General features: G+C 37.8%; 8 protein-coding genes across 13 annotated transcripts; 4 read left to right on the forward strand and 4 right to left on the reverse strand.

The window, feature by feature from the left end:
* The first annotated feature begins 1,725 nt into the window (after window positions 1-1,725).
* ankrd24 (ankyrin repeat domain 24) lies at window positions 1,726-17,927 on the forward strand. Its single transcript, XM_084117578.1, has 22 exons — window positions 1,726-2,042; window positions 4,687-4,817; window positions 4,924-5,012; window positions 5,080-5,144; window positions 5,225-5,282; window positions 5,393-5,463; window positions 5,621-5,727; window positions 6,625-6,800; window positions 7,273-7,295; window positions 8,012-8,098; window positions 8,911-9,039; window positions 10,128-10,247; window positions 10,472-10,622; window positions 10,729-10,892; window positions 11,924-12,090; window positions 12,764-13,467; window positions 13,554-13,891; window positions 15,093-15,326; window positions 15,423-15,599; window positions 16,898-17,053; window positions 17,498-17,563; window positions 17,653-17,927. The coding sequence occupies exons 1-22, from the start codon at window positions 1,962-1,964 to the stop codon at window positions 17,722-17,724; spliced, it is 3,366 nt and encodes a 1,121-aa protein (XP_083973704.1). The 5' UTR covers window positions 1,726-1,961; the 3' UTR covers window positions 17,725-17,927.
* A 1,254-nt stretch (window positions 17,928-19,181) lies between these two features.
* Window positions 19,182-34,594, reverse strand: shc2 (SHC (Src homology 2 domain containing) transforming protein 2). 3 transcript variants are annotated; one of them, XM_084117575.1, is made up of 14 exons: window positions 34,372-34,594; window positions 30,665-30,895; window positions 27,255-27,325; window positions 25,084-25,144; window positions 24,861-24,980; window positions 24,223-24,276; window positions 24,054-24,105; window positions 23,616-23,742; window positions 22,599-22,776; window positions 22,039-22,129; window positions 21,705-21,872; window positions 21,317-21,606; window positions 20,827-20,980; window positions 19,182-20,744 (listed from the first exon to the last, which is right to left on the reverse strand). In XM_084117575.1, exons 1-13 carry the CDS (start codon window positions 34,477-34,479, stop codon window positions 20,852-20,854), a joined length of 1,680 nt encoding a protein of 559 aa, XP_083973701.1. In that variant the 5' UTR covers window positions 34,480-34,594; the 3' UTR covers window positions 19,182-20,744; window positions 20,827-20,851. The 3 variants fall into 3 exon arrangements, with proteins under 3 accessions (XP_083973701.1, XP_083973703.1, XP_083973702.1); XM_084117577.1 differs by lacking the exon at window positions 34,372-34,594 and adding an exon at window positions 32,626-32,816; XM_084117576.1 differs by lacking the exon at window positions 34,372-34,594 and having other exon boundaries at window positions 30,665-31,535.
* A 2,001-nt stretch (window positions 34,595-36,595) lies between these two features.
* On the forward strand, window positions 36,596-37,865 carry cks2 (CDC28 protein kinase regulatory subunit 2). The gene is made up of 3 exons (XM_084117665.1): window positions 36,596-36,760; window positions 37,081-37,208; window positions 37,400-37,865. Exons 1-3 carry the CDS (start codon window positions 36,696-36,698, stop codon window positions 37,441-37,443), a joined length of 237 nt encoding a protein of 78 aa, XP_083973791.1. The 5' UTR covers window positions 36,596-36,695; the 3' UTR covers window positions 37,444-37,865.
* A 1,198-nt stretch (window positions 37,866-39,063) lies between these two features.
* On the reverse strand, window positions 39,064-43,111 carry cimap1d (CIMAP1 family member D; the record flags this gene model as incomplete). Its single annotated transcript, XM_084117711.1, has 4 exons — window positions 39,064-39,530; window positions 39,664-39,777; window positions 41,429-41,539; window positions 43,063-43,111. 4 exons carry the CDS (start codon window positions 43,109-43,111, stop codon window positions 39,064-39,066), a joined length of 741 nt encoding a protein of 246 aa, XP_083973837.1.
* A 1,356-nt stretch (window positions 43,112-44,467) lies between these two features.
* cpamd8 (C3 and PZP like alpha-2-macroglobulin domain containing 8) lies at window positions 44,468-84,177 on the reverse strand. 2 transcript variants are annotated; one of them, XM_084117947.1, is made up of 43 exons: window positions 83,898-84,139; window positions 79,111-79,262; window positions 78,685-78,707; window positions 78,441-78,606; window positions 77,866-77,918; window positions 77,449-77,466; window positions 76,758-76,812; window positions 76,540-76,653; window positions 76,265-76,349; window positions 76,073-76,181; window positions 75,383-75,610; window positions 75,106-75,276; window positions 73,156-73,284; window positions 72,882-73,077; window positions 72,077-72,252; window positions 71,792-71,941; window positions 71,559-71,717; window positions 71,309-71,451; window positions 71,143-71,205; window positions 69,518-69,749; window positions 68,796-68,949; window positions 67,740-67,879; window positions 67,395-67,446; window positions 66,978-67,276; window positions 65,506-65,731; window positions 65,219-65,395; window positions 65,000-65,081; window positions 62,037-62,193; window positions 61,599-61,673; window positions 60,317-60,482; window positions 60,147-60,233; window positions 59,926-60,062; window positions 59,520-59,675; window positions 59,201-59,263; window positions 58,329-58,576; window positions 54,700-54,787; window positions 52,421-52,495; window positions 52,140-52,245; window positions 51,864-51,974; window positions 51,572-51,784; window positions 47,919-47,993; window positions 45,595-45,787; window positions 44,468-45,475 (listed from the first exon to the last, which is right to left on the reverse strand). In XM_084117947.1, coding segments are annotated over exons 1-43 (5,592 nt in total). In that variant the 5' UTR covers window positions 83,987-84,139; the 3' UTR covers window positions 44,468-45,474. The 2 variants fall into 2 exon arrangements, with proteins under 2 accessions (XP_083974073.1, XP_083974074.1); XM_084117948.1 differs by lacking the exon at window positions 77,449-77,466 and having other exon boundaries at window positions 76,758-76,833; window positions 83,898-84,177.
* Window positions 84,178-85,394: 1,217 nt separating this feature from the next.
* rex1bd (required for excision 1-B domain containing) lies at window positions 85,395-91,948 on the forward strand. The gene is made up of 5 exons (XM_084117953.1): window positions 85,395-85,521; window positions 87,573-87,655; window positions 87,870-88,074; window positions 88,573-88,661; window positions 90,051-91,948. Exons 1-5 carry the CDS (start codon window positions 85,519-85,521, stop codon window positions 90,121-90,123), a joined length of 453 nt encoding a protein of 150 aa, XP_083974079.1. The 5' UTR covers window positions 85,395-85,518; the 3' UTR covers window positions 90,124-91,948.
* crlf1b (cytokine receptor-like factor 1b) lies at window positions 91,891-100,425 on the reverse strand. 3 transcript variants are annotated; one of them, XM_084117950.1, is made up of 8 exons: window positions 100,149-100,425; window positions 98,571-98,849; window positions 98,351-98,480; window positions 98,080-98,246; window positions 97,133-97,290; window positions 94,784-94,952; window positions 93,029-93,210; window positions 91,891-92,466 (listed from the first exon to the last, which is right to left on the reverse strand). In XM_084117950.1, the coding sequence occupies exons 1-8, from the start codon at window positions 100,276-100,278 to the stop codon at window positions 92,443-92,445; spliced, it is 1,239 nt and encodes a 412-aa protein (XP_083974076.1). In that variant the 5' UTR covers window positions 100,279-100,425; the 3' UTR covers window positions 91,891-92,442. The 3 variants fall into 3 exon arrangements, with proteins under 3 accessions (XP_083974076.1, XP_083974075.1, XP_083974077.1); XM_084117949.1 differs by having other exon boundaries at window positions 92,291-92,466; window positions 93,029-93,213; window positions 100,149-100,402; XM_084117951.1 differs by having other exon boundaries at window positions 92,291-92,466; window positions 93,029-93,213; window positions 98,571-98,826; window positions 100,149-100,315.
* Window positions 100,426-101,844: 1,419 nt separating this feature from the next.
* tmem59l (transmembrane protein 59-like) lies at window positions 101,845-118,145 on the forward strand. The gene is made up of 8 exons (XM_084117553.1): window positions 101,845-102,128; window positions 104,499-104,604; window positions 106,724-106,818; window positions 106,904-107,056; window positions 113,762-113,870; window positions 114,079-114,193; window positions 116,076-116,193; window positions 116,419-118,145. Exons 1-8 carry the CDS (start codon window positions 101,964-101,966, stop codon window positions 116,575-116,577), a joined length of 1,020 nt encoding a protein of 339 aa, XP_083973679.1. The 5' UTR covers window positions 101,845-101,963; the 3' UTR covers window positions 116,578-118,145.
* The last annotated feature ends 26,034 nt before the right edge of the window (window positions 118,146-144,179 follow it).

Below are 144,179 nucleotides of genomic sequence, written 5' to 3' on the forward strand. Positions count from 1 at the left end.
ATATGTATGTATGTATGTATATGTATATATATATATATAGCATTGATAGATATACAGTATATAAATTATGAAAAAAAATATATATATATATATATAAATATGTATGTATATTACAACATTTTATGTTAGATGCGATTCAACGATTTGACAGCACTAATATATATATATATATATATATATATATATATATATATTTATATATATATATATATATAAAAAACAAGATGTTCCATTATTCTCAATGGTTATTCTCAAAAGAGATAATATAATGCAGTATATTTTAAGGTACTACATAAATAAACATACTAAAAATAGTACAGTTACTAACGTAAACTATTAATAATTTAATTTATACTGATATATATTTATATATTAATGTAAATATATATGCATATATAAAACTTATCTATATATTAAAATAATATATATATATATAAAACAAATATAAACATAAAATAAAGAAATACATATAAATATCATTGTTTTTTTTGTTACAGTAATAACATGTCATTTTAGTATTGTTTATATACCATTATAGTATTTATTAATATTTTGAATTACCTTATTTATATATTCTTTTATAAATATTAATATTATTTGTAATTAAATATAATTTTTATATTTTCAGTTTTCATACAGTTTTAAATTTTAAATATTTAAATATTTGTTATAATTTTGTGCTTATACAGTAGTCAACATTTTAAGTAGATCAAAACCTTTCATCAAAGTTATACATGAATTTTGACAAGTTTGATGAACTTTTTTGATCCACTTCAAATGTTGACTACTATATATATACTGGTTTAATCTTTTTTATTTATTGTTTTAGTATTTATAATATTTACACTTCAGCTTATTTTATTTTTTTAGTTGCCAACATTTCTAAGTTATGTTTTTTATCTAATATTTAGATTTTGATTTATTTATTTCAGCTTTATTTTAATGAACGAAAAATATTTTTTAGTAAACAATTACAACACTGAATGATAATACGCTTTTCTGCATTATGATCATGTAAAGTAATGGTCCAATCAAATCTTGATGGTTAAAATCCTGGCCTACATTTTATTTTTTTATGTTAATTTTCATTTTTAACTCAAAATATGTCACATTACAGAAGTAAAATGGCTTGTGAACACTATTTTATATTGACTTTCATGCTGGAGACTTTGCTGGAGAAGATGTCGCAAAATAATGGCTTCTCTTAAAAGGGAAGTTCAGAGAAAAGCCAACATCATTCTAGAGAGCATTTGATTAGACAAAAATATTGCTACACCTTTGTGTGAAAAAGATGAGTCATCAATAATTATAAAGAGAAAATGCATCAATATGCCTGTTTTTGCTAAAACTATTTTGGACACTGACTAAAAAACACAAAACTGTTATTCTACAGTATCACATCATCACAGGAAATGACTTAATCAGACTGAGTCAGCATGAAAGTGATACACTAGTGTGCACTAGACTGTTTATTTATATACCTCTGTTCAGTCTGATTGCTGACTGCGTATTTCTCTCTGGTGTTTGCTGAGCTCTCACCCCCTGATGCTAATACAGTAGCTTTGGGACCAGAGAACGGTTAGCCTGAACAGTAAATTACAAGGAGAGAGAAGTTAGACAGAATTGGGATGGAGAGTAAAAAAGAAGGACACTGGGACAGAGAGGTGTGTGCGTGCCAGGCAGTGACTGCAGTGTGTGTCGTATATCTCCGCAGACAGCAGAACAGGACGGCATAGCAAGAGTTGCACTCGACAAATCAGATTTCAGCAATCGGATATATAATCAGAGTTGCATATTCCTTCGTGTTGTTACCGACAGATCAGATATTAAGTCTTAACCTTGGCTCTTTTGAGACAGCTTTGGCAGAATGTTCAGGTTGAGTTCACTTGAACTTTTTTGTGGAAGTATTCAGGGTGGTTGTTGAGAGCACATAGTGTGGATGGCTCGTGGAAAGAGGTTTCATGCGTCCTCTGAGCTCTATGGATCCTCATGTCGTCTTTAGCCCAATGAAACGCTTCTGCATGTGTTATGGTGTCATTACGGTACGTACAGCCATACACACGGAAACAGGAGACTGCATTGCAACAATATTTCTTAATCGTTTCATTTTTTCGTTTCAACAAGATGAATGTACTTGAGAAGCAAAAAAGATATCGTGTCCCTATGATTTATGAATATATTCCCTTGTTTTTAGTTAAAATGTGGCCATGTTGAAATATTTTGATTTAATGAAAATGAGGGTGTCACAAATGAACTAAAACAGGAATAAATCTGCACAATGTGGCGCGATGCAACTAGAATGAGTCGAATGAAATTGGTACAACATGATTACAATGCCTCCCTCTGATGATAGATTATTTTTATTTCAATGAAATGAATGCACTATATTATAGTTTGATAATGTTTTTTATTTAATTATGTGTATTTTTAGGGGATTTTATTGGACTAAATTATATTTATCAAATAGTTATGATCAGTTTATTACCTGTGAAAGGTCTCATAGACCTAAAAAAAAAAAAAAAGTCCAACTTAAACTGTCATAAATCTTGAATGCTGTGGAGCACAGACATTAGTTTGGTCTCTTTTGAAAAAAGACACTTAGCAGATTATCTTGATATGAAAAAAGTGAAACAAAAAAAAGTTATAGAAGTTTAAGTTTGTTATTATGAAAAATGCACAAAAATACTATTTTTAAATTATATATGAAATAGCCTATATATTTTCCAAAACATGTTTTACTCTAAAACTGTGAGAAAATCAAAGCTATAAATCTAAACAAGTTGTGCTCCACATTTGAGGTTGATATCTCAAAAAATGAGTTTTTAGTAAGATTTTGTTTGGGTGCAGTACCAAACCTTTCCACTAGATTTGTCTAGTAGACAATTTGTCTCCCATTAATTTCCAATGCAGTCATTTTTGACCCAGAACCTTTTCGAATCATGTCGAATCATTTTTTTTTGTGTTCACATAGCAAGTGCCAAAATCTCCACCAAGTTTCTTACCATTTCGATGAAGTAAAAACTGACTGAACAGAACTGGAGAGTTAATTAAAAGGAGGGAACAAATTTGTACAATGTGGTCACGATTTCACTAAAACAATAGAACAAATTAGTACAACAATGGTCGTGATTTATCTAAAACCAGAGAACGAATTTATACAATGTGGTCGTGATTTAACTAAAACGAATGAACAAATTAATAAAACGTGGCTATGAAGTAACTAGCAGTAGTGGAACTACATTCATTGTTCCATAATATCTATTTTTTCCGCATTTCATGTGCGAGGCTCAGTTAATATAAATGGTAATTAAAAATGTTTAAAAAAAATTGGTTGACGCATGTTGCGCTGTAAGATGCAAATGGTTTTGGTCTTATTGGTGGTGAGGCGGAATCACAGCCGATGGCATTTTTGAAATGTGCAATTCACAGTCAGCCCTGCTTCATTTATAAAGAGAGTTGAGGCGCATTCACGCCATGTTGTAATTACTTTAATTACGAGATTTAAACTTTTTCGAATTTTCTGAGCTCCTACTTGTACCACCTGACCACTGGAGATTAATTTCGCCATTGATCGCGTTGCCATAGAAAAGCATAATTCCCAGTCCGAGAATGTGAACAGCTCCGAATAGAGTGTTATTCGGATATATAGAACGTTACATACGTAAACTTCTTTGTCAGCTCGAGACTATGGTATTTACGACATGGCATGAATGCAGCATTATTCTGCTGGTCATGTGATCTCAAAATGGCGGCCTCCGTGAGGGGTCTCGCTCCATGTAAATTAAATCAGCTATTATTAATCTACTGAAATGACTGGAGACCATTCATATATATTGAATTCAAGTGTATTTTCTTACCCTATTGGATAAAAGTTTTTTTCTGTTTCAATTACAAATCTAACACAATTTAGTTGTTTTTACTAGTGCTGTCAAATCGATTAATCGCATCTAGCAGAAACTTTTTTGTTTATATATGTGCATATATATTATTATATTTATATATATATTCTATACACGTATATGTGTGTGTGTGTGTGTGTGTGTGTGTGTGGGTGTACACACACCCATTTATGTATATATATATAAATGCCCCCCCCCCACCCCCCCCCCCCCCCCCCACACACACACACACACACACACACACACATATATACGTGTATATATGTGTGTGTGTGTGTGTGTGTAGGTGTACACACACACACATTCTATATATATATAGAATGAATAAATTTATATATATAAAATATACAGTATATACGCACATATATTATATAAACAAAAACTTTCTGTTAGATGCGATTAATAGTGATTAATCGATTTGACAGCACTTTTTTATACTTAAAACAAGAGAATTTTTTGTTTGCCAGTGGAATAAAATAAAATTCAAGATATATTCTCTGAAAATACCTTAATATTTTGAATTTATTAAAGTGAATTTATCTTGTTTTAAAAATATATATTTTTTTTTTACTATTTGAAAAGTTAGACAATTGTTTCCGAATTTATACTTTTTATATAGTTTATGTGTTTAAAAGATTATGCAGTAGGTTTGGGTCACAGATGGTAAAGTCATATATAATTAAAATTGTTTGTATTTTTTTCAGTAAATTGGAGATGCTGATGGTTAATTAAATGTGTTATTATAAATGATGTGTATATTTGTGAGTTTGTGTCTCTGTGTTTCTAGAGTCAGGACTGGAGTAAGACCGATGATAGATTGTTGCAGGCTGTTGAACAGAATGATCCAGAAAAAGTAGCCACGCTGCTGGTGAAGAAAGGTCTCTACCCGTCCAAACTGGACACGGAGGGCAAATCAGCGTGAGAGAACTTTTGATTTCAACTCAGATGTTAAACCATACGTTGGCCTCACTTTAGTGGCATATTCTTGTAAAAAAACACATCAACACAAAGACATTGTTCACAGGTTCCATCTTTGTGCATCTCGAGGTCGGTTGGATTGTCTAGAGGTCATCCTCTCTCATGGGGTGGACATCAACGTAACAGACGGCACAGGTACGATTCACTCGACTAGTTTTACTAATGGAAGTATTGAAAGATTTCAATGAGATTCTCTCTGTAGGTTTTAATGCTCTCCATCTTGCTGCTAAAAATGGACAGTCAGATTGTCTAAAGAGACTTCTTCAGGTAGGAGTCTTGAACACAATCCCATAGTCCAAGAAAAATAGAGCTAATATTGATGTACAGTTGTAATGTTCGTCCTGTAGGAGAGGATTCCTGTCGACTCCACGGACAGTTTCGGGAGGACTTCCCTTCACCATGCCGGTAACAAAAACGCTTCTAATATATTCAAACATATGAACATTATACAAAACGTCATATTTGTGCGTAATAGGAAGCTGTTTATGGTTCATTACGTATTTGTTTCTGTGCAGCTGTAAGTGGCTGCTTGTCCTGCACTGAGATTCTGTGGGACTTTAAAGCCCACCTTGACGCTCAAGATGGAGTAAGTCCATTTGAACAAAACACTATGTGAAAAGGTCATTTACTTTTGTATCTGAAGTGACATTCAAGATATACTTTTTATTAGTGTATGCATTGACGTATCCACCAAATGTTGAGTACAGTAGTTCTAAAGGGTTGAACTTCCTGTTTTCTCTTAGGATGGGTCAACTCCACTGATCCTGGGGGCCCAGATGAGCAGAGTTGAGCTGTGTGCCTTTCTTTTGGAACGAGGAGCCAATCCTAATATACAGGATAACCAGGGCAGGTTGGATATGCTTTAAACAGCTGGTATAAAATTTGAAGGATCTTTAAAATTTTATTTTATTTTCAAAAAGAACAAAATACTGCATGGTTTCAATCAGTATTTTTAACTAAAACTACTATAAATTGTTTAGTTTTTTTATTGAAATATGCTGAAATAGAATATAAATATTACTAAAGTAATGCTGGTTTAAATCACAATGTAAAAATTATAACATAAATGACATCAGCGTATCGAACCGTCACACATCACATCACATCACTTTTACTACAGTGAAAAGCCACCAGACGTGTATTTTATATGTAATTATTGTATTATTAATTTCACCCACAGGCACAATTTACCAAAACGAAAATACCACAAAAAAACCCTAAAAATAAATAAAATGAAAATGTTTTTTTTAGTCCTTTTGGGTAGTTTTTATTTCGATTATGCTGTTCGCAATGCTTCATGGTATTGTAGTTCTTTCCTTGTACCTTTTATATTTTTGTCCAATTCTTTAAATTTTCAAATCAATGTTTGTAATGTTATGATTCACCTTGTTGCTGGTTGGCTTGGTTCATGGCTTAAAACACTTTAAAGGGATAGTTCACCCAGAAATGAAATGGGTAACCAAACTGTTATTGGGCCCCATTGACATCAATGGAAGTGGAACTGTTTGGTTACCAACATTCTTCAGAATATATTCTTTTGTGTTCAGCAGAACTAAGAAATTCATACAGGTTTTGAACAACATGATGGAGAGTAAATGATGACAGAATTTGCATTTCTGGCTGAACCCTCCCATTAATGAAGACTTTTTTGAAATCCCTATGGGAGAAATGAATGGAAAATATACTTCCGGAACCCGTGCACTAATGCACTCTATTGTCCTGTGTGGTATCATGTGTTTCGAGGCAGATCAGCGTTGATGTTGGCCTGCGAGAGTGACAGCATGGAGACGGTAGAGATGTTACTGAAGGGCGGAGCTAACCCACACCTAACCGACGCCCTGGGACATAACTCCGCCCACTACAGCATCACTGCCGGCAACCACAATATAACCCAGCTTCTGCAGAACGAAGGCGTGACCGCAGGTAACACACATATCGCCCTCACCTTTAATTCCTCAGAGAGAGGGGCCATCTGGAGCCTGGTGGTTCTTCATCCCCTCGCCTCTGATGTTTGGCCCCATCTCCACTTGGATACGCTTGTAATCTGAGAGGAGAGACTAAAAAGCAGATGTTACGTTGGGTCAATGGATGAAAACATAGAGAAGTTTGCCAACTCGAGTTACAAAGGCTGATTGGAAACATATGTCGGACTGAGATGGAAATGGATCCCAGTGTTAATAAAGGGCCCCTGTGGTCGTACCACCTGACAGAGTGATAAATGCGCTGCCTGTCTGCTTTCATGTTGCCTCTTTTTTACTGCAACAGTGAACATGTGGTGGAACGGGATATATATAGTTATGTGTTTGAACGTGGTTTACAATGTGTTTTTGGAGTGGTGTGTGTAAGTCTCACCGCATTGCTATCTGTTTCTTATTTCTGTCCTGTGTATTCCCAGCTGCTGAGGGTTCGAATGAGGAGGTAATACTTACTAATGGCATTTAAAAGAAAAAATTCCAACACTTTATCACATGCATACAAATAACTACACCACAGAAAACCTTCAAGGACAGTCAGGGATGCATTATGCTGCTGTAAAATACAAATGTTTCACAAATATTGTTGTAATTCAACTTAGAGTAGGGTAAGTGCAGTATCTAAACTGCTCGATTTAAAGGTGAAGTGTGTCACTTTTGCGCCCCTTGTGGCACCAGAATGAATTGCCAATTTCTTGCCTAAACTTCTGGCTTAAGATGCATTTACATTTATCATTGTTTTGCAAATTTTTGTGGCCGAAATCCAGTTATTTTAATAGGAATCCATGCAATCTTGAATTCTGTTTGAGGGCAAATTACTTTTCCACACATATTTTGCAATGGTTTTTAGTTGGTCAGGTGAATTCATGAATGACTTCTGTGTGAGCTGTGCTTTATACATCACTACACTATTGTATTACTACACTACAAAATTTTGCTAATGTGACCTCACCACACCTCATATAGTTGTCTCAGCATGTTGGGATAGGTAGATAAGTATTTAAACCAATTTTCACTTTAACATCACAAAAGAATGCATTTCACCTTTAAGAACTCATTGACGTTGTGAAGACAGAAGTGTATGTTACAAATCTGACTAACACTGCTGCTACTTGCTTTGCTTTCTAACCTGTGCATCCTGAAACCCCGCCCCCACACCAGCAGGCTCCTCCTACTCCCAATCCCCCATCTAGCGGAACCACACCCCGCAAGAGGAAAGCCCCTCCTCCTCCTAAATCTCCCGCTCAGGTACAACATGGGATTCATGGATCCCGTGAAACATTGCTAAAAAAGGAAAGCTTTTTTTTTTTCATTTGTCTTTAAGGGATAGTTCACCCAAAAAGTCTGTCATCATTTACTCACCCTGTCTTTTCTTCTTCTGTGGAATATAAAATTAGATGTTTTAATAAATGTTGACACTGCTCTATTCCAACAATGAAGGTACTGTAAAGTTTGAAAAGGACAAATAAACACCATAACAGCATGGACTTTTCATTTTGCGTGAACTATTCCTTTAAATGCATGACAGTGGGTTTCATTAGTTAATAATTTCATGGATTATTCATATTTATGCACACAGGAGAACTTTTCGCAAACAAAATGTCTGGCTTATTCATAACCCGTTTGTACGCAGATGAATTAGTACTTAACCTCATTCTAATGTTAATGACTTTGGAATATTCTAAATAAGCGCATGCCAAAGGTTAGTGATTTGCATAAAATACGCCTAGACCATCTCCATATGAGGGCTTTCCCGACAATTTGAAAGTTATTGATGATCATGATTTTTTTGTGTGAAAACATTCGTACATAGATTTCATGCACAAATTTGTGCATACGCAGGGTTCAATGAAATCTGTTTAATTCTGTTTTTTGAAATTTTATTTAATGGCTAAATTTAAATATACTGTAAATTCAATTTTTATGACTCTATTCTGTGATTCAGTCTGCATTTTCTGCATTACTGAAATCATAGGGCCCTAGTTTCATAAACATGGTTATTGAATGGCACCCATTGTTTTCACTTACATATGCATGGCTTATGCATAATAATTTTGCAGGGCCCGCCCCCTTCCTCAGACGCCTCAAGTGTGCCACCTCCCCCTGACCCCACACAATCACCTGAATCCCAGAGCCCTTCTCCACCTTCTCCCGCCCCCAGGACCCAACGTCCCCCATCTGAGAACCTTGTGAGTGGCAACGAATGTCAAAACTTTTAAAAGCTTTTAATGAATTGTAGCCCTGATTGTTCCAACATAACCCATAGTCAGCAGTTACAGTACATTATAATCAGTGTTGGGGGTAACGCATTACAAGATACGCGAGTTATGTAATCAGATTACTTTATTCAAGTAACGAGTAAAGTAACACATTACTTTTACAACAAAAAAGTTACTTTTCAAATAATTAACGCAAGTTACTTTGTTCTCCCATTTATTGACTGACAGCTCTCCTGTCTCTATGTTGAGAGAAATTGAGAGTAAGTGCAGAGGCGTTTTGTGTAAACATGATGGTTATTGTAGTTCTAGACTAAATGTGAGCAGATATTTACTCATCTCACTTGCACAAAAACAGATTCAGTGTTCCTCAAAATGAATAAAAACATTGAAATGCAAACTCTGAATATTACACAAACCTGTAATAATTAAATATGTTAAATTAAACAAAATATACTTTATGTATATAATCTCACTTTATTATTATCCAATGCCTTTGCTGCTGACCTTCGGTTTTACACCTTGAGTTTACATCTCGCAAGACTGAGACTTATTCTGACTTTATAACACGCAATTGCGAGATTGTATCACGCATTTCTGACTTTATATCTCGCAATTCTGAGAAATAAAGTCAGAATTGCGAGATGTAAACTCATAATTGTGAGAAATAAAGTCACAATTGCGAGATGTAAACTCATAATTGTGAGACAAAAAGTCGCAATTATCTTTTAAAATGTTTTATTCTGTGGCGGAAACAAGCTTCCATAGCAATCCAGAATGGCAGCACAGCTAAAAGGTTTGTTTGAGCTACACCCTCTACTGTACAGGCGTGAATTTACATTTCCTTCATCCTGAAGCTTATTCATTTGATGTGTGGTGGTAAAGGGCCTTTTTTTGTGTAAATGTAACTTTTTTGTTATTAGAAAAAAAAAATAGACAAGCAAGCCAAGCCTAGGTAAGAAAAGGTAGCTGATTATAATAACGTACACATTTCGTAATTTGGAATAATCACATATGCAGTTTTCCATGTGACTATGTTGCAATGTGTGTTTGTGTGTCAGACGGAGGATGAGGAGGTCTTTGAAGAGATCCGTAAGCTCAGACTGGAGAGAGGTCGCCTACTGCAGAAAATTAAAGTTCTGGAGCAGCAGCAGAGTAGCGCCACCACTGCCCTGGAGGAGGTACTGCACTTCTTTAACTATAATACACTTATTAGCACTGACAGGGAACAAAATGAGAATTGAAACTCTTGAAAAGTCACATTTCAGTTAAAGGGGATGCTTTACCTTCAGAAAATTTTGATTGTCAACCGCAGGAGTCCTCACCAGTAAATCAAAACATATGATGTTTGCCATTTTTGCAACCTAGATTTGAATGATTTTATTGAATGACAATTGTTTTTCAGCTAAACTCTCTGAGAGAGCGTCTCAGCGAGGCTGAGGCAGAGCGTGACCGGCTGCTGGCCGAGCTGGAGGAGTTGAGAAAGGCTCGGGTGAGCGGCGTGACCTGTGACTCGGAAGACGCCGAGGACTCAGATGACATGCTGGACTTCCCTGGTGAGCCAAGAACACTTCCTGACATCAAGATCAATGAACATCAGTTTGGTTGGAAAGACTCTGATAAGTGGACATTATTTGAAAATTTTTATATGTATGTCATCAGGAGCAGAGAAGTTGCTGTCTAGGCAATCACGAGGACTAGATGCTGATTCGCCGGCGGACCGGGACGAGGGCGCCTCTCAGGGGAATCCTGCCATGGTGGAGCAGCTTCGTAGAAAAGTGGAGGAACTGACCTCCCAGAATGTCGACCTGGTTCTCAAAGTGCAGGTGGAGCCTCTTTCCTTTAAACACTCACATGCAGACAAAGCATTAAAATCACAGGCATGCACACACACACACACAGAACACTGACCTCATTGTTTGTGTTTAGATATTTTTAGCAAGGTTGTTCAGATGTACAAGATAAAAACAGACATATATGCGCTAACCACATACTACATCTGACTTGCTTCTTAAAGCATCACAGTTAATCTGATGCTGGATATATAGCTCATATATTCACTTTGAATCAGCATATTTTAACATATTGTTTACAGCATATAATGTGGTGAATTGCATATTATAGTAATATACCTAGACTTTTTACTTCTTGTATTATTATTCTCAATGGTGATTCTCAATGTTATTTTTTTTTACATTGAAAAACAACGAAAATTAGATTTTTTTTGCATTAAAGTATAAGTGGGAAATGTGCTTAACTGTAACATAAAAAGGTCGCGATGCAAAAAAAAATCTAAAATGTGCCTTATTTTCATAAGAATAAAATAAATTTTTACTTTAGACAGATTTCTTGATATTCAGATCAAAGCAAATAGAGATGGCGTTACATGTTGACACATGCCTCCCAATTTTAATCACATGTTTCATGGTCTAAAGATACAGAGAGTTTATTTATAAAGCTAAAAGACAGCTGACATTATAATAGCACTAATCAGATCTGTGTGGTACTGTAGCATATTCTGGTAAAAATAGCATGGCGTGTAATGCTAAGCACTGATACGACATTCCACTTACAAAGCCCTTGTGGGAAATGTTTGGGGAACGTGCAGCATGCTCATGTTTTCTCATGCAAATGAGCTAAGTCGAAATTGTTCGTAGCAAATTGAATACTTATAACTGCATGTTTGACATAAATCAATGTTTGCAAGAGTTCTCAAAAACTGGGTTGTTGTATTTCACTGAAGTCCAGGGTTAAACAAACAGATCAAAGAACACTATGAGGGTAATGGCTGAGGCAAACATATGGCAACTACATGTGCTGTCTTTAAAGAGAAATCTATAAAACATTTGCATTGCAGATGCTGGAGATGTTTGAGAAGGATGACACGGATATGCAGAGCTCGGGTCCAGATTTTGTTCCGACGGCTCAATATGAATCTCTGAGGAAAGAGTTTGAGGAACTACAGGAGAAATACTCCAGAACCCAGGCTTCAACTGAAGCCTCAAGCATTGCAGAGGATCCTGGGTAATGTAGTTAAAATGAAATCAGGCTAATGTCAATCTTTTTCTTGATATGATTCAGATTATTTCCGATTCAGGTGATTGATTCACTAATAGCACATACTGTACGTGTCGCCAAGACATCTATTCAATGTGTTCATTTTCACTCGGAAGATGTAATTTTTAGAGGAGTTCTCATGTGCAATGTCATTAATATGTTCTTGTTTCTTTACTGGATGTTATCCACCTTATTTTTGTAACTTGAATTTGCAAGGCTTTCGTTGTCATTCGCTTCCAGTTATTTTGCCTGTCCAAGAACTGCTGCTTGATTCTGCAAACTGGTGTTTGTTATTATATGATTTTAAATGCATTATCAAAATCTTAAACAAATATATCATAAACACACTGGTTCATAGTGCAATTAGTTTTACAGTTTACTGCACTTTGTTATTATTCTAGTTATAGTTCCCTATGACAAACAAAACAAATTTAAAAACAAAATTGCTGAATTTAAGTGACCGCTTATTTTATACAATATTTACTCAAAATTAACAAAAAATATATACATTTGTAAAGAGAACATTGACCATTGACAAGGATGTTGTTGGTAGATATTGGAACTTGCACTAAACTAATATCCACCACTCATGCACTTATGAATCCTGTCAAGTAATTGAAATGTTTGCTTTTCTTCTCAGATCTGAAGAGAAAGAGGAGAAACATCAAAACGCAATGAAGGAACAGCTGGCCCAAGCCCAGGCAGAGCTAGAGGAACTCAAAGAACAGATGCTTCTAGGGGTCTACTCCGTGGAGGACGCAGGAGCAAAGCCTGAACGGGGCTCTGAGGCCCCCGAGAAAGGGGCAAATTTGGAGACCCAGCAGCTGAAAGCGAGGGTGCAGGAGCTGGAGGCGGAGCTATCCAGAAAAAAGAAAGATGGGGAGAGGCTTAGTGAAGGTGACAATGACAACATCCAACAGCTGAAAGAGAGGGTAAAGGAACTTGAGGCAGATCTGCAGGATAGAAGGAAAGGGAAAGAGGGAGAAGAGGAGAACGAGACGGTTGTGAGCCTCAAAAACCAGGTGGAAGACTTGGAAAAAGCCCTGGAGCAAAGCAAAACGGCTGGGTGTAAGGAGGGCGAGGGAGCGCCGGTGAACGGGTTGCAGAAACAGGTGGAAGAACTTGAGAGGGAGTTGAAGGATAGCGTCCCTCGAGTTCGGTTTGAGGAGGTTCAGGTCACTTTGGGTCTTCAGCTTAACCAGATAGCTCAAGAACGAGCCGACGTGGCTACACGACTCAACCAGGCCTTGCTGGAGCTGGAAAGGCTCCGCCCCCCTTCCCACACAGACGAAAATGAGGACGACGAGGACCCGTCTGAGAGCTCAGAGGTTTCCATTGCATCTGGTGAGTGCACCTGTTGTCCCTCCGAGACTCTTGGAAATAACCATTTGATTCCAGCCTTTAAATATAACTAATTTTCGACCAATCAGAGCACTCCCTGCATCTCTCGCCGGGGGGACGGACCTTGGAGGCGATACAGGAGGAGCTGGAAGTTGCGAGGCAAGAGGCAGCACAAGCTCTGGACAGCCTGTGTGCCGAGAGAGAGAGCCGGGCTCATGATGTACTACAACTGAGAGATGCAATACCACTTGTGAAACACCAGGAGGCGCTGTCCGCAGTCGCCCAGCAGTTAGCTCAAACTGAGAAAGAGCTGCAAGCAGAGAGGGCGCTGCGTGAGCATGCTCAAACCGAGCTCGCCAGGCTGCAAGCCGAACTGCAGGCGCTGCAAAAAGACTCAGTTAGTAAGGAAGAACATGATAAAGTCAAGGTGAGTTACATAAGATGCTATATTCCATTTGCAAACAAATTGTTCTTTGGAAATCGGCTCTTTTTAATTATGCACTTCAAATGATTCACAAAAGAATTGATTCGCTTATGTAAAGTAGATTTCTCAAAGCTACTAAAATGAAAATGGCTATCCCTGACTCCAAATATACCTACTTCCTTAGTGAATACTTCCAGTGTGGTAATCCAATGTGGTAAATACTGCCATGATTTTTATAAATAACTGTTTTAATTATAAGAATATATTTTAAAGGCCCCTTGAAATCAAAATTAAAGTTTTTTAGCTTTTAGTATGAATATGTTAGCCTTAAGGTTATGAATAAGCTGGTGTGTTCCAAAACAATGACAAAATTCGCATTTAGGAGATGTAAGCGTTCAAATCTACAGTTTCTCGCTTCTGCTAAAATGGATCACGGATTTTTATGACATCACCGCGGATTTCAGCTTCTCATCACATCTTCTGTCCAATCAAATGCTCTCTAGAATCTAAAACGTCCCGCAACTCCCATCCCCTATGCTATAAATACCACCTGGCCAAATCGAACGGTGACACGTCACAGAACAATATGGGTTGGAAATGTGTTTTCAATTGCTCAAACGCTCAAGTTTTATTCCGTTTTCCAACTGTACATTGGTTAAGAATGAAATGGCAAAAATTTATTCACACCTCTACTATTGAATCATGGTGCTGTCAAGTGACTTGCAGTCTGTGAGGTAAACTAAACGCTATTGGCTATTTGAAAGGGGGGAGGGGCCATTCAAAATGTCCCGCCTTAGCTTCCTGTTTCAGTGGAAATTACTTTCAACACATCATACAAAGCTGCACTTCAGTGAGCCTTTAATGGCACTCGCATGCAACATGAGGACATGTGGCAGAAAAACATAACATTTATGAAATAAATACAGTTTTAGTATTCAGGGAGTAATAAACTAGCTTTCTTAAATCTTAAAAACAGAGGTTTTATTGGCAATGTGGTTCCATGAAGAACTATTCATTGCACAAAAGTTTCTTTACTGTGGAAAAAGGTTCTTTAGATTATTAAAATGTTCTTCACACTTAAGAAAGAAAATGGTTCTTTTAAGAACTGTTCTCTGTTCTCTCTTCTATGGCATGTTCCCCTTTTGGAACATTTCTTTTTAAGAGTATACTATGGTACACTAAGCTTGATTCTTCCTCACTTCAGGCAGAGCTAGAGCGCTCTCTAGAGGAGAGTCGGCAGAGTGCGACAGCGGCGCAGGATTCTCTGAGTGAGAGAGAGACCGAATTGAAAGAGCTGCGATCACAGAAAGCTTCAGAACAGGGACTGGTGTCCAAAGAAGACCACGAGGCCCAGAGACTCTCCCTACAGGCTGAGATCAACACACTGACAGCCCAGTTAGCTGATCTAGCACGCAAACATGAGAAGACCTGCATTGAGGTGTGTATGTGTGTGTGTTTGTTGTCCTTGATGTTGTTTATGACAGTTTCCACTCCACCTATTTGCACATATCTTAAAAAAAGTGTCCCTCCGCAGGTGTTCCAGGTGCAGCGGGATGCTTTATTTAATAAGAGCGAGCGTCAGGTGGCTGAATCTCAGCTGGAGACGGTTAAAAAGCAGCTGGCGGATCTTCAGGCTGAGTCCACCCACATCCAACAGCTGCACCAGGACATCCAGCACTCGCAGGGGCTCGTCAAAGAGAAAGACCGCAAGGTGTGAGGGAGGAAGAGTCTCCATAAGGGAATTGAGTTTTAACGATAATTTATATTCCATTAAAGACAGACCTACTGTGAGCTACAAGATTAATCGATGGTATATGCTTTCGTTGAAGCCATCAGCCCACATTATTTCAACTTATACTTTTTTTAATAATCCTGTTCAACAGTAGAATTCCTGGTGAAAGACTATATTTCCCATGATTCAGCAAAAAAAAAAAACCTCCACCAATCAGGTACGCAAATTGCACCAAAAGACCAGACCAATGGCACAAAAATAATAAGTTAATATTGAGTAAATACATTTTAGACACAATACTGCCATTGTCTGTTTTTGCTCTGCCAATGAAAAAGGGCAACTCACACACAATGTGTTTTCATGTTTTATGGGGACTTTCCATAGACATAATGATTTTTATACTGTACAAACTGTGTATTCTATCCCCTAACCTAAACCTACCCATCACAGAAAACTTTCTGCATTTTTATATTTTCAAAAAACATCATTTAGTCTGATTTATAAGCCGTTTTCCTCATGGGGACCAAAAAATGTCCTCATAACGTAGGGTTTACCTAGACCACACACACACACACACACACACACACACACACACACACAGCAGTGGTGGCACTGAATAAATCATTCGTATTGAACGAATCGGTTAAGTAAATGATTCAATGACTCACTTATAGAGAGTTTCATTCCTGAATGAATTAGTGTGTTTGAATGAATTAATTGAGCAAATGAGTCACAAATGAAGTTTTTGAACTAAAAGGTTTGTGTAAGATTAATTGACTATATCGCCTTTTTTCGCCCCTATAAGCCTGTTCACACAAAGGACAATAACTATAACTAAACAGTTATAATAATCATTTTTATTCTATGAGAATAGGTCCACACCAAACTATTACAATAACGCTGCAGAGGAACGATATTGTTGGAATCGCTTTCAGAACGTTTTTCCAGCCGCTGAACGATAAAAACATTGAAAGCCAATCAGAATCAACCAGACTTTAAAGAGCTTGAGCATTTAAAGCAGCAGACGACATAACTGCTTATAATAAACAGAACATCATCGTGGGTTAGTATGGAAGCTAATATGGTCATCGTTCTTATGCAGAAAGATTCAAATTTGAGGGCAGTTACGAATCAAATCCATGTTACGTAAAACATTTATATTTTTATACCTTTATCTAACATTCAGTGACATCTTTTACTAAACATGACCAAGATGCACAACGCATGCAAAAAAACATGATATGGAGATTTGATTCTTTCTTTTTCCTCTTTCTTAGATCACAGATTTGTCTAAAGAGGTGTTTCGTCTGAAAGAGGCTCTGGGGGCTTTGAGTCCCCCGCTGGGACGTTCCCAATCTCCACCATCCTCAGGGACACCTGGACAACAGCTGGCACTGCAGAACCGTGTGACCACACTTACACAGCAACTCCAGGTACCGTAAGCATAACGTGATCCTCCCTTTATCAGTTTTGAGTTTTCTTTCGGGAACGAACACATAACAATATTCCTCATTTGTATAATTCCCGCCCAAAGCATACACACACAAAAAAAAGTGATGAGGCCTGGTTGAGTTGCCTTAAGTATGTTAAAACTCACGGTTATTGAAAGGGGTGTGACATTTCCAAAACAAGCTCGAAGTGATTGACCAATCACAGCACACTGGTCCAGCCGACCAATCAGAGCACACTGCGCTTTCTGGAAAGTGGGGCTTCATAGAGACTGTAACTAAAAAGAGCGTTACTGACAGACTGGGGAGAGAGGTGCTGCAACAATGAAAAATATGTGAAAAATAATGAACATTAAAGCATGAAAAACTAAATCCAGACTTTGTAGAAGTGAATACGACCAAGTCTTTTCTTTTTTTTTTTGTGCTCAGGACTGGGAGCGCAAACACAAGGCTGTCGTTTCAATATATCGTTCTCATCTATTAGCTGCTGTACAGGTGAGACTCATAAACCCAACCTTACTTCTACAGGAACATCTGATGTCTTATATTATGCTTATCTGTGCAACTGTTTTTGACCTTAACAGGGTCGGATGGATGAAGAAGTTCAAGCGCTTTTGCTCCAAATCCTCCGTATGACACATAAAGGTCAAAATTAGTTGCTTTTTAACCAATAGCTATACATACCCTTGAGCCGAAGCGTATCAGCACTGTGCACCGTCACAGAGAGGCATTGAAACTATGAATGAGAAGATGTAGTTTTGGAACATGACAGAGATGATTCTATTTCCTGTACCTGATGATTTATGAGGGAGAACACTGATAATTTTGTACCACGTTTCAATAAACACTGAGAAACGCTGCTCGTCTTTCTTTGCAACTCTGCGGTTGACACTTTAATTGCAGGCCTCTCACAATACTGTCAGATGTTACTTTGTGATAAAAAGAACATTATGATGATCACGTCTGTTAATACAGGTTTCTTTTCCTTTTCAATCAGAAGATTATTTCAAGTAAAAATTTATAATTTGATCATTATCTCTTCATTCAAACCAGTATCATTTTTCTTCTGTTTAAAACAAACAGAGATGCTTTGCAGAATGTCCGAGCTGCTCTTTTCCGTAACTTAAAAAAAAAAAAAAATTATACTTTTATTTAGCAAGGATGCATTAAAATAATCAAAAGTGAAAGTTAAGACATTTATAATGTTATGAAAGATTTCTATTTCAAATAAATGCTGTTCTTTTTAACTTTCTATTCATCGAAATATCCTGAAGAGAATGTATCAGTTTCTACAAAAAATATTACGTAGCACAACTTTTAACACTGATAATAAGAAATGTTTCTCAATTTCTGAAGGATCATGTGACACTGAAGACTGTTGTAAAGATGTTAAAAATTCAGCTTTGCATCACAGGAATAAATATTTTCACTCTATTACTATTATTTTTACTGTATATTTGATCAAATAAATGCAGCCTTGAGAGCACGAGACACATCTCTTAAAGGATGACATCTTTTTTGGGTAGTACCGTTCCTTTAAAAAATAAACCAAACATTTTCTTATAATTTTCCCTTCCTGTTAAGTTTTATTGAGAATGCTTTAAGAGGAACACAGCATAGAGAAACAATATCCTGAGAAAGTAAAGTAAGTGGTTTTTGCTGTTGGCAAGGAGGAAGCTAGCCGTTAGCATTCCCATTCATCTCAATATCAGTTTCCCAGCTGGCACAGGAATCCCGTGTGTTTGAAATGTTTGTGTATTTAGGCCTATATGTGTTGCTTACAGCTGCTTTTAAATTGCTGTCAGTGGATAAAATGCATTTTTAACCCACATGGTGTGGCTAGCAGCAGGTGCCAACTGAAATATGCTAACTAGCTCAACCTTAAATTCTATTTCTGCTGCATTTGTATATGGCTGAAATAGCAGTGTGCTAATGCTATTCCGAAGTCTGCATCTGACATATTCTATGCAAGAGCTGGGATGCAGAAAGAAAGTATAAACCATAAATAAGTGGTAAGATGTTTTTGAAATAATAAATACTTTTAAGGCACTGGAATGTTTTCAGATAATGTGGGAAGACATATGAAAGAAAATGTGGTTCTTAATACATACACTGTAGTGAGCCAAACACTTTTTATATAACAAGAATATTTGGACGTTTATAAAGGCAGGTTGTCGACTACATTTCTCCAGAAAGCAGCTTTTAGGTTGAAATATGTTTTTTTGACATTACAAAATATGTATAGGAATAGGAATGTATGAAAAAAAGCTTGTGGATGACTTTTGTGTGTCCAGATAAACAAACAAAAAAGAATTTACATGAGGTGCATTCAGTAGTTCTTTAGCTAGCGTTAGCATCGCTGTTCTTTGTGTAATTTAAATACCAAAGCCACAATGCATGGTGCGAGATGCTGCACTGCCATCCATCAACGTGGTAAGCATGATCGTCTCGTCTTCTACAGAGTGATTTTGAGTGGTTTACATAATAATTAATTCCCTTAACTGCTAAACAAAAAATTGTTTCCACTGTTAATAAGTGTGTTTCATTGTCTATTTTTTTAGTTCATCATCACGACTGCCATCACGTTTTAGGGTGCGGCCACATACCTTTGTACGACGAAATTCAGCGGGCGAAATGCTGTCATCTCTATAGGAAACTATGCAATCTGGAATTTTGTGAGAGGGATGTGTGAAGATGAAGCACAGCTCACACGAATCACTTTCAAACCAAGTCTTTTTCTGTTCGTCAACGTGGCGAAGCTATGACCAATGTCAACCTGTTGTGAAATCTGCGTAGGGAAATCTTTCGCCTTCGTTACAACGGCACGCTATTGATAATGAACAATAGGCCTTTTTCCCGCCTAAAATTTTGCTAATGTGACCACAAGTCACGTCATTTCACACCATACATAATTAATATATATTTGAAAACTATTATGAGTAAAGTCTTCTCATGTGAGTGTACACCAATCGGATGACTCTTCACAAAAGAAACTACTGAATGCATCTTTAAATGAAACTGCGCATTGTGGACATTTGTTGATGTGACTAAACACAAGAGAGAAATGGAATATGCGTAATTGTGAAGTATAATTCATGTCTGGAACACTATCGTTTAAAAAAGGCAATATCACATGAGCATGACCCAAACGTTTGGTCCTGAGTACATAACTTAAACATGTGCATTTGATACGACTGCATTAGAGCGACTGAGCTTTACACAACGTCCTTAAATACTGCATCCTGAGAGCAAACTGTTGGTAAGCACAACAACACACTGATGTCCAGAGTTTCAGAGGTGACCATCAGAGAACATTAGAGTCACAGTTACCGAATACATTTAGAAAGGACGACAAACGCTTGTACGGATGAAAAGGAAGGGAATAAGACTGTTTGTCTCATGTGTTTCTTATAAGTTCACATTTCTGTCAGGCGATGCCAAGAACAGTCTGCTGGGAAACTCAATGTTCACAATCACTTTATTTCCCAACGCCAAACTCTCAGTTGGGGTCTTCTCTGTTGAAGAAGGGGTCGATTTAACAGGGCATGCTGAAAGCTGTTTGTGGTCAGTGCCTAAGGAACAGGGATATCCCACAAGTCCCAGTGGAAGCTCACAGTCTGTGTTTAAGGCAAGTGTGAGGCCTCTAGATTGGCGGCACAGGGGATGGCCTTTAACCCTGAAAAAAACAATACAAAATCTGTGAATTTCGCAACCAAAAAGCGTTGATCGTCTGTAGGAACATGCCGCAAACCTCTCACCATGTACATGGGCTTCAAATGGAGGTCAGTGCTTTCTGCAGACCACCTGCTGGAGGTGTAACTCGCTCTCCGCCGCAACGATTGGCAGCTTGTTCGTCAGGTGGTAGTTGATCAGGTGACTGATGCTCTCAAAAAGCATGTCTTTAGTCCGAACCTAATGGAAACGGACAATTAAAACAAAGTTCATGGGATAGTTCACCCAAAAATGAAAATTAGCCCATGATTTACTCGTGCTGAAGTCAACCTAGGTGTATATGACATTCTTCTTTCAGACGAATACAGTTGGAGTCGGAGTTATGCCATTATAAAGCTCGGAAGAGCCAGGACATTTTTTAATACAACTCCGATTGTATTCGTCTGAAAGAAGAAAGTCATATACACCTAGGACGACTTGAGGGTGAGTAAATCATGGGCTAATTTTCATTTTTGGGTTAACTAACCCTTTAAGTGTTTTCATAATTGGTTTGACTGAGCTTGAAGCGTCACTCACCACTCCTTCTGGATCCACCAGCAGCAGATGTTTGGGAAGCCCACACTGCATCCCAGTCAGGACATATTGGCCTGGGTTAGTGGCACTGTCCCGCACCAGGAAATCCCCGTCTCGGGCCAGCAGATTCTCTGCGTCCCTGCGGCTCATGCGTCCGTGGTACCACATCTCCCGCCGGAGCTGGTCCTCTGTGGGTGCGACGGGGGCCCGGCGCCGTGGGGGACTCGGCCACTTGTCCTCCAGTACGCAAACTCCACTGGCTTCATGTAGACGCAGGGCGTCCTCAAACGGCCCTGTGAGGTCAAGAAAAGGACAGTTTGTAGGATGAAGTGAGTTGTATGCATTCTACTTCTTGAGATTAATCAATTTCAGTCATTTGCAGTGGACTCACTCATATCAAAAATGTCTTTCTTCGGGCTCTCGGGTCTGCGTCCTCTTTGGGCGTCCATTGAAGCCTCCATGTTGTCCAGATTCTGGGTGTTAACGTACAGGTGTTCCTCGTAATCGCGACTACCGGGAGGATGACCGTCTGCTCGCAGGTAACCATCGGAAGTCAAACCTACAGAAAATAATCTGGTTACTAAATAACATCGCCATTAGAAGGAAAAAGAATTGAAATATCGGACCATGTTACTTCCAGCACCTTTAATATGTTAAAAAGCAACAAAAATCAACAAAACGTCACTAAAGTAACAATACTGATGATTAACCACCAGGCGTCTCACTTGAGCTGCTGTTCTCCGTGTCCCAGTGCATTTCATAACACAACTGGGCGGCAGGGAGGCTGCAAGCATCTCTTTTGGCTGGTGACCCCATCTGAAAGAATAATTTTTATATTCTACAATTATCATTTCTATTATTAGAAATTATAATACATTGTATAATGTATATGTGTCCTCTAATAAAACATCTTACACTATGTTTCTTCTCAAAGTATAAAAAATAGATATTTTTTTTTTTTTTATTGCAGAAGGTACTTATAGCAAATTATGATGGTTGATTTGACAGGGAAGTTTAAAGAGGTCAAAGGTTTCGAAAGGTCAAGTAGTTTTAAAAATAATCATCGATAATTGAAGAATTGCTCATTTCTTGCAGATGGCATAAAGGCTTTCAGCTTTCATTCGTTTGTTTGCCTAACGCAATTAGCTTTATGCTAATAACACTTACGGAAGTGAAAGGCCAATTCTAGTTCATTCTCTCTACAAACCACTTCATGCTGTTCATAACACAAATCAAAGCAGCAATAAAACTCCACATCCATTTATAATAAAGTCTATTGTTTTACCTGAGCGGTTTTGCTCTGTGGTTGTGTGTGGACGTGACCCAGTAGGCCCGCAGGAGGCCTGAGCCTAGAGTCCACCACTCCCCCAACGGGAGGCTCCTTCCCTGGGATGCTGTTGTAGTAATCGTGCTCAGACGATTCCTCGTCATCCCCCCACGCCGACTCTTCTGTTCGTATAGTCCTGAACATTAAATAAAGCTATTTAGCATGTTTGCGCATTAACATATTAGCAATCAGTGAAAAGGTAATTATATATTTAATTCAATCTAAATATTTAAATCATAAATATATTTCCATTTGGTACTGAAATGTGCCAATAAAAACATGCTTATTTAGTAGTATCTACTTACAAATGACTATTTTAATTTATATTTGTCTGTGCTTTATGTTTTTATGCTTATTAAGGTATGGTCACATTTCTTGTTGTTCTGAGAGTTTTTTACAAGCAAAATCCAGTCCTTTTAATAGTAACACTCGCAATTGAGAATTTTGCGCGTGGGTGAAAGGTTCAAGTTGATCACGTGAATTCGGAAGTGACTAATGTGCTAATGTGATCGCACCTTTAGAGTTTCATGTGTTAGCTTAGCAACATGCTAACAGCACACAGAGCTGTTTACTATATGTAGTGCGGTGACATCAGTTCCATTTCAGTTTCAGTAGGATCCTGTCTATATAGGGAAGTATACTTATATTAAAGACAAGAAAGACCATTTAACAACAATGATTTATAATTAATCAAATTGACCCATAACTGATGTGACACTGAGCAGGCTTGTGGTTTCTGAGAGCCCCTTAAATAAATTTAGCTTTAAATAACGCTCTGCGATCAAAACAGGATGGCTGAATGAAACACAAGCCGTGTGTATCCTGTTTCAACCTTGTGAAAACTGTTCAGATCTGAAGTTTAACACTGACTGCAGATAAAACGATAGAGGAACTACTGTCATTTTCATGTTTTGATGCATCCAAAAGCCCAAACAAACAACGCCTATGGTTCAAGGGAAATTGTGTGAATCTCACCTATCCTTGGTGGGAATGGCTTTGGGTGGGCTGTGTAGGTACTGTTTGAACTGCAGTTCGAAGGCCTGACCGATGGTACTGATCACATTTTGGGCAAGACCTTCACAGCACTCCAGGATGTGACACGCTAGAGGGATGAGAACAAGGTAACATTATGCACGTGAGAAATCTAGCCAAAATAATCAGTCATACAAACAAAAGTGAAGGAAAATCAATGGGAAATGGAATTGGGGACATGACGCGAGCTGGGATCAAACCCATTTTTCCCAAACAAGCACCATAGCTCAACATGTGCCAACTGAAGACCAAACCTATAATAACAACATAATATGCATACACAATAAAATAACACACACACACATATATATATATATGCACTGTATATATATATATATATATATATATATATATATATATGTAAAAATATAATAAAAATACCTCTTTGATTGACAGGGTCTTTGGCCACATAGGCGACGTAATCAGGTGTATCCTGCAACACACGAAGAAATCAGAGTCAGAATCAAGTTGCAGTTTTAAATGTAAAGAGAAATGATATGAGCTTTAAGAAGAGGCCTTGAACAGTAAACATGTATTTTAGAGGTCTTACAGAGTCTCCACCAGAGGCGAAAGATATGGACTGCATGGGGTGATGGGCAATCACCTACATAAAGAGATGAAAAAAGTGTGATGTCTGCATCAATTCAAATTGTCTGACCTTATAAATATTAATAAAAAATACATAAATAAACAAACAGTGTCAGGGGAAAGTATACAAAGCTTAAAGGGGCAATATATATTTAAATAAATAACTATCCAAACAATTTTTTTTTTAAGTTTTGTTGAATTAACTCAGTAAACTGAATTAACTCAGAAAACTTTAAGCAATTTAATTTTAATTTAATTAAATCTAATTTAAGCAATTCACTCAAAACATAGAATAGTATCATTTTACTACAGTACTGCACAGGAACTTGAAACAAATCGGAATCTGTTCATTTACATGTATCATCTAAAATAACTGATTCACATTTCCAAAGTTACACAAGTAAGAAAAGGCAGTTTTGAAATGTTTGCTTATTACATCTGCTTGATCAGTTGTTAAGCTGCAGTCGTGCTACTGAAAAATTTAGTTTTGTAGAGTTACTGTAACTCCTCAACACCGTATAGGAATGATAATGTTGTGATAAATCAGTTGAGGGTGAGGCTGATATGATTTAAGGGGGTTATTCTGTCTAAAGGGCCGACCTGTCGCGTGGTGGGGACGAGTAGACTCAAACCATCAATGGAGATGTTGACGCCGATGCTCATTCCAGCGAAACGTAGGTTACTCTTTCCCATGATAGACTGGAGGGTTTTGTTGATGGTCTAAAATGGGCAGCAAAACAAGTATTTGGATATCACTAAATTTTCTTAGATTTGTGTTTAATAATAATAATAAAAAAGGTCCAAAAATGCAATTTGCTCTTACTTTCTTCTTCCAGGCAGCTTTTCCTCCGGGTACAACTTCACACAACCTGTTGATGGCCTCCCTGTGTTTACACACACAGACACACACACACACACACACAAAGAGAAAGAGCACTATTAGAGAGGTATTACCAGATCTCACAATCTCACATACCCGGAAAACCCACAAAAAAACATTTCCCTTCTGTTTCAGTGCAACCGCTGTGTGAAAATAAATAAGGAATGTGTCTGAGCCTAAGAATAAAGCTTATTGAAATATTGCAAGTGTTTTGTCAGTGTATAAAATAAACAGAGCAAAACAAAACAATAAATCATGGAGGGCACAATCTCAAAATAAAATACAACAAATGAATAAAACAAATCAATCAAAGAAATTGTTTCGGCTCAAGAAAACAAAAACAAACCAAACCAGACAAAACAACAACAAAAATAAAACAAAAACAAAAAACACACAAAAACAAAACACCATAAATTGTAAAATTGTTCTCAAATGAGAAAAGACCAACACTCGCAGTAGTGATGGGTGCCTTAATACGACTAATAAAACAAAAAAAAGTGTAATTTGTGAAACAATTTCAATAGCTGTGAAGAGTTTGGCAGAGGGGCATCATGGGTTGTGAGGTCAACAGCGGACGGAGTGACTTCGAAACACCAGCATGCTATCAAATAGCCCATTAATTATTTAAAAGTCCCAACTGTCCCAGCAAAGGACTTTTCAGGGAATTTTTCCAATAAATGTTATAGGATAAGCATTGCAAAGTGTGATTGTGACAATTTCCATTGGTGTGTTTTGTGTTGCAAGATTACGCGCCGGTGTGTGTTTTGCCTCTTTGTTCTTATGGAAATTGCTTCTAGGCCTCACTCCATGACAATGACAAATGAGAGAGCCCACCCACACTCCCTCATTCCCGGGAGCACCGCAAATCAGCTGATTTACAAGCCGTTGGTTTCTTCTGCAAAATAGATTCCGGCTAAATATGCAGCCTGTTCCAAGCATTCCCATTATAACCATTATAATGTCATAACAGACTGCCGCTCTCTACTCAAAACAATCACTCTTCTCCACTCATCCTTGTTTATCAACTCTAACTCCACCCCATGCAATCTGCATCATTTTGGGCCCCAGAAGGCCTCCACAGTCATTAGTTGGAGTCGTTAATAATACATGGCTATATCACTCCGTCTCCATCTCGCCTGTGCTATCTGCACTTTAGTCCACTGTGGGTCATGGGGTTCGGGTTTCTGCTGATCGATGAGCAAGGGCAGGGAGAGGGACTCCACTGTTGCCCTCGGGAATCTGGAGCTCCGCCCCGTCACCCCCATAACAAGAATGCACATGCTTGCACACATATAAACAAATATACACCTAAGACCTAATGCAAGCGTGCACACTTACGTACGTTCAAACGTGGTTTGGCACACAAAAAGTGAACCGCAAAGTGATAATATATTGCTTACATGTGAGTATATCACTCAAATATAAATTACGTAAAAACGAGTTAAATCAAGGAACTTGTTTCAGCGGGAATTTTTTTTTTATAAATAAACAAGCTAAAAACATGGAGGGTAAGGTAAAACATAATATATATATATATATATATATACTGTATATACACATACATTTACAAAATTTTATGCTAGATGTGATTAATCAATTTGACAGCACTAATATACTATACAGTATACACCCCCCCCCCCCCCCCCCCCCCCCCCACACACACACACACATATATATATATATATATATATATCAAACTAATCTACACTAAACTTAGCATGGAGAGTGAGGTTATGATTTGAAACATGAGATATTTCCAAAATAAAATAATACAATAACAAAAACTAAACTAAACTACACAAAACATGGTTGGCGTAATCTCAAATATAAAAATAAAATAACAATAATAAATAGTAATAAAATAAAAACAACCTGAGTTACATCAACCAAGGAAATTGTTTTGGCTCAGCAAAAACAAAACATAACAGAGCAACACATGGAAAGTATTTTTGATAAATAAATAAAAAAGTAAATAAATAAAAAATAATACACATAAAAAAAAAAAAAAGCAAAACAAAACAATAAAATCATGGAGGGTGAGGTATTTGTGCACAGAAGTTTGTGCTAAAAAAAAAGATCTACGTTCAGTAACATCCAAATAAAAAACACTTTACCTGGTGACGTGTGTCCTTGTGCTGAAGTCCAAAGATCTCATCGATTTTAGAACCTCAATGCAGCCCATGTACTGCAAAAAAAATAAAAAAATAAATGAGAGCACAAAATAACACACATTACTTTCATTATACTTAATTAGTTTTGATTTCCCAGAGGTCATAATTGCTTCATGGAAATATGTATCTAATTCTTGTTGGCAAGAGCCAGAGCATCCATGATGTAGAGGCTGAAAACAAAAGCAACAATTCTCTCTCTCTCTCGCTCTCTCTCTCTCGCACACACACACACACACACACACAAGGATGGTTTAACTGCACAATAATGGCAGCAGGGTGCATATTCGTGTTTAGCATAACGCCGCATAATCACAGATAAATACTAAACGTATAATTCCAGCAAGACAGCTTGTTCTCGGCGGTTCTGAAAAAGACGACATAATAGCTGTGCTGGGTAAGGTAATTACAGCGAAGTGTGAGGAGATTGACGGCAATAACCACATCATGACCGGTGGGGGTGGACTGGATAAGAGGTATTACTGCAGTCTGGCCCTTCTGGGACGTGGAAAGTGCTCTGATGAAGGTGTAGGGAAATATCTGTTCGGCAGTTAGTCACTAATGCGTTCAAAAGGGTCACAGGAACATATCGCAAGATCCCCACCCCCACAGTGACAGTGCGACATATGTCTGAATGTTTGTGGTTACAGATGATTGTAGAAAGTAATTAGATAATTTTTGTTGTCTTAGGCTGGGTAAAGGATTTCGGAGGCATATGCTTACCTCGACCCAAAGCACAGGTCACGTGGCCTATGGTTGAGTCAAAGTGGTTTCCCTAGATATGACAGTTAGAAACTTAAGATGGAGTAAATCTCCAGCTTAAAGGAACAGTTACCCCAATTAGGAGAAGTCTGTCATCATTTACTCACCCTCATGTCATTCTGTATGCTGAATGACTTCTGCAGAACACAAAAGATGATATTTCATAGAACATAAAAAGTCATGCAGGTTTGGACAACATGGGGGTATGTAAATAATGACAGAATTTTCATTTTTGGGTGGAGTAGGCCTATGTCTTTAAGACAATAGTTTTTGATGTTGCTCTTGAAATCAACATCCTCTGTGTTTGCTTCTTCAACAAATACTGTACAAGTGTGCATTGGGGAAGTCCCAAATAACTGATTATGACCTTAAAACTGTTCTCTATGAATATAAATCAGTCCCTCTAACATTGCATTCATGTTTTCTGCAATCACTCCTTTTCTCTTAAAGGGAGAGTACACACAAAACTGAACATTCTCAGATGTACTCACCCTCATGTCGTTCTAAACCTGTATGACTGTCTTTCTTCTGTGGAACACAAAAATAAGATATTTTGAAGAGTATTTGCCAATATAATGAAAGTCAATGGGGTCCAAAACAACATTGGACAACACGGAGATGTATTCGAAATTTCTTTGTATTCCACAAATGAAAGACAGTCAGAGTTGGAGGCTGAGAAAATTAGATTTGTCATTTTTGGGTGTACTGTCCCTTTAAGTTTTTTTTTGTTTGTTTTTTAAGAGCATGTCTTGACACCAGCTCATTTATATCTAAGCAAGCAATTGCAGACATCTTAACTACATTAGTTAGCAGCGGGAAGTGTTCAATCAGTTTAATGAATCTTCTTCCTTTTCTTTTACTGCTTCCTCTTTCTCTCAAAGACCTCATTGTTGGCCAACATGCGGTGTGATAAATTAACGCACTCCTTACAGCAAAATCTGCAATTATATATATAAATATACACATACATGTCTTCATAGTGGCAGAACAAGTGAAAAACATCATTCAGTGATGTCACATGCATTGTAGCTGGTGGGTCAGTAGTGGAGGTAGACATTTTTTGAGCTTGTCCTAATTTAATTTCATGGGAACAAGTTATAGACTACTGTTTTGATGATAGCAAACTGCAGATTTTGCTGTAAGGAGAGCGGTACTTTAGCACACAGCATGATGCCCAACAATGAGGTCTTTCAGAAAAAAAGGAAACAAGATATATATACACACACTATTATTTATAACAGAGGGGGGTTGCCCAGAAAATGTTTGCACTAGAGAAAATGACCAGTGAGGTATATATGAGGTAAAACGTACAAAATCTGTGCGTTACTTTTAAATGCCTATTCCTTGTAGTCTTTTGTTCTTAGAAATTTGGAATCATCTTGGAATAACACAAACTAGTCTAAGTTTAAAACAACTTCCTATTCACCCACAGAAATGCAGATTATAATTGTAAAAATTACATGCTTTTGTGTAGTTTTAGTTTTAGCCAAACTAAAATCCCTTTATTTATGGTATACCAACATGCCAGTGTTATTTGGCTAACTGCCCCCCTCCATGCCTGTTTCCTCTGCTACACATGTGATACAAATGACTGTGATTAAATGTAATTGAATAAACGAATGAATGGTGCCTGTGTAATGCAATTAAGGAGCGTGCGCAGGCCCAGTCTGGGTTGTTGGAGAGAGGGCCGTGTGGTTACAACACACGGTGGGGTGGATGAGTGCAGGGGCGGAGGGGTGAGAAACTGGGTTGAGAGCGGATCACTGTCATTGACGTCAAATAGTCTGCCAACATTTATAACTCTTGATTGACCAAGATGCAGCCCAGAGATGAAGATATTGGCTTATATCCACAGCATCTACCAAACTGTTATTGGTTAGCCTACACTGTTTCGCCTACTATGTTTTATCTAACAGGATTTGCCTACTTCAACATTACAAACTAAGTAAACAATACATCAAATACGTTTTAAAGAACTTAAATTTGCTAATGCTATGCTCATTTTAATCGCAGTTTCATTATTATTCCTAAGAGAAAACACATGCATATAAACCTGTATTGATCCCAAAATGGAAATTTGGGAATTGCTCAAATGTCCATCCTGGGATCAAATATAAATTTTGCGAACAACTCATCTTGAGTCATAAACAATTAGCCACCCTCCACCTCCCTTCAGTTCTAGTTTAGTTGTTTACATCTGCAGTTTGTTTATCCACGTCTGCCCCCTGCTCTGACGCAGTACCACACAAAGCAATATATCTGGATTAAATTATATATTCCTCCTTTCTCCTCAGGCAATTGCACCCTGACATAACCAATACACCGCAGTGAACAGAACCCCATTGTTCTCATATCATAAGCAGTTTTGCCTGAACTCAGCTTTTGAAAGGACAAGATGTTGCAGTTGTTTGTAAGCTGCAAGGGGAGTCACATCTCTCTCCGCGTCTTCAGAGCTGCATTAGATGGTGCAATGAATGTAAATGAATGATTATTGATAACACCACATAGCAGCATATTGACAACGCTGCAGACCTGCAAAATAACATAAGGCGGAAAGCATATTGAGATTTCAAGATGATAAGCAGGGGACTTACCCTGACAATGTACGAAGCTCCCGTGCTGCTGATCTTTTTGTCTGGGTGCAACCACCCCTGCGAGGGCTTATTGATGAAGCTGCCCTTCTGGGTAAAGTTATCTCCCAGCCATATTCCCTCCACCCTGTTCCTCCGGTTCATCCCGGTTCTGAAGCTCCCAGATCCCCCTGGACTCCCCTCGGCGGCCCCTGCACTGGACTCTCTTGGACTTGCCCTCTGCCTCCTGGCGGCCTGTAGGGAACAGGGACCCACACAAACAGGGTCACAGGAGTTGAACACAGCTGCAAGACTTGCCACAGGACCACTGGGGGCGGTCGCCCCCCCGAAAGCCGTAGCAGGGGAACTATCGGTTGGAGGCGCCCTGCTGGATTCCTTGCTGGAATTGGAGCCGGAGCTGCTATTGGACGGGCTACGGCTGAGCAACGAGTTGGAAAACTTCCATTGGGGCATTTTGGGAATGAGCATGCAGAAGGTGGTGGTCCCGTCCTGCTCGCCGTCCAGCCCGGGTGAGTCGGCCAACACCTGGGCCGAAGGCGGAGGAAGGGCAGCGGTCTCCAGGGGCGGCAGCTCCAAGCCAGGCGTGGACGAGGAGGCCACCGGCGTGGCCACCATCTTCCCGCTCATGGCTAGGCTCTGCATCAGGTCGTCGGAGGAGGTCACAGAGTCGTTCCGGAAGCGGCCATACTTGGGCTTAAGTAGCATGCCCGGAGGAGCGGTCCAGAGCGGAGAGGACAGTGGGGGGAAGAGGGAGGGGAAGGGGGGATGGCAAGGGAAAGGGAAAAGGAAAGATGCAGTGGAAGCAAAGGAGAAATCCACAAGGTTCTGTGCTAGCCCTGCGTCCTCTCTCTCTCTCTCTCTCTCTCTCTCTCTGCTTTCTGACAGTTGCTCTGTCCCTTACTGTGGCTTGCTTAATCCCTCCCTCTCTTCTTCATTCCCTCTCTCTCTCTCTCTCTCTCTCAGCCCAGCTTGCCCCCACTCTCTTGATGATGTCAGTGTTATGGTCTGTCTATTAGCCCTGCCCAACCTAGACAACATTAGCTAATGCACATCTGCCTGAGCACCTCCTTACAGCATCTTGCACTTATCCTACACTGACACATACAAAGCCATTCAGTCCTGCAGCAGCATTAGCTAAAGGTGATGTGTGCCGTTTGGAATGCTACAATACTTTCCCCTATCCCTCTGAAAGGTGTAAATACCGTGGCGCTATCAAAACATCACTTTTTTTTGAGCATCCCGACAACTAGCCCAACTCGACAACACTGCCGTGAGTTCGGCCGAGAAGTAACAGTTGTTTTTCCAGTTTTGTTTGGTGATGCTAGTAGCGCATAAGTTACTGACTTCACTGTTAATTTCATGGGATCAAGGTTAGCATAGGACAGTTAGCCCCTGCTGGTGAATATTGTAACTACACCATCTGGCAGCAAAAACTTTTCACCATGTCTAGTTATTGATAATAATTTGTTATATTATAGTCGATGTTTTACCGGAACCTAATTTTCACCTACAAATGAAAATGTCTCCGTGTTAAGATTTTCTTCAGGGAAAGTAAGTGGGGTCTAATGTTGTTTGGGCCCCAACACTTTTCAAAATATCTTATTTTATGTTCTAGAGAAGAAACATAAGGGTTAGTAAATGAATACGAAAAATAATAATCTTTTTCAGTTGAACTACCTCTTAAAAAACACAAAATGGACTTATATTTTTACTCATCTGCTGTCTTTTACAGTATGTCACAGATCAGGATAGTCACTAGTAAAAGGCTTGGGACTTTACCAGTTAAGATTTATAAACGTCCATGATTAATGCAAATTAACAATTAGAGCAAAACACCAAGGCCAACAGTATAATATCTAAGTAGCTTGTTAGACAGTGCACACATACGACTCGATACGAAGATACGAGTACTCAAGACATCAAGGCACCTTTTACACAAGTTAATATAGAATAATATAGAATACCTCACAACAGCATTACTTGCTTCTCTATCCAAACTGTGTTCTTCATATTGCTGCAGTATGGATAATATAACGACTGTTGAGACTTTCTCTGCTCTTCTCTTGCTGTCGAAGTCAAGAAAACATCTGAGTTGTCACATTTACAGGACTTGCGCAAGACGTGGTGCCTGTTTGACAAACAGTTTCTTCCCTCTGCACTGACGTCACTTTTTTCGCAACTGGCCAAAAAGTAAACGCAAAGACTCCACAAGGCCAAATAAACAGGAAGCACTCAAAATACTCTATGTTCCGTTAACGTTGCCTATGTGTGCAGACTATTTTGGTGGAAACCTCAGTTTTGTGGTGTGCATCACACTTGCTTCATGACTAACAAATGGCTCTTTTTTTAATTTTCCTAAATCAACAGCTCTTGGGTAACCTCTCAAAGGTGCAGAGATTTTGTTATTTTTCCATTTACGCCTAACTGGGGTAATTTTAGCTTCAAGAATGGGGTCACCGGGACCATTTGCAATTAGTGAGAGTGCACATGCAGGGTCACCATCTGGATCAATACCTTTGTTAAAAGCAAAACCACAAAAGAGTGCATAAAAGCGGGAAAATGAGAAAACAAGACTACTTCACTCATTCAATGTTCGCTTCTCCTCAGGGAGCCATGAATGCTCAGTTCTGGAGGAATCGGACACATTCTTCATATTTACCCTCATGTCACCATTCCCTTAATTAAGTAAATTATCGTGAATTGTCACACTAAAATCAACAATGCACTGAGGGCTACTGTGTGATCTCAGACTGCAAGATGCATTTTTTTTTTAAATAAGTGGGATCATACAAATAATTTTGACATAACGGACATTTACATATTCAACCAGAGAAAATAAAAATGTAATTTATACATATCATCCTGTTGAAAAGTTTACATGCTTACATGGTTCTTAATATTGTGCGTTGCCGCCTCAAGCATTCAGAGTTGAAATCAACAAATTATTTTATATATAATTTTTTACTATTTCTTTTTTAATTTGATCTCTTATTTAAAAACTTTTTTTTATATAAATGCCTTTCTGAATTATTTTTTTTTTAGTAAATGCATTTAAAAAGTGGGATTTGTGAATTTGTTAGAGCAACTGTACATTAATATGGGTTAGGCCACTCAATTTTTATATAACACAAGACTAGGGATTTCCACTTATTCTCTCTGGTCCTGAAAAACCCAGCACTAATACATGTTTGACCGCTGTACTTACAAACAAGGTCATTTTACCCAAATATTGAGACAAAGATAATCATTGATTACAGCAGTTTTCACTGTATGTGACGACATAAGAATATTCATAAATGTAGTGGGGGGAAAAAACACATATTTACTACATTATTTTGTGCCAACGTGGAAAATCAAGTACTACTTTTAAATCTGATAAAAAATATTCCTATAGTGTAAAAGTCACATGTACATAAATAGATCAATGCCAGACAGCAGGTGACATGCACTGCGATTTCATTAACCTCATCTGCTCAAACGTATTATCAAGACATTAAACATCAAATTGTGGTTAACGTGGGTGAATGTGCCATTTTAATATTTGCTTTCTTAAAAAAATACCACCAAATGAAAATGCATCTTCCACATGGCAGGCATTTACCACATCCTCTTAAAGCACATGTAGCAATGTATCACAAAATGCTATTACTAAATATATTCGTGTAGAGAAAGATTAAATATACACATGAAAGAATCATACAGTTACTCACCAAATCTGGTGCTGCTGTCTGCTGCAGGTTGCAACACCGGCTCCACACAAGCACCAAAAACACATGCGAACTTACGTGTTTGAATGTAGAGGAAGGGTAACAGCACATAAAAGTGTACTGATGTGAAGTTTGTGCCCAAAGGGTGAGAGAAACCACTCAAACCACAGGCTAGAATCATGTGTCCTGGTTTAGGAACGCACAGCATCACATAAACACACCTCCTGCAATGACATGCCCAACCACGTTACTTATGTTCTGGTCTTATGCACTTTAACACAAGTGTCAATATTTGTTAAGTTGAAAAATGCTTAAACAACATGTTGTACTAATGGTAGATGCTGCTAAGAGTTGTCGAAAAGTGGCACCTCAGTGTGTCTGAGTATAAAAAGCATTAAATTCTAACAAGCAAACTGTGCTAAATATTGTATCGGTAATATATGCACAAAAGCATTCCTCATTCAAATTCATAGCTTGAGCAAAAGTTATACGCGTTAACGGTGAAACGGAAGCCGTGTAATTCATTAACAAAAGAGTCACTGAGGTTAACCTTTAGTTAAAAGTTCTAGCAAGCTTGAGTCGTTTTCTAAAACAACAATAGAGCACAGCATAAAAAGGGATACAATTAAAAAAAGTGTGTTCTGCACAACATGGCATCAAAAATACACTATGCATATTACTGCACCACACAAAGAGCAAATCATTTGTCATTTAAACTGATCACTGACACACTGAGGAGTGAAAGACAAACAATAAAGAGACTTTCTGATGCCTTCTTGTACTTCATTGTGTACTGAAACGATATGCGCTTGTTAAAAAGGTCACAGGAACACTGTGGTCAAATCAGCAGCCCTGACATTAAATGTTAAAGCATCTGAAAAAAAAGAGACGACAAAAAACTAAAGAAGAAAAAATGGAGCAAACCTCTGCCACCTCAAACAACTCAATCTAAAATGTGTCCAAATGTTCAAAAAGAGAACCATTATCTAAGAACAAAGCTTGATACATTCTTAAGAACTTCTTTGATTTTGTGAATTAACTGCTTGGTGGAAAAAATGTACAGAAGTTTAGTCTTTTATACAGAAGTTGCTTAAATTATACTTTTAAGCTTTTCTAAGTGGATGGACTTTTATTTATGTGTTACCAATGTAATTCCTGTGGGTGTTTTGCTCTTTGTAAACTGTATTTTGAGGATCACTTCATATCTTTCTAGCATCGTTCCACGTGTATCGTATTTGGTAGCTTTAAATGGTCATGACAGGAGTTAGTTACACCAAGTTATCACACTTGTCTGATTTTAACAGATATAGGCCTGGTTTCACAGTTGGTTTCACTTAGATTAAGCCAGGATTAGGCCTTAGTTCAATTTGGACATTAGCTTGCAACATTACTTGTGCATCTTGAGACAAAACAATGGCTCTGATATATTTTAAGAAATGTCAGTGCAAGTTAAAACAGCTCAAACAGTCTTGTGGCTGTACTCGAAAAACAGTGTGTATTGTAGTTTATTTCTCCATTGACCTCCATTGTAAACATACGATTTTTTGAGGGACGGGCGAAATTACTTTCTGTAGAAAATTGTATTGAAATGTAAATTTAAAATACATTGGTTTACAATATATTTGAAAAATGATGTGTAATAATTGTATGTAAAACACACAGGATAATAGTGAACTTTAGGAGGAGACTATCATTTGCTATCGTTTGATCATCTGACAGGATAAATGTCAAAAGTGCTGTCAAAGACCTTTTGGAGTAAAGAGAAGGTTAACGCATTCACTGTCATGTCATATCATAGGCTATCATATAAGGCCATCAAAGTAAATTACTGTGTAGTCTACATAAACAGCATACACGCCATCATTTGGTTTCACACTTCTGTATGTAACGTTATCACACTTACTTTCTTTCACACGCCTAAAACGACTAACGCGAATAAAAAAAAGAAAGAAAAAAAAGTCCTACAAAACACTTTTTTGTATAGAAGATCTCAAGAGATGCGTTCAGACAAAACAAAAGAAGAATAAATCGGGCACTGACTAAATAAATAGGCTAATTTGAGTGTTTCGCATTTGCACACTTTACCAGACCAGACCAACAGATCTTCACGCGTGAACACCTGTCAATCAAACGCAGGCGCGCGCGGAGGGGGCGGAGCCTAAACGGCGAGTGACTCACTCGACCTATCAGAGGCGCGCGAGGGACCGTTTGAGTTCAAAACTGAAGCGGCGCCCTTTACAGGAAAACATTGACACTCTGTGACGACCGTCCGCGAGTTTTTCCGGCATTTCACATCGGATTTTGCCTGGAATTAACATTTACCCAAAATGTCTTCAACGAAAAAGCAGATTTACTATTCCGACAAGTATTCCGACGAGGAATACGAGTACAGGTGAGGAATTTCACTCGTTTTTTCACTGATTTGTTCACTTCACTTGGTGACGTGATACTTCATGATGGCTATTGACTATATACAATTACTTGTATATACTTCAAGCTATATACTTCAATGACGTTCAGTCATTTGGCTGTTTCATATTAAAAACATTCGCAAATTATTGAAAATTGTCTGTTTAAAACTTATTTTCCAGGTTCTGTCGTCATTGCTGAGTTGTATTGCAGTGACAAACTTTTTAAAAAGCTGTTTAACGTTAGTCATACTCAAAATATCAGTCAGTCAAAGTAACATACTGTCCCTCTCCTTCCACATAGGCATGTTATGCTTCCCAAGCAGCTTTCCAAGCTGGTGCCGTCCTCCCACTTAATGTCAGAGGAGGAATGGAGAGGACTGGGAGTCCAGCAAAGTCAGGGTTGGATCCATTACATGATTCATAAACCAGGTTAGTACTTAACACCGTTACCTGTGGACCAGGGTTGTGTTTTAAAACCTACTTTGACAGCTTAATTACTGTCTAGGTTGGCAGCTCTCAAGTTTTGAGACACATTTTAGGTGTAATGAGTGAAATTGACTCAAATATCAGCAAACGCTGCCCATTATTCTCAAAACCATTTTTCCACTCTTTTTATGCAGAGCCTCACATTCTGCTATTCCGAAGACCGCTTCCCAAGGAATGAAATTTCAAGATTATCACCGGAAGTTAAACTACATGGTTGGATCTGACCATAAGTGCATTTCTTTCCATAAGTTGTGATTTGTATATAAGTTTTATTATTTGCAGATCAGTGGTATTGAAATGTTACTGCTCCTCCCCCTTTCATTCGGAGAACTGATGGCAGCAGGAGCCCAGGGGGAATTGGCTGCCTCCTCCAAAGTGTTTTCTTTAGATCTACACTGAAGTCATGTAAAATAAGTTGGATGGTGTTTCAGGTCAAGTAATCGCCCCAGTCGTGAATAGAAGGAATAGTTTTTGTTGTACACTACGATGCTTTTCGTTGCGGAACTGCTTTTGTTAACATCTCCACCTTGTATTTTGAGCAGTCAATATTTGTTTGTTCTTCAATTGTTGTTGACAAATCAATAAATATTATTTTTATTAGCTCACTTGCATCCTCATTTGTAATCAGTGTTACGTGACATTAAATAATGACATAACGATCAATATTTGTTCATGTAAAGCGACAGCAGATACTATATAGAAAATGTTTTTTAAATAGACATCACACTATACAAAAAATCTAGCTCTCTCTCTCTCTCATATGTGTGTGTGTGTGTGTGCATAGAATCAAATATTTAAAATATATATTTTAATATATATAGCCAAGAATTTTTTTATTTAGTGTGTGGAAAAGCAACCAGGAACAGTCTTGGAAATTCATTGGTCAAATGGTGTGAGAATCAGAGTTCACTGTATGAAAAATATCAAACATTTTTAAGAATGCGATGAAATTTTTAAAGTGAAGTCAAGAAAAGTAGTATTTACATATACAGCCTTCAAAATAGACCATTTTTGAAGTAGACGTCACAGTTGCGTCACTACAGTTGCGCACATGTTGTGGTAGCAGAAAAACTGGTAACAAGGAAGAAAATGGACAAGATCCATGGAATAAGGGGAAAAATTTACGAATTCAGAATGCCAAAAAAGATGTTCTTCATTTTTGAAGCTGTTTATAGTTGCAAGCCATTAAACGGACAGACTGAACTGATGAAACCTGTGATGATTAACCTACTATCAAAGCATGAATTTGATGTAAAAAAGAAAAAAAAATATATAGAGATCTACATGATATTCACATATGCAGTTACAGAGTGTGTAATGTATAAGCTCTACATTTAAAGCATGAAATAATATTTAAACTTTTAACAATGAAATGACATTTTTATATCAAAATTCTTACTTTTTTCTTGCTATCTTTATATCACAATTCGATGGTGGGGGGTCAGAATTGCAGGAAATTCTGAGAAAAAAAATTGAATCTTCCTCTCAGAACTGAGATATAAACTTGGAATTGCCTTTTTTAATATTTTTATTCTGTGGCTTGCCTCCAAAGTTCCTGCAAAACAGGGATAGCTGCAGGTCGGAGTAATGGGCGTGCCGAAAGGTGAATTGCAACAACAGAAACTTAACCCTAACCCACCCGAAAACCCTGACGGACAGCTTTCGCAACAATGAAAAAGACCTTTCTCTACGCCCCTACCTTTCGGCACGCCCATTACTCCAACCAGCAGAGACCCCCACACTTGCTTTCTGCCACCAGGTAGGCTCCGCCCACAAAACACCAAAATGGTCTATACTACTAATCTACCACCAAAGGGGTCACAAACTCTGAGTGCCTGACCCCTAAAGAGAAAGCAGGAGGTCTGGGCTTGTGCACTGTCACTTTCTCTGGGTTATGACTTCCAGGACCTGGTACAAGTGTGGACTCCCTCGCAGCAGCGTGTCTGCCCAACATCGAGAACGCAGGCTGCCTCGGGAGGTAGACACTGGGATCTGTGCGGTTATATCTACCAGGACCTGGAGTCTTGGATAAGTCCTCGGCTGGACCTCTCCCAGAGATGGTGTAACTGGCACTGGATGTTTTGGTCAGGATGTGGGAGCCCATGAGAGAAGGGAGGGTGTATTTGTTGGGGGCGGGCACGGTGTCCACAGTGCGATACTGAGTGCGGCAGCCCATGGTGTGGGACGGTGGTTTGCGATGGGTGCTGCACAGAGGGGCTTTCTCAGGGCTGTATGCTCCTGGTCCAGGGGTGGAGAAGGCTCCTGCTGCAATTGTCAGATACAAGGGTAAGGAACTGTCAAACTCAGTGTTTCCTGGTGGTTTCGACATGAAGTGGATCAGTCGACCAGTAAATCACAAACCGTTTCAACAGAATGACACACTGAATAACCGACTTACCTCGGTTTTCCATCCTGCCATGTATGGAATAGGCAGGAGTGCCGTCCCTTCCAAAGCGAGTCAGTTTGGCATCAATATGATATTTAGGCCCTGGACTACAGTCAATGCTATGCACTGTACAATCAAAGCAGAATAAACAGCATTGCATCACTTAGGAAAGAAACTGTCACACTTTACATCACAGTATTTGTGTTGCTGAATATGAAAGCAACTACATTTATATGCAATTATTTTGTTAAATATGCTACTTGACCCTTTTGATTTTATCACATGCAATAAAATGTTGCAGAATTATATATAAAATGTCACAAAATATCACAGATCCAAGATGTACAACATACTGTAATATACTGTAATGCAAAAAAATAAAAAAGTTAAGAGGTGCCCAAAGTGAATAAGCAAATAAAAACAGATACAAAGTGGTGCACCATCTCAAGTATGCATTTAAATTTGTAATATTTCAAATTATATGCAAACTTGGGTAAAATACCTTTCACTGACTTCCTTTATGACATGATTTTAAATTAAAACAAACATAATTTACTATATGCGTCGCGCGTGTGTATGCTTACTATATGTATGATCACTATACAATAAAAGGAAAAATAGTATTTTGAATACAATCTGGAGTAAGAAAAAGTTGCTTTGAGGCAAAATTTAACAGCATCATACCCTATTCTTTAAAATAATAATGTGAAATAAAATTATGTAATATGAATAAAATAAATTAGGTCGGTGCTAATCTATTAGCAAAACTACACAGTAATGATAAGCACTGGAAATTTACAGCAGCTGTCTCCCTCTTGTGGTGACATTAGCAAAATACAAGATTATGAACTAAATTATTTAAAGGGATAATTCACCCAAAAAATTAAAATTACTCACCCTCATGTCGTTCCAAACCCGTAATACTATCGTTCATCTTCGGAGCACAAATGAAGATATTTTTGATGAAATATGAGAGCTTTCTCTCCCTCCATAGACAGCTACGCAACTACCACTTTGATGATTCTAAAAATTCATAAATAGATAGTAAAACTAATCCATATGAATCGAGCAGTTTAGTCAAAATTTTCTAAAGAGACACAATCGCTTTGTATGATGAACAGATTTAATTTAGGCTTTTATTCGCATATAAACATTCATCAACTCACACATCAGTTGTGGTAAACGGAAGCTCAAGTTCTTTTGATGTGCGAGAACCAATGAGGTTCATTCTCGTGTTACGCAGCACGTTTGAGTTTCTGCAAGAACCAATGAGGTTTGTTCTCGCATGTCAAGCAAGTTCAGTTGAGCTTCTGTTTATGTTCGCTGATACATTTTTATATGTGAATAAAAGCCTAAATTCAATCTGTTCATCATATAAAGCGATCAAATCTCTTCAGAAAATTTTGACTAAAACGCTCAATTCAAATGGATTAGTTTTAAGTGTCAAAGTGGTAGTTGCGTAGCTGTCTATGGAGGGGCAGAAAGCTCTCAGATTTGATCTCAGATCAAAAAGATCTTTATTTGTCTTCCAAAGATGAACGATAGTCTTACGGGTTTGTAACGACATGAAGGAGAGTAATTAATGACAGAATTTTCATTTTTGGGTGAACTATCCCTTTAAGTGAAAATGTTAACATGGATGATTTGGAAATGTTCCTCATGTAAAAATCAGCTAAAAGGATTTTATAGAAAAATAGTTCCATTTATATTTGCATTATTCTCTGCTGAATTTATTTCACTGCAAATGATTTCACTGGCTAATTCATCACAAACTCACTGTTGTTACTCATCCTGCCATGGAAGGAGAAGGCAGGACTCGTTGACTTGGTAAAATCGTGGCCTACAAAGCCGATGGCCGGTGGAAGGATGTATCGACCAGGCCCTGGCCCTGTAGACAAGATTGGAAAACACATGTCATGTGTGCACAGCATATGCACAGCCCTACTTGTGCAAGTAATCAGAAATATTTAGTGATGCATTTTTTGGCAGGCAGTTGTGACAGAATCTGTTAGGGAGATTCACACCCTTTAGATGCAGCCCAGGAGGAATGTGAGCTCATCGCAGTGGCGTGATGGTTTTTCCTGGAGTGGAAGACAGACAATGCCTTTGGCTATCTTCTCTGATACTACCAGGGGAATGCCATGACATCAGCCCACAAATGTTTGTGTGCATGAGAAGGGCTACTGGAAGCACAGAACATTCTTTCACATTTACTTCAGCATGTTTTGTCAGGCCTGGGCACAGTTATCGTAACCTCCCTGAAAGTGTGAAAAAGTAACTCCTCTCCATTAAAATTTGATGTTGACATAACACTGGAAGCATAATATTTGTTACAAAATACATCACTATGTTTGCTAGAGTAACTTTTTTTAAGGTCAATATCAATTAGCAGCTCAATTTTCCCTAAGCACCTTTACAAACTACGCAACAGTGAGAAGAACCCTTAGGTCAACCAAAATTATTGCGTTTAAACTAAAGCTATTGTGATATTTTTATTCACTTTTTTAAAACATATTTAAACAATACAACAAAAACAAGAGTTCTGTTTTTCAATAAATGAGAAGTTAATATTGAGTAATATATATTTGGATGCAATATGCTGCCAGTTACTTTGTCTATTTTTGCTCCGCCAATGAAAATAGTTCCAAGCATAGAATCAACCTTCACGCGTCTCCTAGCAGCACACCTTTCTGAATGAAGCAGTTTGTTAACGAATCGGTTGACTAAATTATTTAATGATTCACTCATAAAGAGTCAATTGTCGCCACCTAGTGGCATTAACGATGTAGCTTGCAGAAAGAATCGCTGAAAATTCTCCCCTCAGACCTTATTCAGAGCAGCGCCATGACAGGTATGAAAGTGAGGCTGTGAGGGATAGACTTAATTATCGGGTTTTCGATGGCATACGCTGCAAAAACCTGTATAAAGCTCCTAGATCACTTATAATTTTCCACATCATGGAGTTTTTTGCCTACTGAAATGTCACGAAAGATGTTTTTGCAGTGTTTCGTAAGCAGAACAATTAAAAAAGTATATATATATATATATATATATATATATATATATATATTTATAAAACAACAAATCAAACATTAAATAATAGAATAACCCACTGAAGAGATGTCTATCCCTTACAGCCTCGCTTTTATTCTCGTTAGAAATCAAAGATGGCGCTGCTGTGAATAACGTCCACGTGCACAGATTAACGGTCCACTAGCGGACTGATACAAACAGTGAATAGTCCCAGTGCTGGAACGTCGGTTCACCAATTTGATTGGACAAGAGGCAGTATTCCACAATCCACACATGCTAATATTTACTCCAAACACAAGTTTCTTACATTGAAGGTAAGATTGTTGCGTAGCATTTATAAATTAACATTTATATTTACAAATATACATAACAGCTCACCTTTTTCTCTTCCAGCAATGACCGGACGCTTCCTCTCCGTTTCACTCATAGTCACGATCGCATTTGGGACTGTTTAACCATTTACTTCAAGAAATACATTGTCTGTTAGCTGCAGAATTTGACAGAGGTCTACTTACTATCAAATCTCTATGCCAACTTTTCCATAAAATTAGTTAACAGAGCTCAAGGAGGAGTTAACATTCACGTCAGTATCAGTTGTTCCAAGCTGCAAAAACCCAAAGTAGGTGTAGATCTTCAGAATAGCATCAAAGCTGAGGTGATGGTTAGTAGAACCTCTTCATTTTCATCTTCCTAGCTTCACTAAATCAGTTGGAAATTTTGCTTTCTGACCTCTCTTGAATTGGACAAGTTCAGTCAAGTTCTCCACCGTCCACCATCGGATAATGTCAAAACCGAAGCCACCCAAGTGGAAAACTGATGCTTTGGAGTAATCTTCATTCAACCTGACTGACTCAATCAGGGGCTGCCAAACCCATTAAATATACAAATGCGTTTGAGAGACAGAAGCACAAAGGTGTCATCACTTGGGTTCATTGTCATGTAATACTATCTTCATCAGGTTATCCCTCCCCTCACTTACCCTTTCTCTTTCATGCTTTTCTCTGTTCATCAGAGCAGAGACAGATCATCATCAAGCATGGGTCGCCAGGGAGACCAGCCGCTGGGGGCCCCCCTGCAAAGCTGCATAGACAGGGCCCTCAGCAACTGAGAAGCTAGAAACATCTGAAGAAACATCTAAAAGAGTATGTACCACCATTATTCCTACCTATCCAACTGAAATGCGTTGTATACAATTCTGGGAGTGCTTTTAAAAATCACAAGAAGTTTGAGGGAAGTTAGGTGAACATGTCCACCGTTGCACTGACCAGCAAACAAACATTAAACATTAACAGTGCTGTCTGATGCTGTGGTAACTGGAGATGGATGTCAACATAGACAAACTCTCACAAAATGACCCAGCAGACGCAGAAACACAAGGGGTCAGTGTGTTGCTGGGACCTTTAAACAAGTTTCAGAGAGCTTTGAAGAAGCTGAAGCAGTTAACAGGGGTTTTGTTTTGTTGCGCCAATGAGTTGCTCACAATGTGAGGGGATTAAGAGATACTCTAGTTTAAACAAGCAAATGCTTAGCGTATGTACACAGTTGAAGTGAACTTCGGGCTTTACACATCCAAGAACCATTACAAAAAACAACAAAAAATCCTGTTATAACAGATTGTGAGCAATGTTAGCCTATTTTGAAAATCCACACAAAATAGTCAATCTGAAATATTATTTTCAACATACTATGATTTGGTATGCACTAATCCTAATTTTGCATTATATAGAACGGGCAGTATACAAATTGTAATTCAAGCATAGCAAAAGAAAGCTTTCACACAACACAGATTGTATATAAAGTTTATTCTCGTTGACTTTGTTGTATTTGATATCATTGAAGGTTAAATTCATCTTAGGTCCATTAAAATTTACAGTGATTTTCAAAATTCACATAGGCCACTTTGCGAATTGATTTTCTGCATAGATTTTATGGGAATTTAAATACGTCAAAGTAAAGTATGTTAAACAGGTCTTTGAGAGTAATACATTCTTATTGATACCTCAGTGCATAATCAAATTTACCAATATATTTAATTAACTTAATGATCACAGAGGCATTTTGTTTGAAGTTCTGCGGGTGCATATTTCGTATGGGCCTACCGATTTTTATTTAGTATTGCAGTTTAGTCAAAATAGCTTATATTCTGTACAAATCATATTCCAGTTTATGTGTCAGAGTTTGTTTTTGCTGATTCAAAGACTAATTTAGCATAGGGTGACTGGGAAAGAAGCTTATTTATCAGCTGAATGAACCAGACATCAATAAGTAAAAAATAGTAGCTACACACCTTAACACACAATTTCGTAAGAAAGACCTGCTCTGGAAGTGCACTTTCAATCATAGCACATTTTAACGGGGTGTAAATCCACACAAGTAGTATGTGTTCAGAAAGAAGGGAGGATCTGACCATGGAAATGAGAAAATAAAAAAATGAACCATACGAACAAAGGCACTAGCCACAAATAAATACCACAGATAGAAAACAAAAACAATAAAATATTTGATTCTTAGGTGAATTATACTTACAAACATAAATACTGGACTATTAAAACTAGATTACAAGAGGAATACAAGGAGACGTCATACCATCACTAAACGTAAAGAGCTATGGAAATTAATTTAAAAACAAAGAGTACTGATATTATTTCTCTTTCCAAACACACACATACACACGCAGAGCTGTCATCTTGCTGGGGGCACCTCTCTTTTCCAGCCCTTCTTTCACACAAACATATTCACAGAGAATGTACAATGTGGAGCTCTCGCATTTGCTGCTGGTGGCCAAAGGTCTCTGTTGTAAAGGAGGCAGAGAAACAGACAAAAGTTGCTTAATATAAACGTAAATGATGTTTTACATTTCTTGGATGAAAAAGTTCTTTAAGTGACAGCAATACGTGAATTGTATTTCACCATCGCTCAGGTGAGTCCTTTGTGTCCACTGTGAGGATATGTCCACCCAGAAGTTGTGCGGTGTCTTCCACCTCCTCTTCCTCTTCTATAGGCACTAACTTCTCCTCACTCTCCGGTGAAAAGCTGTCCGTGTCAGGGTCGTACTCGTAAGAATAGTAGGACACTTCAGCCATAGAACCTGGCTCCTCCTCTCCTATGAAATAAAAGCAGTCAATCCCGTTGCAGAACAGTGTGCCGTCTTTGACAAAAGCATTGATTGATTTTTTTTCAGGGATATTCTTTTTTTCTGGAAATCAAGATAAAGAATTCCCTTATTATGGCTGTGGTGTTCCTCAAGTGTATGTTTTTGGGCCGCTTTTCTTTTTTCTAAAAACTCGTTTTTGCAATTAAATTTATATTTTAACAGTTCTTAATAAAAAAAAGTATATAATAAATAACTGCAGCTAGCGAATACCTATTGCCAGTCAAACATGACTGAGAAAAAAAAAAAAAAATGCGTACAAAATGGCCAGTAGGGGGCGATCCTTGCATATACCATGTGTATATCTATATAAAGCAGCAACTCAAGCTGATTCTATTACTGTCCTATACTGTATTTTAATAGATCAAGTGTTTAAATGTATATCTCTAATGTTAGGAATTCATAGCTTGGGTATCTTAACTCATTTATCTTTCTACAGAGAATGTTTGCAGGACTTTAATGTAAAAATGTTAAATCCCAGCTTAGAGACTTTTGTCAACACAGCTGCTCAGCACCACTTAATCATCAAGGATAATAAATGTCTTGCTTGCGGTTTGGAATTATACCTGAAATTGAAGGCTGCTCATTTCCATGTTTTCCTTTGAAAATAATATATAATTCATACACACACCTAAAACTAATGTAACAGAAAAGTAAAATAAATGTAAATTATTTGACATGCATATCTCTTTTTGAGATGTTGTTAGGGTTAGACATCACTGCAAGTCATGATTGTGCTTCAAAAAGCATGTTCGATCTAAGACTAAGCTAAATCTGTGTCTAGAAAATGCTCTCGCAGATTTCCAAAACACACATTTCTGCTACGCAGGTGATCTGAGTTTTCCCAAACATGTTTACAAATGACAAATCCAAGAGTCACCTCAAGCATTAATAGACAAACAAACTTGGTAATTACCTTAAGAAATAATAAGCCTTAAGAAAAAAGAACTAAATTCTTGCAAACATTTAAACAGGTGGCATCCAGGTAAAGGAAACTTAAACAAAATAAAAGCGGGCCAAAACCATAACCTTGAGGAACCCCAACCACCACAGCCCTATAGACACATTTTCTCGGCCCAAACACAACACAGGGCAAGTCTTAACAGCTCTACAAGAGACTGTCTAATCAGTCTGGGAGTTTTCCAGAGGACACAGACGCACATACCTACACAAACACACACACACACCCTAGCTGAGTGTGCATGTGATATCATGAGCACTTCTAATTTGCCTTAAGTACTAATTGTGCTACTTAAATGGTTGTAATGTTTTTCCTCATCAAATTACAACCATTGAGTGTAATACACTACAAAATGTACTTCTGTCCTGTTTTCCAATAAAACTAGCTAAACAAGATACATTTTCTTGAGAAGCAATATTGTGAAGACTTAGTTTCAGAGAATATATGAAGAGTTCAGATGCAAAAGCCTCTAAGTGCCATCTGAAATTTTCTTCTAGAATGATCATTTTTATCAATTACTGAACTTAAATATACGAGCTTGATAAAAATGATCATTCTAGAAGAAAATTTCAGATGGCACTTAGAGGCTTTTGCATCTGAACTCTTCATATCTTGAATTAATTGTTAATTCTATAGATTCATAGTGCAATTTCATGTTACAATCTGTCCAATGAGGTTATTAAAGTCAAGAATATGAGGGATATAAATCCTGCTAAAGATACTGTAGTACAGTATTGATCTCCAACCTGGGAACACTTAGGCAGGTTCCAGGGGCTATTTGGAAATATTTAAGTTTTGCTTTGTTAAATCTGTAAGTCGCGAGTTCAGATGAATGATTTAAAATCAAACCAAGCTAGCTTTTGCTCGCAGTTAATGGTATTTGAAAAGGCCAAACCCTATACAGGAGGGTGCGAGTTGAGCGACAGGAGGCTGGGATGCGATTTATCCGAGCATTAATGTAGTCTGGGCTGATATGCAGGCCTGTGCACGCATAAGCTTCTTTGCATGTAGTTTCTGATCGTTGAACTTTTCAACACCTGCCCATGTGTGGCACACGCTCACACCTGCAGGGCACTGACACAGATGTGTTCAAAGAAAAGTAGGAAGAGGAGAGGATGATACCTGCAGGAATGAGTATAGGTTCCTGTTCTGGTTCTTCTCCTGTAGCATGTTCTCGCTCTTCTACGGCCTCCCCCACTGTAAGATGACAATACATACGTAAACAAGTCAGATTCATGTTCATTGCAATACTTTACTTGCTTAATGTTTCATATCTGGTTTCCAGTTCCAGGTCTAGAATCATTTGTTTGCACTTGTGATGCCACTTGGTTTGATATTTTGATGTATGACAATGAGACATTCTTTTCAACCAAACAGCCGTTGTTTTCAAGTAGATCCAGAATAATTAAATGTACGAAATAAAACACAAAAATAAGCTTTAAATAACCCCATGTTAATTTTCTCATATTTTTCACTATATTATATTTTATTATATTAAGTCATATGAACCAATTTAACAATAAATGATAATAAAATCAATATTTACCCATGTATATTCTTACTAAAACATTTTAATATGAAAAATGTGATGGAGACTTCTAGAATCCACAAAAGAATCACTGAAGGGTTGTGAATTGATCCCTTGAAACAACAATTTAAACTGATTCGCAATCTTTAAAAAATCTTGATGCCAATATATACAGTACCAGTCAAAAGTTTGGAAACAGTACTATTTTTAATGTTTTTGAAAGAAGTCTCTTATGCTCATCAAGCCTGCAGTTAAAAAAAAAAAAAAAAAAAACAGTAATATTATGAAATATTATTACAATTTAAAATAATGGTTCTCTTTTTTAATATACTTTAAAATGCAATTTATTTTTGTGATGCAAAGCTGAATTTTCATCAGCAAGTACTCCAGTCTTTGGTGTCTTATGATCCTTCAGAAATCATTCTAATATGCTGATTTATGATCAATGTTGGAAACAGTTGTGCTGCTTAATATTTTTTTTATAACCTGAGATACTTTTTTCAGGATTATTTGATGAATAAAAAGTTAAAAAGAACTGTATTTATTTAGAATAGAAATCTTTTGTAACAATATACACTACTGTTCAAAAGTGTGGGAACAATAACTATTTTTTTTTAAAGAAATTAGTACTTTAATTCAACAAGGATGCGTTAAATTGATAAAAGGTGATGGTAACGATTTATATTGTTAGAAATGTTTTTATTTTGAATAAATGCTGTTTTTATGAATAAATGCTGTTAACGTTTTACTCATCAATGAATCCTGAAAAAAGTATTCCAAAAAAATATATTAAACAGCACAACTGTTTCCATCATTGATAATAACTGAGCATCAAATCATCATATTAGAATGATTTCTGAAGGATCATAAGACACCAAAGACTGGAGTACTTGCTGATGAAAATTCAGCTTTGCATCACAAAAATAAATTACATTTTAAAGTATATTAAAAAAGAGAACCATTATTTTAAATTGTAATAATATTTCATAATATTACTGTTTTTTTTAGTTTTTTGTTTTTTTAACTGCAGGCTTAAGGCATAAGAGACTTCTTTCAAAAACATTAAAAATAGTACTGTTTCCAAACTTTTGACTGGTACTGTATATATAAATAATTTGTTTTATTTTTTAAATAATTACAATATTCACGTTACTTAAAACGAACCAGTTAAATCATTTTAAATAATTTTACTTATGCATATTTTAAAAACATTTTACTATATTAAAAAAACGTGATGTGGAGACTTCTAGGATTTTTTTTTTTTAATGATGGTCAACAGAAATCACTAAAAAAAATGTATAAATTTTTTGAAACTTTTTTGACTGATTCACAAAAATAAAATCACACTGGCCGACAATAAGACATCTGAATTTTTTAAAACATCACCAACAATCTTAAAATTAACCTAATGACACAATCTTTAGGAAAATTGGTGCCAAATAAAAAAAATCTTGAAAATAATCACAATATTTACAATATTGCTTACATTCAACATGTAAAATTGTTAACAAATATAATTTTTTAATAAAACATTTTAATATAGAAAAATGTGAGACTTCTAGGAACTTTTTATAGTGAAGTGAAACCCCGAATGTATAAAGTTAATTAAGTGTGTAAGTAGACTAAGATTAAAAAGACAACAACCTAAACTTAGACCAAAACTACTTCTGATTTAGGGTATATACCCTGCATTTCACAGCTTCTAAAACTTCAAACACCATTCTCTTGATCAAAATCAGGGGACCTGCAAATAAAACAATTGCGAAGCCCTACACGGTACCGCGGCCTACCACATTGGCACAGATTTCCCGCGTAACCTTTTTTGTGTCCCCTTCCTGATGGCGGTCCTCTGTAAAACAAGAAAGCCCCTTTGTTGTTGGTCCGCACGTCGGAAAGGAATGTGACAGGATTTTTCTAACCCTCTGCCCCCCCTTTCTTTTCACTGTTAAAGGGCCTCGGACAAAAGCACTCTGTCATTTGGGGAACCCTGTAATACACCATATACTGGTGTGTATGAGAGTATGTATGTGTTTATATCATCTGCAAATGCAGCACTTGAACAGCTGTTCCTACCAAAGTAGATACACACACCTCAGTCTTTCTCGGTTTGCGAAAACAGGGGTTTGATTCCTTGAATCGGGCCTGTCTGGACACGGATAATTGCAAAGCACTGAAAACACTTTGATTGTCTTTGATGCGCAAGTGGATAAGGCTTTAATCTCGCCTGTTATATGAAAAAAAAAAAAAACCGCAACCAGATGTCAAGTGGCAAGACACAAACTCTCAACAGGAGACCAATACGGCTCTCTGGAAGCTCTGATCCACATAACAGTGATCCGAACAAGTGACCGGATTCACAAAACCTTTTTCTTACCTGCTATTTTATTCTTATTTTAACTTAAGAATGAAGTTAAGATTTATCTTAACCCTCCTAAAGTTAGGATATCCTCTAATTTGTCTTAAATCAGTAAGCAAAGGTATGCCATTAATGAACTTATTGGGTTGTTTCAAATGTTAAGCATTACAGTGCTAATGCAACAGTACACTCCACTTAGTGGCATACTCTTTAAAATTAACTTTTTAAAATACGTGGCACATTAGAAATCCCTGACTCTGTGTGCTGGACTCCCAAAAAGCCAGTCACACCGAAAATATTATTATATAATTTGCAGGCAGTGCAAAAAGATGTCATTGCGTTGAGTTGAACAGCGAGTCTTCCGCAAGAACCGCAAGAACACCGAAGCCTGTCATTTTCTTGTTAAGAAAAAGATTTTGAAAAATATGTTCTTGAGTAAATATTTGAGATCTTAAGATTTTTTCCAAGAATGGCACTAAGGAACATTATTCCAAACTTCTTGCAATTTATCTTAAATTTCTTAGCTCCTTTCTTAAGAAGATTTGCTTGAATCCATCCCCCAGGTCGAAGGTTTGTTTGCCCGAAACATCTGCGGTTTTCCTCGCACATGTCAGTGCTTGTGTATCTGAAAGTCCTGCGAATGAACCTCTTAAAAGGAAGGAAAAAAACATGTCTCTAATTATGCAATGAGCATGACTTCATCTAAGAGTGTCTGGAGAGGGTAGCACCTGGTTCGAGATCACATGGCATAAATCTTGGCGAAAACGAGTTTCGTAATGAAACGGTACAGCTTTACAAAGCTTGGGTCCTTAAGATGCGCAAAAAAATGGAGATTTCATATCTTGCAGACACATCTAGGCTATAAATTCGCATGTAGGTTGCAGAACTTACTCTGTGGGCAGTGGCTGAAGGGCATCTGCTCTACCCGTGTGCCGTTTCTGCAAGCGGACACCTCCATCTGACACTGATTCTGGTAGATCTGGCCGTCAGAACCACACACTGGCTCGCCGTCATAGCCGCAGTCACGATAACATGTACAGCGCTCGTAGTGTTCCTCCTCCGGACAGTCAAAAATGTTATTGCATTGGCTACCTTGCACAAAGCCTGGGGGAGGGAAGAGTGAAATAGTCTTTAAATGTCAAATATTAGAAGTAGATATACTAGAAGACAAAGATGTACTGACCTGTCCAATGATTGCTGGAGCTTTCCACTTCATTACATGTGGTGCCGTCACACAGTTCTCGCGCTAGTGGGCTGCTCTCGCTCACGTTGTAGAAACGAGTGGCTTCAAATGCTGTACAAAGTCAGTCAAAATGTGATTACCATATTCATAATAATAGATTACCATATTCGTATACCAAAGTACAATGGAATTACCCATCTAAAAAAATCACCAATTTGTTGTACTATGGTACTACAATGGTACTCTTTTGTATGCAGTAGGATTTTCCAAACCTACCTGGTTCATAATAGTCATAGACTTTCACTGGCACTGGAGCCGTCTTGCCCACAATATACTCCCTCACGGCGTTGAAAGCCACACAGGTCATACACTGACTGGGAATCTGTGGAAAAGACAAGAGACCAGGGGATTTTACACCAATTCTTTAATACTGCCCCCTGACAAAACACCTGGAGTTATATGAAACTTGAACCTCAAGTTTTTAACATACAGCTCTCAAATCGTGTAAATGTGCAGCTAGCGCTACACCAAGCTGTCATTACGCAACATTAACTCACCTCGTCAAAGTAGAAATGAACCTTCCTTCCATCGACTTCATACCTCTTTAGCCCCACTCGCTTATCCAACAGCAGCTGGGAACAAGATTATTAGAAAGATTGATTATTTAGCACTGTAAACAATGCTAACTTCAAAGCTAAAGCTAATGTGTCATTTAACAAATGGTTTTGTCTTACAGTACACTCATTACAAGGACAATAATACCCATGAATGTGGCTAACTTGGTTAGCCAGATAAGTTTTGGGCATCAACTAAAGATTCTCCAAAACAAGCTAGCATTTAGCTAGCTACGTTAAAAGGAGAAATGAGGAAAAGAAAATGTCTCAAAGTCACTTTCTATGTAGGTACCATCAGATGTATAATAAAAGTAAACTAAGTCTACCAAAAATATGAATGGTTCATCTGAGTGTTGTAATCACAACACTCAAAAGTTTACTGCACTTTATATTTCTTCTAGTTATTTACCTATAGCGGCTAATGAATCGGAAGTCTCACACATTCACAGTAAATGGCATACGTCCGTATTGAAAAATAATGTGGATAGATTAGACGCTATATTATGCGTTGTGATTCTTCCCATTGATTTTCATACAAGTGGTCCATCTCTTTACCTTCATACTGTATCTCTTCTCAAACCTGCAAGCTATCACACTAATGTTACTCCAAATTTGCATAAAGTTGAATTGCTCAATTTAGCTTCTCATGTCATGCACTCAGTATGTGAGTATCTGTACACTGTTCCACCCAAATAAATCCTATGTGTGTGTGTGAGTGAGAAAGAGAAAGGTGGCGAGCACTTGGACAGTTTATGAGGGGTCCAATGTGAGCTGGCGCCACAAGGACACATTCGAACATAAACACGCATACACAAACATACACAGTATGACTACAGCCCCAAATAAATGACCAAGAGTGATTTCATTTGTCCAAAAGCCACAGCAGAGAGCATGATGTCTGAGTAAGCCTTGCTTGTTAATGTTGCCAAAATAAAAATCTAAAAAAGGAAACTTGTTGCTTTACGGACCAAAGATCGTTGTCGTAATTGCAACATTTATAGCACAGTTCATAGTAAAAAAGTATTGATTTTCACTGTGGAATATATGAGAAGCAAACAATCTTCCAAGCATGTCCTCCCCCTTACTATAAATTAAAACAATGAGACATGACGGTGTAAGCAATCTCGCTTCCCATAGCGAAACGAGGAATGTGAACAGCCGGGGTCGTGCAATAAACATAGAGCCAGCCAGAGGTGGCTGTGTAAAGCCAGCTCGTTACTGGCTAATGGCGCTAATGAGACGCGTTCCACCGCGGTGAGCGTCGGAGTCAGCTCACGTTATACGGCTCCAGAGGTAGCGTCGGTTTACTAGCGTGGAGGACATGAGGCCTGGGACCTATAACATGACTAATGAGGGACAATCAGTTGACTGGGGACAATGGTGGTGACCTAAACCAACCTCCATTTACCCACATACCCCCAGCTGGAGGAGGAGGTGGGGCTGGTTGACCCCCCCCCTGAGCATTTCCTGTTCTAGACCGCTGTTGTGGACATTAAGGTCCTGTGGAGGGTCTGTAAGCCCAGCTGGAGCTGCATAACCCTCACATTTGATTGTGGCCAGAAACTTTTATGAACTAATAATATTTACGAAACACGCATATATAACTGTCTTCATCCTCAGCATGTAATGCAGTTATAAAATATACTTAATAAATATAAATTATATTCATGTTAATTATATGCCAAGAAGTGTCAATAAAATAAAAACATAATGGCCATTATTATTATTATATCCTAAATAAAGTCCAGTTAATATATAATAATTCTGATATTTTCTGTACTTTATAAAAAATATAATTATATCAATAAAATTGTAATTACATTTATTAATTAAATTAAAAAAAGATGTTTTTATTTTATTTGACGACCCAAATATGAATGCCCATTCTTCTGTGTGTTTATGTTTATGTGTGTGTTCGTGAGAGAGTGAAAGACTGATAAATTCCACGCCATACTGCCTCCTTTGAAATGGCCTCCAGATGTAAACTCTGTCCATCTGCCAAGAGGACACATGCAGAGAAGGAGAGAGAAAGGGAAAAAGAGCGAGAGAGATGCACTGTCCTATTATAGGGACACCTTGTCAATCTTGTGTCTTTATGAGCTACCTTAAATAATGTGAAATGTGAGAGTGAAAGGATGGGAAGTTAATATAATACAGATACAATAGATTAGGATAGATTAAGATAATACAGAACAATAAAAAAAGAGAGAGAGAAATCTTACCCTCTCCAAACTTTCAACATCCGCACGGAAGCCAGATAACAGAGGGACTTCTAGGACAGCCATGTTGGATGAGCCAGCATGCAGCCACCTGAGGAAGTACAGGGGGAGTTGGACTGTAAACATCCCAGGCATACAATGTTGAGTTTTGATCCAAACCATCATTTTGGTTGAGGTTGAAATTTCAATTTTTAAAGTATGTTGGATCAGCATTGAAATTTTGATGAAAGTCAACAGCACACATGGGTGGAGACAGTAGCCGCGTTTCCATTACCCTTCAAATTGCGCAAATTGAATTTGCGAATTGAAAATACGCCCAATGGAAACACGTCAATTTCGCAAAAACTCGCATTTATCGCAAAAAAGTTTTTACGCTCGCATGAGGTGGTTTTTCAGGCAATTCGAAAAAGAAATATTTCGCAAAACTGCAATGGAAACCATTTTTGCGCATTTGCAGGTCACCTGACGTAGATGACACGGTATGTTTGGACAGAATACGAGACAGAGTTCTTTATTAAATTCATAAAAGACAAAATAATTACAGGAATAATGGATTCTAAACCTCAAATAAATGCCACAATCAAGACCTCGAAGCAGATATGAGGGAGAAACACTCAGAAACAACTCATATGTGCCGCTCACAAGTATAATAAGGGTCGTTCCTTACCATTAATGCTTTGAAAACACACATACATCTCCTTCGATTAATAATAATGGCTAGTGCAGTGGCTGGGAAACCTACCAATGTCCGTTGCCATGGTTTTTGGAATGATTTTACTTATCGCGAGAGGAAAAAATAAAGTTTTAGTCGCATAACATCGGTTAATGGAAACGCCGTCATTTCGAAATAGTTTTTTGACGACATTTAGAAAAAAATCTCAAAAGTTTTGCGCAAATATGTAATGGAAACGCGCCTACTGACATTGAACTAACAGTGATTTGTAGTTGATGAGCACAAGATCATTCAGGCATGCATCTCTGCAGTGTTTCTCAATCAGTGGGGCGTTTTCAAACCACAATGGGCATTTTCAACCGCTTTACCCGATTTGCTCTTATCCACTGGGGGCTTGGTATGTTGAAAAATGGTTGAAAAACATTTATTGTAGTTTGAAATTGGCCACTGATTGGTAAACGCCCATTTTGGTTTTGCATGTGCACTTCTCTAATGCTTCCTCATTAGAGAAAACATAGGTGCATCCTATACAGAAGTCTTTGTTGAAGCACCTGACAGCACAGTTTCAAACAATGGTGCATCTACCTTATTTCTCTGTTCCTTTGTTTTGCGTGCTTATTTGCGTTTAATTTGTGTTGTTATTCACTGTAATTAGATAGATTAAAAAGTTATTAAAGCGTTTGAATAAAGCATCTATTTTTCTACATTCTTAAAAAATGCACCTTGCTTTAGTAAAGTTTATTAGGAATTTCCTGACTAAAGTTCTAACGTCATTTAACAGATTTCTTGAAGTGTAGGAGACATGAACATGAGCAAGAATGTCACACTGCAAACATAGTCCATGTCTTGCATCCGTCAGCGCTTGCATGCAGAGCACATTGCTCCTTTAGTAGGAGTGAAGGCAGATGAAGATGGACAATTAAAAAAAAACAAAGAGAAGCACCCTCCTGATAATGCTGACATTGATTATACACCGAGTTGTTGTCGACAGCATAATCACCTGACCTGGGACTTGATGATATCCTGTGCCTTATCACTGCTTAATCAGGTAATCATTCATATTCCTGAATCTGTATTAAATTGAGAAATGTAACTGATTTCCATTCAGTTTAGCTTGTTTCCACTGAAACACAATAACAAAAAACATCTTGTGTTTATTAAGAAAGTGACTGACATGGCTATTTTGTGATATTTAAAGAGATTAAGGTCTATATAAGGTGAATCTGCAGCTTCAAAGGGAAAGTTCAGCCCGAAATGAAAATTATGTCATCATTTATTCACCCTCAAGTTGTTCCAAACCTGTATGAACGTCTTCTGCTGCACACAAAAGATGATTGAAGAGTGAAGAATGTTGGTAACCAGACAGTTGATGGTAGCCATTGACTTCCATGGTATTTATTTCCTACTATGGAAATCAATGGCCACTGTCAACTTTCTGGTTACCAACATTCTTTAAAATATCCAATTTTGTGTTCAACAGAAGAAAGAAACTCATACAGGTTTGGAACAACTTGAGGGTGAGTAAATAATGACAGAATTTTCATTTCAGGCTGAACTTTCCCCGTTTTTTAATTGAAAAAAACTAAGCTCTTTTATTCTACAAGATAAACTTGTTACTTGAATGCTATGTAGTTTCACAGAAAAAGAACTGATATATAGTTAATGGCTATAGCTCAGAGGTGTTTGTTCCTCTTCATGAAGAGTTTAGCTCCAACACACCTGCCTGGAAGTTTGATTAGCTGCCTCAGGTGTGTTTAATTAGGACTGGAGATAAAATCGGACACCCCTGCCATAGTGCTTTCTTTTGAAGCATTAATAGATTTTAGGAATTAATTAAATAAACAGAATTTAACCATACTATAATCGCAGTTAGAATATTTTATGTTCAGCAACTTTTTTTTAAAGTGAATCATATTGTGTTTAGTATATTAACATTCTTGAATGTGACTGTAGTATGACAACTGAATTGACTTGTTCTCGAGTAACATCATGCTTTCTTTTTCAGATTTCAGAGAACCCAAAGGAAAAGAGGCAGTAGTCTGATGTATGACATATTTTTAAAAACCTGAACTGTTGGACCACCTGTAGTGATGACATCAGACTTCTGAAGCCAATTTTATTTTTAAAGGTTGAAATGCTTTTGTCCTATTTCTCCCCCTTTCTTTTTTAAAGAATGATCTTTTAATATATTTTTGTCATTGATTGATTGAATAAAATAAATTGACTCAACTGCTGGAAAGGTGTCAATTATATTTTGAAAGGTTTTCGCCAAATTTTGAAATGGACAGGAATTTGTTGACGCACCATTGAAGTGTAGTTGAAATATTAATGTTGTTTCAACATTAACTTGGTACATCAGATGGCAACATTGTTTGACATTCCTTTTCAGTTGTATTTTCAGTGTTTCAACTAAATGTATTAGAATCAACGACACATTGTAACATTGATCAAACCATATTACCAAAGATTATTTTTGTTCATTTCAGTGTTGATTCAATAGCAGTGATGTAGATTCAACATCATAGTGTAACGTTGATTCAACAATATTACCATTGATTATTTTTTGTTAATTTCAATATTGATTCAGCATCGGTGATGTAGAATCAATCATAGTGTAATGTTGATTCAGTAGCATTACCATTGATTTTTTTTTGTTCAACATTAACTGAGGGTGCAAAAGTGATGTTGATAAATTATCACTTTGTAATGTTGAATCAATACTATTACCGTTGATTTTTGGTTGAAATCTCAACATTGCTTCACCATTAACAGAAGGTGCAAGAGTGATGCTAAAGCAACATCACTTTGTAACGTTAATTCAATGTAATTAGCGTTGACGCATCAACACTGACTCAACATTGTTTCAATGATTACATGCTGTCTGAGATACTTCTAAAATCTAGAATCAATCTCTAAATATACTTAAAAATGCATCAAATCCTTTTGTCGATGTTGTTACCTGGTGCAAACCTCCAAAGTAACACTGTAGTCCAGGTGATCTTTGTGGGCTGCGGGGTCCTCATCGTCTACAGGAGCCCTTCGCTTGCGACTCAGCTCTGATCGGTTATCATCACGAGAACGGGAGCGAGAAGACATGTGTCGAGAGGACGGCAAGATGTGCGGTTCCTGTCTGGGTTCCTTGAGTTCGACTTTCAGCTGAAAGGCTGGCTTAGCCACTGGATCAGGCACATTGTAGGATACATCAATCTGGAGATGTAGACAAGCATATGATGAATCCCCATGATGTCTTTGCCTGGCACCCCATTTCCATTCAGAGTATTTTTTGTATATATGAAATTTTATGGAAAACCAGGAGTAACGTCGTACGCCTGGTCTCCTAAAAACGAGACAAAATTTGAGGTTTCATTCATGTCTGTAGCACAAATTGTGTTATCTACGTGCCAAAATATTTTGTGTAAGGGATTTTGTTACAAACTATTTGTTTGCTCACTGATAAAAGATAATCTTAAAACTTCATCTTTTCATCCAAACAACCTGAGAACAGAACTTCAAGGTGCTGATGTGGTTCTAGTTGTTCTGTGGCCTAGAATGAGTCTATTGTTTCTAAGGGACATCGTACCAAAAATATTTGAGTAAACCATCCCATCTAGGGGTAGATTACAGGAGAAAGAACATACCCCTGGCATACAATTACCTAAATTTTACCAGATCTTTCCAATTCTAAAGGCAGGAATGTGAACATTAGTACTGAATTTCCCCAGTAAAGAGAGCTGGCGGAGGGATTCGCCTCTAGAAGAGGAGAAGGAGGACGAAGAGTACAACCGTTTATCCGTAGAGAGAATGTGGTATTGAGTTTGCCAGAAACATTACCTGCATTAGACAGCAGCCTTCTCCTTTAGCGCTGACAAACAGTCCTGTTGGAATGCTGGGTATCTGAACAAAGAGAGAGAGAAAATGCAAGACTTATCAATCAGATTACCGGCACAAGCATAAGCAAATACATTAACCGACTGGCCCCTGTCCAACATCAAAATTACACGCATTTAAACTGACACTGCTAATCACAAAATGGGGTGATGTGCCAAGCAGATGCTGAGAGGAGGGGCGTATCAAGTTCAGGCCCTCACTGAAAATACCTCTCTGACAGTAGAATGTAGAGATGTCAGTAGTGTTTGTGGGTGATTTTTACCACAGCTTTTTGAAGAATCTTCTTATTGTCCCATTGAAGCTCAAACGTTTCTTGGAAATCCAGATTAGTGGAAGCCAGAGATATGGTGAGATTGACCCCACCCACATATGACAGGATGGCATATTCAGACAGGGCTTGCAATGCCACACAAGTATCCTGTATTTGAATAAAAAAAGAAAAGAACCCAAGTTGAATAACGCACAATTAACCTAAACTATGTTTGTGCACTCTAGTGTATTACTTATTGTATCCAAAAGAGTAGTATGCTATTACAAATACAACCATTGTTGGATTGAATGCAATGCATTGTGGGATACATCATTTGCACACTTTAGCAAATGTAGTAGATTGTTGGGGGCAAACATAATGTAGCCCAATAACAAGGACTGAAAAACATATTTGTCACCTGAGTTGAGGAAAAACCTCCCAGGGCATTCCTTTGTTTTGACAGCCATTTAACTACAGGTAGGGCCGATGCCACGTCGCCCAGAAGCGTGTAGGTGAGTAGACCATAAGCCGTCATCTCGACTTCAGCTGACACAACTAAAAAAGCAGAGAAAACAAGTTTGATAAATTGAATATCGTTTGTGAGTTGATTGATTGATGGATTGATTGATAGACAGATACCTGATTGGGAGAGGCCATCGCTGAAGCCCATGAATGTGTCCTCATCAGTTACAGTGCTTCCAGTAAGACTCCAATGAGTGAAACCATCTGCAAAGACAGCAAAACATTTGGAATCAACAACATGCTAATTGCAACCAATAACTATCTTTTAATACACCTTGATAAATTACCTTGGGTGATGGCCATGTGGTTAAGTCGCTTCAAAGCCAATGGAGCATATGGACTGCGAAGTAAAGTGAGTGCATATGCGGACAGAGCAGTAGTATACGGGTCGTCAGCAGAGTATGTGTTGCTCTCCAAAAACGCCTTTGCTTTAGCAACTGCAGCCTTTTCTTCCTGAATAAAAACACCATTCAGAACAATTCAATGGCTGAAGATAATAAATATAGTTAATCAGAATAATAATAAGTGTATCTGAACATACTTCTATTTTTGCTAAGGTGTAGAGAGAGATTACTAAAATATGTAAAGACATCGCTTCGATGTCTTTTTACACTGCTAACAGGTGTTTCTTGTGCTAAATTTCAAAATACCTTCAGTACAAATCTATTTAAATCCTTTAGCTTTTTCTTCCTAAGAAATGTACAACCTCGCTAATGATCTTTCATCTGCTTAGCATCAGCAGACTGACTTTTATCTGTACCATATGTCCTTTTTCTCATGGAACCTGGACGCTAGCCCTGAGCAGGCATGCACGCTAATCTGACTGGTATTCTTTTCATCAAGTCGATTTGAGAGTGAGAGATGTGGATCTTTGAAGTTAATCATTTTGTCTGTACTTCGAAGGCTACAATGCCACACATTACCAAAGCGAAATGTCAGAGGGCAGGCGGGAAAGACTTGGCTCTAATCTTCAGCAGGAAGTTATGAGGTGCTGTTTTGTTAATGAAAACTCAGATTGTACAAATGATTGAACCTACTCAAATTTGGGCTGTCAAACAATTAAAATATTTAAATCATGATTAACCTCATCATGCAGGTCTAATTGGTTCCAGTTAATTGCATGCAAACATGTTACCTTTGACAGCCCTAAAATTTAAGTTATTTTTGGTTAACAAGTTGCATTTTTAATGACAATGAACGTAAATGTAAATGTATGCATTAGCTGGGCAATGTAAAGAAATTGCAACATGGTCATGGTGCATTTAATGGAATTGTCAAATCTCTTTAAGTTTGAAGAAGGGAATGTAAGCAGGGTGAAAAATTCCATTGTCTATGCATGTTCTTATCATAAATCTTTAGATTTAGACAGCAAGCTTCCATATTAGATTACTTATCACAAGGCTGAAAGAAATACTGTTGATTCTCTGCCAGCACATCCATCATCTTACGAAGCAGGAATGCCCTCTTAACACGGATCCCGGAAATATGTGTGAAAAGGTTGTCGAAGAGACCTCACTGGGAGGTAGTTTAATGGGATACAGGGTAAACAAGATGTGGGAGATCTCTCACCTCGGTTGTAATCCCAGTTTCCATAAGAGCTGCCACCACATACGCAGTCAAGGCGATCTTTCCATGAATCCCACCCTTAAAAGGAATTGGACAGAGCAACTTTCACCAGAGTGATGATAAATAACACCTCTATCCAAGCTTCCTCAGTTTGACGAGAACTTGTAAACCTCAGGGCTACTGGCTTAATTATACAATGTTCTGAGACAACTAAACTGTTTTTTAAATAGTTCTTCTAGAACTTCTAGAAAGGATCTGTATCAAGTGTAAACATATCTTGGTCTAAGCTATCCTTTTAGTAAAAGGTCTTTTGGATAAACTTTTACGAATTCAGTGGGCACCAGTGCATTGAATTCCATATGGACCTTTCCTAGTTCACCCATGTCACTGAAATCTCAACGGTAGTCAGAATTGAACAATAAGAAGTCTCCATTTATGTACCTGCAGGTCTTTGTTGAGTATCCGGCCCATTGCTGGGAACGATCCTTCGTTCTTTTGATGAGTGATCAGCCAGGATTTGGCTGAACGCAATTCTTCAGGATCAATGAAGATGAAGCCACGTGACTGAGCAAACGATTTCAGTACGAATGCAGTCAACCTGGAGGACCAAGAGGTAACAGATATCAACACTGATGTCTTATACAAATCATTATAGGCAACTTGTAAAGAGTTCGAAATCAGTCTCATAAGGTATGACAATTGACATTAACCAAAAATTGTCCACTGTCTTTAACCAAACATTGTCCACTGTCTTTGTCCATAACTACTTTCTTCCTTGGCCTGTCAAACTTACTCAAACACTTGCCTGTAAGTCAAGCTACACAGTTAATACATAGAGTGTGTGGATGTGAACAAAGTAGATTTTCTTGGAGAATGCCAAATCAAGTATGTTTCTGCATGCAGGAATACATACATACATAAACTGAAAGCTACTGAAAACATCAGAGCAACGATGAACTTTGACAAGTGTAAGAAACAGCTAATGGAAATGCGGAGTGATTTTGCCTTGTAAATGCTTTCAGCTCTGTGAGTTAAATGAATCGAGGCTCTACAAACATGTAAACCATGTTCTGATTTGTTTTAACTAAACATAGCATGTCATGACAGCATTCCCGAAAGCAGCCAGATGATGATACAAGTGACTTCATTTAAAATAAAGGTCAATAAATAAACAATCATCGAGTTTTTCCAAAGGCATGAGCTGTAGGGATGTCAAGACAAACACCCAAACAACACTACAGAGTCCTTACAGGCCTGGCCTTGAATGTTATGTTCCCCAAGAGAGGTCGTAAGACTGAAGCATTGAGCCTTCAGGAATTTTTATAATGTTAAGTAATACCGTGTCAGAGTCTTTAACTGCCTGACCCAAGGGAAAGTTTCTAGAAAGTGTTCAGATGATTTAAAGAGCAGAAAAGTGAAGGGGACACCCCTGATTCTTCTAGTTAGGCTTGCACAAGACATTCAATCAGAAGTTTGCAAGGTGCCTTTCTCACAATGTGATCCTTGTAAGAAGTCACCTTACCTAATACTTTGGAATGCTCGGAAACCACTGCCAGGACTCTCAAGGCAAACAGGGCTCTTAAAATGATCCCGAAACATCTGTGTTGAACCACTTCAAGCGTTCAATAACAAACTCGAGGTGAAGAGCTACTAACCTTAAGCATATCATTTTTGAATGTGGTTTTAAGGCAGCCCAAAATTTCAACAACAGAATTTGACCTTCATAGTATTAAACTGGGTTTTATTTCTATCCATGTCCACAGAAATTGTTGTTGACCTCATCAGTCTGGATCTCTTTTCACTTTTCCGTGTAGCCAGTATATTCAACATTTCTCCATAAGTGGACCATGGGAGAAAGTCATTCAGGTTCTAGTGCATCCTTACATGAGTTTGTGGGATTGCTGTGGGTTACGGGGGGATGTAGAGTATATTACTGCCGCATGTGGCTCACATTGGATCCAGACATGCTGATGCCAGCGAGTGATGCCAGAGGATGGGTTGCCAGGTCTGGTCCAAGGTCTAAACATCTTTCCTCCACTTTCGAAGACATCCACACACATTACGAAACTCTGCTAAAGCTGAACAGGCATTTATAAATAACATTTTCCACTGTGTTTCAGAACATTAGCTGCTCTTTCCATTGAAGCAGATTAGGTTTGAAGGCCTTGGCATTACTAGGGCACCAAGGCGCTGATGGGGACATTAAATACTTGCTGCACCATTATGGCCAATCTTTTCATTAGGAACCACAATTTCCTGTCCTATCATTCAGCCCAAGCTGGGACATATTAGCCCAGCTCTGGAGCTGCTGTTCACCTGGCAATAAATGAACTGTGCTAATAGCTGAAACTGGACCAGAAACAAAAGCGGGGTTGTTTTGGACTTGTAAACAGTCTCAGACGAATGTACAATCTTAGAGAGGGTTTGACATTCCCATTGGATCATGTCCCAACAGCTTTAAAATGGAATCCCCCATCAAATCAAAACTTAAAGCAGTGATGCAACTCAAACTCTCAGTGATGTCAGGGTTTCTCAATTCATTCTTTCCTAAATTTGTTTCTCACCTGCATGGACATTTTCTCCACTCACACACGCTATGTCAATGCATAATTTAATTGGCCAAAACCAGCTAAAACTGCTGTGGTTACAAGGAGTATGGTGGATAATTTACAATATAAACACTATGCTGGAGGCCAGTCAAGTATGTTTCTAGATGACTAGTTAAAATGGACTAGTTGACTAGTAGTCATGCAAGTTTATACAAGAAAAGGGGGTACAGGTATCAGGCATGAGCCCTACTTTTAGTGACTCCAATAGCTAAGGCTAACTTCATTTTCCTGCAACTCGGGCTCCCGTGTGTCCGACGGTGTAGCAGGCAATATAGTGGGGGTAGGGGGTTTTGACCTCACAGAGGGCATAGTTAATTATGGCTGTTCTAGACCACGGGAAGAAATCCCCCAAAACAACCAATAAATCTGTTCTCCAGTGACTGGAGTCAGGGAGCTTATTAGTAGTTTGTTAATAAGGCTCCAGGGTACAGTCAGCTCAAAATTTTACAGTCCATGGCTCTATTAAAAGTCAGACAACCATTCTTAAATGAATCACTTCAATTTTTGTGCTAAACAAATATATATCATGAGGACAATGCATTTCTTTGTGTTTTTAGGGAGCACAAACATCATATACTTTCAATCTGAGGTTTAGCTTCCCATAAATCAGAGTAGCATGGTGTCAATAAATGAAAAAATAATAAAACATGGAATGTTTGTGAAGTTCACCTTTCTCTTACTGGAGATGAGAGGTTAAATAAAGGACATACTAGAACCAATGGCTTACGCTATTGTAATTAAAGCCAACTTCTTAGCAGACATGGCATGTACAGACTTCACACAGTAGAAGCTTACCACATGCTTCCGGAGGAATCTCTTTCCCCAAAGGCACTGTAGGAACCATCCTGCCTCTTGTATGTCAGTTGCCTCTGATAACCTGCCAGGTACATTGGAAGACCCAAGGCATTGTTTGCACTGCGTTTGCACAGATCTTCAATCACTCTTAAATAATTCTTCAGAAGATTAATAATCAAGAAGACGCATTTAAGAATGAAGGCATGTTCTGCCTTGTACCTTGCAGTAGGTAGTCGGTGGCCTCTGCCTCCACCTCTGGGCTAAGCTGATGGGTTTTCTGAAGGTACTTGAGCACAAAGACATTGGGAGCGAAGTGGATCATGTTCTGCTCCCCACAACCAAAGGGAAGTCGGAGGAGCTTGTCAAGGTTATTGAGGGTGGGCCCCATTACATCACCTAGGACACAAAAGATTGTCACTACAGTAATTATACATGCCACCTAACAAACTTTAATGTGAAGTTTTGGTGTGTTCTGTTGGTTGGATACTCTAAGAATTCCTCCTCACCAATCATGGCTGCGGTGGCTCTCTCTGAGCCTGGCACCACGTTGTGTGGGACTCCTAGAGTGAAGGCCTCATTGTGGTTCTCGTCTGCATCTTCTTTGCGCCAGATCCTAAACTCACCTACGGAACCCCAGCCAGTGGAGAAGCCAATATGCCGCACATGAGCAGGGAGTGGTCCGGCCCACTGCATGATCAGGGTCTCACTGGAGGGCTCTAGGCCATGGCCAACCTATTACAAGAAAGATTATGAAACCAGACTATAGTTATTAGCTGATCACCAAGCTAGGCCAAGCTGTTCTGGTCTTTTTTCAATAGTTTCAAAAGGGTTTTGCGCACCAGCTAGCTAAAGATCGAATCCAAACTGAGAAGCACTGTGCACGTGTTTTGTGTTTGCGTGTAAATCTTGTGAAAATAAAAGCCTCTTTCCGAATTTTTTATTTTTCGGAAACACCCTTACAAAACAATGAACTGATGATATGCGCATGACGTGGTGGAGATTTGTATGCTATGCGTTCATTCAGAGGAAACTAAGCAAGTATGACTACACTTTAATTCAATAATAACATGGAAACCAATTAAGTTCTACTCAAAAAGCAGTTTGATGAACACTGCATTTAACAGGCACATGGAGCTCATAAAAAACAATTGCCAAGCCTTGGCAATAGCAACCCACATCACCTTAAGCCTACATAGACCCAGTTTGGAATCTCCCATAAACAGACTACCTTGGTATTGAAAAGAGTTTGTCATTAAATATTAGACCATCTAAAATGGAATATGACTTATGCTACAATGAAAATAGCTCACAATATCAAAACAAATATAGCCCCTGCTATGTGCAAGTAATGTACAAGTGAAGCAGAGTAACTTCAGTGTCGGATCTGAATCTTTTTGTGCCAGTAAGAGCTAGGCAGTGGTCATAAATCACAGCGTCTTTGCAGTGACATTAGCCAGTAGAATATGACCTCATTAGTATGCAATGCAGTGCTAGGGAGCTCAACAAAACAAACAGAAACACTACTAACACCACTAAATTTTTTTAATTCTCCATGACAGTAGCGGAGCGGTTCTGAAAATGGTGTACTTTTTTAGTAACAAGCTAGAATTGTAGCCCCTCCATCCAATTTTCACTTTCATCTCAGAAACTTTCCAAAAGAACAAGCCTGACAAAATGTACAAAATGGATTTATGATAATCATAACTGTTACTGAATTACGTTCTAACAAAGTCAGCTGGACGTGTGTAATGGTCCAAAACTTTTTCGTACCAAAGCAAAACTTGGTAAGCGCCACTATCGCCATGATCTGAACATACTTGCTCAATTTGATGGAAGCGACCCCTTGTGGTCATAAAATCAGGTAATTTGTAAATCTGCTTATAACCTCCTATAATTTGGTCTAAAGTCACATCCTGAACTACCCTCTATATGGTAGCCATCAAATCAAAAACTGCAACTCCTAATGCTTTCAACTTACCTGCACCCCCCCTCCTCTCCAGCTGATCCAAAAGCTTCGGAATTCATCCCAGGATAGGATTGCTGGCGTTGGGGCGCTGGCTACAGGTTCTCCCATCTTACCCTGTGAGATCCACGAGCGCGAGTTTTGCCTTCCACCCAGCACAATCTCCACCATTTCCGTACTGTCATGTGCGCTTGGTGAGAGGGCAATGTGGGCGTCATTATGGCTTTTGATGGCCACTTGAACGTGTGCAACTTTGGCTGGCTTCTTCACGTATTGATACTCGTACTTGTTGGGTGTGGAGATGTGGATTCGTTCTGTGAAATGTGAGGGTAGAAATATTTGAGAATAAATTTCCCATTTTGAAGCAAGCAACTAATACTATCAGTGTGAACAAATTAAAGAATTAATAAAGAACATGAAACACTTGTTTACCGTTTGGACAGAAAAAGACGCTGTACGTGTATTCTCTAGGCAAACCTTCAGGCTACGGAAAAACAAGAGAGAGATATTTAAGCAAAATACAAAAAAAAAACACACACTCTGTGCTCCAAGCAAAAATCACATAACTCCTCTACACACTCCTTTTTAAACTTTGTACCGCTCACATACTCTGGTCTGGAACACCGCAAAAACAGATAAGTGATCTCCAGTGCAAATTATACTGTGCTTGTCCAATCAATCAGTACATTCAAAAAGTACCAGAAGAGGTATATAACACTCACTAAAACACCTGTTTGCAACACAACATATAGCGACAATAAGACTCAGAGACCCCACCTCTACCAGCACGCTCCTGCGAACATAGTCCATGCCTGCGGGGCTTCTCCTGTCCTCCTGTTCCTCACCCACTTTGCCTGCTTTGCTGGACTGCAACCCATCAGAGCAACAACTTGGCTCACTGTAGGCCACGGCACGAGCTGCCATGGAAACAAATATGGGAAATGACAGAGAATAACTCAATGACGAAAATCCTTTATTTGCATTGTGGGAGCATAAGAGGGGAAAAGTTGCTGATTGGCAAAGTATACATGCACTAATATATATACAAGTGCACACATGTGAGACTTCTGGCAGCATGCTTTCTTCCCTTTTTTTTTAACAAACCCGTAATGTCTTCCGAGACCCTGATGGCCTGGGGATAATAGGATACACACATGGCTTTGCAGCAGAATGGCTGCTTGCCAGCAAAGCCCCTTTGTATGTGTGTAGTGAGAAGGAAGGACTTGGAGCCAGGGGGACTAGGACAGAGCCATGGGGAGGGGGGGGGCATTGGCTAGCACTGACCTACAAATTCATTGACACACCATAGAGATGGATGGAAAAGACCCCCACCACTATGCCCTTATGTACTTTTCCTCATCTGATAGCTCAAAAAGAACATAGCTATTCTCCAGCACGGGTCATTACATAAGTCAATGGCAAAGGTTTTATTTGGCATCTGTGCTTTGCTAAGGATGAAATGGCACTACATTAAAAAAATTGCAGGCTGAAACAAGCCAAAGAGTCAGAAAGTTACAACGATTGATTAATATTCCCAAGAATGTTTGCAATGTCTTGTAATAATAAACCTTCTGTAAACTACAGTGAGAATAAATACACAATTCTTGTCAAACACATAGCAAGCCCAAGATGTATACACTACCAGTAAAAAGTGATGATCCAAAATGTATTTTGGTCTAAGGGCTTCAAACCCACATGATATGAAGGCAGAGACATGTCCAGCATACAGGTTAACTCCTTTAATACCTTTTTAATTGATTTAGTTTGCCGTTTCTGTAAAGTAGTTGATTTACCCACCTGTAGGGGCATTGTTGAAGTATTTAATGGACTAACCTGTGATGTTGGCGGATATCAGTTCAGAAAAGAGCAGAACTATAAAAGTGGGCGTGGCCTCCCCAGGCGCCACACACTTTTTCCGGGTAAGATGGTGTTTCCCTGGGTGACCCACAAACTTGATCCCTTTGGGCACTGACACTGTCACATGGACCTACGGAGAATGAGCGTACAATTAAGTCATGGAGTTCCGCGGTATTGCACAAACACATGCTGCCTGCATTTTCAAAAATACAGCATGAACTCCCAAGGGCTCCTAAAGGATTCTAGGGAATTTTTGAGGTGCATTGCACATTTTCCATGCTGCCTAACTCATGGCCTCCCATCGTTCCTCAAGGATTCAACTCTAAACCCCTCAGCGCCAAAAACGGCTGCAAATCTTTTCTCTGCACATACCTCAAGTCAAAAATAAGCTGATACTAAATAATATTTGAATCCACATGATATAAAGGCAGAAACCATGGTAGTGTATCAAAGTCATGTAAGTGTCTTGTAAATGGTGCTTGTCTGTGCAAAACTTGTTGCCATGATGCCAAAGTGTTGCTATTCAGTTGCTAAGATGTTCTGAGTTGTTGTTGTTTTATGGTTGCTAGAGTGTGTTGGGTGGTTCCTTATTGGACCCAACTCTATGAAACTTTTATCTTTTTCTGTTATCTGATTGTGACATATATTGATCAGTTTTAACAAGATCTGTGTAAAAACACATGCGCGCGCGCACACACCTCAGCACATGTAGGAAGGTAGTTATACACTGTCAGTGGGACTTTGGTTTGTTCACTACGGACAACGCTGTACGGCAGGGTGAAGTCGATGAAGAAGGGCTTAAATGTGCGCAGTTCAGCAGTCTGAGCCAGACCCAGACCCTTCTCCGCAGACAGACCAATAGCCCTCGTCACCCATGTGGTGATGGAATCAGGGACATCCAAACGTAACTCAGCCTCCCCAGTAACACTGCTGTAAATAAAAGTTACAATTAGTAAAAAGTATGTATATATATATATGTGTGTGTATATGAGCATCCTGTGGGTCTCATGTATCGCACCAATTGGCTTCCCAAAGAGAAGCATGCTGAGGTGAGCACGACTTAAAGAAAAGGCCTACATCCAGACCATCCTTGGTTGGCCGCTCTCTCTTTTTTAATGTGTTAATCTGAAAATATTACATTTATAAAAAAGTTAAAGGTGGGGTATGTGATTCTCTTTTTTGTCCATTTTTTCAAAATCACTTGAAATCCTATTCCTAACCCACTTACAGCCACTGAGTTAGAAGCACTGAAATGAAAATTAAGCAATTTAATCATCTGTGGAACGGGCAGGACTCGAAAAACTCCAGCCAATCATTTCCAAGACCACCTAGAATCATTGGACAGCAAGTTCGTCAATCAAACGGTCGTACCATACCCCCCCCCCCCCCCCTCCCCTCCCCCTCCACTTGAATGGGTGGAGTCAGGGCCAGCGTTGGAGGAAAGAAGGTAGGACCATTTGAGTTGTGTATTTTCAAAATCTGCCGGCCGTTTTGCAAATCCCATACCCTACCTTTAATAAAGAGATCGTAAACTAATCCATACGAATCGAGAGGTTTAGTCCAAAATTTCATAATAATAACATTGATCAACAAACATAAACAGAAGCTCCATCATACAAGCTTGAAGTGCGAGAACAAACCTCATTGGTTCTTGCAGAAACTCAAACGTGCTGCGTAACACGAGAATGAACCTCATTGGTTCTCGCACGTCAAGCAAGCATGATCGAGCTTCCTTTTACCACAACTTATGTGTGAGTTGATGAATGTTTATATGTGAATAAAAGCCTAAATTAAATCTGTTCATCATATAAAGCGATCGTGTCTCTTCAGAAAATTTGGACTAAACCGCTCAATTCATATGGATTAGTTTTATGCTCTCTTTAGGAACTTTTTGAAGCATCAAAGTGGTAGTTGTGTGGACTTTTAATGGAGGGACAGAAAGCTCTCATATTTCCTTTAAAATATCTTCATTTGTGTTTCGTAGATGAACGAAAGTCTTGCGGGTTTGAAACGACATGAGGGTGAGAGCAAATGATTTTAATATTTTTGTGGAAACCATAATGTTTTTTTTGTTTTTTTTTAAGGATTCTTTTATGAATAGAAAGCTTAAAATACCAGCATTCATTTGAAATAGAAGTCATTTGGAACATAATGTCTTTACTGTCACTTTTGATCAATTTAAAGAATCCTTGCTGAACAAAATAATTAATCTCTTTAAAAACATCTTATTAACCCCACATTTTGTAGCTGTATTGTACTCAGTATGTTTCTGCATGCATCTAAAATCTAAAAATACAGGTTAACCAAAGTAATATTTCACTACCTGATGTTAAAGCAATGCCATATCCATGTTTCTGGGAAGAATGTACGTCTGCGGTTCTCTGCCCTGAAAAACACACACTGACATAAGAAACAATTCTCTTACTGAACTTAGAGACAATGGAATGTGAGATTAACCTTATAATTTCAGACACTGTGAGCATGTGTACCGTGTCCCAGATCGGGAGTGCATAGCTGCCACCAGGGTGGAGGTGTGCGGTTGGAAAGCAGGCACGGCCTCGTCTGTATACATCCCTCCACTCTGCCTGTGATTGAGACTCACCATATCTGTCATCACCACCAGCCCCGTCTCCTACAACACAATTACATGGACATATTAGCATTTGATATCTAAACTAGAGGTTTATATTTTCTAAAAAAGTGATGTCCTTATATTTTCTAAAACAGTGATGTCCTCACCGTAAAAGCAAAACGGGCATCTTTAGTGATGTCCCAGTGCCATGGAAACACAGAGGAGCGTCGTCTTCGCGACGACAAGCCTGGCCACCAAAAATGTCCCTCATCTTTGGGTATCCCAAAGGCATCAGATACATCAAAGTCAGCCAGTTCCTTGAACACCTTCAAACCAAACCCAGTTAAGACAACTTCCGAGCTATTGGTGGTATATTATGAAGGTTCAGATGAGGACTGACCTTCTCAGGTGTGAGCTGGAAGCCTGGTTTGAGAAGATACATGCTTTTGTCCACAGAAGCTACACATACACATGAGCCACTCTCTGCTCTGACCTTCAGACTGATCGGACTGCCCGGCATCGACTCATTTGTGGACAAAGACAAAGAGACCTAAAGACAAGAAAGTCATACGAGTTTGGAACGATATGGGGGTGGGTAAATACTGTAATGACAGAACTTTTTTGGTGAACCATCCCTTTAATAAATTATACGCCAGAATAACAATTAGTGAGCAACTCAACCCACCTCATTTTCGAAGCGGGGCTGCACAGGAAGTTGCAGACTGTCACTCACACCCTCTCCATTTTCCCGAACATAGTAGACCAGTAGGCGACTGAGAGGGGCCATGGCAGGAGTCACATTGAAATGCAGAACCGATACGCAGCTGTCTGTTTCCGCCTGAGAAGAGGACACACCAGAGTCTGGGCAGACAGAGGACATAAAGATGGACAGAAAAAAATGGGGAGGAAAAAAAAAGAGGAAGAATAGTGCCTTTATGAGCTATTAGTAAGCTTCATTAATTGATTAATTCATGTTCCAAAACATTTTGTTATGAAAATATGCAACATAATTCTTAATACACAGAACAGAAAACAGAAAGTAACAGAAATGGAAATAACAGTCCATTATAAAATTATCAATAACATGTTAAAAATTAAGAAAATCAAAAAAGGTGAAATACATAATTTCAAACATACTGGGTGAAAATGATATATTTACATTTTTCAAAAACTATGATTGTCAAATAAACGTAAAAATCACATGTGAACAGAATATTTTTGTTTGTCATTTTCAACTTTATGCAAAAAAGCGGAAATATTTTTTAATTTTATTTGCATAAAATTGATACATATATAAATTCATACATACAATTTTAGCTATGGAATTATCTTTAAAGGAGTGACAAATATTAATTACAGAATGTTATCAAATACAAATAACTTTACATGTGATAGAAATGACACTGATTTTATTTTTAAGGACAAAAAGGCCTATTATTAAGTTAATAAACTGAACAAAGGCTTATTGCATGTATTGCAATAAAACTGACCTGTGTCTTGTGGTGGTTTGGCAGTGGTGTGAATGTTCGTGTCAAAGGTGATGGTAGCTCTCTTTTCACGATTGGCCATGCTCTTGGTATGCCTCTGACCAGACTGCACGATATTCCCACGAGAGGCGATCTCATAGTGCAAGGTGAAGTTACAGGGACAGGTGGACTTCAAGGAGATCTCTGCTTCTTTTCCAATCTAGACACATGATTAAAGTATAAAATACTTTTGTATATCTTAGCAATCACCAATAATGATATTGGCAATGTCTCTTACCATAAGAGGAGCATGGGGACTTAGAAGCTGGATGTGGCACTTGCTCGGAGAATACCAGCTACTGATGGACAGATAGTTGGGGAGATACTGGTCTCCTGCAGGCCTGCCATCAATGGCAGTCACTTTTGACTGCAATCAAAGAGAGAAGAAATTCAAATGAAGTTAGAAATGTAGGGCACTGTGTTTCATTTGGACTCTATTTGGTGCTTCTACCAAACTTATGGTGAACAGCTATGCAAAATAAACAATCAATAGTAGTTCTCTTTCAGATAGCCTTCTTATCAACCACTAACCATACTGTGGTTCACAGGCACCAAACTACAGACCCAAGTATGGATCTTTTGTATTTACCTGTAAGACGGCCTTCTCACTGATCAAACAAACCTTTATGGTAAATAAAACCCAGTTTAGACCCAGAGCATGTGAGCGGAGTTGAGCGGTGAGAATCTCCGCTCATCGCTCACGGAACTGTTCACCCCTCCGCTCCCCCGCTCAAAGCTACATCAGGCCGCTCCGCTCATTATCGTTCAGCGCATAACGAGGTTTGCTTCGCGCTCCACTCAAATCGCCCCCCGCTCGCTCCAAAAAAGGAAAAAAATCTACATGTATATCACTTTTAGCTTAGACCACAGCCTTACCTCCTAAAGAACTAACGAGTAACACCATTTTTCAAATAGAAATGTTTTATTTCAAATTACAGGCCTATGTAAGAAGGAATATAGCCTACACAAAAAGTCCTGTAAAATTAAACGAATAAATGGGCCTAATAATATAAATAAAAGTTATATAAACAAAAATATGATAAATTTTTTAAAAGTAAATTAACTATAAGGCCAGAATTTTGAAAAGTGAACTTCTGCGCAACGCGCACGATTAAAATTTAAATTGGCTTCCATACACACAAACTGCTGTAAAATTAAACGAATAAATGGGCCTAATAATATAAATATTATTATGGACGACAAATTCGGCTAAATAAAACGAACCATTAGGTCTACTTGAATGAAAAAACGAATTTGTTTGAATATTACGCTATATTTAATTTACACTTTGTTACAAGTTACCGTATTCAATTTGCTAACCTTTTGTTTTCTTCCCAGCGTGTTCGCGTAGCTCACGTTCATGTTTTCGAGAGATGTGTCTTTTGAGATTCCAAAATGAATCTTTGCTGACTGAAACGATGTCTCCACATTCGTTTTCTTGTACCACATTATCATTGTTAGTTAGTTATATTAATAGTACACCTGACCTGTATGACTTCTCATTTTCCTTTTTGAAGTACTTTTTGAACTCCATTATTGAGTTTTGACTGAAAATAGTCTACTGTTGATGACTGTGCAAGACAGATGGATCCTGGTTTAGGTTTGACTGAGCATGCTTCAGACTCGTGGTGTGAGCGGAGCGAAATTGGAGCGGGAAATAAGGCGACGCTCCGTCCTTTTAAAAATGCCGCTCTGCACTCTGTCCAAGATCCGCCCGCTCCCGCTCCCGCTCCCCGCTCACTCCCGCTCCACTCCGCTCACATGCTCTGTTTAGACCAAAACATCTAGTGTGAAAGTGACATTAGAGGCATAGTCCCATTGGCACTTGAGCAACCTTCCTGAACAATGGTACTAGTCATGCATCACCCTTTGCAGGGTTTGAACCTACAACTTTTCAGGGTTAGTACTATCAAATCATAATTAAGGAATCACTAGGTCAGGGGTAGCCAACCCTGCTACTGGAGGGCTAACAACCTGCAGAGTTTAGCTTCAACCCTAATCCAAAACACATACAGCTATTAAAGGTGTTCAAGATTACTTGACAATCAAAGGCAGGTCTGTTGGAGCAGGGTTGGTACTAAAGTCTGCAGCAAGGTAGCTCTCCAGGAGCAGGGTTGGCTACCCCTGCACCAGGTTAAATCACCCCCAGAAGAAGTTTCCGCTACATCTCCACATCCCTCCCACTGACCTCCAGCCAGACGTACTGGGCAGCCGTGGGGATGGAGGGGATCTCGAAAGTGGCTTTGCCATTGCGTGAGACCAGTTCGCTGGTGTAGACGTTGTCCTTCAGGGTGAGTTCGGCCTTAACCCGCACTTGCACTCCTTCCGCTGGGCTCCCATCCGGATAGGTCACCTCAATCTGGGGTCAGTGGTGAAAAACGATCATTCCAAATTAGGACTGATTAGTAAAAAGGATAAAAGGAAACATCATCTGCTTTCCAACAGAAGACTGATCCTCCTCTCACCATCCCCTTGTAAGGCAGACCAGGTTTGAACTGCTTGCGAGTATCTTTGGAGTACTTGATGTCAATGAGTTGCTTGTGGACTGGCGTAGAATCGTCAAATATGGTCTGCCGCCCACCGTCCACACTGCTCACTGTCACCCACATGTTCACTGCGCCTCGGAAATGGTCTGTAACTTCTAAGGGCATCATGTCCTTTACACAGAGGCTGAAAGTGGCTGAGCCTTTGATCTATGTAAAAGAAAAGAAACTGGTTACAGAGAGTTGCTACTTTTGGTCTTTTGGACTCCGTTTAAAAGACTAGCTTGAACAAGTTGATTAATGCTGGTTAGGTACTGGTCTACCTAGCCCCTGTCTCAACTGATGCTTTTGATCTCGACTTGCAGTCTTGTCCATGAAGTCCACAAGAGTGGAAGCTATCTCAAGGAGTTGCTATGGAGTACACCTTGGTGGATAACATATGCAAGCAACCTGCCCTTTTGCAGAGCTTGCACTGGTTTGGACTTCATAGTGGACAACTGTTCGACAGTCTATATGATCTCAACTTGCATTTAGGACAAGGCACTGGTAGACCAGTGCAGCTATGCCTGTAAAACTTTGCTGTTGAAGGTGGTCAACCAAAGAAGTTTTACTGTTTGAGCAAGTTAAGTATGCTGGTCTTTTCATCAGGGAAATACTTTATTATGCGCTCACCTCCATTGATTTCACCACTGGGTGGCCAACTTCATGTCTGTAGTAGCCTACTCCATTGACTGTCATATTAACTGTTAATTTGCCTGACACCGGCTTTCCAAAGGTGTACCTGGGAGACGGCAGGGTTATTGAGATATTGGAAGTCATTGCAAAATTACTTGTTTAAGATGACAGGCAGATTCTTCCTCTTACCTTGCCTTGACTGTGACCTGTTCACATGAATTGAGGTCTCGAATATAGGGAGGGGGCTCAATGATGAGCTCAAACTTGGGCATGACTGTTCAAGAAGAAGACCAAAATCAATCATATTCATTCATTTCTATCCATTTTACTATCCATTTTTTAATAGCATTTTTTGAATTCATGCTTTACAGAATGTTATTGATTTTCCATCTTTTAGAGATTATTTACTATGTTGTGTTACAATTATCTGAATCTGTTCTTGTAAAAGGATCAACACTGCTTACCATACTTTTGCACCTCAAATGACTTGTTGTACGTGTGGCCTTGCATCTCCACGAAAACTAACCATTCCCCGAAGACTGGTTGGTCTGATAGTGGAAAGCTCATATTGACGATTCCTAAGAGACAAAGCTTATTATATATTGTGACAATGGTTGCAACATGATAACAAAATACAACAGCCTGATAACAGCCAAAGGAACAAGACAGTAAGAGTTCTTACCACAACAAACAGACTTCAGATCTTTCCAATGGACTATGCGGGATCCTCTGGGGTCCTGGGTAAACAAAGTGGTAATCTTCAACACTATGTGGTTAAAATAGCCTTTTTCTTACTTATTTGCTTTACTTAAATCTGGAGGCCACTTTACACTCATAAAAAGGCAGCATAGAATCAAGCTTAGGAAAACACGTTTCAAATCCAGTGATGCTTTTAAACAAACTGACCTTGCCCTGACTCAAAGGGCCAACACTCCAGGAGCCCGTCAATCAAGACAAAACTACACACACCCCGACTGACACTTCCTCCAGCGAGAGCCAGAGGCCGGCGGTGCCAAACTAACATAAACATGAAGCATCGTATACATAGCAAACATTTTTTCTGCTCCCCCTTTGGCCATTTGCACAGCTTTCAGAAGAATTTTCTGGAACTAAGCAACAGTGTTTGCCCCAGAGACGCTTCAAAGACCAAGCAGCATGTGGGAAAAAGATGGAAGCTAAGCACAGAGCAGCGGGGGGAAATGCCCCAGGAAGACTCGCTCCCTTTTATCTCCCTAGTCGCCCACAAGCGTCTGCTCCAGGGTCGAACCCAACACCGGCGACCAGTTGTCAAGCTCTATAGCTGTGCAACATGGACCCTGCTGGGAAAGAAACACTCCAACCACAGCAGTGTCCACCCCATGGCCTCCACTCACCACTATGTAAGCGTCAATCTGTAAAACAAAACAAGGAAGTGATTAGAGGGATGTGGACGACACATATAACACATATGTATAACTACAGCTACATTAGCCCCATCAAGATTTCAATCAATCCTGCAACTGAGAGAAGTTTTACCAGGGGCCAACCTTTAGCAATTTTCAAAAAAGACACATTACAGCTGAAGCCGCTTTTGGAAAAAAGCTTGATTTCAAGTTGGCTCTGGTGAATATGTTTCTGTAATTTGCATGTTTGTTTGTGTATGAGGGGCATACAGCTAAGCTACCTTTTGCCCCTTTCTGGAAATGCTTGCAGGATAAGCCTTTAGACACTAGATAAATGTTGCTAGTGCTAAAAAGGACAATGCTCCTCTACTACAAAGCGTAATTTAGCATGTAATTTCAGGACTTTACCTTTTCACTGGTTGGCCTTAGGTTTGGCGTGACAGCATACACATTTATAAGAACTAGAGGGGAGAGAAAGAAACAAACAGAAATGAATTCAAATTCAACTTGCTTCTTTCTCAAAGCTATTTGTGACACTGGCCAAGCTCGGAATAGCATGCTAATTTCTATGCTATTTTTGCAGCGTTTTTAGTATGCACAAAATACAAAACACTCAAATTCTGCTGTATACAGCAAACCATACTTCATAAAATACTGTATCCCACAATGCAATGCACTCAATCCTTTAATTTCTAGTTTAATGAATGTATTGGAAGTAATATCAAACAAGTTTTTGAAACATAAGAGTTTTGCCACAATTTTAAATTGTGCAGGTGCCATGTGAAAGCAGTGTTTGGAATGTTTACCACAGCATAATATATGCACATTAAACATTAAAAGTATTAGGAAGTATACAGTCAGTGTATAGTATGTAGTACGGCAGTAATCTGAACATAGCCAGTATCAACTGCATTAAGACATTTAGCATTACAAACACAGTTAGTGTCATAAGTAACCCATTTGTGTTAGGTGAATGTAGAGACCTTTCTGCAGGGGCTTATAAACTGGCTTGTCAGTCTGGATGAAAACAGTTGAGCCTTTGCTGTCCACCGTCACAGTGGTGTGGTTGTGAAAGATGTAGCCACCCTCATTGAGCTGACGGTTCCCCCAAACCTTCAGATGTGCCTGGCCTCTGAGATCTGATGGCACCTGGGAACATTGTGGTTATTAAGCATACGGTAAATGTCACACTAAGCTCAGGAGAACTGGCTGATGTGATTTGCTCACCTTTATTTTGATGGTGGCTTTATCTGAAATGAGAAAAAAATGTACGTGAAACCTGCACAAGCACCCAGATTTCTGAATCAAAACATGAATTTATTGTGATAGCCTATATAAGGGGCTTTATTGAACAAAACCTTCATTAAAAACTATGAATTTTGTTAATTCATGTAGAGTATGTGCCATATATAATTTCTCACAAATGAAAATGAGGCTTAAGTATTGATGTTTAACCAAGGGAATTCACCTTTGGTGCGTCAAGATACTGCAAAAGAAGCTCTTGGTATGTTTGCTTATTTTTTCATGGTGAAAACTATACTTTAGTTGTTCAAATTTAAATGACATATTTAAGACCCAAGCTCTTGGCACCACAGACGTTACTTTTAGATGCTAAATTGAGCAAGTAAGTAAATTCCCCTACGTAACTCTCACCTCGTACAGTGCCATGGCTATGTGCCACGATCTCGCCCTTGACGCTGAGCTGCAGTTGCACTCGTGTGTCTTCTACTGCATTGAAGATGGTCACGCTCACGGCCTCTTCCACACCGGCACGGAACACAGATGGCGCGGCAATCAGGTAACCCCTGTGAATCAAAGGACGGGAGTACAGAGCAACGGCTGTGTGTGTTTACATCACAAGACTCCAGGTAGCAATTACGCTAACACTTTGTTTAGTCTAGAGCGTACATCTGAATCTCACATCATAGGGCACACAAATCAAACAAACAAGCATCCCGAACCTTACCACTTGGGAAAACATAAAACAAATATCATGTTCAAACATAAACTGGGCTGGCAAGTGTTTTGTGATTCTTTGTTGCCCAAGTTAGATGTTATGAGAATGGCGGAACCTTATGACTGATCTCGAAATAACAAATTTCAGAACAATAGTACGTTTTTAAATTAGGCCGTAAGGTGAATATTCGTCGCCAGGGCTGATCATTGGGGCCATGACTACCCAATTTAGTCTACCAAATGTTTCCTTATTTGCCAAATTGGCCTTGCGGCTTAAATTACAATAAGGGACTAGGGACGGCAAGGGGCTCCAAACGGAACTTGCAGGACCATGACCTGGGTTGTGTCTCACCCCTTAGAGTGCACTCATTCAATCCCAAAGCACTGCAATAACAAAATGTACAAACAATGTACAGTAAACTCAGCGGCTAGAGAATGGACTCTTCCGGTAAGAGTCACTTCCGTGTTTTTTTTCCTCTCAGTTTCTAGTTTCATTAATCGTAACTATTGGAGCTTACCAGATGAGCACTGCGTTTATTACTATTAAACAGAAAGCACAAACAACTCAAAAGCGGAAGCTATTTTGGAGCACTTTGTGTCTGAATTCACCAACTCATTTTCAACTTCTTTAAAGGGTTAGATTAGAGTTCACTCTTCCGCCGGAACTAGACTCGCGTACGGCCGTTACCGGAAGCCAGTGATTATAGTTTATAAAGTTATAAATATGGATATTTTTTCTTAAAACAACGCATCGGTTCACTTCAGAAGGCCTTTATTAACCCCCAGGAGTCGTATGGATTACTTTTATGATGGATGAATGCGCTTTTTTGGGATTTAAAATCTCAGTTATTATTCCGTCCTATTTGAAGCTTGGAAGAGCCAGGATAGTTTTTAATATAACTCAAATTGTGTTCGGCTGAAAGAAAAATGTAATATACACCTAGGATGGCTTGAGGGTGAGTAAATTATGGGATAATTAAAATTTTTGGGTGAACTAACCCTTTAAGTGGACTATATTAGTGGACTAATAATAGTGAATGAGGGTATGGGGGGCAATTTCGGACACACTTGTTTTGCCGTATATATTCTGAGCTAGAAAATACTATTTAAAGAAGAATATATTAAATAGAAACATTGCCTTTGAAAGCAGTGTGAGTGCGTCACTCACAGTACTGGAGTACTTCTTTTGGTTTTAGTTCAACCTGACAAATATTAGTTTCAATCTCTGCAATGATTAGGTCATTTGTTGGTGATTTCTTTTGATGTTTGATGTGTGTAGGCCTTTTCTCTAAGAAAAAAAGTCACAGGGCTTCACAAATCCAATTTTAAAGGTCAATGTAATAAAAACGAATAGGGCTTTCTCAAACACACACCATGACAAAGGTTAACCCTCAGAGAGTCTTCGTTTAGCAGTCACACTCAGTGCCTTCCCGGTCAGAAGTGACCGGACACCTAAAAATGAAACTTCCTCCATCCCAGTAAAAACCAATGCAATTTATTTTTGTTCTATAATATTTATTCTTTTTAATTTAGTATTTTGAGAGAATTTGGTTGAACTTATTAATATTTATGCAATATTGATAGTCCATTTTTTGCCATTGAAAATAATGTTTTTTTTTTTTAATTATTATTTTTTTATTATTTTTTTTCTATGCGGTATTTTCGGTTAAAATAGAGACTAGGCTTTCAGAAAAAAAATAAAAATAAAAAAAATAAATCAATTTATTAAACATAAAATTAAATAAATCATGTTATTGCATGGGTTTACCACTAGATGCCTGTATAGCTTTAAATGGAGATGCTTGTGAATTCTAGTTGTTTTTGGACCAAATTACTTACTTTTAAGATGTGGATTGATTGTATTATTTTAGAAATTCTCAAATAATACTTTTTGCCAAGGTTTATAACATTTTATTAATTATTATTTTAATAATTTTAATAATTATTATATTAATAATATATATATATATTAATTATAATTATTAATTATGTTATGTTTTTCACTCTTGATGTTTTAGAGTTTCACCCCTTCATTGCTGAGCACTTTTTTTCTGCATCGTGGCCGATTTGTAGCGAATTTTTGTGTTTTTGTCAATTTCCCATTCATTTCCTATGGGGGTCATTTTTGACCGAAGACCATGAGTGTGACTATTTTTTTTACGACCACTTAGCATGCTCGGATCATGACCTCAATTTTTTTCTGTGTTCACATACCTAATGCAAGAAAAGTCACCAAGTTTCGTAACATTCCAATGAAGCTGTGATTTTTAAAAATTCAAAACAGATTTTTTGTAATCTGAATTTATTGGTGTGTATGTGTATAAAAGTGTGTTTCTATGTGTGTGTGTGTGGGTGGGTGTGAATTTTTTGCACTCTTGATGTTGTAGAGTGTCACCCCTTTACTGCGGTGTACTTTTTTTTAGAATCGTGGCCGATTTGTAGATTGTACAGACAAAAATTCAGAGAATTTTTGTGTTTTTGTAAATTTCCCATTCATTTCCTATGGGTCGGTCATTTTTGACCGAAGGCACTGAGTGTGACTATTTTTTTTACGACCACTTAGCATGCTCGGATCATGACCTCAATTTTTTTTTGCATACACATACCTAATGCCATAAAAGTCACCAAGTATGATAACCTTCCGATGAAGCTGTGATTTTTTAAAATTCAAAACAGAAATTTTTTCGGTCAGAAGTGACCGAAGACTCTCTGAGGGTTAAGGGAACATTATTACACAATTAAGCAACATTAACCTAATTCGTCAGGTGTTTTTCGTCTCTTCGGAATCCAAATTGTCTAGACTACTGCAAATTTGGTTCAAGTGACCTTAAATGATGAGAAACATTTGGAAGGTGACTTTGACCCATTGCATGCCCATATAAACCCGGGTAACTCAGTGTCCTTGAGTTTTAATAGCCTGCCTGAGTGTGAGATATCAGGTGATTGGCATTACGGTTCAGCGAGGCCAGAGGCAATTTAAGTCTCAAGGCATGAGAAAATCCCTTCCAAGGCATCTATGCGGAATTGACTGCATTTGATCCTCACCTTCCTATCTTACAATGGTCTCATGTGTGCGGTGGGCATAGACCTATTCAGTGTTTACATGATAGCACTCTCTTGTTGAGGGAAAGAACAGCCACAGGCTGACTCGAGAGAATGTAGCTCTTTGTCAAAGAGGTCAAGCTGGTTATTGACCTCTTTCTCTGGTGTTCGAAATACTTGGCACAACCACGTGTAACAGGTACAGACACTGGCACTGAGCTCTGCCCAACCCTGGTATGAAGGATGAAGAAGTTTGTGGACTTCTGTAGTTTCTGGGTCAATTAACCCAACAACATTCCTGTCAACCAATCATTTGACTTAAGTTTAGGGTTAGAATTATGCTTGGGACTTGATAGTTGCTGAGAAGGGGATTGTAACAGAAATCTGGTTCCAGGACTAATAAAAATTAACAACCAACTTGGCAGAAATCACAATTATCAACAGCGTTATCCAAATAGACCCAAGAACCATACAATGAAAACGTTTCCTGACAAGATAAATATGCTTTGCTCAACCATTGAAGAATCTATTGAGGTATATAGACCACAATCTTCTAATATAGCCTTGGGAAAGTGAACTGAAGTTTGTTCTAAAGGTTGTTCCTCAGAAGAATTTGAGTAGAATAAATTGGGTCTAATGTAAAGATCAGTACAACATAGCAGCATTGAGGCTGATAATGGAGTTAACTACTTCTTAATTATACTAATAGTGGGAATGAAGGCAATGACATAACCAACTTTAAATGCCTGCAATGTATGAAACATAACTATGACCTGTTTTGAAAGAACCACTTGGGAGTTGACAAAAATGTCCCATGGTAACCTTAGTTTCTATCAAAACAGCAGTTACTGTTACAACAAATCTCAGTTACACTTTATTTTAAGGTGTCAAGTGTTACAGTGTAATTATATATTTAAGTACCGAGTAATGTTAATTAACAACATGTCCTTACTATAGGTTTATGGTAGGATTAGGGTTTGGTTGAGGGTTAGTTGCATGTAATTATGCATAATGTACTGTTATTACTACGGCAAGTACATATAACATTATGTAACAAGGACACTGTAAAATAAAAAGTTACCCAAAACTGTAGTATCTAGGTAGCCTACAAGAAAGCTTCCTTGAAGAGGATCCCATATTAGTTTACCACAGTGTGTTTACCACACTAGTAAATGCAGTGACTATGGTATTTTGGTAACAACTATGGTGACCATGAACATTTTTGTAACGGATTACTTGTAATTTGTTAGTAACGTCCACACACATAAACAGCTGTGCTGCTGAGTTTATTTGTTGTTGATGCACAAACATTTCCACATGCGCGCGACAATCCGAATCATACTGGTGAGTTATCACCTGACTGAAGTCTTATCAAAACATGCATGCTTGAAATGAAAAAGCGGTTTATCTCATCCATCAAATAGCGCTACAAACATACTTACTGTCTTTCTTGTGAATGAACTCCACTCATAAAACACATGAACACAGTCCACAGAGTCCAGGAATTTTGGTGCACATGCAACACTCTCATTTTGTCCCTCGTTTGTTTTGTAATGAGTCCACAATACGTATATTCCACAAATATATAATTACTATTTCGAGTGCAAACTTAAGTATCCACGAGGGGAAAGCACGAGCCTCCGGTGGAGCGCGTGCTGCGTTTTTATCCCAATTCCCAGTGTTGTGTCCGTGCAACTGATTTTTGAACTCCTCTCCACGCGTAAAGACAATCCCTCTTGGCGTGCCTTATTTATCCGCCTTAGTTCCGATTGCTCATATTTCAGCATTAAAACTTATCTCCATCCACCCCACCCCTTGTGTAGCACGGTATTTAGTGCACATCAGATCCATTGAGCTGAGCTCCACAGCCTAATGTAACAGGGCAGGCTGCTTTTGCCCCTTTGAACTCTCCAGGCTTTTGTCTCATTCAGTGGTGTGTCAGAACAAGTCTAACAAACAGAGCCCCTCTGAGCTAGTAGAGACAAGACTGCACTGTCCCTCAACGCCGATTGGAAGCTTTACAGGTCCGATTGAATGAGACTGAAAGGATCCCAACGTTTTAGTCGTGTGATGTTTAAATTATTTAACGCATGTGATAAATTTAATTATAAAATTAAATATCTTAAATATCTATTTATTTACATTAAAAAGTCTGTAGTTAAAATGTAAAACTTTAACCTGACATGAATTCGTTTTGATATGGAAGCACAATAATGGTGGGAAAATATAGGACATTGGGGCCCCCTAGTGGCGCTTTAGCACTAGACATTTAAAATTAGCTTTTGTGTTGATATACCGTTTTATGTATTTTTTCGGCCCAATTAATCGATTAAAAACGGTATTCAATTTCCTATTTTAGAACATAAACATCTATTTAATGGATTTAGCATGGAGAAGAAATATATAAGCTATTGTGCATAAAAAATATAAATTTAAATATACGCATTTATAGTTATTTTTATAAAAATTAAAAGGGATATAGTTCACCCAAAAATTAAAAAATCTGTTATCCCTTTTCCTTCTTCTGTTGAACATAAAAGACGATATTTTGAAGAATATGGGCAACCAAACAGTTGACGGCACCCATCGACTTCCATAGTATAGGGAAAGATATCAAGTTAATGGCTGCCGTCAACTGTTTGGTTACAAACATTCTTCAAAATATCTTCTTTTATGTTCCACATAACAAAGAAATTCATACAGGTTTGGAACAACTTGAGGGTGAGTAAATGATGACAGAATTAGTACATTGTGCTAAAAGTCACAAACCAAATTGGTTACAACACAATAATGTAAAAAAGAAAAATAAGAAAGAAAGACAAATAAATAGGAGTATACATATAACAAGTCAAAATAAACCATATCAAAATAATCTTTTTTCAGTTTTGTGGCCCAGTACGCAAGCATCGTGGTGACGTCACGTGATGACGTTGTCGTCCGCGAACCTAAACAGGAAGTGATGCCACAGCGTGACTAGACGAGACGATACACATGTTGCGCGAGAGAGTAGATTAGATACATCAGCCAAAGCAACGAAAACACTCAAAGCACAGTTTCAGCATCATGGTAAGTTATTGAATATTCAGCCTGTATCATATAATCAGATTCAGGAACTAGAAATATATACACAGTCGTGAAATTGCTAACGCTAGTCTATACAGAAACAAATATATGTTCAGAAGTTTAATATATTTAAATAAAGTAACGAATATTACATGTACATAAATTAATAATAAAGTTTATATTAACAAATTAATACTACAATATATATAAATACATTCTAATTATATCACTGAGTATTACCATGAGTAATATGGTATACACACAGAATTGGCTCAAACTGCTGTCCCACAACCAAAAAATAAATAAAAAAAATGTAAAAAGCATTTAAGTATTCAATCTGAGATGTTAACTAAGATCCTTCTGTTATCTATTGAATCCCACATTAATATATAAAATATCAGTAAGCTTAATATATATAATAAAATAATAATTTATTGGGTACTTTCATTTGGGAGGTGGCTGTCCTGAATCATAACCCCTAAATTTCAACTTATGACAATGATATTGAAATAATTGTATATTTATATATATATTTGATTTAAAAAATATATTTATTTATATTTTCTTTGTAAATCATGAAACTATGTAAAAAAAACGTATGCCGCATTTTTATGTCACTTCTGATACAGTGTGTGTTTTAGTCAATTGGCTGAGACTTTAGTTTTTTAATATTCCTGTGTCCCTCTCTCTCATTGCTACATAGTGAGTAGATAGGGCCCTTCATTTTGAGGTAAATGTGTTAAAAAGTATGAAAATCTGTGTGTAACGTTAAGGAATGTCACTATCAAACACCTTTTTTCTGCAATTAAGCAAATTTTTTCGTGTGTTATTCCATAAAATTTAGTTTTTATGCAACTGTTCAGAACTGTGCTAGCCAACCATGTGCTGATTAGCATCTTTGAGCTCAAAAGTATCTAAAATTGTCACTACCGAAACCGTCACGACCGAAACGTGGTAAAGTTTCGGATGTGACGTTTGTTTTGGTAGTGACAAAGGGGAACACGTTAAGAAAATGTGTTCTAGAAAAAAGAAAAAATGAAAGTACAGTTATGTAAAATCATTAGTATTTTAGTATTTTTTATTATGCAAATCATTAGACCAAAACATTACTGTCACTACCGAAACATGGGATGTTTTATCAAAAGAAAGTATATTGAATTATCAACTAAGATATTATTATAGTGTTTGGTTCGATCGATGTATATCCAAACTAACGAATCCTTAACTTAGAAATCGGTATGATAAACTTTGACTTTTACAAAGAAAGATTGGATTCAAAATACAACAAATCTCATATATTGCACTTAAAATATTGTTAAAATTGTAATTGTTATTGATTAACCTGTGAAAACCTTTTAATAAAATAGCAAAAAATGTATTTACAAAAAAGATGTAAATAAAATCTTAATAGGTCAATATAAGCCTTCTTATTACATTATTTATTATTGTTTCGGTAGTGACAGATTTGGGGAGAGGAAAAATGAGAATTAACTGCACAATTACTAGAAATGTGTACCTTGGATATTATACAATTTGCATACACACACCTACATATTATATATTTACAAAATATATTTGCAATTAATTTTGTGGAAAAATAATTTTGTTCAAGATGTTTTCAACTATGAATGTAGAATGGCCCATATATATATATATGTGTGTGTGTGTGTGTGTGTGTGTGTGTGTGTGTGTGTGTGTATATATATATATATATATATATGTGTGTGTGTGTGTATATATATATATATATATATATATGTGTGTGTGTGTATATATATATATATATATATATATATATATATATATATGTGTGTGTGTGTGTGTGTATATATATATATATATGTGTGTGTGTGTGTGTGTATATATATATATATATATATATATATATGCATGTATGTATGTGTGTATGTGTGTGTGTGTGTGTGTGTGTATATAATAGGATTATTATATATATATATATACATAAGGGATTCATATTCTTCTTCTACCTAAAGTCTTTTTGATGTTTGTGAGTTGTGTCTGTTCTAACTTTATGTATCTTTAATTTTTTAAAGGCACCTGCAGATTTCAAAAATTTGGTCAGAAGATTTTATGTTCTTCAAGCTGAGCGTGTGGAGGCATACAAACTATTTGATGAGTCAGTCTATCTATCTATCTATCTATCTATCTATCTATCTATCTATCTATCTATCTATCTATCTATCTATCTCTCTCTCTCTCTATCTCTATATATCTGTCTTTCTATCAGTCTGTCTGTCTGTATATCAACAGTATATATATATATATATATATATCAGTCTGTCTGTCTGTCTATCAGGGGTATTTTGAGGTAATACAGTTGTTGTTCTCAGGGGTCATGAGGCGTATTTAAGGACGGGGCCCCACTATGACTTCGAGCACTACAAACAGCTGGTACATGAGATAACCAAAGCATTCTGTGGCATTTCCAAAGAAGTTCTGAAGATTAAAGAGCAACTGCACCAAGACTTCGACCGGCCAGACCTTTCAGAGCACATTGAGAAACTGCAGATTAAAGAGAAAGAAAAGCTAGAGCTGGTGGGCACTTTGAACAAGACTGTATTGTTTTTAAAAATGTTTGGCTAATACTACATAAACGTGCACTGCTTGATACCCAGTTTTCATCTCAGCAATAAATAAATCATTCTAATTTGCTTTTAATTCCATATTTGTGTAACTTTTGGCAGACGGATAAAATAACGAGTGAGCATAGACATTAAACAGTATAGCTGGAAATTAATCCATAACTTTGGAAATGGAAAGTTGAGTGCATTGCATCATGGGATACAGCATTTCAGTCAGTGTATTGATCTTTTATGCATAAGAAGCCATTCTAAGATGTGCACTGTCAAGCATATTTACTAAGGATAAAACATTTTAGTCCTACACAACTTCTGCGTCAGCCAATTAGCATGTACTGAAATGATTCTGCTCCTCTAAATTTATTGCATGAAATTAAAATAGTATTGAACCAAATGTATCTGTTCTGTAAGTGTTTACTATTCCTAATGTTTATCTATATTAATGTCTTTTCAGACAGCTAAGTTACAGTTGGCCAAGCAGAATGCCCAAGATCACCCAGAAGATGAGGATTTCCAGGAGAAAGTCCATGAGATCAAACAGGAGTAAGTGCAACGTTTCCTGCACACCTGCTAATGTCTAATAAATTGAAAATAATTACTGGCAACCAGTGTTGGGTGTAGTGCATTACTAAGTAATTCATTACTGTAATTTAATTACTTTTAACTTGAAAAATAAAGTAAGGGATTACTCTTAGTTTTTTGTCATTTAATTTTTTTTTTTTTTAAATTTTAAAATGTATGTTTTAATGAAACCATATCCCTTTAAATATTTGTGGTCAGTTTTATATTATTCATTTAGAAAGAATTAAAAGAGCAGTTTCATGTCTATCCTTGTAATGATCAAGTGGTCGACGTTGATAAGGGATTTATAAAGTAACAAGTAATCTGATACTTTTTAGAGAGTGTAATTAGTACATTAATCTAATTACACTGTTGAAGATGTAATCTTCTAGTAATTAATAATTACTTACCCGACACTGCTGGAAACGCAACTGTATTTTTTTTTTCTTCATATTTTTAAAATGCATTTTTAATATTAATTTGTCATTTATTTGTATTTCAATTAATTATTTTTATGTATATAATATAAATAGTGCTGTCAAACTGATTAATCACGATTCATCGCATCTAACAAAAAGTTTGTTTGTGTGTGTGTATATATATTTAAACGTAAAATATGTAGGTGTGTTAGTATGTGTATATATATATATATATATATATATATATATATATATATATATATATATATATTGATTAATCGCGATTAATCGCATGTAACAAGTTTGTAAATATATAATATGTAGGTGTGTGTATATATATATATATATATATATATATTGATTAATCGCGATTAATCGCATGTAACAAGTTTGTAAATTTATAATATGTAGGTGTGTGTGTATATATATATATATATATATATATATATATATACATATACATATATATATATACATATATATATATATATATATATATATATACATATATATATATATATATATATATATATATATACATATATATATATATATATATATATATATATATATATATACACACACACCTACATATTATAAATTTACAAACTTGTTACATGCGATTAATCATGATTAATCAATTTGACAGCACTAAATATAATTATTTTAAGTTATAATACTTCTATATTTAAAATAATAATATTACAATATCCTTATCTTTCTATATATCTGTTGTTATATATTGAATATCAGTGACAAAAAGCTAATTAATTAATAAAAAGGTAATAAGATTGATTACTGAAATTTAATACAATTAATGCAATAAATAAAATGTCACCACTGTATCAATACTTTGATGTACTTTGTATATCAAGTTAATGATAAAAAACAATTATTGTTGTAAACATCCAAATAAAAATACTCTGTTTCTGTTTCGCTCCATCTCTGTCAGAATAATAAAGAATACGGCCGCTTTGAGTGAGATTCTGCAAGACTTCAAGTATGACTCGGAGGAGCCGGAGTGAGATGTAGTCAGTCCCAGGAGACAGAGATGGATTCAGATCCTCTATGAACTTTCCCTTCTAATGAAGAGTCATCTAAGGTATCAATCGCTGTCTTGGGTGCTTTAAGGATAGACTGCATTGCCGCTGCAGGCTTTGCAAATCATATATTTATTAAATAGAGTTTGACATCTTTTATTTTGTTTATGTTCGAAATAGCTTGACATTTTGTTTGTTCAAACCGACACAAAGCTCATTAAGAGTGTAAAACTGTTCAAATATTGTTCATGATCATATGCATAATAATAGAGTGGTACAAAATATATGAACATTCCTTAAATATTTTTAAGACATTTATACAGACAAAACTATTTTTTACATAATGATACAGTATTTACATGAAACTGCATTACAATTTCCACTTACATGATCTAAACTTGTAATGTGTTTACCAATTAAAGGGACAGTACACTGAAATGAAATTAAAAGTTTGTCATTATTCACTCACCCTCATGTCACTTCTGTCAAACCTGTATGCCTTTATTCTTTATGTGAAGGTGTTCAAGTTTCAAAAAAGGACACAAAAGCACCATAAAGTGGTTTATGTGATGATATTCCAAGTCTTCTGAAGACTTATGATAGTTTAGTGTGAGGAACAGTTATTTTAGTCATTTGAACTAAATCATTCAGACAAGTTTCATAAACTGGACCAGCGAAGAACGATTCATTCAGATCGCTAATTTTCTCATGAACTAGATTTAAGGTGGATGTAATGTTTTTCAGTGAATAACGACTTCAATCTGTTCGTCTCACAAAACTATCATGCGACTCCAGAAGCCTTGGATTATAAAGCACAAGTCAGATTTATGATATTTTTATAGGGCCTTTTTACATAGTTCCTATAACTATTGGCGAAAGTACCCAGTTTTCGGTGTGTTCGCACCACAGGAACTAGGAACGATTTTACTGATAGGAATGAGACTAAATTAGCTCCTACTTCAGAGTAGGATCTAACCCAGCACAAGAGGAACTACCAGTGACGTAAGTGTAAGCTGATTGGCCAAACACATGCCATAAAATAATTACCCACTGACATCCGCCATTTTTAAAAAGCCGTATAAACACACAATTTACATATACTTATGAACTAACTCCACAAACATGGAAAACAGCGATTGATTGACTGACACCGAAATCCAGGCATTTCTCAATCGATCACGGCATCCTCCATCGTCCCGTTGTTGAATGCTACGTTTAAATGACGGTCGGCTTACGTCACTGCAGAGTTCCTGTCGACGGTGCGAATGCAACCAGAAAATTACCCTAAGATTTAGTTCTTGAGGGACTCCCCTGGTGGCTAGTTCCTTTAACTAGTACTACCTGGTACGAAAGCCCCTTTTAGCTAACTACGTTAATTATCATGAACTAACAATGAACAATAGTTAACAGCAATTCAACAGCATTTATTAATCTTAATGTTAATCTCAACATTTACTAATACATTGTTAAGATCAAAAGTTGTATCTTAACATTAGTTAATGCACAGAACATGAATTTATTAACTAACAAACAAAGGTTCATAAATTCTGTAAGAATATAATACTCATTGTTAGTTCATGTTAAAGCATTAACTAATGTTATCTAATGAGACCTCGTTGTAAAGTGCGACCACTTTTTTAGTAAACTTTCCCTTTATCTTTTTTTTGCTTACAAATTCTCACTCTTAGCAAACATGATAAACTTTGTATATAAAAATTGTCTGATCTGTCAGGGTTTTTTCTTTTCTTTTCATTTTCAATCTACATCAGTTGACTTGTCTTAAAAAAAGTGAACTTCAACTTAACTTAAACTGAACTTGAAAAAAATAAACTTCATGCGTAATTGAAAAAATTAAGTTATGTGTTGCTTAACTTAAGTTATAAGTTACTTGACAAGTCCACATAACTTAATTTTTTCAATTACTCAAGTCAACTGTTCACTTTTTACAGTGTAGTTGTAAAGGTCCTTTTTTGGATGACAGGTCAATAGTGAGAGATGAGAAATGAGAATGAGAGTCTCCCATTATCAACATTTTATGCTCTCTTTCGTCATTTTGAGTCTTTCTTTATGCTTTAATGCCCTTATAAATAACATGTCTGAGACAAAAGCACTTCCTTTGACGTATTTGACGAGGACTATAGCAGGAGGCAAGCAGTAGATCATGTCGCCAAACTACAGTCTCCTTGCGGATTCCTTCAGAGAGTCTTGGCTCATCCAGATGAAACGTCCCAAGCACTGGAGAGTGATAAAAACCTTGTCGTCGCAGGCCCCCGCAAACTCTCCCAAGCCTTCTTTAGAGTTTCACTATGATTTACCGCTTTGTAGTACCTGAAAGGCAAGACAATGGCATTTACAAGTGAATGTGATGAGTTGATATATGGGGACAGAGAAGCGTAATTGGTACCAGCCATTCTTGTGGCAGTTACATCGTGTTCTTCAAAGGACAGTGTGACTAATGAAGCGGCCTAAGTTTCCCAACAGTCGTCAGTGCCAGAGCTACAGTAACCACTGAGTCGGTTCAGAGAGCGTGCAGCGGATGTCGGAAAGCGTTCGAGTACGCCACACAAGACTTTTCGTGCTCGGTTGGATCGCAGCTGAAGCTTTGCTGCACAGTCTAACCTAAAAGGAATTTATTAGCATTCCGGCTGATTACTTTGACTGGCTGTTCCCGTCTGTTGTGGTAACTGTCTGAAGATTATATGATGCTCCGCCATTAGCAAACGCAATCAAATGCGAGTCTATTGATCAAAAGCGTAAACAGATATTTTGGTTCTCTTTTGTGTGGGTCACATAAAACCACTAAATGTGGCTGTATTTCATGTGTGCCAAGAGTGATGATTTGCCGTCTTGATATGCGTCGCAAAACGGGGTACACTTTGTCCTTACTGACCTGGTCGTGTGTTTTCTGGGCTTTCTGCAGCCAGACGCGCCATTGGTCGTAGAGTTTGATGCTGACGTCCGTACAGCCGTAAGAGTGTTTGCGCATCCAGCCGAAAAACTGCTTGAGCTCCTTTCGTAGCGTTGAGTTGTGCTCGCTGGGCTTCAAGTCGCACGAGCCACCATGTGACCTTTCTGCTGGGCAAATGGAAATGGAAATGAAAATGACATTAAAGAGTTTTTAGTGAGATGTTACAAAAAATCATAACTGTAAATGTTCAACTACAAATTCAAACTGGTATATATTGGACTGGGCAATTATAAAAATGTTCACTATTTTTTCAACATTTTGACAGTATTCATTTTGGGATGCATGATATATATATCGATTATCAAAAAGAATATAATATATATAATATTTCATTATAATGTTGTGATTCCTAAATACAATTGTAGAATTTAAAATGATTAATTTTAGTTTTTAGTGTTTTATTTTTAATTTAGACAAAATTGTATAGAATTTTAGAATTTTTAATTATTTTTATGGCCAATAAATGACCAAAGTAATTATCAGCTTATCAGTAAAAGTCTTAATTTTTATATTGGTGAATCCCTAATCTTGATATATTTATAAATCATTTTTTTTCTCCTGTTTTTAAAATTTATATTGCACCATTATAGCATTACATAGTAAAAAAATAATAAAAAATCAATGTTTACCTACATACATTTTTATTTCAACATATTATATGTAATACATTAAAAATGAGGGAAAAAAAATCAATGATTAGTTTTTATTATTATTATTATTATTTCTATACTATTATAATATTTATTAGTATTTTTTGGTAGTATTTTTTAAATTAATTAAAATCATTTAATATTAATAAATTTAATTAATATCAATTACAACACTGGTTTGGAATTGATTCATTATTAATGATTCATGAATTCATGAAAATGAATCAGACTTACCAACTCTTTAAAAAAAATAACTGTTTTGTCTATAGTGCTTTTATAGAAGGAAAGGAAGGATTGTGAAACTAGTCTAATGACACACGCTTTTTATAGGAAACTTAAAGGTGATATCCAAGACATTTGAAATTCCACAAAATTCCTCCCGAATATATTGTGAATATTCAGTATATCACCCAGCTCTACGTAGCACCCATTATTTGGTATTTTATTGCATTAAGGTGTACATATTTTATATGTGAACCATTTGTAAAACATTTTTTAAATTCAACCCCAGCTGACGACAGTTGCTTAAATGCTGTCGATTGTACAGTGTGGCCCTGAGTGATGTGTGCTTTCCCATGAATAATAGACTATTTACCACCTCTCTGCTAATGAGCATTAAACAGAATGCAGGAAAAGGAGCTCAGACTTGCCATAACTCATATTGCTTGGCATAAAACAGAGGTTAATAACATCCTCTCTTTAATGCAAGACATGTAACATCACTTCTTATGAACCGAATCTGTTTCCACTAAGTTTCAGGTCGACCGCCCCTTTAATCTGAACATGCTCTAAGACTTTTTTAATTTATCAATCTGAGACCAGCTCAAAGAATTCATCAATTGTCCCCTAAAGCGCTTTGACATTTTACTGAAGTCTTTTGAATCTGCTTATGAGAGATCCCTATCAAGTAGCTTGATGTTTTTTTCAGCGTTTACATATGGTTTGAATCTAATTAGCGCATGATGCAGAAGCCTAATGTGAAGTAAAGGGACGTTGCATTGCTGCTATGAAGTTTGCTGTAACTCACCAATGCCAGGTGTTGACGCAGCGGTCGAGTGGCTCCAGTCGCTCCAGATACCTGCCGCCTTCGAGCCATAGATGCCCACTGGGTTGCAGCGTACTTGGACAAAATACACAGTACCGGCTCTGAGACCCGCTAACTGACATGACGTTTGGTTCCCAGCATCATCTATCACCTGAGGGGAAATAAAATTAAGTATGCACACTAGACATTATATTGGGGACGATTTGGGTTAAGCTGTTCACCCACAAATGTAAATTCCGTCATAAGTTTTTCACCTTTATGTCGTTCCAAACCTGTGTAACTTTCTTGTGCAAAGCTATCTTAATAGTGGTCCATGTGACTAGCTTCTGAAGGTTTCTGTGAAATTAGATTGAAAACAGATTGAAATTACAGTCGTAATTTACTGATAAATTTCCATTCCAGTGAGCTGTTAACTGCTGGATCATTGAGTCAGTGAGTTGAACCTGAGAACCAGATCAATCAGATTAGTGAACAAATTCAATCAAACAAAGCTATCTTGTTACTTCTGAAGACTATATATATTTATGAGTCATATGGACTACCCTTATGAGTCAGTACATCGTTTAGGGGTTTGGAAAAGTGGCCAGGAGATTCCTCAAATTATTATTTTTTTGTTTCACAGAACAAACAAACCTCTGGAATCACATGAGGCTGATTTAGGGTACATTTACATGACAATGATGCACTAAAAATGGAAACGTTTTTCCTTTGTGTTTTTTGAATACAGACGACAAACGTCAAAATGATCCCAATTCACACAGATCACCAAAAACGACTAAAATTGCTGTATTATTCATGCCAGGCCAGTCGTTTGCGATGTCAAATGCATAAAAGTTGGATGTTTTTAGTTGGAAAAAAGTGTTGCGTAAACGAACCCTAAATAATAACAGAATATTCATTTTGGGGTGAACTATACCTTAAAATCAAGGGTGTCCTATCCTGCTCCTGTGGAGGGCCACTTTCCTCCAACACACCTGCTTGGAAGTTTCTAGTGATCCTAAAGGTGCGTTCACGCCATGTCATAATTACCGTAATGATTCTGAACTTTTAAAAGCCTTCAAGTGCTTGTAGAACTTGTAATTACAATGTGTAAACTCGTAATTTTCTTAGAGCTACGACAAAAAAAAAGAGCTACCTGAACACTGCAGATTTAAGGTGTGTTCAACTTGTTGGCTGTGCAGATCGATTGGTGTGCGACATCAAAGTACTACTAGAGCGATTTATTTACAGTAATTACGACATGGCATGAATGCAGCATAAAGACCTTGATTACCTGGTTCATGTGTGTTTAATTAGGACTGGAGTCAAAGACTGCATCCAAAATTGCACACTCTTGAGTAGGTACTTTGAACAAGTACTTACTTTGCAAGTGCTAAAAAAGTATGTTCTATATGTGTGTAGTATGAATGTAATCTGGATGTACTACATTCGCCATCTTGTCACTGTCATGTGACCTACCAGTGTCAATTGCTTCACTGCCATTCACAAATCCTCTCCCGTGGCCTCAGAATCCCGCCGGAAGTAGTAGGTCATCCGGGTACTTTTTGCCTACTCTTTTATGAGTTCTGTGAATTTGGACATATTTCTTTGATCACATAATTTTTTCGCCTACTATATAGAAGGGAAGTACATGATTTCAGATGCTGGAAGGTGCAGCAGGATTGGACAACACTGCTTTAAATTTAGCTTTCTGTTGGATTAACCCAGGACTGTCCAATCCTGCTCCACACTCTTAAAAATAAAGGTTCTTTATTGGCATCAATGCTTCCATGAAGAACCTTTAACATCTATTGAACCTTTGCACAAAAGATTCTATATAGTGCAAAAAGCTTCTTTAGATTATTAAAATGTTCTTCACACCCGGGCACAGTCAGACTCATTGGCCCTAACAGATCTCTAGTCGGAGCAAAGACGGTCCAAAAACGGACCTTCGGGCTGTCGAGGAGGGGGCAAAAGGGTGCAGAGTGGGAGGTTCTTTTAAGAACTGTTCACTGAAATATTCAAATACTTGCCTAATGCCTATAACCTTCTAGTAATCCTGAAGACCTTGAGTTGCTTGTTTCAGGTCTGTTTGAATAGGGTTGGAGCAAAACTCTGCAGGACCTCGAGGGCCAGCGTTGAGAACCCATGTTCTATGGCATCGCTATGAATACTTGAAACCATTATTTTCAATAGTGCAGAGTTTAGCTTCAACCCCAATTAAACACGCCTTGGATTACCAGAATTACTTCCAGGCAGGTGTGTTGGGGCATGTTGGAGCTAAACTCAGCAGGACGTTGGCACTCCAGGAGCAGGATTGGAGACCGTTGGACAAAACCCCTCCAGCCATACCTTCCATTCGTCGCTCTCCTCCATACGGTATCGTATCTGATACTTGGCCTGAAACAGGTAGTCTTTCAGGGCAGGAGGACTGCCCCAACATACACTTAACTGATCTTCCAGCTCTCCAACACGGCTCACAAGGACATCAGGAGGTGGATCTGTAGTTACTGAACAGAAATGTTTCCGATTATCTAACACTGTGAAAATTTTGCTTCAGAACTGTTGATTAAACCTAACAAAAGATGGTAACCATAAAACTATTCATTAAACTATTACAAGCAGCTAGTTTTTAACTCTTGGAAGGGAAAGATCCCTTCAAAGAGTTGAAAAATATGTAGCTGCTTGTAATTGAATCTCCCAATAAACCTTGATCGCTGCTCATTAGCTAGATGATATTTTGCCGCTGCAAATGTAATCTCCCATTTCCACTGATGTGTGCCATTGGACGTGCTCCACTGATACGTTTTTTAATCAAGCTCGCCTTTAGGGCAAAGCCAATCATGGAGAATTCCGGAGCTTATTGTTTCAGAAGATGAGGAAATGAGGGCTTGAAGATGGTGTAGTAATACTATATCTTTGCTTTTCTCTGCAAAAAGTGCTGATTGATGGAAGTAATTTAATTGTGATTAATTGGATTAATTCATTGGTATGTCAAAAAAGTAATTTGTCAAATAATATGTCAAATAATACATTTTAACCCATTGCCAACAGACTTTCAGCTGCCCATTGACCTTTAAACTTCTATTTTCACAAGATGCCTTTTGGAAAATTTTCAGCTGTTGGAAAGTGTTTTTATAGTCTGTAAAAATCTATTCTCTCAGACGAGTGTGCGCACCATATGCGAGACGTTCATATGGTTTTGTGCATCTATGGTTGAGTTGGGAAACGTAATCCCAAGTGACCTTGATCCCAACATCTATTTTTCCATCAAACAAGCATATTTTAGTCCTACTTACCTACATCTAAAATGTCTAAGGTGACCACATCAGAAGTGGCAGAGCCAAGCTGATTGGACGCATCCACCCAGACTTCATATGGTGTAAAAATGGCAAGGTCGCGTGGAACGTAGCACATATACGGCTGTCCTGTGTAGTCCTCGCAGTCTTTCTCTTTACCGTACCATCTAGATGGACGTTAAAATGGAAAAGTTGCATGCTGAAAGGGATTCTTGCAAAAAAAAAAAAAAAATGTGGAAAAGTATGAAGTTTTTTGGTGTTAGAATCTCACTTTAGTTTGTACTTGAGGACGTATTTGGTATTGATGAACGTTTCTCCTTGACTCCCTGGACTCCATCTGCAGCTGAGATCTTTGGTGTTTCGTGACCAGCATGTCAGGTTGACGGGTTTCTCAGGGGGTGCTGTACATCAAATTAAAACGAAAAGAAGAGGACGGCATGAAAATTCAAAAACGCATACCAAAAAACACCAAAACTTGTTCACACACTCACAGCCAACATAAATGCACGATCCGGCCAACACTTCTCCGTTGCTTCGGTGGCAAACCAGGTTGTCTCCTGACTGCTGCAAGGAGCCATTGAGTTGATGAAGTGTGACGCTTGATTCGGTTGGGCTCAGGACTCTGTAAGTGTTTCTGGCCAAGCGTCTCCCATTCAGCGTCCAGTACAAGGACCTAGCTGTTATTTCCAGCTCGGCACTAACAGTGCACACTGCAGTCAAGCTCGAGCCGATGTGAAGCACTGGATCCTGGGGGGATATGACAGCCAAGTCTGGGGGTCAGAATAAGAGGAGACTTCATGATTCCAGCAATTTTACAACTGGATTTATGACCGGCAGTTGGAAAGGTTGCACAAGGTCATTTTTTAGCATCTTAAGTGGTTTTCCATCTTGTAAATATTCGTCTTGTGTGTCCACAAAGCTCATATTTATTCATGTTAAAGATACATGTTCATAGGGAACAATGGCTGGGTTTGAAAAGCTACTACTTCTGGCCTTCAGGGAGAACAAGTGTTGATGTGGATCATTTCTGCTCCTGGTGGGAGGCGGACAAGCTCTTTAACGTGCCATTGGACTCTAAGGAACATTGAAGAGTTAGGAAACAAGACTGAATTGTTAATCTAAAACTATAGAACTTATTGGACACTTTTTTCTCCTTGAGCATTGTTTCAAAATACTGACCAATGAAACTGGTGATTGAACAACTACATTCACATTTATATTCAATTTAGTACACAGTTTCTAACGCTTTTGTTTGGTCAAAACACGGAATGTCGATGATTTTTTTTGTTGCATAGCATCATTGTTATGTCTTCTAGCTGAAGGATGCATAAATTACTGAATTTGTTTTAAAAAACAAATGAGGCAACTGTTTTATAAAAGCAATATTGCACTCAAGGACGAGCTGTTTTGAACTGTAAAAAATTATTTTCATGATTTGTTATCACAACTTTTGTGACAAATCAACTTAGATAATTAATGTGGTTCAGATAACATAATATTTTGAGAATATATTTATTTAACCAATCTCCTTCATTGTATTAACTTTTTTTTTTAAATTCAATTAACAAAAAATTAAGGCAAGCAGGTAACTTACTTTTTTAAGTTAAACCAACAATATTTTTTTACAGTGTGTGAATAACACGATCTATATGTTACCTTATTTTCTTGTTTATTAGTGAATACTGAGTTATTCTAACATAAATCTATTTTTTGTTATCTTAATATAGCGTCTCTTTGCACGATTTTACCTTGGTAACTACCGTTTCTTCCAAATGCAAATTAAACGATTATAGGGTCGCTTTCAAACAGTATGAAAAGCTTTAAGAACATTTCAGTATTTCTTTGATGAAAGTGGATAATTGCCATTGTTAAAGGTAATAATTCTTCCTTAACTATAGTATTTTAGCCAAAACTAAGGAGAATATGACCACTAATTTGACATTCTTAGATGAAAATGAAAACATCAACGCCTCCAAAAATAACCTTTAAATGAAGATGAAGTTTGTAGGCTTCTTCTCAAATGGCTTTAATTCAAAATAAACTTGAAATACATCTGAAATTGTACTTACGTGCTGTGAGTGCATATGGAAGAAGCGCAACAAAAAACAACATAATGACTGAAATTGTCATTTGTCTGTCGCGCGCGCTCTCAACTCGATTCTTGTCATGCTGATGGGAGCGCGCGTACCAATAATCCATTCTCCTTCACATAAACTGCAGGAAAATAAAAGCCTTAATCACCAGAAAGCTTCGTGAAAATCATTGCTGGTTCTGAAAAGCACCATTATGCGGAGAGGACGCTCAGATTCACATTCACTCTCAATTTTAGAGAAGAATCAATATAGTGAACGCCTCAAAAGCTGAAAAAGTTGATTCTTCGGAAGCTCCTCCCAAGTATTACCACACAAACACAAGTCATTATTAGTAGGACATCTGCAGCCAGTGTTTTCTTTGCTCTTTTGAATGCTAAGTTGGCCACAACAGAAAATAATGAAATAAACCCTTTCCAAAAGTGTCGGCTATTCCTCACATATTCAAGGCCATATTATTATTTTTTTATCTGCAATGCATAGTTTATTATGGGCTGTTTTTTTTTTTACAGTGCAAATCCACACCCGTGCTGCTTCAATATGAATTGTGTGATTGCTGAATAGTTTGGAAATGAACAAATAGGCTATAAATTAGAGATTATTCATTCATCATAACAATAAATCTATTTAAATGTTTTAATATGTATAGACTTTAGAGCTTTTTAACTCATGCATATTTTCTTAGAACATGAATTATGTTTATTGCAGGGGCGTAGAATTTAGTAGGGACGCTAGGGACGTGTCCCTACCAATATCCAGTGACACTGATATATCCTTAGCAATAATTTCGATCAAAACTTAAAATATATTTATATTGATGTCCCCGTCCCCACCAATTTCAAAATCAAACCTATGCCACTGGTTTATTGGATATATATTATTGAAAAGTTAGGGTAAGTATGTGTTTATTCCTGGTCACAGTTGTAACTGATGGGAAACAACAAACACTGTAAAAAGAAAAATGATATGATAAATAAGTTATGACAAAATATGTTTTAATAAGTTAAGCAATTTTCAACTTTTTTATAAACTCATTTTTAAGTCAGTTTAATGTAATTTAAGTTGAAATGACTTAAATATCAAGTTGATTGTACTTAAAAATTCAAGGCAGCAACTTTTTTATAGTGAATATTGCATAGCTCAAGTCAAATAGCATACACATTTTTTTTATCAGGCAATTATAATAAAAGTAGTACTTATTTTTAAATTAAAATTTAAAATGTAATATTTTGTCATACATACATATATATATATATATATATATATATATATATATGTGTGTGTGTGTGTGTGTGTGTGTCTGTGTGTGTGTGTGTGTGTGTGTGTGTGTGTGTGTGTGTGTGTGTGTGTGTGTGTGTGTGTTATTAATACTAAAAATAATCTAAAATACAATTTTAAGGAGTTAAATCCTCATATTGTTCCATATGTTTTTATTATTATTTCAGTTTCTTTGCTCATGGCAATGTATTATTTCATGTGGTAGAAATTAAACATTTGTTTGGTTGCTTTTATTTACAATAATAATAAAACTAGAAATATTTTCCCCTATATTCTATGCTATATTCTGTCTATCCACTCCCGATCTACTGCAATGCAATGCATTGGACGGAGACGCGCAGCGCGTGCGTGATGAGGTGTGGAATGACGACACGGCGCATCAAAGGCACGAGAGATCGCCGAGGCTGATAGAGCCCGCCCCGAACCGAAACAGCAGCAACGACAGGGACAGGGACAGGTCGAGACGCTCCGAACCGACCGCAGACGCGCCAGTGCACCGAATCCTGCGAATAAAAGATGTTCCAGTTCAGCGGCAGGGTGCGCGGCGTTCCCGCGCTCGTCTCTCTGATTCTGGTGGCGTTGGCGGCGGCATCATCTGATCTGTTTGACAACCAACTGGGCGATATCAATTACTGCAAAAAGCAATGCCAGATGTCCATCAAAAACAAAAGCCCCGCCAAAGTAAGTGCCATGTACCAGATGCTTCAGCAGTTTATTGTAACGGCCTGTGTGGGAAAAAAAAATACATTTAATATTATTTGGCATTTACTAGTGGTTCATCGGAGCCGCAGCCATTTGCAAATGTTAATAAATAAAATCGTTTTGCAATTGAAAATTACTAAAGGCAACGTGCGAGATTAGGCTAAACCAAACCTTCATTTTGACACAAAACTGTTCTGCGCAAAGACACTGCGCAAAAATGGAGTATAATTTGGCAGCACCCCGAGCCAATTCTTAATCGATTCATGGATTTCTGTGTCCTAGTTTTTGGCACCGCATGGAAACGTTACTTTGTATCCACCAAGAACACAACAGGCCGAGAATGATGCTTTATGACGCATGGATTTTAACGGTCAATATGTAGACACAAGCGCTGTCTGGCCGGAACTGTCATTCGGATGCGTTTAAACGGCAACAAGCATTAAATGCGCCAAACGGAACGCGGCAATAGAATTCTCGCCGTGGATTCACATCTCCATTCAGTCCATTGTTTGATGATGGCCCGTAAAGCCTTATGTAAAGACGTGGGTTATATTTGCTCGATATCCGTGTGCGTCGTCATGCCTGCAATCGTTTAGATTTAAATATTCAGAAACTGAGATGGAATCCTTATTTCCCTGCAGCCTTTGCACAAGTGGAGGTTCCTCTGAAGGGATGAGAAAGGATGTGAACGATTCTAATTCTTTTCAACTCAAGTTGCTTTTACTGCCTTAAAAAACAATGAGATAATTTCAGATATCAACAGAACAGATATAACAAATAATATTGGAAAAGGTGTGTCAATAGACTTTGAATAACTTTAAAAGTGGACCTTTAACTGTAACATTCATTCATTCATTTTCATAAAATCCCACTGATGACACTGAAGTTAATAATTTAAAGCAGGATATACAGAAAGTAATTGCTTGCAATTCAATAACTGTTCTGACCGATTCAGATGTCTTTTTGATTTACTAAAAAGAAATGGCTCTTGAGGATAATTAGTTAAAAAAATTGGTACGTTTACACGACAACGATGTACTAAAAACACAGAAGTTTTTTCTTTGGGTTTTTCGCTTACAGATGATCAAAACGATCACGGTACACATGGATCTGCGAAAACGACTAAAAATGCTGTATTATGCCTCCAGGCCAGTAGTTGGCGATGTCACTTTGTAAAGAAACACTACGCGGCTATAGATTGAAAACGTAACGCACATCACGTCACCGTTTTCACAAATTCGTGTTTTTGTAGTTTACACAGTGACAATAACGGTATCGTTTTCAAAATCTTGCACTTTTAATCGTTTTTAAAAGTTTGCATTTTCAGGTCACCAAAATGCTGTTGTTGTGTAAATGAACGGCCAAATCGCATAAAACGTTTTCCATTTTAAGTTGAAAACTGTCATGTAAAAAGCCCCTCAGACTACAGTGGTCATGCTGTATGTTTTTGATTCACTAAAAAGATCCAGCACATAAGATTCATTCGTCTGGCAGTTTGGAAAAATAGAAACGAAGAAGCTTCGCACCCATATTCGTTTGTTTGTTTGTTTATTTATGAAAGTCTTCAAAGTGAATAAATCACTCTCTTTCAGGAGTGTCTCTCTGTTTTTTTAACGAATTACTTTGAATGTTTCGAGGACTCGCTCATGCCACAAATCAGTGCAACTTGTAAAAAGATTCACTGAACGAATCAGTGAACCAACCTTCTTTAGAGAACGGATTCAAATATTTGAGTCACAAAGATTAAATAAAATCCATACCTTGCATTCACCTCAGCAGTTAGCATCAACTGTGCAATACATTGTGTGTGTGTTTGTATGTATATATATATATATATATATATATATATATATATATATATATATATATATATATATATATATATATATATATATATATATAAAATTTGTTTTTTTGTTTGTTTTTTTGTTCAGCTCCCTGTAAATTCTGGAGTAACCTTTGATATTGTGGCTCACTGAAGGTCACTGCAGGGTCAGGTGACTCCTATAACTCTAAAAGTCATGAGTCAACCTTGCGTGGGTTTGAATCATCTCACTTTGCCCTTCCATCTTCAAACCTCAACCAGCGCTCTGCTATCGCCACCCACAATCAATCCTCCATTCTGACGTACTATTCAGAAAATCGTTGGCATGTCACATCTTGCATAATGATTTTGAGAATCTCAAGATGGATTTTGCATAAAAGGTCTTTGACAGCACCTCCATACATCTACAACGTCCCTGTGGATAAAAACATCGGAACATCAATTAAAGCGATTCTTGGAATTACATACAGTATATTACTGTACAAGGATTCATTCTGAATAAAGCTTTTACCTTGTCCCTACAGGACTCCATCATGAATGCCTGTCACCGTGGCTGTCGGCTCTACTCCATCTGCCAGTTCGTGAATGGAAATACAGGCATCAATACCAGCAAGGAAGAGTGCCAGGGAGGTACGACCTATTTTGATCAGTTTTGGGAACTAGCTGAATGTAGCAACGATATTAACTTAACTACACCGTTGGAACGTTCAGGTCATTCTTGTGAATTGGTTTGTTTTGACAGTTAGATTTAAAAACAAATGATTTACTGATTCAACTCCCTGCACTATGATTTGGACTCAGTTATGTACATTTTATGTTGTATTTATATAAATTTACCTGTGCAAGTTTGATATTAGCCGTGTTTCCATTACAGATTTGCGCAAAACTTTTGCGTTTTTTTTTATTTATTTATTTTTAAATATCGCTAAAAATCTATTGCGAAATGATGGCGTTTCCATTAACCGATGTTATGCGACTACAGCGTCATTTTTTCCTCTCGCGATAAGTCATTCCAAAAATCATGGCAACTGACGTTGGTAGGTTTATCACAGCCACATACCGCACTAGACATTATTATTATTATTAATGGATGGAAACGCAAGCTTGTTATCCAAGCATTAATGGCAAGGAAAGACCCTTACTTACAGCACATATGAGGTGTTTCTGGGTGTTTCTCACTCATTTCTGCTCCGAGGTCTTGATTGTGGCACCTCTATGAGGTTTAGAATCCAGTATTTCTGTAATTCTTTTGTCTTTTATGAATTTAATAAAGAACTCTATCTCGTATTATGTCCAAACACACCGCGCCTTCTAAGTCAGGTGACCTGTAAATGCGCAAAAACTGTTTCCATTGCAGTTTTGCAAAATATTCCTTTTTCGAATTGCCTGAAAAACCACCTCATGCGAGCGTGAAAACTTTTTTGCGATAAATGGGAGTTTTTGCGAAATTGAAGTGTTTCCATTGAGCGTATTTCCTATTCGCAATTTCAAATTGCGCAATTTGAAGGGTACGCGGCTATTGTCACTCTAATTGAGATTAATTTATTCAATCATTCATTTTGTGCTAGCAAAAATATGACAATGCTTAACTTATAAATTACATCATTGAATAGTTATTTTATTAATTTATAAGTAGCCTAACTTCAGCTTTTTGTTAGCAGCTTGTACGGTAGCTAACTATTTCAAATAACCTTTAGCTTGTAGCTTTCTAAGCTACAGTTTCAAATGACCTATTTAAAGATGCAGTCACATTAGTGAAATTTTACAGTTAAAAAAAGGTCCATTGTCAATAGCGTAGCAATGTATGAATCACCTTAAAGGGTTAGTTAACCCAAAAATTATCCCAAAATGTACTCCCCCTCAAGCCATCCTAGGTGTATATGACTTTCTTCATTCAGCCGAACACAATCGGAGTTATATGCAAAAAAAATATCCTGGCTCTTACAAGCTTTATAATGGAAGTGAATAGTAACCATCGTAAAAGTAATCCATACGACTCTAGGGGCTTAAAGGCGAGATCACATTAGCGAAAGTTCGCAGACAAAAAAGGTACATCGTCTATTGTCAGTAGTGAACCACAACTCGCACAGCGACAGAAGTCACTTTCAAACCAAGCAGTTTTCTATTGGTCAACGTGGCAAATTCGAATGACCAACTTGATCCAGTTGTGAAATCTGCATGGGGAAATTTTTCGCCCTAACTCAAAGTTCCTGATAGTGGGGATTCATATTGAAATGGCAAAAATTCACCAAACAATGGTAAATGTGACCGCACCTTAAGTCTAATTTTCTGACTGAAATCTCTTTCCAGTGCTTATAAGTTCAAACCTCACAGGAGGAATTGAACTCCGCTTAAGGACCAGTAAGATATATCAGACTGCTATATGCTAGTACTAAATTGAATCGTTTTAAATGCGTTCATGAACATTTGACATGGCTAATGTTCGAGAATGAAGCGCTGCATAGCCCAAGGACATATACTATAGAGTGTGCAGACAGGCTGATAGCACTCATTTTTATCTGGAGATGGTATTGTGTGCTAGTGGCAAACAGAGCTGTCTGTGGGAAGCTGCTAGGCATGAGGGAAGGTGTTTTATTAAAAATCAATCCTGTGCTTTCTGGAGCGGGCGGCTTTTGCTCAGATGTTTGTTGATATTGATGACTGCTTGACCGTGGGGAGGGTTGAATGGAGATGGAGACGCCTGACAGGTATCGTTTGTGTGTGTGTGTGTGTGTGTGTGTGCGCGCAGCATGCCAGGAGGCCTACAGTAAACTGCTGGAGCAGGAGGCGTGCAGCACAGGGTGTGCCAGCCAACCCGCTGAGCCGGAGATCAAACGGAGAAAGGTAAGACTCTCGGTTGTATCCTTTTGGGATCGCGCTGATGTTTTGACATCTCTATCAAATTGATCTCTCGGCTTGATCTCCGCAGCTCAAGGCTCTGACCAACCGGCCCAAGCCCATCTCTGTGATGGATGCCGTGTCCAGCTGGTGCAATGACATCGTCAGTTCCGCCCAGAGCTTCATTTCTTCCACCTGGACCTTCTACCTGCAGGCTGACGATGGGAAGGTCGTTGTGTTCCAGGTTAGTCCATCGGCGTTACTCTGCTCTTCTGAGTAGACTTGATGTTGTGGTTCTCAACTGGTTTTGCTAATTGGCCAAGATTGTACATTGGACCCTATTGTTTATTTAACAAAATTCAACAAAAATTTCCTGAAAATAGAAAATTTACATTTATTATTAGTATTTTTTGTGTGTTTTTTTATTGAAATTAAGTACTTAGAAATGACTTTTAGCACTTAAACTTGTTTCAGTTAGTTGCCAATGCACCACTTCTAATTTTCATTCATGTTTGTTTCTAATATTTCTATTTGATTTGATTTCAGTTAACAAAAATGATTTTTAATAGTATTCGTTTTAGTTAACAATAACAACACTGCAGTTTACACCTCAAAATAAAAATAAAGAAGGTAATTTTGGTATTGCTTTAAAATAATCTATACTTTTGAGTTTATGATAAATTATGATAAATTATGATAAATACATTTGCAACTTTGCAAAAACTGAGAAATAATATTTTGTTTTAATTTAAAAAATTTGTTTTGATGAAAGCAGGTATTTATTCAACAATTGTATTAATGATTAATAAGAAAATATTAAATAATGCATATTTGTCACTTAATGAAACATAATCCTGCAATGTATTACTACTATGTACTGTATATATACTAAATATTAATACTACTATTAATTAAACTCTTTCATAATATTTAAAACGCATTAATTAGTCAATGTTTAATTATTAACCTGACATAGACCCAATTCTTTCTAATGCTTTCTAAATGTCTTTGAATTTCAAGGGTTTCATGCTCTTGGCGTTCACAAAACTTGTGATAAACTTGCAACAGAATATCTGGGAAGCATTTTCTGCTCCATTTCAAATGTTTTGAGTTTTATTATTTGCATTTAGCACTGTTTTTTCCTACCAGATCAAACCTGTGACCCATTTTGGGTTGCAGCCCTCCAGTTGAGAACCACTGGTGTAGAAGATTCCTCTAGCGACTGTCATATGCTCTTGGTTTCAAGATCTGGTATGTTTTACAAAGGTTGCGGTCACATTAGTGCAGTATTGGGATCATATGAGCGCAGGGGACTGGTTCTTCAAAGATGTTTAATCAGAAACCTTATTCTCCCTGGAGGTCATCCAACTTTATCCATAGCCTAGCATGTTTTTTGTGAGTTCCCTGCTGTTTCTAAACCAACTACAATCATTAGACAACCTCAAAATGATTAGTTCTTCAAAAAAATCGCTAAGCTTCACTTCAAATTTCATCATTACAAGCTTTTTCAGTTTAGTCGCAGCCTTGATGATTGTGCATTTAACGGCCGTGACAGGAGAAGAGGCGAGAGAAAACCTCCACAGCCGTCCCGCGGCAGGCCTGGCCTGTATTTAGCGGTCAGCTGGAAGATGGCCAGCCCAAGTGAAGGACTGACACGGGCTAGAGATTGCACAGAGGGTGAAAACCCAAGGTTTAAGCGGTAGCATCTCGCTACCAAATCCTTTAAATCAAGCATATCATGCTTTTATTTCTTCACGTCTCGATTACTGCAATGTTCTGTATCTGGTTGCAAGTCAGTCTTCTCTGTCACGTCTTCGGAGAGTACAAAATGCGGCAGCAAGGTTGCTGACAAACACAAAAAAGAGAGATCATATATCCCCTACCCTGGCCTCATTATAAGGGCTACCAGTTCATTTTAGAATAAAGTACAAGGTACTTTTATATACTTTTAAAGCTCTGCATGGACTGGCACCAAAATATGTTTCTGAGCTTATACATTTTAGTTGCTCACAGAGATCCAAAATCAGCTGCTCCTTAAAATTCCTCGGTCACGCTTAAAAAGTAAAGGAGATCATGCTTTCTCAGTCGCTGCTCGTACGTTAAGGAATGGGTTACCAATTTTTACATGTTTAAAACTCGTCTTAAGACATATTTGTTTGATGAGGACTTTGATTTGATGTTTATATTATTATTATTTTTCATTTTTATATTGTATTATTTTACTGTGTTTTTTTTAAGGTGCTTTATAAATAAACTTTGATTTGATATGGAATTAGAACTTTGTAGAAATAGGGAGACTCAATTTCTGGAGGAAGTGGAGCACTAATGATGGGCTTTTTGCCTCGGGCGTCTAAACAGAGAAATGAAAACAGATTGTTTTTCAACAGACCTGCTGTGGTGTGCATTTGGCCCGGATGATGCCGTTTTCACAGCTACGCGAACCACCGCACAACTGGAATATAAATAGCACGGCATGAAAACAGAACTTTGGGTGTGCTGGATTTTGAAAGTTGAGATTTATGTTATAATCTGTTTGATTTTTGGGAGGAACTAATAAAACGTATCTTCGAAGAGAGATCTGGAGGGAATTCTTGCACTTCAGAAAGAGCTTCCCACAGCACTACACACATTTCGTTTGAAAAAATGTCGAAAAAATCCAATCACTAGTAAAAGCATTGGTATAAAGCAAATGTAAAATTCTATATGAACCTGCTTATTCGGCTCTTTGAATTGATGTCTGAGGTTCTCCGGTGGAAGTTCTTCCAGCGCTCCGTGACTTCTCTGAAACTTTTCGGAATATCTGTTATGGTTGAATAGTTTTCATTTGAACATTTGCAAGAATACATCAACAGCCAAATAAAACCATAACCAGTATTTTTAGGCACATTTCTTCTGAACTATTCAAGAACAGGCAATGTGTTTGCGAATTGGAGTAGCACTATGCTATTTTTTGGACAGTTTCTTAAAGGAATTCTGTACAAGTTAAGCTCAATCAACAGAATTTCTCTCTCTTCCTTTTTCTTTTAAAAAAGCAACAATTGAGGTTATATTGAGGCACTTACGATGGAAGTGAATGGGGCTAGTTTGTAGAATATTTTAAAAGCAGAAATGTGACCCTGGATCACAAAACCAAAAATTGAGATTTATACATCATCTGAAAGCTGAATAAATAAGCTTTCCATTGATGAATGGTTTGTTAGGATAGGACAATATTTGGCCGAGATACAACTGTTGAAAATCTGGAATCTGAGGGTGCAAAAAACACTGAGAAAATCTCCTTTAAAGTTGTCCATTTATGTTCGCGATTCTGCTGCATTCACTCACAAAAATAAATGTTTTATATATTTACGGTAGGAAATTTACAAAATATGTTCATGGAACATGATCTTTAATTAATATCCCAATGATTTTTGGCATAAAATAAAAATCTATAATTTTGACCTATACAATGTATTGTTGGCTATTGCCACAAATATACCCATCCGACTTGTCCAGGGTCACAAATGTGAAGCTTATCATTTTTTTAAATAATACACAAGATTTAAGAGAAGAATTAGTCATTTTAGGGTTTATAAGTAAAACTTAATGAACTTTATAGAAAAAGAGTTTTTTTACGTTTTGTGGCGAGTATTGAAATGCATTTTAACATTTACAGATTGTCCCACCAACCTTATCTTAATGTAACCCAGATATTAGCATTTGTATTAAATTCCTCAGATCTACACTATGATCTGCAGCCTAGATTCACATCAGTATCAAGCCGACATTTGACATTGGTTATACTGCAGTCTGGGCTTAATGTTTGTCCGTTCTGTCCAGGGTTTTGATGAGGTAATCAACAGGAATCAGACTATTTCCTCTGAGCTGAAGGGTAAACACGACTTGTTCGCCGAATAGCCACTGATTGGTGCAATGGATTTTTGTTTGGACGGAGGTCGGCCATCTTGTTTAAATTCTGTGCTAGTTCAGCATGGACGGCCGCTACATGCGAAAAGACAAGTTTGGAGAAAGCAAGCAAATTCCTAATAAGGGAAATGGGATTGTTTACTATGAAGTCAACAATCTCTGCCTCGTCTTCTTGGCAGTCTCGTAAGCTGCATTGATCACCTATGGCGAGTTCTGCGGTAATGCGTGACAGATGCACATCAGACCGCTTTCACTAATGGCAAGATTCCATTGGTCTGTGGCCAGTCAACATTAACTTCCTCAGATGTTCATTTTTCCCCCTTTGATTCTCATCCCTTGCGGACATCTGGATTCAATAGTTTTGACAGCATCCCTTTCAATTAACGCAACTGCGAGGCTCAAGCTTTTTGCAGAGATAAATTGCCCATACTATGTTGCATTTCATGACTTCATGTCTGTTTATGTAAAGAATTAGTTCGCCATACGTATAAAAATTCAGTGCTCACCTTCATGTTGTTAAAAATCCAAATGACGTTCTTTCCTCTGTGGAATAATGTCAAAGACATTATTATTTACATATGAGTATATAAAACAATTCTTTTGGAGCCCGTAATCTTTTCAGTGAATTGGTTGATCCTGTTCACAAAACCAATCTTGGGAACGTTTCCCAAAAGCGATGTTAGCCAACTATGATCACAAATTCTGATACTGATTTCCAAAACCATAGTTCCAACGAACACCGAAAAGCTCTCGACTTGTGGTTAGAAGCCGTTTCTTGTTAAATTGAGGTAGGGATGCACCAATATGAACATTTGGGCGTTATCGATAACCGATCATTCTTTATATTTGAAAGCCGATAACCGATATATTGGCCGATAAATCTAAATCCAAATTTTTATATTTCTGAGAGCCTGATTACAAAAACAAAAGTCTCACCATTAAAAGCCATGTGCCAAGCACACAATTATAATATTCTTATTATAATTTTATGTAGCCTATATGATGCCTATATTAACTGTATTTTCCTTTTTTGAAGTGATTACAATCATATTTCAAGTAATTCAAAACCATCATGGCGAACAGAGCGCATCTGAAGTGTCTCAGCTGAAGGAAATAATCCATTATTTATCGGCTATAATACATCGGGCCGATACCGATATGGTGGCAGATATATTGTGCGTCCATTACCATTATATGAGGCGGTTTAGCTCTTAAGAAAAATATGCAACATGTTTTAAACAGATGTGTGACAAAGTTACTACAAAGCTTATTTAATTTCTCCAACAATGCAATGTACTATGGTTGTTAAACAGCAAGCCATGCCATTGTACGGGAAGCACACCCTTGAATGATTTATTCATTCATCTGACTGATTCAGTTCTCGAAATCAATATAGTGCTCAAGTCATATGGGGATTTTATGATACTTTTACCCTTTTGAAGCCTGAATGCTTCATTCCCTATAATTCCTGTAATTCACTGTAATTGCATAAAAAAGAATACAGAAAACAGACTTCAGATTTTCTCCCCACAAAAGAAAGTCATATGGCTTTAGAACAGCATGAGGGTGAGTAAATGATGACAAGATTTCCATTTTGTCTGAACTATTCCTTTAATCTTTAGAAATTAGGATTGGACACACCAGTCATTTTATACATATGTAAAAAGTACAATTCCAATGTACCCCTTCTGCCTCCAGTTAAAGACTATTAGACTATAGAAATAACACGACACTCCAAACAGTTCCTCACGTCTACCGCGACTCTGACATGAAAAATCATGTGTTTCCCTCTCTGTGGTAATTTTGGAGATTCATATGAGCCTCCCTGGAGAGGTTATCTCAGAGGTCCGCTCTGCTGAGCCCGTTTTAGAAGAATTCAGTGGAAGAGAGCAAAAATCTCTCTTTAATAAGATCTCAAGGGGCTACTAAAGAAGCATAGTCTTAAAGAACATGTGCTAATTTACACATACAGGGCGAGATGGAGGGGCAGAAAGGAACACGTCCAGTCGTAGACTGAGACAGATTTCAAATCCACATCTTTGGGATCATGTTTGAAAGTGGCCTCTTAAAAGCTCTTATTCAAGTCAAGCCGTCCCCTTGCTCTCGTCAGAGTTGCCGTCTAGTGCTCGGTTTGACCAGCATGGTTTAGCGCGGCCATGTAATTGACGGTGGAAAGAGAAACTTCGTTTACGTGGTGCTCCAGCGTGGTTTCTCGAACTGGAAGCAGCTGAGAATAGCTTTTAAAGACTCTTGATGGCATCAAGCAAACCCGAAATGTCGACTTGACCGTCTTACACCAAGTTCTTACCAGGTGCAACGTGACAACAGTCAAGTGGGAAGTAGTTTGTCTCTGAAAGTACAAATTATGTGCAAATGACACAACCATATTCCGTGATATTCAGAGGCATTATATGTTGAGCGGGATTGGACCAATCAGATTCCACTGTGGACGGGGCTACCAAGTGCAATGCAAACAAAAAAGGAAACCAAGTAAATGTATATATCCCTGTGTGCTACTTGTCAATGCTGGTGAGAACACAGTTGTAGATTATAATATTTAAAATGTATTTAATTTTTTTATATATATATATATATATATATATATATATATATATATATATATATATATATATATATATATATATATATATATAAACAATTTATTTAACTGGTTGCAGTTAAACCATATAAACAGGAACCACCCAGTTCCATAAAATGTCAGGTCTTTCTTTTTTCAAAGTTTGCCTTTTGGGAATCTATTTTTGCCAATTCTAGCTGTCCACTTGATACAGGCCCATGCAGGAGCTGCACTAGCAGTTTTTGAAACGTGCCCTCTACATCATCATATTTAACTGTGCTATTCATCATCTGTATGTTTGTAATTTTTTTTTAACTGCTTTGCCAGCCTGTGCATGATTGTGTTGAAAACCTCACCACAACATAACGGTCCCGAACCCAACCGTTTCATTCAGAAGCCTTTCTGCTGAGTAAATCCCATAATACCGTTTCCTGCCCTTGACAGTGTGTTTGTTGATTCTCCCAGAGCCAGCCAGAGATCGAGTACTCCTTGCCTGAGTTACAAGCCCCGCGCTCCAACGTGGTTGACAAACCCTGGCCCCAAGTCAACTCCCACACACAGCGGCCACACACTGGTAAGAGTGACCGCTTTCACCCCAGAAGGCTGCTGACAGCTTTCCTTTTTCCTCTGAAAGCTCATTTAAGCGGAGCCAAGGACCAGAGCTTGAGCTTTGACTGTCATTTGCGACACATCCTGTGCAGCGCCGCTGTAGTTTGTCCGGAGCTTGAGGGTCATAAAATCAATGTCCGCATGCTGAAAGTGCTGCCTCTGCATCCTTCCAGGTGGGAGGTCACATGGGGAGAGGAATGCGGCAAAACCTGGGGTGAAAGGAAAGCATGTCAGCCAGCATGTCGAGGATCCAGCTGCTGAGCACGACTTCCTGGGCTGCATGTCAAGGTGGGTGTCAGAGGGGCTTTTATCAATCCAGCAGTTGCATTTTGGTAATAGCTTGGTTATGTCACAGTAAAATGTTTTAATAATGTTTATATGTATGTGTGTGTGTGTATATATATATATATATATATATATATACATATATTATCATTATTATTGTATGTATTAAAAGTATGTATATTTTAAATGTACATTATTTTTAGTGGAAGAATTATTTTTTTACATTATTTTTACATTTAATTTATATATTTTAATGTATTTTACACAGATTATTTATATTGTATACATATATAAATAATTTGTACAAAATATATATTCATATATAAACTATTATATATAATATATATATATACTTTGTGTATGTATATTTTTCATTTATATACTTTTATAAATGCAATTTATATAATTAAATCATTAATAATTAAATTGTATATACACACACATATATATGTATGTGTATATGTGTGTGTATCTTGTTGTGGAAATAATTCTATTCGAAAAGTGAGGAGGAAGGAGACAAGTGGAACCTTTGAAAAGTCAAAGTATCAAAATGTTTTATTTCTTGCAAGAAATTGGCAATTCACATACAGAGAGAATCTGATATGAGAAGGGCAAGGGTTAGTTCCCTTTGCCAAGGTTATATACCCCTAACACATCCTGGGTAGGCTCTGTCTGTCTCAAAAGATCGCCTTGGTTACCTTAAAAGGAAACGTCTTTGTTCAAGATCTCTTGTCCAACATAAATTCTATCTAGACAGAACAATACCATGTCTGCAAAAGTTTCCTGTTTTTAGCTGCTGCTCAAGTTCACACATTTTGCCTATCTTTAGTTCGATCAAAGCTGCGCACATATTTTTCACACTTGAAGTACACAAAAGGCCTCAAGGTCACTTGGAGTACACATAGTCTCTTAGCCTTCTATAACCCAGAACATTTTGTTCCTGCAAGCTTATCTTAACTTATGCATTTCTAAAAGCTTGGCTACATATCTTTAATAATGTGCTTTAGCTTATATGATTATATTTCTTTAAATGCTTATGAGTAAAAATAAATGTTCAATGTTAATACAAGTTGTACACATCTAGAAGTAAAAACACATCTAAAAGTAAAAGAACACATCTAAATGTAAAATTTCCATAACAATCTTTACAAGTTAAAAATAAATATGTAAATACATTTATTTACATATTTAAATTGATATATTTATATTAATATATTTAAATATACTTTTAATTTTTATATTTTACATTTTTAATGTTATTTTATATATATATATATATATATATATATATATATATATATATATATATATATATATATATATTAGGGCTGTCAAAAGATTAATCGCGATTAATCGCATCCAAAATAAAAGTACATAATATATGTGTGTGTGCTGTGTATAATTAAATTTGTATATATAAATACACACATGCTTGTATATATTTAAGAAAAATGTGTAATTTATATATATAAAAAAAAATATTTATATATAATATAAATTATATATAAATATATACAGTATATGTATGCAAATATTTCTTAAATATATACATGCATGTGTGTGTATTTATATATATATATATATATATATATATATATATATACAAAATAATTATACACAGTACACACACATATATTATGTAAACACAAACTTTTATTTTGGATGCGATTAATCTTTTGACAGCCCTAATATATATATATATATATATATATATATATACACACACACACACACACACACACACACACACACTTTTTAGTATATAAAAAATCCTTGATACACTCTTAAACAGATTTTTTAACATAATCTGAGTTTTTTTAAGTGTTGTAATGTCTTAACGGATGTATACATCGGTGTGTAACTTCTTACCCCTTCTGTCCCCTAGGCGCTCAGGACTGCCGCGTTGGATTTTAGCCGCGTGCCTCTTCCTGTCCATCATGGTGATGCTGTGGCTGAGCTGTGCCAGTCTTGTCACGGCACCCGAGCAGCACATCAAGACTCAGGTACCTGTTCATTCATCAAACACACACACTACCAGTAAAATATAAGGCAGCCGATGTGAGAGCATCTCTTTAAATAGAAAAGTTGGAGCAAATAGTGAAAGAAAAGCAGCCAACAAGTATCCAGCGCACATGGGAACTCCTTCAAGACTGTGGCTACTATAAAGTACTTTAATATATGTTTTGAATACAAAAATTAAATGTCAATAATCAATGTTATACTTCCAGCTTAGCATCAATGGAGATAAAGAGTTCATGGATGACACCCAGAAGGTGAACCCCTACCACTTGACGCCAGTGATCGCGATGACAATCGGCCAATCGGAGGAGATCAAGGAGGCGGGGCCGCTCCCGGTCAAGGTCGACCTCAGCAAAACATCTCTTTAAAAGCACAGAAGAGGTCGATACTTTGAAGACTAGGGTTTAACTCATCTCCAGAGCTATTTCTCGCAATTTAAGGGAAAGTTGCATTGTTTTTCTAAAAAAAAAAAAAAAATGCATGACGCCATTTATTATATCGTTTACGACGTACGTCCTGTCTGAATACTAGTCTCCTCACTGAATTCTCGAAACCTCATGGAATCGTAGTATAGGTGCTTGTTCACATAATGTACTAACGCATTGTTGACGAATATATACATACACTAGTAATGTTTGAGCTCACAAACAACTTTGCAGCAAGTTTCTTATTGCTGTTGTGATACGTTCTTATGAAATTCTTGAAAAACGCACTGTATAAACACAGGGGGCTCAGATGCTAGATTATGCCAGAACCTCAAAAGAAGAGCAGGGTTATTTGTCAAGCTCTGGCCAGCGTTTAGATACTCCGATGAACATTTAGTTCAGCGATGAATACTTTCAAAGCGCCGGTCCCTGTTATTAATTAGCGCGGCATTTAAACGGGAAGAGAAGCTTTGAAGGTGATCCGTTGGAGAGTCGCACTCGTAGATTCTAATTTTCACGTGAAACGAGCAAAAGAAAAACCGAATGCAGCCAATTAGTGAATGATCTGGTTTCGTAACGATGTTTACAAAACATGAATGCGTCCTTTGAACTGATGTGTAATCAAACTGACAAGGACTCTTAATTTACTTTACAGATTGTGAATGCCTGTAATTTGAAGGGTTAAATTAGGATTTTGTTCAATTGTACAGGTAAATAAAAAAACTGGTTATTTTGTACGCAGGCAGGTATTTTGAGGGCGATTATCATTTGCATAGTTATGCATCCATACTAAGCCTGACTAAACTACTCGCATTCATGTCAAAAAAGCATGATGTGTATTTATTTATTTATGTATTTATTCAAAGCTTAAAGCAACAGCTTATAACGCCTGTAGTTTTTCATCTCTCGTTTAGCTCATGGATTTTATGATGCGCAATTGTAAATTTATTCCCAATGTAAACTGTTGTAGAGAGAAAAACGCTTGCTGTTCAGCCCGAATGCGAATTGTATTATTCCAATGCCTTTCCCCTTACATTCTCCATCTCTGCCTGGCCTATTGGGAAAACCGGTGGGGGGTGGAGTTGGGGGCGGGGTTTTGAATGAATAACACCAGGCTTTGACAAATATCTTTTGTAAACTAGGCTGTAGAATTGAGGAGTTTTCATGGCACTATTTGTCTTGTGCTGCTATTTTTCCCCATTTATGCCCAGCCACAGTGCATGCTAGTACGCTATGAGACATTGAATATATCGTCCCATCTATTTTGGAAACAAACTGCTGTATGCTTGTGTGATCTTTGTGTTTTTGCTTAATGTTCAGTAGGCATTGTAATTATGACCATAGATTACTAAGTCAAGAGGTGCGATACCTTAATAAGCCATTTAATATCTACTGGTTCATCGTTACTGTATGAAATACAAGTCAGTAATATCTTTTTCTCTCTTTTGAACAGTTTCCCATACGATACGCCATAATATTGGACAAATAAAGTGTTTTCATGTTGTAATTAATCTGGTGTGGGTCAAGATCCTGTTCAAATTGATCTCAAATAAATTGACAATATTAAAATAACTTCAACCAAAGCTAAAGTTTAACTAAATGTTTCATCATACATCTTTAGATGAAAATCTATTTTCGTTGTGGAAATATAGTACTATATGCATGTTATTATAGGCCAGGTGATATTAGATAACGTAATTATAACAATTTTAGTGACTACATATTGCAAGAAAAAGTGTTTGACTTTCCCAATCCACTGCAACCAGATACTGTCATTCATTCAACTCATCTGCACTAGTGAAATTTAATTGTAATTATACATCTTACACCACACGGGGGCGCTAGAGAGCTAGAGGTTACTTCAAAATTAATGGCTGTGGATTATAACTGGCATCACATGGAGCAAAAGTGTACATTCCCACTACGGTCACTAGATAGCGCACTTTCACATAGAGGTTAGTGTAGACGCCTGGGGGTTCCTTTATTACATGCACACAGATGTATTTTAAATTAATCACTGGTTGTATACCCTCAATTTCACCCCGGCATAATGTATATAGTGTCAAACCCCATTTATGACACATTACGACTCTGCTTCTCAGATGTTTATGACTTTTACAGCACAAAAAGCTACTGCATCTCTTACCTTTTGCAGGTATTTTTCAAAACCAAACCACCTGTGCTGTGAAGCAGGTGCAAACCTGTGAAGGTCAGCGAGATGTCCAGCAGACTGTTCTTCAAAAATAACTTCCTTGAGATTTAACACCCTGTGTCACACACACACTTCTTGTGCCCATCGGCTGTGATAGAACGTTTCCCACCTGGCGCTATGGATCCTCATAATACAAGTCGTCTGTGTATTGATGATGAAATACAACAGATATGAATAAGTGCATTATATGGTAAGTGAGGTATACCGCGGAGAGATTACTGTTGATGTTTATTTTGCGTTAATGACTAGCTGACGGCACTTTATCCCATATATTACACGGCTACTGACATCATAATTAAATAGGCTACTATTACATTACATATTGAATTGAATTTAAATATTATAATCTTACCTCCACAAAGAATACAAATCGATAAACACGATAATTGCGCTAGTCGAGTCCGCGTGATTGCGCCGATATACGTTGTCATGGACGACAGCGAATATTTGGAGTGCCCAATCAGAATCAAGAATTGTAGAGAGCCGTGTATCATATAAATACGATCCGTTCTTTTTGTCTAGAACATGGATGCAAGTCAATGCATGGTCTTTTCCTTTCTGTTGAGTACATATTTAAAGGGAAAGTTCACCCAAAAAATGAAACTTGTGCCGTCACCATGTAGTCACCCTAATGTCGTTCCAAACTTGTAGACTCAATTTATTCATTGGAATATAAATGAAGTGTAGCTGCTTTCCAGATGAATTCGTTATTCTGTGTCAACCCGCATTATTTTAACTTATTATTTTTTTTAAAGTAATCGTGTTGAACAGCGGATTTTGTGGTGAGAAACTACATTACCCATGATGCTGTACAGAAAATTCCACCAATCAGAGAGTCGAACAAAGTTAAATGCCAAAAGAGCTCTTTAGCTTCGCCCACTCCCATGAAACACCGCAAATGACGTAATCGAGTCGATCTCCCTAGGGTCTCAAAATACTTCAATATTTGTATATAGCCATACCTACATATTAGGATATATATTTGTGTGTGTATATATATTTCTCCATCGTTTTTAATTCGATTATGCAGTTCGCAATGCTTCATCGGATTGCCGTTCTTTCCCTCACTAAAGTAATTAAGTTAATACTTTTTTTGCGTCAAATCAAGTTTGTAATTTTATGATTCACCTTATAGCGGGTTGGCTTGGTTCATGGCTTATAATAGTTTAACAAAGACTTTCTTATAATCCCTATGGGAAAAATTAATGGAAAAAATACTTCCGGAACCAACGCCGCTGAAAGCAGGCACTGCTGCACTCTATATCGTTCCTCTGTGCCATTATCATTGTAGTGTGGTGCTTAAATTTAAATTTAGAAAGATTTTGAAAACTACATCATTATCGTCTTTGGTGTGAACGGGCCTTTAAAGAGGACAAAATTATTTATTAGATCATTATTTTTAGGTGAACCATTCCTTTTATTCACATATTATTCTTCCGACTCTCTTCTTCCCTCAGTCTTGCTCTTTTACTCATTATCTGGTCCATCTAGTCACCTCAGTTTAGTATTAACCTGATAGGTAGATGATGTTATCAGATAGAGACCATTGTGCGGCTGTGCAAACATTAACATAGTCGACGGGACTGCGATGCCACACAATAGGCTTGCTAGGGGACTACAGAAACCCAACTAAAGATAGATTTGTTTGTGTATGACTCACACGGTCAGTTCCCGAAGCATCTGACTCAATGCTAACGCACAAAGCTTATAACAACCCTACACGAACCCTGTTCTGCTCCGTTTGTCCCCCCTACGCACAGACCGAGCCCTATCCCACAGTGCATTGCACTTGATGAAGACCTGCGCTGGGTTCTGAATAACAGTGGCTCACCACACCTGGGTATCTGATGAGAATAACTCTAGATGAGAATTTTTACAGTGGGAGGGAATATGGGGGTCCGTAATCCCAGTGTGGCAGAAATAAAAGGATGGTTCAGCCAAAATGAAATACTGGCATTTACTCGCCCTCATGTTGTTCCAAACCTGTATGAAGAAACACACAAGATTTTTTTTATTTATTTTTTGTAGAAGCCCAGTTGTTTGTTCATACGGATATCATTTTATTACTTTCATTCCATGTCATTGATTCCTATCACTAACCTGTAAGTGACGCCGGTATGACGTGCTTACCCGTAATACCTCAAAATAAGTATAGTGTGACTAACAAGTCAATCAAGTCCTGTGTCACAGTTCAAAGCTGTGCCTGCACTTCAGATGTGTGGTCACAGGGGGCGCAGTGGAGCCGAGCTGAAGTTCTGAGGTGTGGAGAGAGACCAAGAGACTGTCTTTGGGCTAGAACTCCGCTTCAACCATATACGACTTCCTTATCAGTCCCAGCCTGCTGGTAAAGTCAGCCTACAGTGCTTTGAAGAGCCAAAGCCGCTGCACACACACGGGGCCCTGTGAAAATAGCCATGCCTGTAGAAATGAACAGAATAATGAAAGAGAGAAAAACAGTGAGAGAAACTAAGTGGTATGAATGTGATATCGCCTATTTTCCATAATCATCTCATGTATGCATAAGTAGGTGCTTTCTGGATGTTTTACAAATGTGGTCATTTGTGGGCAACCAAATATGCATAAGGTATGACGTTGAAATATTTGTGTATTTGTTTGGTCTCGCTTTTAGGTTATGTACTGTATATAGCCTAGGTAGTATAGCAATAATAAACAATAAGATTCAATAATATAAAAATGAACATCTATATGCGAGAATTGCCAGCCCTCATTTCACACTATTTAATGTATATCTGTTAGCTCAGACAGCAAAAATAAGGGAAAATACATTAAGTGTCAAACAGTCGTGTGTCAAAACACCTGGGAATGTCTGGATGGACATTTTGTGTGTAATAGTCACTCCACTTCAATGAATTAAAACATATTAAAATTCCCTGTAATGAAATTGTCTCCCTTTAGCAAGGAGCAAATTTTGTATATTTTCAAGCTGAAGTAGGCTATATTTCACTGAATCAAATATAATATAAATAGGCTGTTTGAAATATATAAAATGTTTATTGTATGAATTTGACAGTTAATGGCTGCACAAATCTGGTGATTTTAAAATAAACTAAAACAAAGTACACATCCAATATCACCCTTTCAATGTCATAAATATGTATAATATACATAATTCATGAGTTTAACCGCGCGTGACGTCACAAAGGAGTTGCATGAGTAATACTTGACGCCTGTCAATCAAATTAACCAAGTGAATCGGACCTACTTAGACCTGAGGAAGAAAATTTACCGTAATGTTTGCTTTTATACACCTGACAACGGTGCGGTAAAGACAAATAAACGTGTTTAAGCCCTGAGAGCAGACTGACTTGAAGATAAACTTTAAGATGTAACTTAAAGAACGCGAAGAATGTTTTAATTTCCGTATCAAAACGAATGCGCGCGCAACGCCTGTTTCTTTCACTCTCAAGCGTACGTTCATGTTAGAAACATTTAAACAAATGAATATGTCTCCTGGAGATGGACAGCTTATCATACATCTTACACCCAGAGTTCAGCTCCGAGATACCCAACACGCCGCTCACCAAACTCAGCGCGCGGGCACGAGCGGACGGTTTCAAGCTCCCCTCTCTGTGAATTGATTCTACTATGAGCCTACCCGAATCGGAGCGAGAAAAGGCTGAGGTAAACACACACAAATATAAACTTTTAATCGTTCAAACATCATCCTTTCACGTCCTCTAATCAATCAGATATGTATTTAAAAACGTGTTTTATGCGTATTTTGTTTCAGAAAACAAATCCTGACGTAATTAACGCCGTTTTCCCCTCCGCATGTTTTTCTCCACATAGTCGCTCCCCCTCCGTCGAAAATGGAACAGTCCACAATTTATTCCAGGGAAAGACTGACAGTTTTTTGGGTCATGAAGCAGCTGTTCAAGTCAGCAGCCGTTCCCCCCTCCGCTAGAATAAGAAATTAGTCCATTTTAAAGTAAATAACTAAACCCCGAAGCTGATAAGGGAGGGTTATAAAATACTGTGCCGTTATGATTTTGCGGAGAGAATGGACTTAGGATAAAGACGCAATAAATGTGAATGTTCCTGTCCCATCATATTATGGAAATGTGAGATCTAAATATTTTGAATCTCAAACGGAGGGGGAACAATAGATGCTAAGGCCTAGACAATAAAACAGAGAGTCACACTATTATAGGCTCAATAAAACAAACCTTCTGGGTATGACAGATTTTAAATGTGGTTAATCTTAAGAATTCCCATAATTTACTGAATTTATGACCTTTCGAATGTTATTGTGTTCTTTTGAATATAATAACATTTGAGGCACCATATCTTTGTGAATTCCGTCATTCTTAACCCAAATGACTTTCATTTAACCTGGGCTGTTTTCTCAGACGAGGCACGGGAGGCTCAAAAATAAGAAGAATCAATTTATAAAATAATTGACAGTGCAAAAAAAATTCAACAAAAACTAAATATGAGATTGAATAATGTATGAATACCTAATTTTTTATATAGTAACACTGTCCAACAGTGACACAAGTGGATGAAGTTTCAGAGAGAGGCAGAGAGATATAGGCTATATGTATATATACTATGCACCGATATGAAAATTTTGGCCGATACCGATAACCGATATTTCTTTATTTTTGAAAGCCGTTAACCGATATATTGGCCGATAAATCTAAATCCAAATTGTTATATAATTTTTGAGAGCCTGATTGCAAAAACAAAAGTCTCACCAATAAAAGCCATGTGCCAAGCACACAATTATAATGTTCTCATTATAATTTTATGTAGCCCGTATGACAGACTTGCACTGCACATATTGCACTTAACTGTATTTTCCTTATTTGAAGTGATTCCAATCATATTTCAAGCAATTCAAAACCATCATGGCGAACAGAGCGCATCTGAAGTGTCTCAGCTGAAGGAAATAATCCATTATATATCGGCTTTAAGATATCAGACAAATTTTATCGGGCCGATAACGATAACATTAAAAATGAACATATATCGGCCGATACCGATATGGAGGCCAATATATCGTGCATCCCTAATTCACACACACACACAGAATATTATGGTATGTTTTATTGTTGGTAATGTAAGATAAATCCTAATGCATTTGCATTTTACCTGAAACCATGAACATCAAATAGATTTTGAACAGGGGTGCCCAATCCTGTTCCTGGAGATCTAGGCTACCTTTCTGCAAAGTTCAGCTCCAACCCTGATCAAACACAACTGAACCAGCTAATAAACATCTTCAGGAGTACTTGATAATTACAGACAGTATCTCCAGGAACATGATTGGACACCCCTGATCTAGAACAACTGGCACAAGTGAACTCTACATCAGTTCACACAAGTTGATCGGTTGCACTTGTTACATAAGCATCATCGGTAATCTCTGCGCAAGGCATCTCTTATATATCAAGGTTAATCTGGATAAATCTGCCGATACCTGGATCTTGGTTATCCTGTGCGATCTGTACTGCTCCCAGATTAAGATTCATGGATAATTCAGTTAGACTTTTCTCATGGAAATGCGTTTTTGTTTAGTTTAGTTATTTATCACATTTCTGTGATGTATTTTTTGTACAGTCAAAAAAATTTTGTACAGAACTGTACAGTCATTTAAATGACCTATACGCCACACGCCTCGTCTTTACAAAACCCTGTCAGATATCTCACGGTACATTTCAGCTCCTAGATAAAACTGCTTCTCAGATTTCGCTGAAGAGACTATACATGTTTGATGTCAGATTTAGCTGCTGACTTTTACCCCCAGTCTGGCAGCGGACGTCAGTGTGGTCTGTATTAACGCCTCGCTCCAAATCTATGTGTCCAGCATCACCAGTCAGCAACCACCATCCGTTCTTGTTCCAGCCTGTAATGAAGATCATATGTTTAGCTGGTGCTGAAACCCAACACGAGACGTCCACATCAAATAAAAGCTGCTGCCCTCAGTGGGGCCTGCAGGATCTGTCCCGCTCCGGGAAAATGAAACCATATCTCCATAGGCGTGCAACACAGGCCGTAAAAGTAAAGAGGGCCCCCATTCCCCTGAAAAACCCAACCCAACCAGACTGGGATGAGTTCACTTCTGCTGTGTCAAGAGTAGAGGTTTTGACAAGAGGTTGACAGACTTATCAAACTTTGACATTTCGACATACAAAGAGGCTTTTGAGGAGTCATACTGGAGTCTGACTAAACTGGTTGTGCTGTGTGTGTTTGATTTACTAAATAGAGCCAACTCATAAGAGTCATTCATTTATGAATCTTAGTCAAATCTGCAGGACTGGGCAGTTCAAGCAATGTGGCTGTCCGGGAACGAGTTATGGTTGATAAGCCTAGCTGAATTGAGACGTTGTGATTAAGTGTTGGGTTGGACGAAACCACAAGCAGTTCTGTCTTCGCAAGGTTGAGTTGAAGGTGATGGTCCTTCATCAAGCAAGAAGTGTCTGTCAGGCAGGCTGAGGTGCAAGCAGCTACTGTCCTATCATCTGGCTGGAATGAGTGGTAGCATTGTATGTCATCAGCATAGCAGTGGTAGGAAAGACATGTTTCTGAATGTCAGATCCTAGTGATGACATGTAGATGGAGAAGAGAAGTGGTCCAAGCACTGAGCCCTGAGGCACTCCAGTAGAATTAGCAAAAACGGTTAACTGTAACTGTTTTTTTTCATACCCTGTGTCGTTGTATATACACTGGAATAAATGAACATCCAACATTGCAGTTTTCCAGCTGATAATTTAAATGTATTGGATAGTGAAAGTAAAAATGCCAATGTTTTTGTCAGTTTCAACGACAGGAATGAGATTGGTGATAAACTGACAGTAAAATGTAAGTATTGTATGATTAACATATTAGCCAAACATATTTTATTAACTGGTTTAAATGTCCCATTATGTTTGTGGAAATTAATGCACTTAAACATGTTTAGCCAGCAAGGCTAGTTCAACCACAATTAACTACAAGGAAGTCAGTTGTGTATATTTGTAGGCTTTGTTCTGGTACAAACACACACTATGTGTGTTTAACTCTATGTTTCCGCATGAACTTTGATGTAGGTGTTCCTTAGTAGAACCAACTAGGACTGTAGTACTCGAGTCCGGGCTTTGACTCGAGACCGCTTTTCTATGGTCTCGGACTTGTCTCGGACTCGCTGGTATTCGGACTCGGACTTGTCTCGGTCTCGGCCACTGGTCTTGCCAAATATGGCTTTTGGTCTCGACCGAGTCCAGGTTTCTTTATTATGTTCCCAGTAATCACACATACGTCGCCGCGATATTAAAACAATATATTATTGGAGGGAAAGTGAAACACTGGCCACCTAATAACTATGGGCATTTCGGCTCTTTTTCGTTTCACTCAGCTCACTGAAAGAGCCGGCTCTTTTGACTCACAAACGGCTCTTTAAAAAATAAATGTTTAAATAAACTCGCTGAAAGTCCACCGCTAGTGCAACGTGAATATTCATATTTTTAATTGTCCATAACACCCCGAAAATTAGCCTGCTTGCCTTGCACATCTAATTAATGGGCAAAGTTTTCCGACTTTTTTTCTTACCTTTCTTTCTTTGCCTCCACGAGTGGTAGGCGCAATAAATGGCTGTTTTAAAATATAGCTAATATCGAAACAAAATAACCCAGCTCATAACTTGCAGGTTTGCTTATTGGCTAACTTTTTTCATTTGATTGCTACAGCCGCCACCCGCCCGAATTTAATTAAAATATAATTTTTCGTCACGTCATCCGCCCGATCCGCGGTTTATCCGCATCTCTTGTGTGTGTGTGTGTGTGTCTGTGAGTTGTCTCGGTCCTCCCTCATGCAGTTTAATTGGTTGACATCGCGTGTATGATTGACAGGAACAGAATGTAAGGCTGATCAGACAGTCGAAACGAATGTGTAGTGCTCCTTTAGGCCTGTTTAATTATAATTTTTTTGTTGTTCTTTGAATTAGTCAATTATTTTAAATAAAATTAAAATTATTCATTATTAAATAATGATTTAATTTCTATAGGCTAGCCTATATTTTTTAGCAGACTTTTTTTCCGTCCTGGACTCGGTCTTGACTCGGACTCGAACCTTTTTGGACTCGGTCTTGACTCGGACTCGAACCTCTTTGGACTCGGTCTTGACTTGGACTCGACTAGTCCTGGTCTTGGACTTGTCTTGGACTCGACAAAGGTGGTCTTGACTACAGCCCTAGAACCAACTGAAAAGAGTTCAAACAGAGGTATAAGACTCAATCAAGAGCATCTAATCCCATCAGCCTCAGCACAGTCCTTGCGGCTCATGTGACATCCATTTACATTTATTTATTTGGCAGACGCTTTTATCCAATGCAACTAAGGCCGTGCCCTCACTACACGACTGACAGACTACCAAAATTGCTGTACAGCTCACATTACACAATCTTTCCTGTCTTCTGTCATGTTGTTGTCATAGCAGAACGCTTACTACAAAAAAGAGCACATGCGAGGTGAACAAATTACAAGATCTCTTTTCAAGACATATCTTGAGCATAACAACTTTAATTGTTATGTAAAACACTTCAGGTCAATCGTCAATTCTTTTTCTACATTTCTACATTACAATACGGTTTCATTTGTTAATAAATAAATATATTCTATCGCATAGAATACAGTAATGAAAATGCAATTCATTGTTCTTGAACTCAAATTTGTGAGATTGTGTCACTGAATTGTTCATAACAATAAAACTTCACAGAAAGCGCAAAGCGACCATAGCTCCGAATTGGCTATACTCTATTGTTTTTTTGTTACACACCTTGAAACAGAAGTTCATCTATGACAGCAAAATCCAAGCAAAAATCACTTGGAAATCCCTCGCGGAAATCCTTTTTTTTTTCTCTGGGAATCCCACGGCCTTGGTATTACTAGTGCTATAACTCTACCAGTTGTACTACATGAACACTAAAACAAAAACATTCAAGGATCCAGACACTTAGGCTGCGATGAATCCTAGAAGAAACCTGAGTCCTGCTGTTTGTCAGACTCTCCTCACACACACACACATTGGCTCTGCCCAGATCAGATGTTATCTCTTGAGGAGGTGTCTGTGGTGCGGATGGCTGCTGTATGAGCAGGATAAACAGCAGCAGTGGGTATAATCCACTGCGCTCAGTCTGAGAGCCGTGTGGATTAGCTGCCTCCGGCGCTACTAGCCTCTTCACTCTGTTTTCGCACCTTGAAAGGACCCTAATTGAGCCAAATCTTATTATTTGGGACCTGGACAATGAGACGATAATCAATTGGGCCCCGGTTGTCTTTAAATGGATCATCCTTGTCATAGCCACAGCTCGCTCTGATGTGTTGATTGCACAAAATGGATGGGAGGAGGAGGAAAACGGATTTGTTGTTCATTGATGGCAATATTTTTTATGGGTCTTTGTGGGTGTCACTTGAAGTAATAATAATTTATGCAATCAATGATTGTGAGTTAAATGAGCAATTAATGCCACTTTCTGTGTGAGTGCAAATTACAAGAGCCTGCAAGGCTTAAAAAATGTTTTTTATTGTCAAAATTAAGCTGTATTCTTTTAAATGTAAATAAAATGTGAATTTAATAATGATAATAATAATAATAATAAAATTAAAAAAAGGTGTTTTAATCGGGCTAATTTGTATATTAGATAATAGTTTGTCAAAAAATATCTAGTAGTTCTCACAACAAAATTGTGGGATTTGTGTCTCTAATACTTTAAGAAATGTTAAAAATGTACTCTATTCTTTAAGAGTCTTTATGAGTGCTCTGTCACTTTTGAAGTAAATATAATTTATACATGTTTATGTGTTAAATGAGCTTTGATAGCAATTAATGCTTTGAGCCACACTTCCCAATTCATAACTACAGAAACTTTGAAGTCTTTGAAAGTATAATTTTTTAAGACCATGAATTCAGGACTTTCCTTCCTCTGAAAATAAATGAAGCCCGTAAAAGTGTGGTATATCCTTCTGAGATGGCGATGAAGAACAAGCCTTCATGAAGCTTTCAGGAGGACAAGAAATTTTTGGGAATTCAAAAACGTAAAAGGAGGCTCATCGTCTTCTTTTATGCCAAATAAGATTAAATATATATAAAAAGTCTTGGGGAAGAAAACGATTAAGGGCTGAAAACTCAGCATACAGTAATTCCCAGTGTAACACACATTGTGCATATATATAATATATGCATTTCCTGATTTACATATGATATTCACATGCATATGTAAACAGGCATGGATATGTAGCATGCTAAGGAGGACATAATGCTTTATGAAGATGTATTGTGTTAATGAGCAGCGACTGCTTCTCTTCTCTTCTCTTCTCTTCTCTTCTCTTCTCTTCTCTTCTCTTCTCTTCTCTTCTCTTCTCTTCTCTTCTCTTCTCTTCTCTTCTCTTCTCTTCTCTCTGATGACATATTTACTGGCACGAGTGTGGGACAACCCAACGCAATCTCACAGTAATTGGTACGTATTTTACGAAGTGGCAAATACTTACGAATTCGTACGATTTGTCCACACCCCAGTGATCGGTAGGTTTAGGGGCGGGGTTAGGGGTGGTCCTTCCTGATGATGCTTCGAAAAAATTGTATGAATTCGTACGAGTGATGTCGTACGAATTCATAAAAATTAGCCACCTCGTTAAAATTGCCGTGAGATCGGGTTGGACAACCTGTCAATCACATGACATTGACCAATAGCAAACCACAACAATCCAACCATCCAATCAAATCAAGTCCCGCCCTATATTTTTTCTTGTTCGTGAAGTCATTTCACTTGGATATACATCACAATAGAGTACAAAAGACTATCGCAATTTCCATTTCATGCCGACTTTAAATCCAGATACATTTACTTGAGAAGCAAAATGATAAAATATATTAAGCCTTGTTTTAAACAAGAAAAAAAAATTGTGTCAGAAAATAATATCATTTTCCCATTGACAATTTTTGTGTGTGTTTTGAGCATAAACTCACTTAATTCTGATCTTAATTCTGACAGTAGCCTGTATATAATTAAAATTTTAATCATTTTGCTTCTCAAGTAAATATATATTTTTTTTATTTATGCGAGAAAATGCGAGAGAAAAAAAGGTGTGAATGTGCAAGAGTGAGTATTTGACAAAAGAAGCTTGTTTCCGGGAGTGTGTGTGGGAATCTCACAGGAGTCTGAGTGTATTATGGGTTTAAGAGTGTATGAAGGTGTGTGTGTGTGTGTGAGAGAGAGAGAGAGCCGCAGTAGTATGTCAGAGAGGAGGGTGTGTGTGGCGGACGTCACTGAAGAACTATGTGCAAGCGAATGTTTGTGTGTGTGTGTGTGTTTCTGGAGAAATAATGAACATCTCTGTGTGGGTGCGTCTGTGTGTGTATGCCGGTAGCCTGTTGGGTAAGCATATGTATGTGCCCAATTACGTGTCTGTCAGTGCTGTTGTGTGTTTTGCGTGAAAACAACAGGCTGAATGTGCACGTATCTGTGCAAGACAGCAGTTTGAGAGAGAGCAAGCGAGAGAAACGGCTTGGCAATGGTGTTTTTCCTGCAGTAATCAGTGAGAGTATAGCCCTGGCCCTGTGTACCTCTCCCTGCCTGCGGTTTGTCCACATGCCTCCTCTGCTCGCAGTGGGGGAGGGTTGTGTGTGTGTGTGTGTGTGTGTGCGTGCAGTTTTAGGGGTGTTGAGGCCCTTGGAAGGGAACAGGCAGATCTTGTTAGCTGGCCTGACCCACGAAAACACAGTCAACAATGCAACACACTAAGACGAGATGTGATGACAATACGCCACGGAAAGAGACAGGAAAATTCCTGCGCTGGCATTTCTCACAGTGCAATCAAGCCGCAAATGTCATCTACCATGTATTCGCCATAAAGCTGCGCAGTCTCGTTTGTTTGTCCCCATCCGAAATGCTCAAAAATCAACTATTTGATGCGAGAAAACCAGATGCGCTTGTACTCGTCACAGAATATCGTTTCTTTTTCTGATTCCCCCGACTGCTCCAAAGTCGGAGAGGCCCTGTTCCATCTATCTACATCACCGAAATGGCATGCATGGTCCGCCACAATGTGGTGGGACTTTTTTCATGCACGAATAGGCTTTTTCTTGTTGCTCTTAGCAATACCTGCTTTTGATTAGTTCGTAACGACGGTGCGTTCGAGTGCTGAGTGAAACCCCAGACAGGCAGATGCGATTCTGCTACTCTTAATCATAATCTTAGTATATGCATGACTTACTTTAAAAGAATGAATGGTAATTTCATTGTGAAAGCACATTGTTTCAGTAGGTACATCAATATATGACACTGTTTAACTTATAAACATGTCTTGATCTTATTGCGCTCCACCTTTAAAACAACTTTCCTTTTCTGCTGATCTCAACTACCTAAGCCATGTGGAGTATTGAATAATATTAACCAACAGATAAATAGTAATTTTTGCCGAATTTACTAGTAACAATATCTGAATCAATATTTAGATTTTTTTTAAAGAAACTAATTGTATTCAGTAAGGCTGCATCAAAAGTGACAGTAAAGACATTTCTAACAAAAGATTTTGATTTCAAATAAATGCTGTTTTTTATGATTCGTCGTTTCCACAAAAATATTTTGCAGCACAACGGTTTTCAACATTGAAAGTAATCACAAATGTTTTTTGAGCAGCAAATCAGCATATGATAATGACTTCTGAAGGGTCATGTGACACTGAAGACTGGAGTAATAATGCTGAAAATTCAGCTTTGCCATCAGATAAATAAATTACATTTTAAAATATATTCAAATAGAGAATAGTTATTTTAATTTGTAATAATATTTCACAATATAAATGTTTTACTGCATTTTTTATCTAGTAAAAGCAGCCTTGGTGAGTATAAGAGACTTCTTTAAAAAACTCTTACCAACCCCCAGACCAAGCTAGTGTTATATCTTATACAGTGTTGCTTCTCAAGTAAATTTATCTTGTTTTAAAGATTTTACATTTACATTTAATCATTTAGTTGCTGTTATCCAAATTGATTTACAAATGAGGAGAGCAATAGAAGCATTCATACCAACAGTGGGCAACAATATGCAAGTGTCGTGACCAGTCCCAGTTTGTCCAGCACAGTACACGTAGCAAGGTTGTTGTTTTTTTAAATAGTAAGCGTCAGTAGTAATGGGTCAAGTGTTGTCGAAAAAGATGCATCTTCAGCAGTTTCTTGAAAATGGCTAGAGACTCAGCAGCTCGGGTTGAGATGGGCAGGTCATTCCACCAGCCTGGAACAGTCAAGGTAAAGGTCCGTGAAAGTGATTTTGTGCCTCTTTGAGATGGCACCACAAGGCGCCGTTCACTTGCAGTACGCAAGCTTCTGGAGGGCACATAGTTCTGAAGTAATGAGTTTAGGTATGGGGTGCAGAGCCAGTGGTTGTTCTGAAGGCCTTGAATTCGATGCGAGTGGCAATTGGCAAAGTTTATGAAGAGAGGTGTGACTTGCGCTCTCTTCGGCTTGTTAAAGACCACTCTAGCTTAAGCATTCTGGATCAGTTGCAGAGGTTTGACAGTGCATGCTGGAAGGCCTGCCAAGAGAGCATTACAATAGTCCAGTCTGGATAAAACAAGAGGTTGGGATAAGGAGTTGTGTAGCATGCTCTGATGGAAAGGGTCTGATCCTCCTAATGTTGTATTTGGCAAATCTGCAGGACCGGGCAGTTCTAGCAATGTGGTCTGGTAAGTTCCACTGATCATCAATCACAACTCCAAGGTTCCTGGCTGTCCTGGATGGAGTTATGGTTGACAAGCCTAGATGAATGGAGAAGTGGTGATGACGTGTTTGGTTGGCCGAGACCACAAGCAGTTCTGTCTTTGTAAGGTTGAGTTGAAGGTGGTGGTTCTTCATCCAGCAAGAAATGGCTGAGATGCGAGCAGCTACCATCGGATCATCTGGCTGGAATGAGAGGTATGAGTTGTATGTCATCAGCATAGCAGTGATAAGAAAAAACATGTTTCTTAATGTCAGATCCTAGTGATGACATGTAAATGAGAAGAGAAGCGGTCCAAGCACTGAGCCCTGAGGCACTCCAGTAGGTAGATGTTGCGACTTTGATACCTCACCTCCTACCTGAGAGGTAAGCCTTGAACCATTGGAGTGCGGCTCTTGAGATGCCCTCCGTCTTGAGGATTGACAGGAGGATCTGGTGGTTAACTGTGTCAAAAAGCAGCAGACAGATCCAGCTAGAATTTTATTTTATTTTATTGGAAAACAAGTTTTTTTTTTAAAAATTAAAACCTTAGGAAGTATTTTTTACAATATCCATATGCTAGTGTACGACAAAAATACACATTTCTTTCTCTTCCTGGAAATGGACCAAAAACATTGATGACACATGGCGATCCAAAATGATTTTGTCCAATCAGAGGCTCTCAAACAATGAGAATGATCCTCCCATAATACCAGCTGCAACTGATTAGCAAGTAGCAAATCAGTTCATGGCTGTGTTGTAACTAATGGTGTGTTCAAGTCATGTCGGAAATATTGTATCGTTAACGCACATGAACAGCACCACAATGTAGTATCAACAAGAAGGAAACTCTTGATTTTCTTTGAGGCCCGAGTTTCTGAGTTGGGGGTATCAGTGAGAAAACATGGCAGACGCAATGGATGCAACATCTGTGTATGAAGATATTATTTTTTTCTATTTTCAATAAAACTAGATGAGTTTCATGTACAAAGTACGATAATATTGTATAATTGCGATAGAATATATAACGACTCATGTTACAGCACCTTCATAAATTGATTAAAAACATAAAAAAGTAAAAACACACCTGGAGCACATTCTTTATTCATTATTCTGTAGAAGTACAGTTAAAAAACATTGCTGCATTTGTTATAGACAAGGTACATCGCCAGCACTGTATAAAAAAAAGTTGCTGTCTTAAACTTTTAAGTACAATCAACTTGGATGTTTAAGTAATTTCAACTTAAAATGCATCAAACTGACTTTAAAAATTAGTTGAATCTTGTATAACTTATAAAAAAAAGTTGAAAATTGCTTAACTTAATTTGATGAGTTAAAGCAATGTAAAAACATATGTTGTTATAACGCACCATACCTGATATCATGAGGTCTACCCTGGTGTCAATCTGAAATTTAGGCTTTTGCTAAGGTTATTCTGCATAAATTACAGTGTTTAAATAGGCAGGCAATGAAATGTTATGCAGCCGTTGTTTAAAATACGTTTTGTGATTTAATTCAGTAGGAGTAAGAGGGACGGTGAACTGCAGTTACTTCTTGTCTGCCGTCGTCTCTGCTGTGCTTCTGTGGCATCACCCACTCTAATTTCAGCCTGCATCTCTGCAACTGAAAAAAGCCATAAACACTGAAGATTAGGTCACAACTGCTTTCATAACCACTTTCATGACCTCTTTATGCCTTCCCTCACTGTCTCGCTCTATCTCTCGGTCTCACTCAACTCCCACAACACCTCACTTTTAAAAACCGCTATTTTCCAAGGTCATGTTTCCATGTGTCTTGCGCTTAATTTCAGTATTCTCATTTATAAAACCTATTAATGTGAATCTAGACCTGTGGATCTATGTGAATTAAAGGGATAGTTCACACAAAAATGAAAATTCTGTCATCATTAAGTCTCCCTTCTATAATCTGACTTTTTCTTGGGAAAACAAAAAAGGACAAGTTTCGAAGAACGTTTACACTGCTCTTTTTTGATATAATGTTAATGGCTCCGCTGTAGCTCTCAAAGAGTATTAGTACTAGTTCAATATATTCAAACTTTATGGGTCATAATTAGTTAGACGACGTGTGAAAACCAATATTGTTTGGCATTATTGACATCAAAGCCATTGTGATGCCAAGTTGAAAAATATGCATGTGTCAGTGAGATATCTAGGGACCAAAATATCGGGTCTGCTGTGATACTGCAGGGGGTGCACCAAATACTCTGTGATCTCAAACTAATTTTTGTGAGAGAAAAAAATGCATTAATATGAGCTAAATTTAACAAGCTAAATTTTCCATTGGCCTACATTAAAATGTATGTATCAAGCACCAGTGAGATTTGAGAATTACAGAATTTTTCCAACGAATAACAAATTAAGGACATTTTATCTTAAATTCACAATTTAGGAAATACACAATACACAATTCTTACATGAACTGTTAATAAATATGGAAACTGCTCCTGATGAATTGAATAAACATACTTGCATGCAAATCCTTCCAAGCTATCACATGAAGTACAAGTTACGTAATTTATTGGTACTTTTTGGTAATTTCATGACTTATTAATTGACAACATAACTACGATGTTGCATGCTCGTAATTAACTATTTTTATACTATAGTGAAGTGATATACAGCGCACGCCTCCGCATTTGAACGTGCAAATGAAGAGTGCACGCAGCACGCTACGAGCACAGATAATGGCTGACAGGACAGGAAAGTACATTTTTCTGAGGTGAGACACTTTTTAATATGTTAGAATAATGACTGGAAACTGAAATGTACTAAAAAGTTTTTACTTTGCGCTTTTCGCGTTCAGGCGACAACGTTGTCAAAACGATCCCCGTTCACACGGATCCGCGAAAACGATTAACAATGCTGTATTATACTGCCAGCCAGTAGTTGGCGATGTGACTTTTTAAAGAAACACTACGTGCCTATAGACTAAACACGTTAAACACATGCACATGACGTCACCGGTTTTTTTTGGGTACAAATTTACAAATCCCATTTTTGTAAAAGTTTTAATTTCCAGGCCGGCAAAACTCTGTTGTCGTGTAAATGAATGGCTGAAACACATAAAAAGTTTTCCGTTTTTAGTTGACAATGGTGTTGTGTAAATGGCCCCTTAAACTTTTTTTTACAAATTTGGTCGCAACCCACCTGTTGAGAAACATTGATCTACATATATATATATATATATATATATATATATATACACTCACCTAAAGGATTATTAGGAACACCATACTAATACTGTGTTTGACCCCCTTTCGCCTTCAGAACTGCCTTAATTCTACGAGGTGCTGAAAGCATTCTTTAGAAATGTTGGCCCATATTGATAGGATAGTATCTTGCAGTTGATGGAGATTTGTGGGATGCACATCCAGGGCACGAAGCTCCCGTTCAACCACATCCCAAAGATGCTCTATTGGGTTGAGATCTGGTGACTGTGGGGGCCATTTTAGTACAGTGAACTCATTGTCATGTTCAAGAAACCAATTTGAAATGATTCGAGCTTTGTGACATGGTGCATTATCCTGCTGGAAGTAGCTATCAGAGGATGGGTACATGGTGGTCATAAAGGGATGGACATGGTCAGAAACAATGCTCAGGTAGGCCGTGGCATTTAAACGATGCCCAATTGGCACTAAGGGGCCTAAAGTGTGCCAAGAAAACATCCCCCACACCATTACACCACCACCACCAGCCTGCACAGTGGTAACAAGGCATGATGGATCCATGTTCTCATTCTGTTTACGCCAAATTCTGACTCTACCATCTGAATGTCTCAACAGAAATCGAGACTCATCAGACCAGGCAACATTTTTCCAGTCTTCAACTGTCCAATTTTGGTGAGCTTGTGCAAATTGTAGCCTCTTTTTCCTATTTGTAGTGGAGATGAGTGGTACCCGGTGGGGTCTTCTGCTGTTGTAGCCCATCCGCCTCAAGGTTGTGCGTGTTGTGGCTTCACAAATGCTTTGCTGCATACCTCGGTTGTAACGAGTGGTTATTTCAGTCAAAGTTGCTCTTCTATCAGCTTGAATCAGTCGGCCCATTCTCCTCTGACCTCTAGCATCAACAAGGCATTTTCGCCCACAGGACTGCTGCATACTGGATGTTTTTCCCCTTTTCACACCATTCTTTGTAAACTCTAGAAATGGTTGTGCGTGAAAATCCCAGTAACTGAGCAGATTGTGAAATACTCAGACCGGCCCGTCTGGCACCAACAACCATGCCACGCTCAAAATTGCTTAAATCACCTTTCTTTCCCATTCTGACATTCAGTTTGGAGTTCAGGAGATTGTCTTGACCAGGACCACACCCCTAAATGCATTGAAGCAACTGCCATGTGATTGGTTGATTAGATAATTGCATTAATGAGAAATTGAACAGGTGTTCCTAATAATCCTTTAGGTGAGTGTATATATATATATATATATATATATATATATATATATATATATATATATATATATCATATGGCTTCAGAAAACTTGTAATATAGTGCACAGGTCATACAGGCCAGGGTTGCTATTGTTAACTAAAAACTATTCAACATTTTAATTAAATAAAATATAAATATTAGATGAGTTTAGCTTAATCTTAAAAAAAAACTTACATGGAAATAAATTGTCTTGCAACTTACTAAAATAGTTTAAGTACTAAAATTGCTAAAAACAGAAATATTTGTTTTTAAATCCCACCAACTAAATTAAACTAAAATGAAAATGAAAATACAAATAAACAAAGGTAATTCAAAATATTAATTAATACTATAATAGTACATAAATAATACTAAAATAATGGACTACTTTTATGGGATGCTTTTGTTTTTTTGAGAGCTTCACAGACATGCATGTAAAACAGCAGCGTGAACAGTGTACAAAATATCTCCTTTTGTAACCCACAGAAGAACTAAAGTCATCCAGGTTTTTTCAGTCAATTTTAGGTGAACTATCCGTTTCAAATTGCCATTTCTCACCAGTGTGCAGTGAGGTGCATGAGATTCCACCTAGACAACATATGCATCTCCCTTTATTCAGTCTCTTACAGTGAATACATTGTGGTTTTGCTGCGTCAACAACTAAATTAACCTACAATGTCCACTCACTGTCAATCAGTGTATTATAGTGTTCTGTTTTCGAGTGTGTTTGGATAGGATGAAGAATTTCTTCAACACTAACAATTACTGGCTGCAGAGGAGAAGAGACAGGCAGTGGGGGGTGGGGGGCTGTTAGCAGTGAAGATGTAGGGTGAATAAGAAAGGGGGGGAGCATTAGCATTTGTAGGCTGCAATTATGTGTAATTTTCCAACAGCGGCGAAATTAGAAACCAAACAAAACAAGGAGGCAAATAGACTGTGTGGATTAGCTCCTCACTGACACATGCGATACAGTGGAGAGAAAGGAGGAGGGCGGGGGATGGGATGTGGGGGGGGCGTTGCTGGCAACATCATCCTACATGCAAATATTGACAAACAGAAGCAGCTACAGACAGGTTCGACAGTACTGAAGTACAATGGACTCCTAGAGAACAATCTCAGTACATTGTATAGGTTGGGCGGGACTGTAGATGATACGGACCACCCACCGCTCACAAAACTGCAACATACAGTTGAGCATTCAAAAACAGTCAAATATCAATTAGATACTGAATGTAGTCAGTACTCAGTGCAACAAGACTGGTAATGTGATTTTTTTTTATGTCGATATGAACTTGCCTACGTATAGGCACTTTTGGCATCCCTCTTACTGTATGTATGAATGGCATTTTCAAGTGAGATATCTTAAATACTGTAGATGATTGTCAGTTTTGATCAATTATGAGGCAGAGCTGACATTTGACCACAAGCATTTGTCAGCGTGCCAACCAACTTCATTGCAATGTTTCTCAAGCTTTTTAAATAGAAAAGTCATTGTTGTGTATTCCAGCTTACAAGTACAAGACCAATCCAACCGCAATCAGCACTCCTTTGAGAAAACGTGCAGGTGTTAAAAACAAACAAGCATTGGAGAAATGAAGCCAACTCACTGAACCACATACTCACTAAAACCTGAGAACAGCTCCGGAGAGGAAAGGCCAAATGAGGTAATTAGAAAGGGTTTGGTTGAGAGGTCTGCTTCCAACAACCACTCGGCTATGGCTAAAGGTTGTGTCTTCAATGACATCTGGACGGCGGTGATTAAAACCTGGTGTGTAAATAATCCCATCAAATAGGAACAACATAACAACCCCTGTTTAATCCCTAATTACCCTAGCTCCTCCCCCACCTTCAAATTTTGCATTAATTAGGAGCCCGCTAATGTGTAACCACCTCCGTCCTTGTCTCCTGATGCTGTGAAGTAAGCAGTAGAAATATACTCTTTTCTATTCCTCTCTCAAGGAAGACTGGCTTTTGGACAAGTTCACAACCCATTGGAGATCTTCTTGTCTTAGCTGGAGGGTGAGAATAATTAAGCGTTTTTCACAATTTCTAAAATGTACCATGACAGTGTCAACTAAAGGGAAAGATTTTGGTGAATTAAAACAATTAGTTCAGTATGCAATATGTAAATTATATTGAAAAAATGTGAAAACCCTACTTTTAAGTATAAAAATTTAGCATGCAACTCATCTGGTATTGACCCAGAGTGCCCTAACAACCACCTAGCAATGCCTTAGCAACCACCCAGAGCACTTTAGTAGTTACATTGTCCTAGTAACCACCCAAAATACCCAAGCACCACCCAGAACACCCTAACAACCAGCTAGGAATGCCCTAGCAACAACCCTGAGTACCCTAACAACCACCTGGTAATGCCTTAGCAACCACTTAGAACACCCTAGCAACTACATAGCAACACCTTTGCAACCACCCAGAACATGCTGGCTACTACCAAAGACTTATATATAGAAAGACGGTGCACTCGTTACTATGAATGGGAGAAAGTGCAATGCACAATAGCTTGTTTGCATATGACGTCACGTCACTGTGTTGCCATGGCGCGAAATGCAGATGGAGGGCAGGAAGTGATGTGCTACATTTAGGAAGCACTATAACAAACTCAAAATGCCTATGTTTTGCGTCGTTTATGGTTGCTCAAACCGAGAAACCACGAGGAGTTTTTATCGTGTACCAAAAGTTGTTGTTTATAAGGGGGAAAAATGCAAGAAATTGACTGAAAAACGGCGGAAAAAATGGCTTGCAAACCTACGTCTGCGGTCGGGAGGAGCCGAATCAGAAAATGGCCGTGTGTGCAGTGATCACTTCGTCAAAGGTGAGTTAATACAACTTATATGGCTATGTTTGTGTAACGTACCAGTTTCCGAACTTTGTAAAGTCAAAGTAATTGTTTCTTCTTTTCTTTGAGTTTGTAAGTTACCCCTGAAGACAAATGTAACGTTACAGGCAAATCTTTCAATTCAGTTGAAAAATCGCTCCTCTTCATAACGTAAGGATAACGTCCAACATATTTTTAGATTTTTTGTTAAATCTTTCTCTTGTAATAGCGTCTAAAGTAGTAACGTTACAGTACGGACTTTCGTCCATTCCGCTCTTCACTTCCTGCCCTCCATCTGAATTTCGCGCGTCATCACAATCACGTGACTGCAAACCACCTATATGGTGGAATAAGTCCCTTCTAAATAAAAGAGCCAATCACTGATTGGTAAAGTCATCTCATCACTGCAGCTGCCATTAGAAGGGCCAGTTGCTATAGAAACAGTCAGTGTTCTGAGAAAAGCACTTAGGACTTTGGCTGGTCTAGCCTATAAAAAATAGTTTTTTTTGGTCATGATTTGTTTTTGTTTTGTTGTTGTTTTTGTCATGATTTTGAGAAACAATTCATTGGTGATTTCAAATATGGAATTTATTCGTAAGCTTGGTGAACAGCTTTGGAGAATTGGAAGTTTCCCCATTTTAAGAGATACAGTAAGAGCTGCACTTGCATGACTGAAATAGCTGCCCAAGAGGCGTTTCAAAGATGGCCGCCAAGTGAAATGACTTACCTTAAAGGGACTTTGCAACTACCCAGAACATCCTAGCAATCATCTAGAAATGATCTAGCAACAACCCATAACACCTAGCAGTCATCCAGAATACCCTAATAACTACACAGAACACCCTAGTCACCAGATAGCGATACCCTAGCAAACACCTAGAAAACCTGGAAACACCTTGACCCTATAGAGGCAAGTTTTCCATTGGCGAACAACACTCTTTTTTTTCAGAATAAATAAACAATGGGCTACACATTATATTATAAAAATTACAAATAATAAAAAACAAGTTTAATATTATTGTATGTATTAGGATGGTTTTGAATCTTTCATTTGACTAAACAGATATCTCTGTATTTTGAGTCTAAAGGGCATGCAAGACAATAACTTTCTTGATGTTTGACTTGCATGTTGCGACAAGGGCAAATAGAGCATTCAGAACTTTCTGAGCAATGACTCCTGAACAGGTTTAACTGGAAGAAGAACATTCATCAAACACAAGGTCCATCCTTGAATCCTACAGTGTCAAAGTCAAGTGCCTCATTTCAACAGTGGCAAAGCTTTACACACAGATATTGATATATGTGTCTTTCAACAGGTACAACATAGGATCTCTGCAATTCCTCTGCAAATATTGATGAGAGAACTGAAGCGACACTGACTCTTTCTGAATTGCCTATAGCACTTTTCGAATGGGATTTTCATAATATACCAACATCTGAGTTACAATTATTGATGCAGGATGTCTGGGATTTCAGGGCTGGAAATGGGGAGGGGACTCCCCCATTATTCCCCAAACTAGGGTCCCCTCAAGGAACCTCGACCATTTCCACTACTGAAAAGTACTACATGTATCAGGATTGGGAACTCTGTGTCTATTTGGGAGGTCAAGTGCTCTGCATACACACATCACCAAACCTGATAAAATAAACAAGACTAATTATAACATTGTGTAATTAAGGCAAGGAATTAATTAAGATGAAAATCATGCCTGATCAAAAGAAATGCATGGAGTGCTAACTGTCATTTGCAGCTGTTACATGCCTTCAATATAACTTTTTGCTGAGCCTGCCCTGATAAACACTTCAACCAGACAAGGGGATTATGAAATTACGTAACCAAATTGTAGACTCCTCTGAGAATTTAGCACAGGACCTACAATAAAGGTACACCAGGCAGTGCAATGAAGTTAAGTGACATGACGTGAAGGCCAAGTACGGTAACCCATACTCGGAATTTGTCCTCTGCATTTAACCCATCCAAGTTAGTGCACATACATTAGGAGTAGTGAGTTGTGAACACACACACCCAGAGCAGTGGGCAGCCATACGCTGCGGCGCCTGGGAAGCGATTGGGGGTTAGATCCCTTGCTCAAAGTCACCTCAGCCGTGGGTACTGAGAGTAAGAGAGCGCTGTCTTTCACTCCCCTCACCTACATTTTCATTTATTGAGAATTGAACCTGTGACCTTCGGGATACAAATCCGACTCTATAACTATTAGGCCACAACTGCCTAAAAATATATAGAAATATGAATTGAAAATCACATTGTCAAACAAAAATGTATGAAGCCACAGGGACATGCAACTAGTTGCTTTGGAATCGGGCTTATGTACATGCAAAGCTAACCACAACTTTAGTGTTTGATGAATTTGACGAGTGATCAAAGAAGCATGTTCCTCAAAGCCATATGTAGCCAGATTCTTGAGTATCAGCATAACATCTTGTTCTGGCCAAGAACCGCCCACTTATACAGGAAACAGCTCTCTGATCGACATGTAAAATGACTGATCACGGTTTGCTTTTTACATGACACTTATCAGAATCCGGACTTGAATCAACAAGCTATATCTTGTTTACTTGCTACTAAGTGTCTTAAATGAAACTATTGAATTTCTTTGAAAGATTCAGTGCCACAAACCTCAGAAACTAAAGACAAGTGTTTCCTCATAAGTGCTGCAGTAGCTGGTGACTTGTAAACATGGCTTTCCAGGAGTGCTGATAAAAACCTGTGAAACTTGAAACCCAAAAATTGTGGAGAAATTGATTTGAGGATGACATTTTGGCAAGTACTTCATTGGTGGAGAAGGCAGATCTAACCCCAAAACTCGGCCAAGAACAACACATACAACTTTTCTAACAGAACTAGTTTTCTAACAAAGTAAATGCTAAGTTAAACTTTTACTTGGGATCATCTATGATCAAACTAAAACATTAAGAGGTTAGCATGTGACTATTGTGGGTTAGATGGGAACTAGTTCTTGGCTTATCCTTGGTTGCAATGTTGACTGTAAATATGTTGATATGTCCTTACCATGCAGATTCCATCTTCATGCAGTCTTTGGGCCCTTTACCCATCATTTTATGTGGAACATGATGCAGTAAATCTTCACATCCTAATGGGAATGTTGCATTCTCTTGCATTGTTGGCCTAAATTACCAGCTTCAGTTTTAGAAAATAGGAAGAGGGTGCACAATTATTTCTGATTTATCTCTTTGGACATAACCCAACATATTGAGATGATTATTGTTATGCACGCTTGAGATTCTGATGCAAGTTGCGGTCTCGTTATTGACATGCTTTAATCTGAAGAATTCCCTTGGACGTCCTCTATTTGAGCATTGTTTGTTATTAAATAACCATTTCTAATTTGCAATCCATTCTGTATTAGTGCCACATCAATCATTGTAGAGATATGATGGTGTAGCATTGGGAAAGACGTATGTTGTGAAATGGACTTATACTGTAGATAGAGCAAGATAGCTACTGTTGGGGTATTGCTTCTGGCTTGCATGTAAAACAAAGTGTAGACAGTGATGGGTAAGGACTTACAGACAGTACGGACAACGTTTGACTCTTCCTAACTTCCCTAACATATACTTGTCTCGAGAATCCAGAGAGTAGCTCTATGGCTGGATGAAATGGGCCAATGATAAGTGATTCTCACAGACTGCTTCCACACATGATTTCCTATCTCTGGCTTCTCCGGAGCGTAAGATCTCTGCAGGTCACAATCCTTCTCCACTCCTGCAGTGCCCATCCCCCCACCACAGTAATTGGACACAGCTTCAGCACAGGGAGGCATGTCTTTTTTTTTTTCTTTTTTTTTTTTAGCATGGCAAGCTCACTGAATTAAAAGAGAGGCTCTCTCTAGAGAATAAGAAAGAGCAGAAAGGGAGGGAGGCAGAGAAAGAGAGGTGTTGTGTTAGGATTGATTTTATTCTTGTTACTGGTGCAATGTCTGAAGACGCCCCAATAATTTAACTCTTAGCAAATCAGTTCACTTGGTGGCCATCTTGGAAATGCCCTTGCACAGCTATTTTCTACTAGGTAGGCACAAATGCACACTCCTTTATAGTCTTAAATGGGGAAAGATCATAATCAACTAAATGGTTTGTCAAGATTAAATGAACAATATAATCTGACAACATAGCTCAAATTATAAAATTAGCTGCGTTCAAAATCGCATACTGTCAAAGTAGGTGCTACTAGGTATTTGATGAAGGACTTACTTTGCGACCATTAAAAAAGTGTTTTCTGTTGGTGCCGATAGCCTCGTGAGCAGCGCGTCGTGTAACGCTGTTGTGCTTTGGGCGACCCAAGTTCGAATTTCAGTTTGTGGACCTTTCCCAATCCCGCCCCCCTCTCTCTCCCA

Source organism: Abramis brama (genome assembly GCF_963993115.1).
Source record: "Abramis brama genome assembly, chromosome: 6".
In the NCBI taxonomy this organism is placed as follows: Eukaryota; Metazoa; Chordata; class Actinopteri; order Cypriniformes; family Leuciscidae; genus Abramis; species Abramis brama.

Excerpts from the sequence above, each read along its gene's own strand:
- ankrd24 (XM_084117578.1), top strand. The coding sequence starts at position 1,962 with ATGCGTCCTCTGAGCTCTATGGATCCTCATGTCGTCTTTAGCCCAATG. Across the intron at positions 9,040-10,127 it reads GTCCCCCATCTGAGAACCTT|ACGGAGGATGAGGAGGTCTT; the intron begins GTGAGTGGCAAC and ends TTTGTGTGTCAG. Across the intron at positions 15,600-16,897 it reads TCAAAGAGAAAGACCGCAAG|ATCACAGATTTGTCTAAAGA; the intron begins GTGTGAGGGAGG and ends CCTCTTTCTTAG.
- shc2 (XM_084117576.1), bottom strand. The coding sequence starts at position 31,366 with ATGCTACTTAAGCCCAAGTATGGCCGCTTCCGGAACGACTCTGTGACC. Across the intron at positions 23,743-24,053 it reads AGACCCTGTCAATCAAAGAG|CGTGTCACATCCTGGAGTGC; the intron begins GTATTTTTATTA and ends TCATCCCTCTAG. Across the intron at positions 20,981-21,316 it reads TGGTGGATCCAGAAGGAGTG|GTTCGGACTAAAGACATGCT; the intron begins GTGAGTGACGCT and ends CGTTTCCATTAG.
- cks2 (XM_084117665.1), top strand. The coding sequence starts at position 36,696 with ATGTCTTCAACGAAAAAGCAGATTTACTATTCCGACAAGTATTCCGAC. Across the intron at positions 36,761-37,080 it reads GACGAGGAATACGAGTACAG|GCATGTTATGCTTCCCAAGC; the intron begins GTGAGGAATTTC and ends CCTTCCACATAG. Across the intron at positions 37,209-37,399 it reads TTACATGATTCATAAACCAG|AGCCTCACATTCTGCTATTC; the intron begins GTTAGTACTTAA and ends CTTTTTATGCAG.
- cpamd8 (XM_084117948.1), bottom strand. The coding sequence starts at position 83,986 with ATGAGAGTGTTGCATGTGCACCAAAATTCCTGGACTCTGTGGACTGTG. Across the intron at positions 76,350-76,539 it reads ATTTGAGGTGCAAAAGTATG|TCATGCCCAAGTTTGAGCTC; the intron begins GTAAGCAGTGTT and ends CTTCTTGAACAG. Across the intron at positions 47,994-51,571 it reads CTTCAGCCACTGCCCACAGA|TGGGGGAGGCCGTAGAAGAG; the intron begins GTAAGTTCTGCA and ends GTCATCTTACAG.
- rex1bd (XM_084117953.1), top strand. Across the intron at positions 87,656-87,869 it reads GCATACAAACTATTTGATGA|GGGTCATGAGGCGTATTTAA; the intron begins GTCAGTCTATCT and ends TGTTGTTCTCAG. Across the intron at positions 88,662-90,050 it reads GTCCATGAGATCAAACAGGA|AATAATAAAGAATACGGCCG; the intron begins GTAAGTGCAACG and ends CATCTCTGTCAG.
- crlf1b (XM_084117949.1), bottom strand. The coding sequence starts at position 100,278 with ATGGATTATTGGTACGCGCGCTCCCATCAGCATGACAAGAATCGAGTT. Across the intron at positions 98,481-98,570 it reads ATCGTGCATTTATGTTGGCT|CACCCCCTGAGAAACCCGTC; the intron begins GTGAGTGTGTGA and ends TTTGATGTACAG. Across the intron at positions 98,247-98,350 it reads GTCCTCAAGTACAAACTAAA|ATGGTACGGTAAAGAGAAAG; the intron begins GTGAGATTCTAA and ends ACGTCCATCTAG.
- tmem59l (XM_084117553.1), top strand. The coding sequence starts at position 101,964 with ATGTTCCAGTTCAGCGGCAGGGTGCGCGGCGTTCCCGCGCTCGTCTCT. Across the intron at positions 106,819-106,903 it reads CGGAGATCAAACGGAGAAAG|CTCAAGGCTCTGACCAACCG; the intron begins GTAAGACTCTCG and ends TGATCTCCGCAG. Across the intron at positions 114,194-116,075 it reads TTCCTGGGCTGCATGTCAAG|GCGCTCAGGACTGCCGCGTT; the intron begins GTGGGTGTCAGA and ends TCTGTCCCCTAG.